This window comes from Mesocricetus auratus, unplaced genomic scaffold, assembly GCF_017639785.1.
Source record: "Mesocricetus auratus isolate SY011 unplaced genomic scaffold, BCM_Maur_2.0 Super-Scaffold_100011, whole genome shotgun sequence".
NCBI lineage: Eukaryota > Metazoa > Chordata > Mammalia > Rodentia > Cricetidae > Mesocricetus > Mesocricetus auratus.
In genome coordinates this window covers 16,258,873-16,399,528 of record NW_024429195.1, presented here as the reverse complement: position 1 = coordinate 16,399,528, position 140,656 = coordinate 16,258,873, and the positions used below count along the sequence as shown (strand labels likewise).

Here is a 140,656-nt window from a genome sequence, read left to right as displayed (position 1 = left end):
AGACACACACACACACACACAGAGCGAGAGAGAGAGAGAGAGAGAGAGAGAGAGAGAGAGAGAGAGAGAGAGAGAGAGAGAGAGAGAGAGAGAGAGAGAACCATTCTCTTATGGGAAAATAGGTCACTGTTCATAGACTGCTTCATCAAAGTACCATTTACAATCATGTGGAAACAGTCACACACATTGTGTCTTATTTTTATTATTTGAATAAACATTAAAATTGTGGAAACAGAGTACACTGAATTGAGAAAATGATCAAAATCCTTGAAACCGTTTCAAAGCAATTTTACTCTCTCCCTTCTAAATTCAATTCTATTAAGCTATGTAAGTGAATATAAAAAATAAAAACAGATACAATAAAATGAATGAATTACCAAGTCTTATGTATCATACTTTGTACTTTCTTGCTGGCTGGTTCCATATAAGAGACAATTTCTTCCCTCCTTGATGGGAACACTTTAAGCTATATTGCTAAAAGAACACATACTGTTTGGTAATCTTCAAGCTGCTTGAGTCTTTTATAGCTAAATATCTTTTCTCCAAAAAAGCAGATAAGGTAAGCTGATTGAAGCCATAAGCACATCAGAAATTGGCCTAATTCCATCATTAGAGATCACACCTCAACTTAAAACATTCTACAAATATTGACAGAAGCATCTTTGAAGTTTTAAAGATATTAATAGGATAAGAGATACTACATAATTTCAAACAGTGAAAGATGTTAGAATCCATCAGCATTCAAAAAACTACCTATGAAACATGCAATTCCTATGTCCTTGGACTCATGCTTAGAAAATACAAACTTTAATATTTAATTAAAACAACTGAGATTCAGAGTCAATAAAAATGTTAAATATTTGATGATTTTAATTTACTGATATAGATATTAAAATTTCAGATGTGATTTTCAGATGCTGATAAGAGATACACTGATATGTCGGTGAAGTAATATATCCTTAGTAGTTCTTTCATTGTTATGTCCATTACCAGAATAATAGTTAGTAGTAGGTGTTGAAACCTCAGTATCATGCTGACCCTGCCCCCCACCCCCGTACCACCCACAATAGTGACCTGGCCACAACATCGCTATGTCACTCTTTATGGGGCTGCGTAAGGACTCAGTAAGCATGTGCAAGCTTGCCGTTTTAAGCAAGTACCTCCTCACTTCTCCCTCTCCCTCTCTCTGTCTCTCTGTCTCTCTGTCTCTTCTCTCTCTCCTCCTGGTTACCCAACACCCAACCCCACCCCCCTTTACCCCCCTCTACCAATAAACTCTATGTAGGTTTGTTGACTTGTGGTTTGTGTTTTTAGTCGCTGCAACAAAAGAACAACAGTAGGTTCTCCGCTAGGCCTTATCTAGCCACCAATTCTTTTTTTTTTTTTTTTTTTTTGGTTTTTACGAGACAGGTTTTCTCTGTATTGTTTTCGAGGCTGTCAGTCCAGCCCGGCCTTGAACTCACAGCGATCCTCCTGCCTCTGCCTCCCGAGTGCTGGTATTAAAGGCATGCGCCACCACCACCCGGCTAGCCATCAATTCTTTTTTTTTTTTTAACCATGCTATCTTTTTATTTAAATTGGAAACAATCTGATTTTACATATCAAACCCAGTTCCCTCTCCCTTCCATCCTCCCATACCCCTCATCAACCCCCCATCTCATCCTCCTTCTGCTCCTCAGGAAGGGTGAGAACTTCCAGGGGGAGATCATCAAAGTCTGTTACATCATTTGTGGCAGGGCCTAGGCCCTCTCCTATGTATCTAGGCTGAGAGAGTATCAATTCTTAAACTGATTAATTTTGCCAAGTACAGGTCCATCTCATGAAGCTGGCCTTAATTTAGATACAATCAGAAAGTGGTTGTTTTTTCCTATAACATTTGTATCACCCTAGCCCAGTGGACATATCTTGTCAGGCCAGTTGTTACTGTAGCTCACAGAGTTGCCATCTATATAAGACTAATAATTTTCAAAAAATCCAATAATAGCTTAAAGTTTCTTCACAAGGTCTGTTCTTTCAAAAGCCTGTAGATAAAAAATGGCTTTTTAAGAAGTATGAACCTGGCCGGGTGGTGGTGGTGCACGCCTTTAATCCCAGCACTCGGGAGGCAGAGGAGGCAGATCTCTGTGAGTTCAAGGCCAGGCTGGACCCAACAGCCTCCAAAACAATACAGAGAAACTCTGTCTCGTAAAACCAAAAAAAAAAAAAATATGAACCTGAAGCAATTCCACAAACGTCATGGTCACAACTTACGTTATCAAAAATTCCTACATTTGTTAATATGTTTTATAAATATATAGCATGTGTATAATATGACTAACACTGAATTGAAAATAGAGAAATCAAGGCAAATGCCCTACTGCCAATGTCCTATGGTATGTTGTTCATATACTTGGTACCATGAGTTGAGACTTGAAATGTAAACTAATGATCTTATTTGCTTATGCTTATATAACAACCAAGAACAGTACATTTTAGTATCTGAGAAATTAATAAGCACTTTCCGTAGTGACCACTCATGTTAATGGATGTAAACATGGTACTTAATCAAAGTTGGTCATTGACTGGAGACATTTCTTCCTGGTTAGCTTTATGGTTATCATGAGGTACTCCCTAACAACATCATATAAGCAGAAAGAATTGAAGAATAAGACATAGAACTTATTTTCTTAGCTCCAAAAAACTTTTTGATAAAAATCTAATTTTGGTCTTGTAAAGTGGAGAATATTCAATGAGCTTACACCCATCCCAAAGGTAGTACTGTAAGAATTATCCATAACTTTCAAACACACTGGACTTCCTTTTAACCATTTACATGGTTATATCACAGTGTTGGTTCATGCATTTTAAACTGATATTTTGCATTAAAATAACATTGTCAAAGCCAGAAATGATTGGAACATATAGCCTTTCTAAACAACACCCTCATTTCAATGGCCTTTGTGTTCAAATCTAGTCATTATTTACTTAATAATCATTGGCAATCCCTTTAATTGTTAAATTCTACCATTGGGAGTTCATATATTTTTCTTCTATACAAACTTAAATGGGTATATAATGTAATTGCAAAAATATTACTCAGGGTCTGTTGTTATGTTCTATTGCATGAATACCAAAAACCAAGAGACAGATATGGAGGTTAATGCTGAAGACCAGAGAAGTAAAGCAGCCAAGCCACCAGAGAGATCTGAAATTTATCAAGGCTGGGGGGAGGAAAGCTGTGTTCAACATGGCTGTAGATTAATTGCCTAAAACTTAATGCCAGATCTGAGATTATGCTACTGTATTTTATATCTTTTGTAGTGCAGGGATTAAAGGTAGCACTGGGAGGCTTTGAACTCACAGAGATCAATCTGCCTTTTTCTCCTGAGTCCTGTGATAAAAGTTGTCTGCCACCACTTCCAGCCAGCTTCTATGACTGTGTATAAATTTGCATTCTAATTTTCGGTGACTTTGTTAAGACCATAAACAATATATCATCAGAATCTTCAAATATAGTTTACTCTTCTATCTGTTTGGTTTTTTAAGTTTTGATACCCTGAGCAAGTTGCTTTATTTACTCAAGTTCAATTATGTACATGTTGTTTCTCAACCTAAGCACTATTGACATATGAGATATGTATTTGTTTATTTCCAGGGATTGGCATGCACATTACAGAATCTTCCTTGGCATCAATGGTGATGACAATGAAAGTCACTAATTCAGAATTCAGACAGGAAATAAAAATTATACAATAGAGGTAAGGGCATTAGTTGTAAGGATTAGGTCACTCTCAAGGGTAGGAGTACCTTAGCTTGTGGACCTTCACAGAAGCAAAACTCGTATTTATAAGTGAGCAATTGAGAGAGAGAGATCATTGTGGAGGTAAAGACTCCAAAGCAGTTTTAGATAGACTTTATACATATTCAGTAGTCCCTAAAACAGATGGCTTTATTTGGAGTGCTACTTTCCTGTTTGGGGAGTTGACAGGACTGATTGGATTCACACTATAATAATGAGACAAAAGAAATTCTTTATTCTGCACTAGTAAGGTTCTATCTAGATTACAGTTGTATGTTTCTTTAGTTACTTGGAACATCATGATTCCACTCAAGAATAGAGATTCAACTCAGATCTGATTTTTCTGAAAAGTAATAAATTTCAATACTTGATTTGACAAAATGCTGATGATAAGGAAGAGACATAAGTCTATGACCTTCAAGCTAGCTAATACATGATTAGGAAACACAAGCATGGTCTCTACTCTGAACAGATACTCCCTCACACGCAATTTGAGATATTATGGAGTCCCTAACTTTCCCATGATTTTATGTATATTTGAGCTGTGTAGTTGTTCCTCTCGCTCTTTTACCTCTTCCACATTAGAGGAATTTCCCTAAACAGCCATCAGAGAAGCGTTTCAATATAGATCCACCAAGAGAATCTTGAAAAAGCCCAACACAGTCACACAATCTCCATAAACATGACATTAAGAAATGAATGTATGCGGCACACTGCTCTGTAGTGATTAGTTACTCAGGATTAATGAGTTATTACATTATTCTGTCTAGATACCTTCCTCTCTGAACAAATAGAAAGGGTCATGCTTGCTGTCCAGGGTTACTCTTTATCATAGTCTGCATTTTAATTTGTTGATATTCTTACTTTAATTGCTTAACACTGACCTATGCTTGATATTTCCCATCTTAAGTCAGCTCATCTTCTCCCCCACCATCAATGTGCTTTGCAAAGATATTTTATATGCATATTCCAAAAGAATCAATCAGTATACCCAGGGATCCTCCACATATTCATGTGTCATTGATTTGTTTCTTAGCTCTGAGACATACAAGAACTTGGAAATCTCATTGGATGGACTCTGAATTCTTAAGCATGTCTCTAACAATAACTTTCTAAAATTGCATGGTGGTGTGTTGGTTTTAACGAGAATAGCCCCATAGGCTCATATATTTGAATGTTTTTGGAAGGATTAGTAGGAATGCCCTTCTTGCAGATGGTGTATATCTTAGAAGTGGGCTGTATTGTTTCAAAAGCCAATGCCAGGCCCATGCAGCCTCTCTCTTTGGTGACAATTTACAGATCAGATATGATCTCTCAGCTACTGTTTTAGTGTCATATGTACCTACTGCCTACTGCCATGTCCCCTGAAAAAAAACTCCAAAGATCATAAACAAATCCTCTAAAACTGTATGTAAAACCTTAATCAAATGCTTCCTTTTATAAGTTGTCTTGGTCATCGTGTCTTTTCACAGCATTAGAACAGTAGATAAGGTAGTGGCTATTGAGGTGGTGAAAAAGGAATCATTCTTTTCTCTTCCCTTCAATCCCCATTTGGCAAACTTCTAAATCAAATCATTTGTCTCTACTAATTTCTGTGTGTAATGACTTTTGGAACATGGAAAGTGATAAGTCAGTTTGTGGATATAAATCTTACCCTGAAATATTAAAGAAGGTTACTGGCAAGCCCTAAGGTTGGATCAATGTTAGGGGCATGAAGGAAGAAAAATGTAGTTAAATTGTTAGCAGATAATTTCCAAAACTGAGCATTAATAGCAAGATAATACAGATAATAATTTATTCCATGAAGAATAAGAATTTGGAATATCTGAATTTGTCCTGACAAGGAAAAATAAGGGCACTTCTGGGTCATATGGGAAGGAATGTTTATTTTGAGTGAACTGTTCCTAAGAACAACAGCAAATCTGTACTGGATTTATTTTACCATTGCTTATTGTCAATATTTTCTCTCACAAATTTCATAGCTTTAAACATCATAGTTATAAAAACCTTAATCTCTGATAGCACTAGTTATTCCTGTTTCCCCTTAAAATATCTCATAGTCAATTTAAAAATAACTGGAAATCAATATAAAACTGATTTTGTTAAGGCCATTATTGCATAATATTTATAAATTAATAAAAACAGCATTGTATGACATTTAATTTTATTCTTCTGTAAGTGATATATGCTTCCATGTATTTAGGTTATTTTCTTCCTTCAATGAAAAGTAATAGGATTGAAACAGAATTCTCTCAAATAATAGCAAATTCCTTTAAATAGTAGGTCATATCCCCAGGTGCTACACTGATCTTTTATGAGAAGACAAATTTAGTTTTATCTCCTGGGGATATTATTGAGGTTTACATACTATCTCTTTCCAATTAATAAACAAACAGGTTTTTAAAATGAATTTATAATCTGTCCTGGTCTGAGAGACAAGCATTATGCCACCATTACTTCAATAAATCACATCTCTGACAAAGATGCCACCCACCAATTCCAATAATATCACAGTTCAGTGGTGAGCATATACCTCTGTCATCATAAAAATAACTTTAATACAATTTCAGAAAAGTACTTGTTACTTCCTGATGACCTTCATGATAGAAAAGAAACAAACATGAAATAAACCACTCAGACAAAAAGGAAGTTAAAAGGAGAGGTTCTGTAATTTCTGTCTGCACACAAGTAGTGCTAGAACAGAGACAGAAAGCATGCAGAACTCATTGGAAAAATAGGGCGTATTTTACTAGCAAATACGCAGATCATTGGAAGTATATTGCATTGCAACTTCCTGCAGAATGTAATTCTTACCTCTGAAGGAAAGAGGATTCTCATACTTTAAACCAGTAGAGTCCTCAACAGAAGATGTCAGAAGTCATAGTGCCAGCACAACTAAGTAACATTGTGAGTGCTATCTTGAAGGAAACATCATAAAGAATTGTAAAGGAAGCATGGAAGGCTGGACACCAAGGGGTTTTCATAATGAGAAAGAAGTAGTTGTATAGCTTGGATACAATTCATGTGTCAAACAACCAGAAACAAAAAGGGGAAGATGTTGCCCCTTGATGCCTCCTACTGGTTTCAATTAAGTGGACAGAAAAAAACATTCTGTTTAATCTAATAAAAATCTATGAGAGCATCCAAATGAGCCAGCAAAGTATAAGAACATAGAATAGAATATATTTTCAAAGTAAAATGAAGGCTTAGTAAAAAGTCTTAATTTGAAATGACAGCATAAATAAATCATGAAATGCAAATTAACAGGGAATAATTTAAAGTGAATATAATTCATAGCTGAGCCTTTTAAAATTTTTGATAAGATTAACTATTGTGGAACACTAGAAAACAATCATGATAGAACAAAAATTAATTATGTAAGAATTGACTAGAGGGTTGTTATGCTTAATAGTTAATCTGACTAAACTCAGAATCACCATGGAAACTTACCCTCTTATGTGTGCACCTTGAGGTCATTACTCCCCAAAGGTTTAACAACGGCCATAAAACCTCTCTAATGTGGGCAGCACCATTACATAGGCTAGTTCTCAAAATAAATAAAAAAGCAGAGAACAAAGAGATCCTGCATTTGTGTCTGTGTTTCCTAGCCTTAGAATCAGTGTGACCTGTTGTCTCATGAACTTTTCTCCAAGTTGCCACATAATGATAAACCTTTCAAATGAAATTGTGAGTCAAAATGAATGCTTACTTCATTGAGTTGCACTTGAGGTGTATTCATATATGGAAATGAACTGGTGCTAAGGATTTGGGGCTACTGCTGTGACAAACCTGACCAGATGACTTAAGCTTTCGTCTAGTTTTGGACAGGAAATTGTAAGAGGAATTTGATGTAAAGCTCTAATTGTAGAGAGGAGCACATATTCTATCAGGAACTAAGTCAGAAAACAATTGTTCTATATTCTAGAAAAAAATCTGGCCATAATCTGCCATTGTCCTGAAAGCTTTAAAAAAGTGGAATAACTTTTCTGATGTAGGAACTGTAAAGCTGATGACAACCAGACTAGGTATTGGTCTTTTACCCATTACTGTGCAGAAGAATAAATCTGTGATAAGATCTGAAACAGGTGCTTTTTGACATACAATGGACCTTCAGATAAAATTGAAGCTGATAACAAAGGGGGTGCAGCAGGATGAAAAATGAAAATCTGTAATTCTTACAGAGTTTGCACCATTAAATGACAACAAAACCAAACCAAAAAATATGTTCTTAACTCAGAAATCAAGAAAGATATCTTGATAGCAATATACCATCTGTAGAAGGCTCCAGTACATGAATGTTCAAATGGCTTTGAAAAGACATAGTTGGAAATGAAAGTCTACCAAGGGGATGCCTGATTATGAATAAAGGCTTAGGGAATCGTTTTCCCAGGGTCAGCTTCCGAGCTTCACTAGGATCCTTACAACTGTGGTACAAGGAACAAAAGATATTTCTTGACAATGAGAAATGTCTGCTCCTGGCAGCACCAATTACGTCTGAGAGGAAGATGGGCATCGAAGAAACTTGTTATGGAGTTTGCTTTCAACATGGCAAGATTAGCCATTTGGGCAAGAAACTGCTCTTGCCTGTATTGCTTGACTGTTGTATAATCTGGACATGCAGGACCCACAGAAAAGTAACTGCTGAACTCAGTCTTACAGGGTTCCTGCTTCTTGGAAGAGTCTACCAGACTTTCTGCAGGACACAGAAAAATGACTGACAGACTGCCAATGCAGATGGACAGTTTAAAATTTCCTGCTTTGCTGAGAAGTGTTCCAGACACATTGTGGCCTATGGGCTGAAGATGGATGCCCCAATGTTACAGAGGAACTTCGGGTGACTGTCCAGGCAGTAAGATATCTCTGTCAATCCTAGTGTTTATATATTATCCTTCTGTGGTCTTTGATAGAGTTGAAGGCAGATAGTTATAGTTTTCCTTTGTTATGATAAAAGATAAGCTACATATAGAACTTTGGACTCACAAGGATGGGATGGATGATATTTTCTTTAAATCTTGCTAAAATATTGTAACTATGTTCTTACTTGATAACTGTTCTGTTATATACAATTTGACTATGTTAAAGTTAAGACCTTTCTTTTTGTTTAGACAGAAAAGAGGAGATGTTGGGGAAGTCTTATGTCAATAAAGCACTGCCTGGCCTATAGGGAATCTAGATAGGAGGGACTAGGAGTCCAGGAGAACTCTGGGAAGGAGAAACACAAGGGATTCAAGATGTAACCGCCATGGGGTAGGAAGCCCGGAACCATTCTCCGGTAAGAGAAATACTTAGATAAACAATTATGGGGTAATTACTTAAGTCAGAGGTAGTCAGTAAGACACAAGCAAGGCCAACAGCTTCATAATTAAAAAAAACAAAAAACAAACAAAAAAAGATTTACCTCTGTTGTCAGTTTATTATTTTCAAGTAATGGTAGGTAGAAAAGACTAATTTTAAGCAATTATTTCCTTAGAAACATCCCCTGGGAAATTTTCTCAAAAGGATCTTTCACTCCACATAAAATGTAATCTTTGTAAAATGTAGTGTAAATCATGAAGTTGTGGTAATGGAGGACCCCAAATCAGAACTGAAAAGACTTTAAACCATTTTGGATGATATTAAGAGTCAATTTCATGTTCTTGCCCAAAGACTAAATTAGCCTACTTAATTCTCATTTGTTGCATATCCAGTCTCTCTTGTTACAGTTACTGCATAATTAATACTGGAAAGTATCTAATGAGGCTTTGCTGTAAGGGATCCTTAAGCATTCTCCCAGTCAAATTACTCTAAGATACTCAGTTTTGTGCATTATAAAGTGCTCCATTTCTTTGAGCCTTCATGGAAAATGAAGAAAAGCACAGACAACATTACCAGTTAAGTGAGGTAAAAACAAAACAGGAGACAAGGGACACTAGCTTTCCTGAAGCAGATGCTAGTCAGCTTGCTTCTCTGTATAACTGTCCAGGAAGGAGCACACAGGTTTGTATAAAGAATTAAAGGTGATGGACTTATTTACTTACTTTAACAGCAAAACTTGGATGAATGTATGGGTTTACTTTGCTCAAAAAATGATATGTTTTCCATCACTGTTTTCTGTAACTCATTCTATTAAATTTAGATTTTTACTGGTACCAAGAGAATGATCAAAAGAATAAACAATGTATTAAAATTAAAATCAGAACATCCACAAGCCAGGAGGAACAGAGGAATGTAAGAAAATTGAAAGGTTAGTTATAACTCTCAGCAGTCACTCCTTATGTCAGTTAGAAAATAGGAATGATATGGCTCACATGAACCAATTTTAATTTCTCCCTGAAGTAGTTATACAATTCAGATTTTCCTTGAAGTTCAGCTTTTATAGGATTAGATCATGAAAACATGCCGATACATTCTAAGCTACAAAAAACTTGAAATAATTGAAACCTGGTATGTGATGTAGCATGTTGTTAGATTCCTTACCTATCCTTCTGTAAAGTCAGCACAAAGGAGGCAGAAGCAGGATGATCAGAAGTCCAAGGACGTCCAATGCTACAAGGAGACAGAAGAAATCCCAGGATATGTATTGTCTTTTCTTAAGAATCTCAAAGCACATTGTTTGAATCACAGGCAGAAATTACCCAATACTCATTAGGTTATGTGATGTTTTCTTCAAGAAGACATGAGCTAGGGAGAAAATTCACAGGGAAGACATGAAGATTAGCTAGTGTCATAGTTATTATAGAATTTAAGATTTTTTCATAAAAACATCACATACTAAGTGATAATATCATATTGTGCAGTAATAATTTTTTCTTAAATGCTTCAAAATAAGAAACTGCCAAGATTCTTGAATTATTGGAAGATATAACAGAATAAAGAGAACTTTCTTATTGAATCCAATTCTTTGAAAACCTTAATATTTGAGCTGAAACAGTAAGATCTAAAATTCTAAATTCACCATAAAATTTAAATTATGTAAGATTCAATTCTATTTTATGGTATCAATTACAAACTCTTGGGTAAAAGAGTAGAAAATTAAATTTATTTTTCATTTTATATTTTCATTCTCAACTATTTGTTCTTTTTTATAGTAGTTTTTCTTCTTATATAGACAGGCATATATTGAGAAAAAGATTTTTTTTGGTAAAGAATGAGGACTGAACTTATGTCTTGATGAAACTCAAATATTCAGAATTCAGTAAAGGATTTTTCTGGCTTGATACATATGAGAAATTTCAAAGCAGTATTACCACTGCATGTTATTACTATGGAGTAACATTGTGGAACAATGTTTTCTTATGTTTCCTTTTTGTTTGTTTGCATTTTTCTCTTTCAGTAATGAGTCTTACTGTGTATAGGGAATTGGCTCAATACTCATGGTGTTCACGAAACAGCTTCCCTACTGTTAGTCCCTACCCCACAACTCCCTCAATGATACTCTTTCACTTTCCTGTCAGCTGTCTGGGTCTCTGCTCCCAAATAACATGACACACTATATTAACTATGAAGCTGTTGGCCATTTGCTATGGTTTCTTCTTGGCTAGCTCTGACATAATTATTTACCCATAATTATTAATATATATTTTTATAAGGTCTTATCTTACCAAGGACACAGCCTCATGCGTACTTTCTTCCCAGGATCACATGGCGATCCTCTACCCTTGTCTACATTTCCCAGAATCCTCCTTGACTCCTAGTCCCACCTATCTTGCATCCTCATTGACCAACATTGTTTTATTTATCAACCAGTAGGACAACATATACACAGAAGGACTTCCTCAATCAAATCTGTGTTATTTCAATTAATATATTGTCTGCATGCATCCCTTTATTGTAAATTTCATTGTTTATTTTTTCTTTATAGCATACTATAATGTATACATAACATGATTTTATTTTCTGTCCATCAGTTGAAAGATGTATGTCATTTTCATTTCCTAGATACTGTGAATAGAGCACCAGTGAATAGCACTCAAAAAGGATTCTGTGGAGTAGAATGTAAGGACTTTAGACACATGCAAAGAAACACTAAAAGAGAATAGCACAGTATAAATTATGTAATTGTGGAAGTGCATAGTCCTGTGGTAATATACATAGAGCCTTCCAGCACTGTTAGTAAGGGAATATGAGATGCATTACTCTAGAAGAATGTCTACATAACACACCTCCTCCAAAGGCTCAAGAATCATTGTTTAAGACATAGGAGGAAGGGTATGCATGCAAATTTCTTTTGGACAAAGCCTGTAATTGCATATACAAACTCACAGTGGCTGTAACAGCAAGCACTAGACCTGTGTAAGCTCAAGCAAGACCAAATCTTGTCATGGAGATATAACATAGGTATGAAGTCCATCTGTAGCTAAAGAGTTATTGATAACAGATTATTTCTGGGGAAGAGAGCCAGTTTTGTACAGGATTGTCATCACTGGTAGGTTATCCACCTTCCCTTGGAAAGCTACACATCTAAGAATATATGGGCATCATGAATCATAAAATAAAAAAAATGTGAAGAATTCAAATTGTGTGAGTTGGCAATCATGTGATCTAGGGGACTTAGGGGACACATGTATGTGATACATTGTATAGCATTCAAAGAGCTAACAAAGTATCTAAAAAGTCATAGACTGCCTTGCCTTCATAGGACAGTGCTTTGTAAATATCTTTCTTTCACTTATTCTCTGTCTCTGTCTCTGTCTCTATCTCTGTCTGTCTCTCTCCTAATTTCCCTCTCTTAATCCTACTCTTTCTCTCTTTCATCAATATCTGGCCATATTTTATTATTTTATTGGGAATACTTAAAACACTAAAAGTCTCAATTCTTAATGTTTATCAAAATTTTTGCTTTATGTTAAATATTAAATGCAAAGGAAAGCACAGATATGTATAATAATAGCTAGGTAATAATCATTATGCAGTTGAAAAAACAGGAGCTTTAATTTTGTAGGAGAAATTGTCTTAATTCGTCACCCAAGTCTTCAAAAAACTCAGTTTCCTGGGAATCTACTGTGCCACACTTTGCTTTTCAAACAAGTCATCTCTTCTGATTCCTCAATTTGTCTCTTAATTTGTGACACATCCAGCTTACTACACAACTGGTGACCATATAAATTGAATCTTTTTCTACAAGCGTCACAGCATGCTTTTCTCAATTTCTCTCCACTGGTACCTAGTACCCTAGTCCCTCAACATTGCTGCTGTCAATATCTCCTGCAGCTGTGCTTCATGGTTTCATATCCCCTACTCTCTGTGAGTGTCTGCATTGTGCAATATGGTAGGAAGTTTCTTCCTTTTGTTCGATATTTGATGATTACTTCTGAAACTCAGCAGGTTTCAGAAGTAATCTGAATTTATTAAGTAAGTTATTCCTAATGAAAATGAGAAATTGCATGGCATGCTTGTAGTCATGGTAATTAAATTAAGTAGCATTTATGTATATACAAAATTGTTCGGGATATTTTCTTGGTATAATACCAGACAATAAACCATGTCTCCTCCTCCTCCTCCTCCTCCTCCTCCTCCTCCTCCACCTCCTTCTCTTCCTTATTCTTCTTATCCTTTTTCCAGGAATGAATTGAATTATATGAAGCAGTTAAAACAAAATATTTCTCTGATAAAAATGATCTCCATTTTATTCATGCAAGGAAATTATGACTCTATCCATAATCTTATGATAAAAGTATTTGAGTCACATGATCTGAACATGCTTGAGTATTTATTGGTTCCCTCAATATGCACACCTTCAATGACACAGATTAGCACAATTGTGTAATACTTATTATCTGTTGGACAGAATATGTTGTTTGACAACATCAATATAATAGTAAGTATATTACCCTTGTTAAATATTGGTATTTTGACCATTGTGGACTTCTGCCTAAGTACATTTCTTAATGATCTTAAAAATGAATATACAAGTTTCTATTCTTTTGTCTATTTGTAAATAGTAATTGCTTATATGTTACTGACTTATTGTTACATTAAAACTTGGAATGGTGACTTTAGGAAAGAAAGTAGACAAAAATGAGAGAAGTAAAATATTGCATTTGCCTTGCAGTAACTTTTGTGTTAAGATTTCTGGAAGAGGTGAACTGGCAAATGAAAACACCTGATGATATGCATTTATGAGCAAGATTTGGAAGGAATTTTATTGATAAAATATTACGCGGCCACTAAGGAATAAATCAGGGCTGTTATAGAGTTCAGTCAAAGAAATCAAGAAGAGAAATGGGAACTCAGCTAAGTAACCTACCTGCTATATGTGAGTAAAGACCTGCAGCCATAACCTCGAACAGCACTCTAAATATTTGTTGTACACAAAGATAAGGGTAGTCTTTACCTAACATCAATGAAACCTCTACTGTAACAGAAACAGATCATGACAGAAAACCACAACCTGTCAGAATGTGAGCTGCCAAGCTTACTCTCAGCAAAAAAGTGTTTAAGAGCCGAAGGATAAGGGAGATTTCTGTGGGATTGTGTCTTGTAGGAATTTTACAAAAGCTACACCCATAAAGTCTCCTTAACATTACTTCCTAAATGCCTGGGATGAAGCCTAGTTTGATAATGGTGTATGATTTTAATGATGTGTTCTTGGATTCGATTTGCTAGTATTTTGTTAAATATTTTTTGCATCAATGTTCATGAAGGATATTGGTCTGCACTTCTCTTTCTTAATTTTGTCTTTGTGTGGAATGGACCTCCTGCTTCTATTGTGTGGAACAATTTAGGATCACAGGAATTAGCTCTTTTTTATATCTTTTTATTTTTAAATTTAAATTCGAAACAAGGATGCTTCACATGTCAATCCTAGTTCCCTCTCCTTTTCCTCCCTTTCTCTCATGCCCTCCCACCAATCACCTCATTTCCCCCTCCCAACAATTCCCCCCATTTCCCCTACTTCAACCTCCACTCCTTTCCCCAGGGAGGGTGAGGCCCTCGATGGGGGGTATCCATAGTCTGTCATTTCATCCAGAGCAGGACCTAGACCCTCCCCCAAGAGTCCAGGGTGAGAGAGCATCTCTCATTGTGGGATGGGCACCCAAAGTCCATATGTATTCCAGGGATAAATACTGATCTACTACCCAAGGCATCATAGATTGCCTAGGCCTCGTCACTGACACCCACATTCAGGGGGTCTGGATCAGTCCCATCAGTCTGTGGTTGAAGAGCTCCCCCTTGTTCAGGTCAGCTGTTTCTGTGGGTTAAACAAGCCCATTCTTGACCACTATGTTTATCAGTCCTCCCTCTTGTCACTGGGTATCTTGATTTCAACTTAGTGTTTAGCTGTGGGTGTCTGCCTATGCTTCCATCAGTCATTGCTTGAAGATTCTGTTTTCCAGACTCTCTGGCAGTGGGACTGTAGGCTGGCACTCCCCTGATCCATTTCTAAAATCCATATATGAGTGAGTACATACAATGTTTCTCTTTTTGTAGCAAATTTGTAGACCAACAGAATCGAATTGAACACCCTGATATTAAACCATACATGTATAAACATCTGATCTTTGACGAAGAAGCTAAAAATATACAATGGAAAAAAGAAAATATTTTCAACAAATGTTGTTGGCATACCTGGATGCTTGCATGTAGAAGAATGTAGACGGATCCATGTCTATCGCCATGTACAAAACTTAAGTAAACAATGGATCAAAGACCTCAGCATAAATCCAGCCACACTGAAACTCTTAGAAGAGAAAGTGGGAGGAATTCTCGAACAAATTGGTACAGGAGAACACTTCCTTAACACCAGTACAACAGACACTAAGATTGACAATTAACAAATGGGGCCTCCTGAAACTGTGAAGCTTTTGTAAGGCAAAGGACACAGTCAACAAGACAAAAAGGAAGCCCACAGAATGGGAAAAGATATTCACAAACCCCACATCTGACAGAGGTCTGATTCCCCAAATTTATGAAGATCTCAAGAAACAAATCTCTCAAACACCAAAGGATCCACTTCAAAAGTGGGATACAGAACTAAATAAAGAATTCTTAATAGAGGAACCTAAAATGACTGAGATACACTTGAGAAAGTGTTCAATATCCTTAGTCATCAGGGAAATGAAAATCAAAACAAACAACTCTGAGATACCATCTGACTCCTATCAGAAAGGCTAAAATCAAAAACACCAATGACAATTTATGCTGGAGAGGATGTGGACATAGGGGACCATTCTTCTATTGCTTTTGGGAGTGCCAACTCATACAGCCACTTTGGAAATCAGTATGGAGCTGCCTAAGAAAATGGGAATCAGTCTACCACAAGATTCAGAATTCCACTCTTAGGCATATACCTAAAAGATGTACTTTCATAAAACATATACATATGTTCCACTATGTTCATAGAAGCATTAATTTTAATAGCCAGAACCTGGAAAGAACCTAGATGACCCTTGACTGAAGAGTGGATAGAGAAAATGTGGTATATTTGCACAGTGGAGTACTACTCAGCAGAAAAAAAACAATGGAATCTTGAAATTTGCTGGAAAATGGATGGAAATAGAAGAAACTATCCTGAGTGAGGTAATCCAGTAACAATAAGACACACATGGTATGTCCTCACTTATATGTGGATTTTAAGCATGAAACAGGTAGGGCTAGCCTACAATCCCACAACCAGAGAGTCTGGAAAACAAGATGATCCTAAGCGAGACATACATGGTACTCCAGAGAAAGGGAACAGGACAGAATCTTCTGAGGGGATTGGGAGCATGGGGGGATGGGAGAGGAAGCTGGAAGAAATAGTAGGAGTGAAGAGGTGCGGAGGGGAGGACATGGGGGAGCAGGAATAGAGGAGAGTGGGATGAGTGATACCATAATAGAAGAAGCCATTATAGGTTTGAAGAGAGATCTGGCACTAGTGATATATCCAGAAACCTACAAGGATGACACCAACTCACAATCTTACCAACAGTGGAGAGGCTACCGTAAATGCCCTTCCCCGATATTGTAATTGACAACTTCCTAATATCCCATCCAGTGGCTGAAGGAAGCAGAGGCAGACATCTTCAGCTAAACACTGAGTTGAACTCAAGATATCCAGTGACAAGAGGGAGGACTGATAAGCATACGGGTCAAGAATAGGCTTGTTTAACCCACAGAAACAACTGACCTGAACAAGGGGGAGCTCTTGAACCCCAGACTGGGAATCCAGCATGGTACTAATCCAGACCCCCTGAATGTGGATGTCACTGAGTAGATCTTGGCATTCTTTGGGGCCTTGGGCAATAGATCAGCATTTATCTCTGGCATCCAGATGAACTTTAGGAGCCCATTCCACATGGAGGAATATTATCTCAACCTGGACACATTGGGGAGGGTCTAGGCCCTTCCAGGGATGATATGACAGATTTTGGATACCCCCTCCCTGAATGGCCTTAACCTCCTTGGAGAGTGGAGGGGGGATTGGTTGGGGTTTGTGGGAGTTTTTAAAGGGGATGGGGGAAGAGGGTAGAGAGAGGTAGCTGGGATTGACATATGAAGCAAGCTTGTTTCTAATATAAATTAAAAATTACTTCCTAAAAATGAGCAGAGTATGGATTATCACATTAGACACACCAAAGGAACAGGAAAAGGTCCATGAGGCCTTACCCATATGCAAAGAACCATAGGCAATTAAGGAATGCTGAGAGCAGGGGAAATAGTCTTCTACAAAGAGCACAACAATTGGTTACCCAATACCAAATGTCCAGCCCTTAAAACATACATACATGTAACAATGTGCCAAAGGATCTGGTTGTATTTAAGAATATATACGTACATGCATGAATGCTATGCCAAGTAGTGAAAAAAGACTCCATGAATTTGAAAGAAAGCCAGGAGTTACATGTTAGTGGTTAGAGGGAGAAACAGGAATGGAGAAATGATGCAATTATATTAAAACCTCAAAAATAATAATAAATGCTTAAAAATAAAACAAAGGTACATAAAATACAATAATGAAATAAAGGAGATCACTCAGCTGAGACACCAGGACAGTGTACACATCAACTACTGTATTCTAGTAACTAGAGTACTGCAGTACCAGGGATAATGATAGTAAAATGGCAATGAGACTGGTTTGAAAAAAACACCCAAATATTTACAATCAGTTGTAAAAGATAAAAATCAGAATCAGATCTGGCTACTTTGTCACAAATTATTGGGGAAATGTTTTAGAGGCTTAGATAAGGAATAGTTATCTAAATAAGTCAATTTGAGTGTGAGAGGCTATTCCAGGGAGAAGTGTAGGAAAAATCAAACCCAATATTTCCATCTGAAAAAGAGGCACATTATGAACTACAAAGTGACTGTCTTTTAAAAATATTTTGTGGTGGCAATGATATTTAGAGAATAAGCTAAATGATTGTGTGTGTGTGTGTGTGTGTGTGTGTGTGTGTACATATACAAAACTACAGATGAGAGTTATGATCCCAGGGTGTTCCTCTGGGTTTGATGTGTATCAGCAGCAGTTCATGCCAGATAGACACTTCTCAACATCTTGTCCAGTCAGAAAAACAGTAATAGAACAAGAAGAGTTTGGGTCCAAGGACACTGATACAGATATTGTAGCAATATTTGAACACCTCAGAGAATGATGATTAGTAATGTTAGAAAATGCTTCCTATTTCAGCTGAGAAAAGGGAAAGAGAAAAATAAAATAGAGTATGTGTTCCCAAAGAAAACTGATATAATTCAGTGAGGGGAAAAAAGGGAAGAAAATGTAAAAGAGTTGTAAAACATCCTTGCATCCATATTAAACTATAAATAAGTGATAAAGAAATGAAACAATTCACAAAACAGAAGGCTTTAGCTGTTAAGTCTGGCTGTAAAATTAAAAATTACCAGAAAGATAATTAACAAGAAAGAAGTGTGAAAAGGAATGAAAATGAACATGAATGGAATAGTATAGTTTAAAAAAAGAAAGCAGAATAATCAGGTCAAATTCAAAGTAAGGGGCAAAACAAAATGCCTGGAGGAATAAGGAAGAACAAATGCCCAAGAAAACTCAAGTTCCACAAGCCAAGGGAAGAGAATGTGGAATGATGGGAAACAATAGTCCAAATCCTCAGTGGACAGAAAAAACATTTATGATCTCAACGTTACGAATGAACCGAAATAAACTAGCTTTTCCCATATTACATTTAAATTTTGAGTAAGGATAACACATTAATAGGTCTTTCTATATGTACTTTCAACAGAACATTCACCATTTACAAAAAACGGGCACACAAAACCCAACCAAAGGAATGTTGGAAAATATACTAGTAGGAAAATTATCTGGTGGATTAATAAGTAACATACAACCCCACAATTTAATAACTTAGTCAGGTAGCAATCACTTTTACAAATGAAAATATGCTGTATGTTTGTGAGAAACTTAAAATAATAAATTAAAAACTGAATAAATGGGCATTTTGAACTTGTGATCATGAAATGAAACATTAAACTCGGGCAAAAAAGACAAAAATACACAAAATTAAAACTCTGAATACAAACAGGAAAATAGAGCAGGACTTATTTGTTTAATCATTCAGTTTACTGAGGTTGCTTAGAGGAATGTGTGTGAAGGTTTACTTACAGAAACATGGGCAACATAAAGGCAATTGCATCTCTACAAAGCCAGACTCATTAGTGTGACAATTCCCAAAATCTGTATCTGTAATTGCCTGTGCAACTCTTAGTCATCTCCATCCAAATGTGTCCCCCCTCCAGTTACAGCAGGTGTATCCTGGGTGAGGGGCTTCCTGTGTCTGGTACATTTTATGAACCTCTAGAGGCTTATGAGCCTCCATTCTTTCTTTCTCCAGAAAGTAACATTTCAACTAGGAAAAAAACTGATACAAAACACTGAGAAAAATTTGTATTTCTTCATGCCCATATAATCATGCAAGTGATGGCAGACATAGGTTTCAGTACACAAATATAATTTCCTCAGATTAACTGGTTTTTCCATTGCATAACACCTCAAGGTCTTGGATAGTGCTATCCATTCCCCTCCCTCCTCCAGTTATTTTTACTTATTAAATACTGTTATTTTATGCCTTAAATTTAATCTACTTGTATTGAGTCATGTTTTCCAGGATATTTGTACCTTTATACTTGCATATCACCTTTTTAGTTCATAGGACATTAATGTAGACCTCAAGCACAATCCTTACTCTCCCACATTAGGGAAAAGGTGTTTTATTTACAACATATGGTTCTTTGTCTCATTTATGCTTGTATATGAATGAGAGGGATAGACAAAAAGGGAGGTATGTGCCTATTTATGAATGCAACAGCAGTATTTAATTGCTTTAATGAAATATTTCCATTTAAATTACCAGTCTCTGGGGTAGGAGTGTGGGTCAGCAGCAAAGCACGTGCTTAGCATGAGTGAATTGCCCCTGGGTCATTTAGTATGGAGATCATGAGCTGTATTAACTTTGAATTCTATTCATTACTCTGGCAGGCTCTGCTACCCTGGCCCACTGCACTAACTCTTAAGGAATTTTGGTGGAACTAGAAGTTAAGCTGTGATTGGTGAAAATTCTTTTATTGCATTTGGACATCACAACCATGCTACTCCATTCCAATGACTTTGCCATTGGTACAGTGAGTTCACCAGGTTACAGTAACAGTAACAACAACAATAAACAATAAAAATAATGAGGAAATGACAGCAGTGTTTGCAGCACCAGTGGTGGTACGAAGGTAACCGAAAGGTTTCAAAGAGCACTCTGGGACATCTGTGTCAGGAAACAGAGAACGTAACAGACCACAGCAGAGCCTGTGTGGTCCAGTTACTGCAGGAGTTCTAGGGAGCTAGGGCCTGATGACCTAGGGTAGGTTCTGCTGTGCAAGGCACAATAGCAGCACCACCAACGCTGTAATGTGCAAGCTTTTTGATATCCAAGGCCTGGGAGCTGTAACTCTAGACACACAAACAGCAGAGAACCAGTTCTGAGACCTGCTCATCATTTCCATCTGGGTCAAACAAAAGGAACCCACACAGAAAAATGGGAGTACAGGGACAATAAGTACAAGCTCACTTCCAATGTTACCCCCTTAGATGAGGTTTAGATCAGATTAATATTGGTACAATGGGCTAACCTTGTTAGAATATAATAATTAATGATACCACTACTACTACTACTACTACTACTACTACTACTACTAATAATAATAATAATAATAATAATAGCAGTAAAATAAAGAGGGGATTACAGGGATACTTCCAGCCCCAGTATTAATGAGATGGTGATTGGTTTCTGTTAGAAGCTTGTGGTACCTCATTTTTTTCCTTTATTCAGTCTGTCTGCATTCCCACTTCTACAGCTGAGCTTAATACATACAATCATTCCAAGCTTCCTATGGAACTCTAAGATGATAGCCTTCAACTTGCTAGAATCCACTCTTTCCTTACTTATCTCAAGGCAAAATCCAAAATCCAATGATGATGAACATAAATACAAGTAATAGGTGATGGGTAAAAGGTAAAGAAGGATGAAAAGATGTAATATCAATATTCTTCTAGCATGCAAATCATATAGCATATCTGCTGTTGGTTAATCCTTCTGTAGGCTGTGAATATGTGTTGCTCTCATTCATTACTAAAGAAGCTGGTTTGGACTGTAGCCATGCAGAATAAAGCCGGGCAGAAAGGGTAGAAACAGGGGGAGACGCCAGCCAGCCACTGGAGGAACAAGATGTACTAGAGCACAAGGAAAGCCATGAGAAACATGGCAATACATAGATTAATAGAAACTGGTTAGTTTAAATGTAAGAGCAGTTAGTAATAAGCCTGATATAATGGGTCAAACATTTATATTTAATAAAATCCTCTGTGTGGTAACTTGGGAAGCAGCTGCCAGAAATCTTAAAACAGGTGGGTGGGAGACAGTGATACCTCCATTTGCACATTTCTAAAACTTAAAGCAACTTAACATGATTCTTTTACTATGATTTGTTTTGAATTTTATTGGTAGGTGACAACACAGACTTCAAGGCCATATATTTTCAAAGCTCATGTGAAGAAAAATAATTTGCAGGTTAGGTGTAGCCTTCCATGGGAAATAGCTCGTTGCTACAGCTTACTCTTGCGTCTTTGATCACGAATCTTCCCTGTGGGTCAATAAAACAATATATATATATATATATATATATGTATATATGTATATATATATTCAGGAAAACATATCAAAAGAAACATACATTGGTACACACTTTATCATATATATTTTTCTCACATTATACTTCAAACTTCCCCTTGAAGAAGGCTTGGGCAACCTATGGGGCCCTGAGCAGTGGATCAGTGGCTATCCCTGGAATACAAACAGTCATCGTGTGCCCATATCAAAAAGAGGGATGCTCTCTCAGCCTGGACTCTTAGGGGAGTGCCTGGACCCTACTCTGAAAGAAATGACAGACTCTAGATATCCCCTATGTGGAAGGAATTGGCAATAGGGTGGGAGGCTGGGGGGGATGGGGGAGCAGGAGGAGGGGAGGGAGATGGAACTGGGATTGACATGTAAAACAAGCTATTTAAAATTAAAGTAAAAAAATTTTTAAAACTTCCCCATTTTCTAAATTATTTTATTATGTATATACAGCACTGCTTGTTTATATCATTGCTATTCTAAACTAATCATGTTACAACACAGATGCAGAGTTTTATGTTTTATATTATTGAACTTTGCATATGTATTTGCTGTGTTTAAATGCTCACATATATTCAGGTACATGTGTGCATGCGTGCACATGCTACTTGGTGCTACTGTTCAGGGACCATGTAACATGGCTATATTAACAAACTGTCCTCTGTCCTTGGCCTACAACTTGCCAAACAGGTATTACTGCTGGCTAGTGAGTGCCAAGGAGACTCCTGTGGTTATTTGTATATACCTATATGGTTGTTCTTTATAAACAAATGATTGTTTGTGCACTATTTTGATTCTTTGTCATTGCAGTCTTTTCAGCCTAGACAGTTAATATTGTAGCTTTCACAAGTGCTATCTTTCATTTTGTTTATCAGGAATTTGAATTTGGAAAGATAATGACAAAATATTACCTGGCAGACATTCATTTGCCAGTTATCCTCCTGTTGTTGCTTAGTTTGAGTTATACACAGTGCTTCCTGTTCTACTTATCCAAAAGCACAAGAAGATCTTATAGTACATGAAAACTACAGTGGGCAGTACTGAATTTTATATATTATTCTTCCTTTAAAGGGTATTGTTTATATAAGTCAAAGGGATAGTCATGTAGATTAGTTGGTAGGGTGTTTGACGAGCATGAGAAAACTCTGGGTTAAGTCCTCAGTATCACATAAGGCAGGAATGGGTGGAGACTTGTAATCCCACCACATGGGTGCTAAGGAGAAGAGGACATGAAGTTCAAGGTTCATTAACAGCTACAAAGCAACTTTGAGGTAAACCCTGGCTATATGAGATCATCTCTTGAAACATCTTAATTTGGGGGCAATGAGACAGTTCAGTTAGTTAAGGCACCTGTTGCTAAGCCTGAACACCCAAGTTAAATCCCTGGAGTCCACTAAATGGTAAGAACTGACCCTTTTAATTGTTCTCTTTTCCCCACAAGCCCATCACGGGATGCATGTGCCTACACATATGTACAAACAAAAAACTAAAATGAAATGTTAAAAAGTAACAATATCAATTTAAATGATTCACAAACGAAGGTGACATGTGTATTTATATACTAGTTAGATTTCAGAATTACATCAGTGGAAACAATCCAAGTGATACACAGAAACCAAAGCAGGTCACTGAATGCCTCATTTCAGTGTCCAGCAGCATAATCCATATCTAGATTTAATAGTATCCTATGGACACCATTATTTACAAATAGAAAAATAGCCACTTGCCCAACCATAAAATACTTATACATAATAGATGAGTACAGTAAAAGAATGATGAGGAAGAAATAATTTGTCTTCATTTAATTATTAAAGATATGCATTTGAACAATCTGTGTTCTGTGAGATTTACTTTCCTATTTGCAAAACGGGGGCTGAAGGCAATAACAGTTCCTTGGGGTTGCTGCAGCTATCACAGAAGTCAGTCATCAGAAAGTTATCTTTATTTGCTTCAAACTGTTAGCTAATTTAATTAGCACTAGAGAGGTCATATTCTAATGTGCTTCACATCCACATTCGTTTGCATCCCCACTTAGATGTAGGAGAGAGAAGTCATTCACTAATCATAAGGTTATTATACAATCTTGTTTATGATGAAAAGAGACAAACGTTAATCAGTCAATTAAAAAATGTCAGAAATTGAGAAGTGCAACACATTTCTGCTGATCCAAAGATGCGTAAAATTAAGGGAATGCAGGGTTAGATACATGACCAGAAATAATAATGATAATTAAATTCATTGTTCTCTTTTGGCCATGTATGTATGGACTGAAAATGTATTTATTAGATTTCATTTATACTTATTAAAATAGAATCAAAGTGGAATATAAAATCATGTGTATTTTATGATATGAATCTGAAACTCACCTCTCCGTGCTCATAGCTGCTAGTGATGTTTGGCACCTATGTGCTGAGTATGGATCACCGGTTGCTGACTTTCTACATTATACCTTGAGCATCCCCAGCTCCTGCCTAGACATTTTGCTTCCTTCTATTTATGAGGTGATTGGTCCCAGTGTCTTCCTTCTGATGCCATCCTATTCTGCCTCACCAGGAGCATAACTAATTGAGTTAAGTCACCGTGAGAGAATTCTCCAAAATCGGATGCTTAAACGAATCTTTCCTGATGCCCCTGCCATCCTGTTTAAACTTATTTTCACTGCGTAATCTGGAGAGCCTCATATATCAGTGTCACCTCCCTCGTTACCTCAAACAGTTGGCATAGTGAATGTCATAAAGCAGACGTGAACCATTTCCATCTATAGCATCATAAAACTATGTTAAAGATTAAAATCAGTGAAAAGGGGAATGAAGTTTTCAGAGTAAAAAGAGGCCCATATCTCATCCATCACATAACAGAAAGAAGAAAAAATAGGGTATGGTTCAAAGTGATCCCCACCAAACCACACACACCTGTCGTCCAAGCCAGCCCTAGCCCCAGAAGCTTCCAAATCACTATGACCCAGCTGGGTATGCCTGCTGAGTAAGGAGCACGTAGATTCTCTCTTTGATCCACTCTCGGCTGTACGGCTTGTAAGTCTGGGTATCTTCTCGGAACACGAGGCAGCTGAGGTCCACCAGACGGTCGATAAACTCAAACAACTGACTGATGCCGTACGTGATGGATTGGCTGAAGGGGTTCATTCGCTTCAGGTGTTCTTCAAACATCTTACAGATGCCTTCCATGCATTCATTCACAGATTCGTATTCGGCATATGTCCGGCCTTCAGGCCTCTGAGTAGGCTGCACCAGCAGCTTGATGGGAGTCATCTCAAGCCACTGTAGTGAGGCCTGCACCGTGTGACCACGAACTCATCAGCAACGCCCCTAACAGTCAGTCTCGTGAGAGCTGCTGCAACAGCTCTGCGCATGTCCTGCATCCCTTCACGCAGGCGGTGGCAGCATCGGAAGGGTAAGGCTTTCAATGCATCTCATTGTAAGTGGTTCCATGTACTCAAATGTGACTGTTTAGTCCAACTATGTGCTTGGCGTTCTTGAGAGACATCTCTTTAAGGAAAGATATTGGTTCAATGTACATGTTTTTATTTAAATAACCTTTGACAAATCCATTTGAGGAGGAAGTCATTTAAAGACATATATGCAAAGTGAAAGTAGAGAAGCAAAGTCCATATTTACATCCTTTCTTTTCCACCTATTTTAGCAACAACAAGAGCTTATTCAACTTTGTTTGAAGTCCTCATTAACTTCATTTAATTGTTAATATTGTTTCATAAATATTTGCATACTATTCTTTCTTAAGGCTGTATGCCCTATTTCAAAGTATGTGTTAATGCGCTATTCTCCTGTGCAAAGAATGTGAGGTTGTCTTTAATACAGGGTAATTCACAAATTTCACTCTTTTACTTTTTCTAAGAGATTTAATAAGAAGAATAAATTAGAAAACTCTCCAGTGATAACAAAAGAAAGCTATTTTTATGCTCTGTAGATTGCAAGAACATTACATATTGTTAAACTGTACCATAAAAGGAGGCAGTATCTGCTAGCTACATCTATTGAAGGAATGTTTTAATTTACAATAAAATACGGAACTGGGGCAAATAAGATTCTATCAATTAACATCACCTTAAAACCACTTTATAAAGAGAATGCCATCATTTCAAACACATGTTTTCTAAAATTGGCTGAGATGAATGCACGAGCACCATCAATGGGCCCCGCAATAAAGAGAAGCAGATCCTATTAGTGACAAATCATAGCAAGGGAGGGGGACAAAGAGATATTGATGTTTCATGCAGCGCTTTCACTTTTATAAGGCAAAATTATATAAATGGGTTTTCAATATGTGTTAAGTTAAACAAAAGTATATATGGAGATGGTTAAATTACTCTTGTTGTGAGAGGATCTAAAAGGAATTAGGCACTTGAGGGAGAGGACATCACAGTTTATTCTGAGCTCCAGTGACTGAGTTGATTGGACTTACTCACTGACTCAGACCTGCTCAAGTTTTCCATTCTCCTTTCTATACTATGAGTTCTAGAATCATCTACATCCCATAATTCAGGTGTGGCCCAAGTTGTAGGATTTCCAGCAGCACAACCTGGATGTTCTGAATGAGGTTAACTTAGTTGTTGACAGCTGCTACCTTGGTCACCTCTGTATTTCTTTTTACCCGGGTTCCTTAAAGAAGTAAGAACAGTGATAAGCAAGTGGGCTGCAAATAAAATACACCCATGGAGGAAGTGACCCAGTGAAAACAAAGAGAAAACTAAAACATGGATGCACAGAGTGTATCATAATGAGTGTAAAAGAGAAAGCTGCCACATTCACAGGCCCACTTCCCTCGAATATGTTTTGCAGGTCATTTTTGATGTTAATGTGTCCCTTCAACATTGCCCGGAGTATATGAGCATGGCCTGAGAACACAGGGTGCTGGTGGCTATGATTGTGGCAACGATGGAGGTGAGATCTGCATTGAAGGCCACTGCTTAGAGCCCTGAACTTTTCTTTGTTACACAAGATGAAGATTTAACAAAAAATACTACTAAGATATTCAACATAGTTTTATGAAAATGTTTTCATAAGAGCTTACAGTCTACTCAGCTGCTTTGTTTTCCTGTCAGGTAATTTTTTTTTGATAACTCCTTATTTTCAAAATCCTAAGCATGTCCCAGTGTCTCCCTCTTCCGACTGCTGCAGTTACCATGTCTGCCTCTGCTGTCATGCTCACTGCACTAAACCCCTGACACTGTAAGCAAGCTCCAGTTAAATGTTTTCCTTTGTATGAGTTGCTGGGTCATCTGTCTCTTCATAGCAATACAAAACTAAGTAAGACATCTTATGTTTTTCTGGCTTACAAGCACAGTCCATAAAACAGTGAATTCAAAGCAGGGAGAAACTGAAATGACTAAAGAAAGAGAGAACAATGTGTGCCTACACACAGTTCTTTTCCATATTTATACAGTCCAGGATCCCACACAATAAATGGTGCCCCTACAGTGGATGTTTCTTCCTATCTCAATTGAAATAATCAATATTGTCCCCCAATGTCTTGTTCAGAGGGCCAACTCCTGGGTGATTCTAGACTCTGTCACATTAACAGTTAAAACCAATCACATCTGTCACACACTTCTTTTTTAAGATTTATTTATTTAGTATATATGTAGTGATTTATCTGCATACATGCCTGTATGCCTAAAGAAGGCATCAGATCTCATTACAGATGGTTGTGAGCCAACATGTAGTTGCTGGGAATTGAACTCAGGACCTCTAGAAGAACAGACAGTGCTCTTAAACTCTGAGCCATCACATTTCTATCATGATATAATTTTCAACACATACCCAAAGTGAGGAAGTCAATTTACCCTAACCCGAAATCTCTAAAACTATAACCAAATAATATTTTAATCTGTAAGTATCTTGAATATTTTGTTACATGAACAGGAAGCAGACTAGCACAGGGCTTCAAGCTCACCTACTTTCTGGCTTGTTGTTCTTCTGGATAATCTTTATTTTTCCCATGGAGTCTAGCCATGTTTTCACCCCTAAAATGGAATAGGTAAAAGTGGAAGTATAGATCATCAAAGCGTGTAGTTGGAAAGGTGAAATAGTGAATCTGTTTTCAAACAGCAGCCATGGTGTAACATAGAGCAGAATAAAACACAGTGAACTTTAAAATGTGTGAGCATTGGAACTTTAAACATTCATCCCTTAAGACAATTGAACTTATTAGAATATGCTAAACTGAGATAACTTTTCTATCTTACTTGTCTTTAGTGTTTCTGTGTTTCTAAACTTGATTTAAAATACATTACACTGCAAACTGTTAACTTAAGAAACCTTGAAATTGCTGCATCTCACTGATTCCATCCTTCCCAACATGTTTACTAGTAATGTCTTTTTCCAAATGACCATCTGACATACCCTCGATGTATCACAGCATACATTAATCACTTCTATATTTGATTATCTAAAGGACCAAGATTCAGGAGCTCCAAAATTTATACACACAGAAGTTATTTTATGAATTTGAAAAATAAACACTTCAAAAAATGATATTTTTAGATGATAATATATATTGTATCTTTGCATTGTGAAAATACACTAAATTGGTGTTGGAAGGTATAAGCATTTACAAATCTTGGTGTCAGTTGGCTATAGCAAAAGTTGTGGAGTCAAACCAAAACTACCTGGATGTATATGAATTGTTAATATTCTTTTTAGTATGCTGAGGGAAAAATTTTAAATAAAATTTAATACTAAACATTGTGAGTGTAGTATAATTGTCCTTTTAAAATATCTAAAATAATGGCTTTATTAATATCTAAAGAGTATTTGTCTATCTCCAATGAAAATTTGTGTTTAGACAGAAAAAATCTGTTTTAGGCACTGAAAGATCCAATATGAAGTTAATCTAAGTGCATTATCAAAGGTGTGAAGATGAGTGTTCTTGTCTTTGTCTTGATGTTGTTTTCCTTGTTGCCTATACACAAGAAGGCACAGAAATGAATCATTAAAATATTTAAATTTAATTTTAATTTTAAACCTCAGTATTTTGTTACTTTGCAAATTAATCTTACAGAGATTATTTTGCCAAACTCAAAATCTACTTTTAGGTATATGATATTTTTCTTAGTTAAAACAAGTATAACATAGTCACCCCTCTCCTCTTTTAAACATCACCCATATTTCCAGCACTTTTTTTCAAATTCATGGCCTCTTTAATATTTCCACATAAACGTTATCTCTTTCTCATTCTCTCTGTTTAAGAATATGAATAGAAACAAAAATATAGCTTACTGGGTCTGTTTAATGTTGCTTGTATGCTTTTTGGGATGACCGATTGGGATAAATTAACTATTAAAGGTGCTCGTATATGCAGAAGACTAATTGTCCATCTCTGAGAACTATATTTGCTCTTCATCTATAAGTGTAGCATCCCTGTTGTATCTAGAAACAGAGTCTTGCAAAAGTTTTTTTTTGTCTTCCATTTTATTGATTGATTGTGTGTATGTGTGTGTGTGTGTGTGTGTGTGTGTGTCTGTATGCAAGAGACACAGAGAGCGGTACATGTGTGCGTTGACATACCTATGGAAATCATAGGCTAGCTTAAATACATTGGTTCTCTAACACATTTCTTCCAGGAATTCAAATCAGTTCATTAGGCCTGTTGACAATGTCTTTACCCTTGGAGCTATCCCATTGACCAAGAATTCTACCTATAACTATTTGACTATATATTACTGACTGAAAATTTAATAACTGAATATATGTCCTTCAAGTTATATGGAAAATAATCTTTGGTATAGGGTTTAAATTATTTACTGGTAGTAATCTACACAGCCATTGGCATTTACCAGCATATTTAAAATATTCAATGATACGAAAAAAATTTCAAGGAAGATACTTATGTGATTTGCATAAATGCATACATATTCATAAAGTTCAAGAAGTAATACAAGAAACATATCAGTGCAAACTATGTGTTATTGAGATTGTTTTGCATTCTCACACTATATAACACTATTCTCAGTAAATTTCTATAGCCCTGGAAAATCAGCTTACCTTTCAAGGATGCTGATTTTATCAAATTTAACTAACTTCTTATCAATTTATATCCTCTTAACTGTGATCAGAACTCATGTTAATGATGCCTGGACCATAAGCCTGTGGGCTCCTTAGGAGAGACAATGAATAGCAACTAGAGATTAAAGAACAAGAACCATGTATTTATGGTGACTGGAGTAGTAATCATTACTGTTATAGTCCCTGTGCAGAAGCCGATGAAAATATGTACCAAGATAGTAGATAATGTCAGAAAGAGACATATGAGGAAAGCAAAATCTGTCTGTGTTAAGCATTATAGACTCTCCTTCATTAGACCCTCTACTAAGGATCACAAATCCACCTCCATCAGACCATCCACTAAGTATCACAGACACTCCTCCATCAGATCTTCTACTAAGTATCACAGACACTCTTCCATCAGAACTTCCATAAATGTGTTCAGAGTTTGTGATAAACGATCATGACACGAATATTATCACATACTGCCATTTCATTTTATTTCATTTAATCTCTCTCTAAATAACAATGCCAAGAGATTAGAGAAAAAAGCTACCCAACAAGAGTTGGTGTGCTCTTAAGGAAAAAGTGGATACAGGTATAGGAAAGGCCCCGATCTTCATGCAGTAGAGAGTTCTTTTGTCACTTAGAAGATATTTTGTAGATGCTCATGAGATTTGTCTTCATACCTTGAAGGATTACAAAATAAACATGGGTATATAAACATGAACCATTCATTATGATTTGACCTTATGGGAGTTTACACCAGTGTTTCACAAACTATTAAATAAAAATACTGTTTTGGGGTATAGCCAGTTCATTGAGACCTGAGTTAGATCCCCTGATCCGATGTAGGAGAAAAGCCAGGTTTAAGGTACATGTATGTAATTCCAGTGCTAGGGAGCCAGAGATAGTTTAATCCCTGTTGTTCACTGTGTAGGAAATAAACACACTTAAGGAACTCCATGCCAATGAAAGACAAGGTCCTATCAACAAGATGAATGTCTCATGAAGAGAACAGCCAAGGTTGACCTCACATAAATGCATATTTATGGACATGAAGCTGCTTGCACACATGCATATATATTCATACATTCTTAAACACACATGCACTCTAATAAACATAAAACCTATATAAAAATGTGCCCTCATATCTGAAAAAGTAACTATACATTTAAATTGAGAGATGGTAAAATATGAAGGGGAATCAACTGGAATTTGAACCATAGAATTAATCACATTAAACATAAAAGTATGTGATTATATTTACATAATAAATGCTGCTAACATCTGCTTTTGAAGAAGGAAGGTAGAAAAACATCAAGGACCCACTCTATTACAAGTGCTGTACTTGGCTTGTTATTTGTTTGTGGTGTTTGATTGTTCATTGGCATAATTGAGAGATTATTTTATGTGTTGCAGAGATGAAAATATCTTACAACTAAAAGTTTGAGCTACATAAAATTTCTTTCTGTAAAATTTGCATGCACAGAATATTTTTAAGTAGGGCATGGTAAGATAACTCAGTGGTTAAGAGCACTGATTGTTCCCTCAGAGGACCCAGGTTCAATTCAGAGCACTCACAATCTGTAATTTCAGTTTCAAGGTATCTGACACTCTTCTTCTTTGCTTGTTTAGACTCCCCGTACATGGTACACAGTCATACACACAGGCAAAGTACCCACACACTTAAAAATAAAGATGAATACATTTCCAAATAAAACAAAAGTAGATAGCATATGATGATATATTTGATCTTGAGTTTATTAAAATTATCTTGTTAAAAAAATGAAGCTCAACACTTGTGGATACATAGAAATGTATACTTTGCATAAAATATTAAAGCTGGAAGTCCTCTCTCAAATGAATGTGACACATTGAGGCTTCATTTGTGCACTGGTGACAAGATAAACCACCAATATACAAATATATGCATGTATAAATATAGATAGCCTTTCCATTACTCTATATTATTTTAGCTAAAAATGACATATTAAGCATTTGAATTTGAATTTCACAGGTGAAGGTTCCAATCACCCATGCAGCTGTCAAATTGAGAGCAGCATATGAGAAGTGGGAGATATGTACAAGTGTCAAGAAAGGGAGCATCCTTTTAAGCACCAAGATTTCACTGACAGATGGCTTGATAGCTTACTTTTTTACATTCTATGAATTCTCATAGTCTCCATAGCAAATGTATTTTAATAATGCCTCACATGTCAAATTAATTTACTGAAGTAATCAGATGATGGAAAGTAGGTTTACCAAACATTAAATGAGGAATGGAAAAGTAGTCTTCATAATCATGGACATTTCTGTAAATATACATATGGAAAAATTACACATTGGAACAAGCCACAACATAGATAACAGAATATTTGGGCTGAAATTCAAAATTAAAAATATTTTTTTCCGTTAGTTTTTTTTTAAATTTTAAATAGCTTGTTTTACATGTCAATCCCAGTTCCCTCTCCCTCCCCTCCTCCCACACTCCCCTTCCACCCTCCCTCCCACCCTATTGCCACATACTTCCACATAGGGGATGTCTAGAGTCTATCATTTTACTCTTGGTAGGGTCAAGGCACTCCCCTAAGAGTCCAGGCTGAGAGAGCATCTCTCTTTGTGCTATAGGCACATGAAGACAGATTGTATACCAGGAATAGACACTGATCCACAGCTCAGAGCCCCATAGGTTGTCCAGGCCTTCTCACTGACACTCACATTTGGGGGGGTCCAGATATATGAGCTGACAAAGCCAGAAATGGGAGTTTTGAAAACTAAACAGTCTTTCAAATTTCCCATGTAGGAAAAATTAGAATAAATGATATAAACTCTCTCTTTTGCGGGAGGTAGAGTTAAATTTCTACTACCCTGCTCCCTCATAAGCTCCTAGTGATTTGCTTTCAAAAATCTCAAACATAGTGTAAGGAACAGGGAAAATCATCAATATATAAGAAAGAAAACCTAAAAACATGATGCTAGTTAAGTGGTATTATTATCCACACGGTTGAGGTATATGGCTGTCCTGTGGCCAGTGATAAGCTGAGGTTATGAGGGGACTTCACATTGTGACATACTTGCACCAAGCCCATTGCCTCTGTGAAAAGATGGGTTCAACTGCACACTCTCAACACTTTGTGAAAAAAAGATTCAGACATTATTCCTGATTCAAAAAAGATACGTTAGTTAGTTCAAGCAAATATAGTGAAGTGGCTTAGACCAAACATTGAAATGATTATAATATAGACAAACACATGCACACACACCTACATCATATATGTACATACATACATACATATAGCCAAGCCAAAACAAAGACCCTCTTGTGAAATCCAAATAATGTCTGACAGTATACTGTACCAACATTAATCTCTTACCTTTGAAAAATGTATGATGATTAAGATATTAAAATGAGGAAGACATTATGAGATAACTTTTAAGAGTATATTTGAAAAAAGTAGATTTATAATTATACCCCAATAAAATTAGCTGAAAAAGAAAAACTGAGACCTCTGAATATTTTGTTTCATGAGTAACCATATTGTCTTGTTTGTTTTTGTATATGTAAATCTGTCTTCAAGTATTTATATATATTTATATGCATATGGACACACTTTTGGGTGCAGGTACATGTACACCAATGCATGTAAAAGCTAGTAGCTTAATGACTCTTTGTTCGTTAGCATTTTCCACCTTATTTAGAGAACCTGCATCTCCATAATTTTGCAGATTTAGCCAGTTGTAGTTAGATTTAGCCTGTTTACTCTAGGAATCCCCTGTTCTCCTTACTAGGCACTGGGATTGTAGACAAGCTATTCCCCTACCTGGCGTTTGGGTAGATGCTGCAGATTGAGCATCCTTTCCTGTTGCTTCCTGCCAAGTGCTTTATATGCTGAGGCATCACCACACATGACGTTTTAATTAAAACACTAATAACATGAACTGTCTGAGATGCTTAATACTGTTAATTAACTTGTTTTATCATGGGTTTGCTACATATTTAGTGAAATATTATATTAACCACAGATGTTTCTATGAGAAAGTGGTTTGTTGTGTTTGATACCTATATTGGTAGACTGTCCCTCCTAGTACGGATAATATTTATCCAGACACTCAAAGGCCTTAAAATGAACAGACTCATCCTCCCCAACTAAGCAACACTGTCAGTGCTCTAGAAGCTCTGGTTTGCTCCTTCCCTTCATACTTTCTATAGATCTTGGAGCCTTCAGGTGTCTTATTGGTGTGAATAAATCCTTTACACAAACCACTTAAATCACACATATCTTCTTAGCAGTTCCACTGAGAATCTTAATGTGGAGTTTAAATATGGCTCTCATGTGGTAAATCTCTCTATTGAGAATTAGCAAAATAAACCAACTGTGAGTATTATTTAGGAAATTTTAGGTACTTTAATATGGGATTTTTAAATAAAATCCACCATTTGTATTAGTGGTAGAGTTATTTAGTTTACAGTGTTATTATTATTATGAAAATTACATAAAATCATTTAGGGGTAAAGTATAATGTCAAAATCACTTTGGAAAATTAATTATACTGGTGAAAATACAAATGGTTTTAAATTTAATAAAGACAGTTTTTGTAGTAATAGTTCCACATTTTCTCTCTAATTACTTCTCCAAGATATTAAACTAGCATAATGAAAGCAAACCACAGCTAGTTAGCACAGCTTCGGATCTGCAATATAAATCCAAAGCCAAAGGCCATTATATACATTTAGCTTCCCAAAATAATAAGTTATTGGTGCCCATTGTAGGTGTAGATATATTACTGTATGAAATGAAAAGGTTTCATATTTGTAACTTTAGTTTCATTTGAGGTTTCTATTTTAAGGTACTATAAGCAGAATTTACTTTAACTGTTAATGAAGATTATCTGTAGAATTAAAATTCATTTGAACAAGACAAGGTTAGGGACTAAAGAGAATGTTTAATATAATTACTTGAGATTGAAAATAGGGTAAATTTAAAAGAGTTCAAATGGAGCCTGTTAATGTTTGTTGACAAAAGCTCCCTTGGTAGAAAAAATATTAGTTTTCTATACCCTCAGCAATTAGCTAAACTGGTAACAAAAATCCACTATCATTGTTATTTTAATTTGTTTTTTAAACTAATTCCTTGCAAAGCTAGTAGGGTCCTCATTGACTTAAAACTAATGATTGCCCTATTTCAAACTCCAGAGTGTTAGTATATCAGCTGTGACACTAGGTTTTGCTACTATTAATCTCATTCATTTTGCAATCATTTTATCAACAAAGCAAATGTGCCCAACACTTTGCATATATATATGTATGTATGTATGTATGTATGTATGTATGTATATATAGCCAAGACAGTGTTTCTCTATTTAGCTTTGGAGCATATCCTGGCACTTGATCTGCAGGCCATACTGGACTCAAACTCACAGAGATCTACCTGCATGTGTCTTACAATGCTGGGATTAAAGACTTGCAGCACCATAGCCAGACTCTGTTTTATATTGTTGCATCAATAGAATTCAAAGTATATTTTGATATTTATCATACAAATAAGAAAATTATAAATATAACTCAGTCTCACTGTGCAATTTCTTCTAATTTGGTCCACTGAATTCTCTTTCAGTGCTCTCTGTCTGACATAGACCTGTCATTTTGTAAGAATGTTACCCTTTTGTGATGCGTTTGTTACAGATTATAGATATATAAGTAGATAGTTCAACGATGGATGATAAATATAAGAGATAGATGATGCATAGATAATAAATGGATACATAGATGATAGAGCAATTCATGATAAGTTACAGATAAGTATGTACTTAGATTATTAACAAATTACACCTTTTTCTGTATTGAAGAATTGTTAGTAATTGACCCACATACACAAGGAGATGGAAATGTTTCCGCTTGTGAAGTCTGGGCTGTGAAAAATGACTTTCTTCCAAGGACTACAATATGGAATCATTGTCTGTGTTGACCTGAAGTTATTATTAACAATGATAAATTATGATGGTAATATGTGTTCTCACTATGAGTTGACAAGGATGACATTTTGTCTCTGAAATCTTCCTCCGAGAGGCTACAACCTTAATAAAAAGAAAAGCATTAGAAGAATGTAAATGAAAAGATATTCTAGAAAATATCACAGCATTCTTTCTTCAAATATTGAAGGTCATAAATATCAAGAAAACTATGAGACTATTTTTAGAAATAAAAATCTAATGACACTGACAGCCATCTGTGATGTATGTGAAACACGACTGTGTAAGAGAATAGATTAATAACAATAATTTCTTAATATCATTTGCTAATAAGCACAAGCATATCATACTAATATAAGAAGTTTTTAAGAGGAAACAGTGCAAGACTTCATAATAATTACCTTTATTTTTTGATTTTATGTAAAGCAAAGTTATCCTAGTTTATTTTTTCAAAAAATTTAAATTTTTTTCTGTTATAGTATAATATATGCCCCCCTCTCACTCCTCCCTCCAAACTTTTCTATATTCTTTCAAATTCATCCTCCCTTTTCACATTAATTGTAATTGCTTGCATACATGTATGTGCACATATATTCCCAAATATAAATTCCTCAGTATGCATAAAGTTAATTGTATATATTTTTTCAGAGCTGACCATCTGCTACTGAACATCCAGTTCATATGCTCTACCTTAAGACGGCAACTGCTCCTCCCATATTTTTCTAAATTTCTTAGAGTCTTCGTATAGGGTTGAGTTCCCATGGATTTTCCTCGTCTCCTCTGGCATGTCCGTTGCTCTCACCTGATCTCAAAACTCTGACAACTTTTCATCCTCCTATTTCACAATGTTCCCAGAGCCTTGGAAGCAGAACTGTTTTGTAGATGTTTCCACTGAGACTGAACTCTATAACTGCATTTTGACTGATTGTGCTTTTCTCTACCACATTCATGAGGCAATGCGGTGGGTTTATGAAATTTCAAACTCCATTTCTAATGACATACATCTTTTTACAAATACACACTTTCCAATCTTTCCCAAACAGTTCCACACAGATTGGGGACCAGTAATTCAAATATAGGACCCTATGGGATGTGTTAGCCTATAAAAAACACAGAGGCATTAACAATGTCCTGCTTATTTTTAAAACTAAAGGTGTTATAGATCATCAAATAGAAAAGGAAGTATACCACCACATAGAAAAGATATTAAATACAACCTTTAGTAAAGATGGGACTAATCAATGGGTGTGAACTTACTGGTATTGGAGAGAATATCTTTAACAAAGGGATGACTAGCCTGTAGAGAGAGCCAATGATATCACACTGAAATGAGAGGAAAGACAGTGATGGGGTAATGACACTCAGATAGTATAAGTTATCCCTAAAGTGCATGAAAGGAACTTTCCTTATATACCTAAAAATGACTTTTCACTTCTTTTCCTGTCTCCACTTCCAGAGAACTAACATTACTGCTATATCCCAGTACTCCTGGGCTTCCTACATGCTAGGCAATCACTCTACCTAAGGAGAAAACTACATCACCAAATCCTTTTACCATTGGGTCACAAACAATAGCATAAGGGATACATGGGTAAATATGTCCTTGTATATGCATTTTAGGAATTAAGATGTAATGAAGTAATCACTACAGTCCTCCTCTAAAATAGGAACAGATTAGCAGAGGGATATCAAGGCTTGTTTTATTGTTACTTCTGTTCTTCTTTCTTTGTGTATGGGCTTTTGAAGTTAGCATCAAGTAGACAAACGCATTGCTAAGGAGCATTACAACATCAGAGGGTGATGTAAGAATGAAGATTTTTATAAACACTCTCAAGAGAACAAGACAAGTCAACCAGGACACAACCCAGTGTATCTGGAAAAGGCAATTTAAATTGAGGAATTGCCTACATCACATTGGCCTGTGGCCACTCTGTGTGAGATTGTCATGATGGATGAGCCTTGTCAGAGTGCCCTACCCACTGTGGATAGTGACATCTCCATGCAGGTTGTCATGACCTGTACAGTAGACCTAGCTGAGCATGAACCAGTCAGTAGGTGCGGTAGAAATTAATGTTCCCCCATGGATTATGCTTGAGTTTCTGCCCAATTCCCCTCAGTAATGGGTAATGACCTTGAAATTCAAGACAAATAAACTCTTTCCACAAGTTTCTTTGTCTTATACTGTTTATTATGGCACAGAAAACAAACTAGAACAGTTATTTCTCATATTGGTATGAAATATAAATATATAACATTATATAAATATATAAGATATATAGCTTGCATATTAGCTTATAATCTTTCTATGTTACATTTTATATATACATATATATATATAACAAAATTAAAGTATACATCTTCTAATACATATTATATACATACATACAAACATACATACATACATACATATATACAACATAGGAAGAGGGATTTACTTTGGCTTAAATTCTGAGGTATAATCCATAATGGCATTGAAACATAATGCAGGGAAACCCCAGTGTTAGGATTTTGAGGTAGCTAATCAAATGGCATCTACAGTGAAGTAGCAGAGTAGGATGAATGCCAGTGCTCATCTCCCTTTATCTTTTCTATAGAGTTCAAAATCTGAAGCCAAAATAAAATGCAACCCAGAGTGAGTAGTTCTCCCCATCTCAATATAATCAAACAATCTCCTGTAAGTGTCCAGAAGAGAAATTCCCAGATGAGCCACGATCTAACTAAATTGAAAATTCAGATTATCAATCATACCTACCAAGGATTTAGTTACACACAGTCATTAATACTCTGCAAATATTAAGTGGAAGATTCCATAATTGAAATATTCATACATGTTATCTCTCATTCTTGTAAAAGACTGAGAGTAGTCAATATCAACTTACTTTGTTACCTGGGACAGGAGTCATCCCTTTGTTAGACATACACTATATGTTAAATAATTATTAGCTACTTGGTTACCAGCTCAGTTTTCATGATCATGATCATGACCATGTTCCTATCATGTTAAAAATCCAATCTAGACCAGGATTGGATAAAAAGTTACAAATTTTATATCAAGGTAAATAAAGTAAACCCAATTTACTTACACAGACAGTGACTTACTTCAAGGGACCAGAGAGAGACAATATTTATAGCAAAAAATGATAGTGAACACCTAAGACACAGTGGAGCTTTCTCAGTGGAAAGGGAGTTGAGTACTATGTATGCAAGCAAACATATCTGGTGTTCAAGTGTGTAAAGCTTACTTTTGATTTATTTTAAGAATTGCAGTGGATGTTTACATTCAGATGATAACGCAAAAGGGGAAATGATTGCTTTAAGGTATACTGAGAATACAAAATTGCTGGTCAAATAAATGACAAAATAGAAAAAAAACTGAAGGATGGTTTTAGCATGACAGGATATCTGTCACCTACATTAGTTATAATGATTATATAAGTGAGGTATATTGATACTGTATACATTCAGCATGTCTGCAACTATAAATGTGTAAGTATTCACAAAGGAAAAAATTTAAACTTATAAATTTAAACTTAAAAAATTTATATATACCTAGAAATATAACTCTAGAAAATATGTGGGCTATAAAGACGCATGCTAAAACTAAGTACATAAACATCAAAATTAATAGAGTGACTATAATCCTTACAGAATGAAACTGGTTTTCAAAATGACATTTAAGTAAAGAAAAATTGAAATAATCACTGATTGGGGTAGTGGAAATATCTTTAAGGAGCATATTTCTAACAGTAATCACTCAGAAGAAAGAAATAACTGTGCTAATAGTGTCATAAGTGTATAGACATACAAATTTACAAGGCTAAAATATTTGTGATTAATCGTGTTAGTTCATTCATAATATCTGTAAAAATCATCGGACAGAGAGACAAAAATGATGCACTGAAATGTGAGTTTGACACAAGGACATAAGTGGTGTAAGAGTACTCTTTTCCCACTCTTCAGGAGTATGGTAATGAGAGAACAGACTGGGACCAGGTCAAGTTTAAGTCAAATCATTTCCCACTTTTATAAATGTTGTTTAGTTATTATTCTTTTCTTGATTATGGTAGAATATTCCTGGAAATTTTCTTATAATATGCAGGTAAATCTATAGATTAGGAAATAGGGCTGAGAAGTTGGGTGACTCTCAAGTGATGAGTGCAGAAGCATAAAGATCTGAGTTTTCATCACCAGTACTCAAAAAAAAATTCTATTTGTTTTGTAGTTAGTTCACCTATAACCCCAGTGTCTGAGAAACAGGGACATGTGGCTCCATGGAGCTCAATACCCTGCAAGTCTTGCCAATCAGTAAGCTCCATCAAAAGACATTGTCTCAAAATATATGGTAGAAAAATGAATGAGGAATACATCCAGTGTTCACACTGGATGGGCCTTTATACACACACAGAGATATGCATGCATGTCCTTGTGCACATGCGCATACACAAGCATGCACAGGCCCATGCACAAGTGCACAAAAACACATACTCACACACACAGACACACAGACACACACACAACACCCACACATACAAAATAAAGGTAAACAATCACATTCACAGGTAATAAAAGACCTTATATTGTTATTTTTAGAAGCAGAGAAAGAAGATAAACTCCAAGATAACAAAGTGTAAAGTAATGAGATCTATAATTAAGCAGCTTCTCATATTGGGGAGAGAAAGCTGATTAGTTTCTAGAATATAGAACCTGCTCAGTAACTTTAGAAGTCAGAAAAGAAAAGGAGCCATTGCAAAGGCAACTGACTGCTTTCTTCTGTACCAGTGTGCCTGTTAGTGCCTGTTATTTTTGTATGCCCTTTGTTTGTTTTTCATTTTGTATACTGGTTTTAGTAATGCTACACTTACCATTTGGTAAATATCCATCACAGCATGTGTATTTACATAGTGTGGAGATAAGTAGAGAATTCCCATTACATCCTGCAAGGCAAAATGAAAGGTCACGTACATGAGTAAAGAACTATACGCACACTGAGGTGTCTGAACATGACTGAAGGTTAGTCCGAGGCAATGCTGAAGGTTCTACAATCAATACAAAGTAGTGAACTATTTTATTAGTTTCTATACCTGTCAAGCGGTCAAGCAATGGATAAGCAGCAGCCTTTTGAAGAGACAATCCTATAGTTGATTGTCGTATATAAAGCAGTAAATCCAGTATGGAGAGAGTGAGCCCAGATGGAATTAGATTTACACAGACTAAAAAGGAATGATTGGTAGAATCAGTTCTTCACAACCCTAGGGATAAAACCCAGGAATAAGATTCCTGAATATTCCGTATTTTGGGAATTGAGTGTAAACTGAAGTCAAGCAGGTTTGTCAACTGTAGTTGTATAAGAGTGAGCAAGATGGAAAGTTCTAGACCAAGTGAGAGTGAAGATACACTCAGGAAATGGCCTATCAGAAGCTTCCTGAAGTATGCCACTTACAGAAAAATAATTTTATGACAGTTGTCTTGACTATGTAATCTGTTTCAATTCAGAGCATAGTGTTGGTCATTCCATAAGAACTGTGTGGTTCTTCCTTACATGGCCAACTTGGTGGAGAGCATGGTGGCCAGGGTTCAGTAGTCTATTCATTTATCCTTAAATCAAACATATATATTTGAGAATTCTTATTACATGACTATCTGCAAAGACCCGTGATTTTACATAGATAAGAATATGTGGTATTTTTGTACATATTAAGCAAGATACTGACATGCTTTCATTTCTTTCAGGCATAATTACCTACTAAATTGCCTATGGTATGACAATTTTTTATTAAAAGAATGAGTGTACTGCGTCCTTTGTCAATGTAGAGTGATCAAATCTTGGCATTAATGACTCACATCAATGCATTAAATCACCTCTTCAGGGCTTTAGTAAAATGAATGGCTGAAAATGAGAACAAAAAGATATGTGTGCAGAAAGAACTACTAATCAAAATTATTCAGAATTCATTTAAGATAGAAGTGCAGAATAGCTTAAAATGAATGCACAGCTCAATGCACAGGTAAATGAGAATGAAGAGAGAGGCACATTCTATACAAAATATATAAAATAAAGCATATATGCACTTTATATACATTTTGTTAATTTCTTTTGAAAAAATTCTATACTTTATTTTTACTATTTTAAAATTAAAATTCTTAAGTTATTATTAAACTCTTAATTGCCTTTATATCCTTCCCATTACTAAATGAAAATAAAATACAGAATCTTTTGATTTCATCTATTTTCTATACTAAAAGAAATAAAGAAAATTTGGGCACCTGTTTCTATACACACAATACACCTAAATATATTCTGTATATAACCTAATTTAACTAGCAGATTATAAGTTTTCCATGTAGAGATTAACAGCTGCTATTTGTAACATGAGAGTTACTTCCACCCTTGTGAAGGTTAGTCTTGTCAACCAGAGAGGATTTGGAAGCAGTCCCCTAGGAGACACACCTCTGTTCTGTAAGATTATTTACAAATGCATTTACCTGAGGTGGGTAAGCTTACTTTGAATGTAAGCTGCATCAAACAGTGTGCTTCAGCCTCACCATTCATCTCTACTTCCTGATTGTGGACACAGTGTGACCCACTGCCTCATGCTCACCACAGCAATACTTTCCTGCTACGAAGGTCAGTACCCCTAAATTACAAGCCAAAAATAAACCTTTCCTACCACAAGTTGTTTTTGTTACAGCAAAGAGAGAATAACAATTAATGTAATCGCAACCATTGTAGCAGTTCTGAAGCAGACCTGTGAAGAACATACAGAATCAGAGTCCCGATTCAACATCAGAACCAGCTACCTGCAAATGTCTTCTCATAAATATTTGTGAACTCATTACACATAAGCTCATCCAAGGACATATTTCTTTGCACTTTGTAGCATGTGACTGAATGAGAATCACTCTAGAATCTGAGTTTGAATTTAATTAAAAAACTCAAGGCTTCAAGCACTCTTTTTTATTTTTTCTTTCTGGACCTGAGGACCAAACCCAGAGCCTTGTGCTTGCTAGGCAAATGCTCTACCAATAAGATAAATTCCCAATCCCAGTGAGTGAAACTTGGTTTTTGTTGTTGTAACTTTGTTGTTTGTTTGTTTTTTTTCATTTGTTTTGTTTATTTGAGACAGGATTGCTCTGAATTTTTTGGAGCCTGTCCTGGAACTCACTGTGTAGACCAGGCTGAACTCGAGTGCTTCTGAGTGCTGAGATTAAAGGCATGTACCATCAACACCCTGCTAGACAGAGAGAGGGAGAAGAAGAGGGTAGAGGAGGATATGAAGAAGTAGGAAAGTTGATTTGGGGGAAGAATAGAGAGCAAGATGAGAGATACCATAATAGAGGGAATCATTATAGATTTGAGGAGAGGTCTTGCATGAGTGAGATTTCCAGAGATCTACAAGGATGACACCAACTGGCAATCTAAGCAATACCCTCCCCCAATAATGAGATTGATGACTACCTTCTATGCCATCCTAAAGCCTTCATCCAGTGGTTGAAGGAAACAGAGATAGATACTCACAGCTAAATACTGAAAAGAACTCCTGGAACCCAGTAGCAGAAAGGGAGGAAAGATGAGCAAAGACATTAGGGCCTGGTTGGTAAGACTTACAGAAACATCTGACCTCTGAACAAGGGGGAGCACATGGACCCCAAACTGATGGCTGAGAGGTCAGCATGGGACTGATCCAGACCCCCTACATTTTGGTGTAATTGAGGAGGCCTCGGCAATCTATGGGACCTCGGGTAGTAGATCAGTATTTATCCTTGGCATTCTACATGGAGGAATGATCTCTCAGCCTGGACATTAGGGGGAGAGGGAGCTAGATGATATGACATACTTTGTATATACCACATGGAGAGCATCCCCCTCCCTGGGAAGTCAAGTGGGGATTGGGTAGGGAGATTGGGTGGTGGGAGGGGACCAGAGAAAGAGGGGGAGGGAGAGGGAGCTGGAATTGACACATGAAGCAAGCTTGTTTCTAATTTAAATAAAAATAGAGACAGGAAAACCAAAACATAACAAAACCTCAACTTAAATATGTCTTTATATTTTCTACAAACTTCAAGGTTTTCTAGCATGAGCCTCTATTCTAACAGGTATAAGTAAGTTAATTTTTCACTCCCTAAGATCTCCCTGAGTCTCATAGAAATAATGTTTCCTTAGTGGGATGTCTGTATCTTACTCATGAACCTGGGTTTCTAGGGGAGATGTTTTGGGTTCTAGTTTCATTCTCATATAGTTAAGGTAGGGCATTATAACACCAGTTTTGCCTAAGTGTGAAGGATGAATGAATTTGACTCCATGCATAACAATGTTCTTTTTTATTCACATGAAAGCCATTTATTTCTCCTTTCAGTTAATTGTCATCTGCCATCTCTGAAGATTGACAATTTTCAGTCTGTTTCAGGGGTATCAGAAATATTCTATGCCCTTGGGCCCCTAAAGCTCCAAATCTTCATGATAGGTAAATCTTATAATAATTTTCCTCTGAAGTGTGGAAGTTAGTTCATGGTATATCAAGTTTAGTGACCAAATATGTCTCTGAATTCATATTTTACAAAATCTGTTTGGATTTCCACAAGCTTCTCTCTTTTCAACTCTGCATAGCTGCTCCTCCAAAAATAAAGCTGCTAATTGTAGGAGAAACCCCTAAGACTCATGAAGCTGAGTTTTATAATAGGAATGTACAAAACTCAAGATTCCCCCAAACACAGAGGTCTCATGAGGCTTCTCCATAAGTTCACAAAATCTGGAAACTATCTATGGGACAGGGACTTAAGATTTGCTGGACTTCTATAGTTTTCAGGGATGTCCAGGGACAGGGTGTGGCTGCCATGATTCCTCACTAATGCAGGTATGAGCTTCTCAGTAATTTTCAGAGATAGGCAGGTGTGTGTGTGTGTGTGTGTGTGTGTGTGTGCACGTGCGCACGTGTGCACGCGCACATCTGCTTGAGTATATGTGCACCAAATGTGTGTAGGTACCTACAGGAACCAGAGGAACTCCAGTTATGTTGTGATGCTAGGGACTGAAGCTGGGTATACTCCAAGTCCTGTATGTTCTAATAAACAATTTCTCTAGTCACTTTTCTGTAATTTTAATGTTAAAGGTTTATTTATTAGTTGAAGAGTGAGGATTCAATGCGCATCAATATCCAAATAAAATCTAATACTGTAAATAAAGTGAATCATGTGATTAATATAAGTCACATACACATAAAGCTCTCCTAAACTGTCCAACTATGTAGGACATTAAATTTTATATAAATAAACATAAGTGGATATTTGACAAACTTGTGTCTGTAGTTCATCTTTAACATTGTGTTCAACTTGGGTACAGTTTACCCAAAGGGTTACTGAAAGAATCAAATAAACAAGCAAAGAAAATCATGAAAACTTCCCCCAGTTGGGTATCTTTCCAAATGTGGAAAGGGGCATTCACGAGATTTCACATATTTTCTCTGAGTTTTAACAGCCACAAAGATCCAAAATTAGTTCCAGTATTTTCTATTGTTACTTATTAATTTAAGAAGAATAAACCAAGGAGCATAAAGGATATTTTACATACTTAATAATCTTATTATATATAACTTAAATAAGTAGGCATTTCTGTGAATACTCTATCATTGCTGTTGTTAATTATAAAGAGCTAGAATTGCTATTGGCTAAGTTAAAAGAACAAATGCAGCATTCACCTGCAGCTGTGCTGGGGGGAATGGCAGTTCAGGAATGCCCACACAGAGCATTCACAACTCTTTTCTCTCATGAGAATTCTATCTCTGGTTTACATTCTCTCATCACTTACATAATGGGTATAAATAGCTTGTGTATTGAAGAACTTTGGAGTTGAATGATCTTTTTGAAGTTTTTGTTGCATGTCTTTTTCTGCTTTTTAATGAGCTGTTTTAATCTCCTTTCTTTATAAAGAAAAGCATAGGACTTTGGGTTTCTAAACACAAAGGAACCATGTTAGGCCATTCCTCATGAAGGTGGTGCTGTTTGGTGCATTTAGATTTGGTTTCCCAAATTCAAAGAATGTTTTTTATATTCTTAACAGAAACCTAAAGTCACACAATTTATCATTCTGCTTTGCCTACTTAGCAGTTCTCTGCTTCTCCTGTTCTTTCAGGGCTTATCAATGTTTCAGAGACATGTGCTAATATATCCTTACTTTTTCTGCTCCCCTTAGTTTAATGCTAGTTGTTTCCAAAATCATGTCCTCAGTAGAGGACATAGTCCCCTTTGCAGATGTGTGTGGTGATTCCCAGAGATTCAAGACTCACACTGCACACCAGCCTTCCATTCCCACTCTTCATAGGCAGAGCCTGTGGCCTACGATGGTATATGTATTGGATAGCAAGCCACTTTCACCAGCAGTGCTCTTGGCCACAGAGCCAGCTCACATCTCTGTTGTCAGTATCACATTCATACCATCTGGAGGAAAGAAATTAGCTCTGTTTGACCACAATGTCTAAACTCACTTGTAAGAATGCAGGAGGCCAATTGCCACATCACAATGGTTCATTGTCAGTACTTTCTCTTCTATTGTACACGCAATTCCTTTAAAATGAAATCTGGCAAAAGCTAAACATCATTTAAATAAGTTAAGTATTTAAGAGTAATTCAGGAGATCAGGAAAAATACATGAAAATTAACATTAAATTTCACCATTTCAAGAGTCTCTGAATCCTATTTAGCGGCTATTCATTTTAAAGTGTCAGAAACTGTGAAACCATCAAGGAAGTCTTCATTTTTTCTCTTCTGGCCTACAAAAAGCAAGGAGACTGAAAGAACACAGATAAGAACAGAAGAAAACAATCTAGTTATAGCCACAGAACAATGACAAATTCCTTCCAAATCACAAGAGACAAGAACATTTAAAAGATTGATAACTCTCAATGTAATATAAATCATATTTCCTATCTATCAACCTGGACCTATCTATATTGTTCCTGGAGGAAGTATCCATTTTTGATTTTTGACAAGCTGTTGCTCATAGCAACAAGTCATTGATATATTTTCTTTGATTATAACTAAAGAGTAATATCCATTCTTTTTACATGGGTGTAAAGCATAATTTGAAGCTCATTAAAAGTGTAGCAGGTGTTCACATATAAAGTGCAAAAAATTCTCTATAACTGAGCTGTCAGGGCTCTAAAAGCCTAATTTATTTTGCATAACCTTTTTGCTAATAGACATGATTATAATAGAGAGAAGAGGAATGAAAACAACGTATGGAAGGAATTAAAAGGACTTAGACTTTTGATTTGACCTTGATTCCCACCCTTGATAACATTACAATCTCACTGTAATTACAGTTTTGACATACCACAAAATATTTGGTACCAGGAGATAGTAGTTCTAAAGATATTTTACTTTGGATATATCTCTTCAAAGTAGAAAATTAGTAGGTGCATTAGCTGGGACAGACTCAGTTTAAATTCCTGACAAAGTGGGAGAAGGGGTGAATGTTCAATCAGACCTCCCTTTCCCTATCCTTTCTTCATATGCAGGCCTATGATTCTGTAGAGAGGAAATTCTTCACACACACTCAAAAGTGACTAAATGTCTCACTTTCTATGTGGACTCAAATTTGCTAAATGGTGAGAAAGAGATCAAAACACATAAGATGTAGAGTCAGGACTGAAAGCCGAAGTTGCATTGTCAAGACAATCAAACTTTATGAACAGCACACAGACTCCCTTCACCTACAAATTCTCCTAGAAGCTGCCATACTTCAATTTCTTTCTAGAGAAATAATAATATTATGTACTGAAAAATCTCAAACTACAAAATCTACTCTCTGGAGTAGATATATATTGCTCTGCATTTATCAGAGACTGAGAGCATGAATATATCTTCACTTTTGAAAACTTGATGTCTAGCATGTTGAGTAAGAAATTGTATTAAACCATTCATTTCTTTTACTTTTTGTCACTTTCAGTGATAAGATCAATGCATCACTTCCCATTGGTCCTTCAGTGGTTTTATCTGTGAGTCCATGGCAATGCTGCTGATAAGATTCCATGGAAATAAAATGTGTCTTGTACAAATAATATACATAATGGCAGTATGGCTTGGGAGATTGAAGTATAGAAGACACAGCAATCTCACAAAGGTATGTTGACTTTAATAGCTCTAGAATTACATTGAGAAATGGGCTATCAAATATGTCAAGTTTAAGGCTGGAGAAATAGCTTAGTCCATAAAATATTTTCTGTATTGATATGAAGATTTAAGTTTAGAATCCATATAAAAGACTGCCTAATGGTTATTCATCCCATCCTTGGAGAATCAAATGGCGGAGGGTTCCTGGGACTTGCTGACCAGTGAATAACTATCTTAAAAATTAAGATGGGGAGAAATAGATGAAGATATAGAGTGTCACCTTCTGTTGGCCACAGACCCACACAGCTATGCACATGAGCCTGCACTTTAATGTGAACAACACAAACATGTACACAACCTACACATATGTCAAGTTGATGGAAAATACCAACGTATAACAATAAAGATATTTATAGTTCAATAGGGCACATTTTGTTCCTTGAGAATTGTGGATCACTTTTCAGAAAGGCCATCACATTTATTCATCTGAAGAATGAGTAAAAAGATCTTTACTTACAGAGTTATTTTTTAAAATCAGAAAACATATAAAATATAAATTGTGTCACTCATACTAACATTAGAAGAAATACATTTCCACATATTTATGGAATAGGCATGTTTAATTATTTATCAGTAATGATTTTCTCGGATATTCTCTGCTTTGCTATAAAATTTCAAAAACTACTTCTCTCCCCTAGCCAATAAGTCAACATGATGTTTGAATACACTGTAATATTCAGGGTGATAATATTTGTTTCTCTGAGATATTATTTTGGTGGGAACATAATAATAACACAGTAATGCATAAGTTCAATATTTTGTAGGAGGCAAACTTGCCTGAGAACATAAAATTTCAAAGAATCTTTATTGACTGCAGCATTTACATATTTTTTTGCTGAGAAACAAAATAAATAAATAAATAAATAAAGAGAATCCCCGACAGGGCCCCAAACTTAAATGAAACGAGGAAAATACTACACTTCTTATTCTGTGTTGTTTTGTTATAGCAGAATATCATACAATGGGAAAATTGTAAAAACAACAAACAAGAACTGTTACAGTGCTACTGCATGGGGAGTCACTGAGCTACCATCTGGGAATGACCTTTGTGCAACATCATTCATGGCAAACAGTAGTTCACGGCAGTGCCAGAGAGCGTGTGAACCATGAGACAAATGGTGGCCTCATTGTATGCATGAGTACACTGCCAGTATACTGATCTGTTCCTATGATAATGGTATTAAACCCTGTTATTGCTTATTTGGTCCCACTTCCTCATTGCATTTTGTGTCAAGTTTTCAAAATTGGAAATTTGAAGAAAATATTCAAGCTATAGTATTGCTACAAGACACAATTAAGAAAGAGAAGTATAGACCAATTTCTCTCATTAATGTTGGTGCAATAAAATTCTAGCAAATAGAATCCAAGAAAAATCATTCACCATGATGAAGTTGGCTTCATCACAGGCATGAAAGGATGGTTCAACATACAAAAATATATCTGTGTAATTCACAATATAAACAAATGCAAAGGAAAACCACATGATCATCTCAATGCTGAAAAAGCCTTTGAGAAAATCCAACACCCCTTCATGATAAAAGTCCTGGAGTGGTCAGGGATGACAAAAACATACATGAACATAATAAAAGCATTATACAGTAAATCAATAGCTAGCATCAAACTAAATGGAGAGAAACTCAAAGCAATTTCTCTAAAATCAGGAAGAAGACAAGGCTGTCCACTCTTTCCATATCTCCTCAACATTGTACTTTTACTTAGAGCAATAAGACAACAAAAGGAGATCAAGGGAATACAAATTGGATAGGAGGAAGTAAAACGTTCACTATTTGCAGATGATATAATTACAGTTTACATATGAGACACGAAGAACTCTACACGGGAACTCCTACAACTGATAAACACCTTCAGCATAGTGGCAGGATACAAGATTAACTCAAAAAAGTCTGTAGCCCTATTATATACAGATGATAAATGGGCTGAGAAAGAAATCAGAGAAACATCACCCTTTACAATAGCCCCAAATAGCATTAAATATCTGGGGATAGCGCTAAGCACGCAAGTGAAAGTCCAGTATAGCAAGAACTTTGAGTCCTTAAAGGAAGAAATTAAAGAAGATACCAGAATATGGAAAGATCCCCCATGTTCTTGGATAGGTAGCATCAATATGGTAAAAAAGGTAATCTTGCCAAAAGCAATCTACAAATTCAATGCATTTCCCATCAAAATACTAGCACAATACTTCACAGACCTTGAAAGAACAATAATCAACTTTTTATGGAAAAACAGAACACCCAGAATAGCCAACATAACCCTGTACAATAAAGGAACTTCTAGAGGCATCAACATCCCTGACTTCAAGCTCTATTATAGAGACACAGTCCTGAAAACAGCTTGGTATTGTCTCAGAAACAGACAGTTAGACCAAAGGAATTGAATTGAAAACCCTGATATTATCCCACACGCCTTTGAACACTTGATTTTTAACAAAGAAGCTAAAATTATACAATGGAAAAAAGAAAGTATCTTCACCAAATGGTGCTGGCATAATTTGATATTGGCATGTAGAAGATTGCAGATTTATCTATGTCTATCACTGTGCAAAAAACTTAAGTCCAAAGATCTCAACATAAATCCAGCCACACTGAATCTCTTAGAACAGAAAGTAGTGGCTAATCTAGAATGAATTGGTACACAAGATCATTTCCTGAACGTTAACACCAGTAGCACAGACACTGAGATTGACAATTAACAAATGGGACCTCTTGATATTAAGAAGCTTCTGTAAGGCAAAGGACTCAGTCAACAAGACATAAAGGCAGCCCACAGAATGAGAGAAGTTATTCACAAACCCCATATCTGACAGAGGGCTGATCTCCAAAATTTACAAAGAACTCAAGAAGCAAGTCTCCAAAACACCAAAGGATCCAAATAAAATGTTGGGCCTTTGAGAATGGCTGGAAAATTAGTGCCCCATGCTCATGAAAGTGACTGATAGTCTAATAAAACAACACTGACTTGATTCATTTTCCATGTGAGGACAAAATCAGGCATGTGATTGGTTCACAGACTCTATTAATCGTTATGAAATTCTGAGCCTTGATCTTAGATTTCTCCGTGCTGAGAAGTAAGATACATAAGTTTTTGTTTCTCATAGTAGTTAGCACTTACAAGAAAAGATAAAAAAATTATAAAAAATTTGACTACAAGTATCTTTATGATGAGCTTTGATAATAAGTTCGATGGACATTGTGAAAAACTCTAGTTGTGCATACTACAGTAAAACAAAATATCGGAAAAAGGCAATTAATAGAATAAATAGGAATAGTGAAGAAGAGGATGATTGGTGAAAACACCTCGAGAAAAGTATGACTACCTGTGACCCAACGGTCAATAATGAAGTAAATGTATGGGGAGGTAGATAGAAATATGTGTAACAAAATCAAGGAGTTAGCTTAAGTTTCTGAATACCTAATGGAAAAAAATACATGAAAAACACAACTCACAGAGTGTATGTACAGAAAAACTGAAGGACATTCATTATTGAGGAGGCTGTGCACAATTCAAGAATCCAAAGAAGAACAAGGGGAGAGCTGGGAATTGCTGAAGTGTGCTTATAGTAAGAGCCTTAGAGATTCACAATTATCTAGAGGTCACAGAGGTGGATTAGAACCTTCCTTTCTTCCAGTTTAATGCAAATTTCATGCTTGTTTGAATAACTTATTTGTGGAAAGTTTGCATAGTTTTTTCAGATAAGCCATTCACAATGGTTTTAGATAATGTTTATCGACTTGTCTTATTTATTTAACAATAAATATGGAGTCATGGAAAGCAGAAACCTTTTCCAGTGAGATCTTTTATTTGTTCAAGGAAAAGTAGAAAGCAATTTGTTTCTTTTTCCACTTCTAGTTCAGAATCCCTTTCAAATAAAAATATTTTCACCAAACTGCTTTCAGGACTGTTTGATGTAATTTAGATCAGTTGTTCAGTAGCACTTCCATTCTAAAGAGAGAATCTTTACTCCTCTGTTTTCATTGTATTTCCCCCATTAATTCTGTAAGCCTCCTAGAAATTTCCTAATTATGATTCGTCTTCCTTTATCCATACCTCCCTGATAGTTGCCAATAAATGTTCATTCATCACTCTAACCTGGTTTGTCTGAATAACTGTCTTTCAAAAGAAACAAAATGAACGGCCTCTTACTATATCAAAATCTTTCTTCCTCTGCAGAATGTGCAGAATGTGTGTGAGAATATTGTTGACCTCCCTTCTATTATCACATGGGAGTTGGGTATAATGTTACCACTAACAGTGGATATCATAGTAATATACCACACAAAGAAAACTGCAGAGAATTGTAGTTGTATCCTTGCAACAGCCACCCCAGCCACCTCTATGATTAGCACAATTTTCTAGATGAGAAAATAAGACTTTAGTGTAGTTGAGTAAACTGCTCAAAGTCTACCTAATACATAGCATAATCAAGATTTGATATCATCAACCCAAATTGAATTCACCAAGAATAGAATTTCTCTTTTCCTATCTGATTCTTCATACAGACAACATGGACAAATTATTTGCTTGATGCTATGGAAATACTGTTACATGCTCTGAAAGCTATGTATCCTGAAAACACCATATAAGGTAAGCTTGCCTAGTTATGTGACTTCCCCCACAAAAGAGAAAACTGAATATTGCAGGATATGCATATCCCCCAACACTTTACACAGATTGGCATGTTTTTCCATGAAAGACATCAAATCACATTCAAAGCAAGTAGATATGAGAGCATGGTGTGTGCATGAATGGCTTAGCATCCATAGGAGCTTGCCCTTTCCCACAACCAAATATGAAGTGAGCATTAGACCTGATGTTGTAGCTCAGTATCCTAAACTCCCTGTGTTCAGGTAACTTCTCTGACATAGAGAATACTGATTTTTTCCAACAATTCCCTATACCTACTTTTACTAAATGAATAGATTCATGAGTTAACATTTCTGGAAATTAAGAAACACCAAAGTTCCAAATATCATGATACACATTGCCCCCAAAAATGAACAAAAAAAACAAAACAATAAACAAATAAAAATAAACATTGCCACCGGAAAGAGGTGGCACACGCCTTTAACCCCAGCACTCGGGAGGCAGAGGCAGGTGGATTTCTGTGAGTTTGAGGCCAGGCTGGACCAACAGCCTCCAAAACAACACAGAGAAACCCTGTCTTGAAAAACCAAAAATAAAAAATAAAAAATAAAAAAGTAAACATTGCCAGGTCTATCAGAGCAACATCCTATTCTGATACCAATTTATATTCTGATTTGTTTCTACTGCTGTGATAAACAACATGACCAAAAGCAACTTTGGAAGACTGAGTTTATTTCATGTAATCATTGTAGTCCATCTTTGAGAGAAGCCAAAGCAAGAACTTGATACAGAAACCATAGAGGAACACCATTTTCTCACTTGCTTTCTATGGCTAGCTCAGCTTCTTTTTTTGTACCCTCTGATATTGAATATTAATGAAAATGTTACCCCACAGACATCCTACCAGGCCATTCTGATGGAAGCCTTTCTGCAACTGAGTTTCTTTGGTGGCTTTATCTAATTATCAAACCCTAAACAGCAGAAGTACCTAGAAAAGTATAATGACAAAAGAATTATTGGAGAAATGAGTAAGTTTGACTGTTATAAGCAAACTAACATGAATTTGACTTTTATAAACAAACAAAATAAAAACAAACAGTTGTGGAATGGAGAGATGACTCAGTGATTAAGAACACTTGATGTTCTTTCAGAGGATTCCCTTGGATCATTGAACCTACACCAATTGGCTTCCTCTATAGATCTTGTGTTTCCATCCTCTTTGTTCTCTACTGACACCACCATATGCGTTCAAAGAAAGGCAAAAACATATCCTTACATATGAATTAAAACAATTTTTTAAAAAATAAAAAAGATCTATACTGAGGAAAGAATATATGTTATGTAAAATTCTTTAAGTAGAAATTAAATAAGTAAATGCAATGAAAGAAAGGAAAATCAAATGGGACAATTCAGAGTTTGAGAATGGAATTTTCATTTTCTGCTTTAAAATATTTAATATTTGAAGAATGGTTTTTCATTCAGAATGTTTGATTTTGTATTTCAAGTCAGTATACAAAGAATTTCACAGTATACACATTACTTTCATATCGATTATCTCATTTGATCCTCTTCACAACCTAAGATAAGTCCATTTACAATCTTGAGATAAACACCAAGGTTAATGATTTAGCCTCCATTTTCATAAGCAAATTACAAAGTTTCTAGCTATCGGAGATCACACATTCTATAATTATTGACTAACTAAGCATTGTTATTAAGACCATATTATCATATCCAATTTACAAATGGAGCATGACATTAAGTATAATTCAGAGTGATTAGGAAACATAAAGTTACCTAGCATTTAATACCAGCCCAAAAATGCCGTAATATTTCAAATATTTAAGAGAAAAGACAGTTATCAGGGGAAATATGTACATGAGTTATTACTGCTAATGAGTTAATGAAATAATAATGATCATTTTACATTGGAAAATTATAACAAAATAAATTCACTTTGATGATATTGAAAGTGAAAAGAGTGGGCTGACATGTTTGAACATCTATGGAAAAGAACAATCAGAAATATTCTAAAAAATTAAACTGACTTGAACTTGATAGGGGGCAAGAAAGAATGTAATATGAACTGTGAAATGCTAGTTACTGGAAATTTCCCTTTACAACAATGGTAGAACTCCTCTCAGTTAATCACTTGAAACAACTCCACAGAGTTGCCATGAGGTGTGTCTTCTAGAGTCTTAACAATCCCATTGGGTTAACAGTTCTCAACCTTGCCAAGGATGTAAAGACATCAGCAGGGCATATCTTCCCTAGGATTCACCCCATAACCACAGTAAATACCCATCATTCCTACACCTTGAGGAAGCTTACATACCTACACTGTGAGAAATATAGAAACATATTTCCATGTTATTTTTTTCCTGTCAGGTCACCAAAACAACCAAATTTTGATAAGTTAATTAAGATAATCCTCTTAGTTTTTATGTAGAGGGACAATTCAGAGGAGTAGTGAAAAATTCTGACTCTCAGATAACAAACCAGCAGAGACAGCAGAGACAGCTGATCTGAACAGGGGAGAGCGCTTGGACCCCAAACCGACAGTGGGGAGGCCAGCATAGGACTGATCCGGATCCCCTGAATGGAATGTGAGTGTCAGTGAGGAGGCCTGAGCAACCTATGGGGCCTTGAGCAGTGGATCAGTGTTTATCCCTGGAATACAAACAGACATCGTGTGTCCATAGCACAAAGAGTGATGCTCTCTCAGCCTGGATTCTTAGGGGAGTGCCTGGACCCTACCCCGAGTGAAATGACAGACTCTAGATATCCCCTATGTGGAAGGAATTGGCAATAGGGTGGGAGGCTGGGGAGGAATGGGGAATGGGGGGTGCAGGAGGAGGGGAGGGAGAGGGAACTGGGATTGACATGTAAAGCAAGCTATTTAAAATTAAAATAAAAAAGTAAAAAAAAAGAAAACAAACAATGAATTATCCAAATATTGCAGGTGTTGTTCTGAGGAAATTTTATCTATAAGAAGAATAATGAAGAAAATTGTTGTGTAATTTTTCCCTTGGTATATGAACAAAGATTATCTTTGAACTGGAGTCAGAAAATCAGAAGTCATTGTGAGAGAGTAGAAATAATGTACTACATACCTGTCTGGAGAAAATGGGTACAATATGTAACTCTAGAACTAATCACAAATATATTTATGTTAAGTCCCTTCATAATTGGATCTAATTACAATACAGAGAGACAAAAAAAGGCTACTGAATCCCAGGCTGACCCTAATGAAACAACAAAAATACCCTGGGACAGTTGCCAATGTCTTTCATTACCAGAAAGCAAATAATTGAAATGTTACTGTATAAGAGGTTGCAATTCATAACCTTTCCTTTCCCCATGTATCCTTTCCAGGAAATTGAAGGATGCCTATGACTTAATGAGAGATAAAGGGAATGTGTTCTTTAGGCTTGAACATTTCTAAGAAATCTAGATTTGCTCAAGGGTAATGAAGATTAAAGGTACAAACAGTCTACAGTGACCACATGGAAAACAAATCCCCACATCCTTCTTGTGACAATATTTAATATAGAATGTTTTAATACTAGTTTGATTATGTCTAGTATGTCTGGAAATGATCTCATCACTTGGAAAGTCATCTTTGCTTGCACTGTCACTTGAAATCAATTTTATAATTGGAAAATCAATATGGTTTTTCCAATTACTTTTCTATTTTATGTAGTATCCCGATGAATGACTTCAGGAAGTATAGCTTTTTTCCCCTTTGTTTCAATTACTAGCATGTGCCTCTGAAAACAGCTCACATAGCAGTTGTTTTAGTTTCTCAAACCGACATTTCTGTCTGTGGATATTGGTATTACATTTTTGAGCAGTAGTCTGAAATTAATAATAATAATCACAAACTGTGCTCTTAAAGGACAGAAAAATAAGCATGTCATGGAAATAAAGGCCTCTGATATTATAAAAACCTAATAAGAGATGTGCTTAGATTTATCATCTTGTTGAGGAATTTAATAGTCTATCGTCTTGAAAATTACAAAGAAAGAAAAATTTTCAATTCCATTTCCTTCTATCATTGTTCTCTTCTATCATTGTATTGAGGTCTTTGATCTGTTTGTAGTTGAATGATGAGCTTGGTTCTATTGGATTCTTTTACATGCAACTATGCAGTATGACCAGAACCACCTGTTGAAGACACTCTTTTTCCCAGTATTTTTGGGCTTCTTTATTAAAAATAAGTTTTCATTTAGTGTGTGGATTATGACTTGTCCTTCTGTTTAATTATACTGATAGATGTGTTTGTTTTGTGCTAATATAAATCTGTTTTTATAACAGCTTAGTACAACTAGATATTGACGATAGTGAGCACTTCAGCAGTTCTACAATTGTTCAGGCTGATTTTAACTATTCTGGCATTTTATTTTGTGTGTGTGTGTGTGTGTGTGTGTGTGTGTGTGTGCGCAACTGTGTGTGTGTGTGTTTCCATATGAAGTTGAAGGTGTTGGTGTCTGTTGATGAACTGTGAAGAATTATGCTGGAATTTTCATGTGGATTGCATTGAATCACTAGCTTGCTTTTGGTAGAAGGACCATCTAACTACATTTATCTTACTGAGCTATGAGAAAGGAAGATCTTTACATCCTCTGATATCTTCTTCAATCTATTTTTTCAATGTGCAAAAGTTTAAAATCATACAAGTCTATCACTTAATGGTTACAGTTGTCTATGGGTAGTTTATATTATTTGGGGCTGTTGTGAAAGATATTGTTTCCCTGATATAGTTCTTTGTCCATTTGTCCCATGCGTATAAGAAGGGTACTGATTTTTTTTTAATCCAGATAGTTGGCTAAACGTGTTTATCAGCTTTAAAAGTTTCCTAGTAGAACTTTTTGGATCATTATATACACTATCATTCCATCTACAAATAAAGATATATTTACTTTTTCCTATCCAGTTTGCATTCTCTTGATCTACTTCTGTTGTCTTATTGTTTAGACCTCAAGAAATATACCGAATTGATATGCAGATGTTGGAAATCTTTCATTGTTTCTCATATTAGTAGGAATGCCTTGTGATTCTCTCCATTTGAGATTGTATTGGTAATGGACTTGCTATACAGTGCTTTTATTAAGCTAAGGTATGTTCCTTGCATCACTAATCACTCTAGGACATTTATCATGGTGTTGAACATTGGCTAAGGCCTCTGTACATTAAATAAGATGATTAAATATTTTGTTCTTACTATTTGTTTATATGATAGGAATTCAAAATATTCTTAAGGGTATGTTGCATGCCCAAAAGTAGATAGCCAACAAAAAATGGACTCCATGACATCTTTGGAAGATCCTTGTCTCATAATGCCGTGTCAGGACATGTAGGGGTGAGCCCACAAGGGTAAGTGAGGATACAAGGGAAACGGAAAGCAAATACCCTCTCTCTCTTGGAATCCGGCCATGCTTCTCAACTTCCCAGCTTGTGTGTAAGTGCTTTCTCCTGTTAATAGAAATACTTGTTTCCCCATTGCATTGATTCCTTGTCAGTCTTCCCTTTTAAATGTTTTTTTTTTATTTCTTTTTTTTTTATTTTATTTTCCAGTTTAAATTTAGATAAGAATCAAGGTTGCTTCACAAGTCAGTTCCAGGTCCCTCTCCCATTCCCTCCCTTCCTCCCGTGCCCTCCCCTCCCCCCCCCCCCCGTTATCCTCTCATTTCTCCAGGGAGGGTGAGGCCCTCCATGGGGGTGTCCATAGTGTGTCATTTCATATAGGGCAGGGCCTAGACCCTTTCCCAAGAGTTCTGGGTGAGAGTGCACCTCACATTGTTCTATTGGAGTCCAAAGTCCGTGTGTATACTTGGGATGGGTACTGATCTGCTGCCCAAGGCTCAATAGATTCCCTAGGCCTCTTCACTGACACCCAGATTCAGGGGGTCTTGATCAGTTTTTTTATTTCTATTTTATCTTATGTGTATGTTTTTTCTATTTACCCTGTAGGTCCTTTGCATAGATATTATGTCTTCCAGTTTAATATTTACATAGAATTCTGTAGAGTGTGACTGTGTGAATCTGTTTCTTTTGCCTCTTCTTGATTCTCTTTTCTTATGATTGCTTTGTCCAATCTGATATGTTAATTTTTGTTTAGTTTGTTATATATTGCATTTTGTTTCATTATTATTCCACCATTGCCTGTTTTATATCTCAGAGTACCATAGTAATTGAAAGATTAAGTGCATGACGCAGCTTCCATGAAGCTGAAGCTGCCATAAATGATGGGATATGACTTTTCATTAATGTAGCTGCATTGGGGTCACTCAAAATTTTTCTAAATAGCTCCTCAGCCATGCTTATAAGGAAAAATATGGACTTCCTGATCCAATAACAGGACATATTAAATACGTATTTTTTGTCTATCATCAGGAGCTATCATGGTTTTAGAGTTGTTTTTTCACACCTCCCAAGGAAAAGTTAACATGAAAGGTATCATGTCTGTAACTGTAATACTTCAGCAAATAAATATTTTGAGTCATCTGGAAAGTGTATATAGATGTTTCTTTAGTGGAAAGTTGTATTTATGTTCACTACTAGACTTTCTGGGCATCTCTATAAAATGTGTCATAAAATAGACTCAAGATTATTACTCATTTATGTCAAATATCTGTGATTCTTCATAAAACACAAACAGTAGAAGAAAATGAAGGATGGAAGTAGGAGACATACTCTTTATAGCATGATCTTATTCTATATCCTGGTAAAACCTCTCCTAATAGAAGAACATCTTTTATAATTTTTATATGACAGTAAACGTTCAGTTCAGATACAACTGTCTTCAGCACTATATCTTTTTAATATTTTATTTCTATTTTCCTGCCAGATATTAGATAACCAAATAGACTGTGGCAATAGTGCCAATGTTTTGGTTTGCTCCATTGGGAGTTAGTAAGGTAGGAGTATTACAACTGTTCTTGCTTCACATTTGTTTGGTTCACAATTGGAAAAGAAAATATTTGCATTTTATTGTCTTAAGCACCAGGGATGTTACAAAATGTCTAACTTTTTCATAAGTTTAAGCCTTATCACTCTTTTATAATAAACACAAAATATGTACAAATATAAATCCTAGCTCATTATATGAAGCAATATTAAAGTGGAATTATATTTCACTAGTCTTTTCACAATCAGAAAACACATATAAGAGAGAGCTTTGGTATTGCCACATATTTTAGAATCATTTCTATATGTTGTACAGTATATAGAGAAACACATTCAGGGAATCATTCAAATTTACAGCAAAGAATAATATGCCAATGTGGTAAATAAGGGCATATAGATGAATTTATGGTTTACATCAAAGTTTTCCTTTGAAGATGAGTGACAATACCACTTTAATGAATATAGTCATTTCTCCTTTATGTTTAAAGAGGCATTTCATTTATTTTGAGACAGCTATAATCCCCAAAGAAGTAAACCACTTATTAGAGACAAAATTATTAGTATTTTAATTATTCATAAATACATTCAATAAAATAAATACTATCAAATATTTTTAAGTTTCAGAAGTAGAAATTCTATAATAATAAATAATAATAACTCCACATATATTTTCCTGTATTTCAATCCTTTGTTCTCAACATAAAGTGACTTCTTTTCCTTTGTGAGATTTGTATGTCAACTACAGCCTGCTCTGTGAAGCAAATACACTTAGTCACTTGAGAGACTTTGATACATCTTTGCTATTCCCTATGTGCTGTCATGTGTCTACTTGCAACATGGAAAATAAGCTTCAAAAATAGGCTTCACTCATCACAGTATTTAGTATTTCAGCCTTTTATTCAGTTAAATTATTGCTAATGTGATGGGCAGCTAACATTAGTGTCAAATTAACAGAAACTCTAAGAAGGGCTACATGCTGGAATTTACATAATTTTCATCAGAATTTAAAGGCTTTTCCAAAACTGATGATCAAGAAACAATGCAGACATGCTAGTATACTTACTATATTATTTTAGAGATGTTATTTTAAATGTAAGGTTCTAATATTTTAAGCCAATGATCTGCAAATCAGGATAATGGACAGCATTTTAATTTTGAACACAAATAATTTATATGAAAAATATGGTGCCTCATAATTATTAATTAACATGTATATGGACAAAGAGAACTTTTTAATATTTAAAGAAAAGTAAGAAAATGTGTTGCCCATCACCACATCCCTTGATCTTCCTGGGCCTGCCCCCAGCATCCAGTTGACATACACAGCCAGAAAAGACCTGAATCCTGACATAACCCACTCTGGACTCTTCTCCCCAGACCTGCTTGCCCCTCCTAAGGTGAGCTTGGGTCCTCCTAGGGACCCAAACCTGTCCAGCACTGCCTCCCTCAATCTGCCAGGGTCTGCCCCTGGCCTCCAGTGGATTCACTCAGCCAGGAAAGACCCATGAACCAACCCTCAGCTCTCCCCAGACCCTACACCCATGTACCAGGCATCAGGTGAGCTTAGGTCCTTCTGAGTACTCAAACATGCCCATTGCCCACTCTCTTGATCTCCTTGGGACTGCCCCTGGTATGGAGTGAACCCACCTAGTCAGAAAAGATTAGAGTCCTGTTGGAACCCAGGCTTTCCCTAGACCCAGAAGCCAGACCTCAGCTTCAGGGAGACCAGTGGAAACAAAGAGATCCCACCTGTACCCACTCAAAGAAGGGAAGGGAACTGCCCCTGGTATGGAGGGAACCCACCTAGTCAGAAAGGATTAGAGTCCTGTTGGAACCCAGGCTTTCCCTAGACCCAGAAGCCAGACCTCAGCTTCAGGGAGACCAGTGGAAACAAAGAGATCCCACCTGTACCCACTCAAAGAAGGGAAGGGAAGAAAACAATATAAGAACACACTTGACAACAGAAAGACCAATATGACTCCAACAGAATCTAGAGACTCCACACCAGCAACACCTGAAAAGAACAACACAGATGAAGCAGAAGAGACAGACCTTAGAAATTACCTTAAAACCTGATAGAGATCCTCAAAGAAGAAATGAGAAAATCACTTAAAAATTGAAGAAAAAACAAACCAAAAAATCAAGAAATAAACAAATCTCTTAAAGAATCTAAGAAGGCCAAGAAAAAACAAACAAGTGAAGGAAACAACTCAAACAATCCAAGTCTTGAAAATTGAAATAGAAACAATAAAGAAAACACAGAATCAAGGGATACTGGAAATAGAAAAGCTGGGTAAATGATCAGGAACTACAGATATAAGTATAACCAATACACTACAATAGATGGAAGAGAGAATCTCAGGTGTTGAAGACTCACTAGAGGATATACAGTTATAGACCAAAGAAAATCTCAAGTCCAACAAATCCCTAACACAAAATATCTAGGAAATACAGGACACTATGAAGAGGCCAAACCCGAGAATAACAGTTATAGAAGAAGGTGAAGAAATACTGCTCAAAGGTACAGAAAATATATTCAACAAAATAATAGAGGAAATTTTCCCTAGCCTTAAGAAATTTACAGAACAGAATAGACTGGAACAGAAAAAGAAGTCCCTTGCCACATAGTAATCAAAACATCAAACATACAGAATAAAGAGAAAATATTGATAGCAGCTAAGGAAAAAGGCCAAGTAAAATAAAAAGGTAGACCTACCCAAATTATACCCAACTTTGCAATGGTAGCTATGAAAGCAAGAAGGTCCTGGATAAATGTTCTAAAAAATGCTAGGGGAACAAGGCTACCTGCACAGACTACTCTACCCAGCCAAGCTTTCAATTAGCATAAGTGGAGAAAACAAGATATTCCATTACAAAACCAGATTTAAACAATACATATCCACAAATACAGCCTTATAGAAAGTATTGGAAGGAAAACTTCAAACCGGCAAAGATAACTACACTCATAAAAACATAGGCAATAGATAAACCCACTTTACCAAACACCAAAAGAAAAGAGGGAGGAATCCACACACAATGACACTACCACCAATAAATCCAAAGGAAACAAGAATCAACAATCAATGGTCATTAATATCCCTCAATGTTAATGGGCTTAACTTGTCTATAAAAAGACACAGGCTTAACAGAGTGGATACAGGACAGAAACCATCCTTCTTCTGAATAAAAGAAACACATCCCAATGTTGAAGACAGATGTTACCTCAGAGTAAAGGATTGGGAAAAGATTTTACAATCAAATGGATCTAAAAAGCAACCTGGTGTAGCAATCCTACTAGTTAAAAAATTAGACTTCAAACTAAAATCAATCAAAAGAGATGAAGAAGGATATTTCATATTCATCACAGGAAAAGTCCACCAAGATGAAGTCTCAATTCCAAATATTTATGTCCCAAATACAAAGGCACCCACATTCATAAAAGAAATACTACTAAAGCTCAAATCACACATAAAATTTCACACAGTAGTAGGAGGAGACTTCAACACAGGACCTCCAGACAGAAACTTAACAAAGAAACAAAGAACTAACAAGTTATGACCCAATTGGGATTAACAGACATCTATAGAACATTCCATCCAAACACAAAAGAATATATCTTCTAGTCAGTGCCACATGGAACCTTCTCTAAAATCGACCACATAAATGGAAACAAAGCAAACATCCACATTGGAATAATCCCAACTATTTTATTGGAACACAATCCTTTAAAATTAAAATTCAACAAGAACACAAATTGTGGGAACCCTACAAAATAATGGAAGTTGTGTAATACACAATTACACCACAACTGGGTCAAGGAAGAAATAAAAAAAAAGAAATGTAAGACTTCCTGGAATTCAATGAGAATTAACACACAACATACCCAAATCTATGGTACACTTTGAAATCAGTGCTATGAGGGAAGTTCATAGCACTAAGTGCCCACATGAAGAAACTGGAGAATAGTCACACTAGAGAACTTACAGCACAACTGAAAGCTCTAGAACAAAAAGAATCAAACTCCCCCAGGAGGAGTAGATGCCAGGAAGTAGTCAAATTGAGGGCTGAAATCAACAAGGTAGAAACGAGGAAAACAATACAAAGAATCAATAAAGCAAAGCATTGGTTCATTAAGAAAATCAACAAGGTAGGAAAAATTTTATTCAAAATAACCAAAAGGCAGAAAGAGAGCATGGTAATTAACAAAATCAGAAATGAAGAGGGGGACATAACAAGAATCACTGAGGTAATCCAGAGAATCATCAGGCCATACTTTGAAAATTATGCTCCATAAAATTTGAAAATTTAAAGGAGATGGACATTTTTCGGGAGAGATAGCACTTGCCAAATTAAATCAAGAACAGATAATCAAGTTAAACAGACCAATAACACCTAATGAAATAGAAGCAGTCATCAAAAGTCTTCCAAGAGCAGTTCCAGAGGGCCCAAGAACCAGAGGAGTCAGGGAGACCAGGGGAGCACCTGTTCTGGTAGCTGGATCAGGTACAACAGGCTCTGCTTCTGGCCAACTGTTCCAGTGCCTGGGGATTGCCTGGGAACTGCACAGAGCTTCCAATCCCGGTGGGAGCCAAACACTCTAGACTCCAGGAATTCTCTCCCACCAACAAGACCAGGAAACCAGAGGAGCCAGGGAGACCAGGGGAGCAGCTGTTCTGGCCTCGTGATCAGGTACAACAGGATCCAGCAAAGGGTGAAGGGGACCAGGTGGGAGGCTAAGCACCCCAGATTCCTGTTCTTCTTCTCCAACCACGGGACCAGAACGAGGACAAGGAATACAAGAACTACCAGATTATTGGACTTGCTAGCACTCAACAAAAGGGAACTCTGGTCCCCTAACCACCAGACCAGTAAGGGACTCTTTCTGCACCCACTAAAAGAAGAGATGGGAAAGAGACAATACAAAAACACACTCAGCAACAGAAAAACAAATATGACACCACTAGATTCTAGAGACTCCAAAATTCCAATGCAAACGAGGCAGAAGAGAATGACTTTAAAACTACTTTCATGAAAAAGATAGAGGCCCTAAAAGAGGATATAGGAAAATCCCTCAAAGAAATGGAAGAAAAAAAAACCAAAAAATGCAAGAAATGGAAGAAAAAGCAAATCAAAAAAAGGCAGGAAATGGAAGAAAAAACAAACCAAAAAAATGCAAGAAATGGAAGAAAAAACAAAGCAAAAAAAAAAGAGAAGTGGAAGAAAAAGCAAACCAAAAAAAGGCAGGAAATGGAAGAAAAAACAAACCAAAAAATGCAAGAAATGGAAGAAAAAACAAAGCAAAAAAATGAAAGAAATGGAAGAAGAAACATAAAAAAGGCAAGAAATGGAAGAAAAAATAAAGCAAAAACTGCAAGAAATGGAAGAAAGAACAATCCTAAAAATTCATAAAAGGCAACAAATGGACGAAAAGATAAACTGAAAATTGCAAGAAACAATGCAAACACTGCTAGAGCTGAAAACTGAAATAGAGACAATTAAAAAACACAACTGAAGAAAGACAGGAAATAGAAAAGCTGGGCAAACAGTCAGGAACTACCGATACAAGCATTATCAACAGAATAGAAGAGATGGGAGAGAGAATCTCAAGTGTTGAAGATACACTAGGAGAAATAGATTCATCAACCAAAGAAAACCTAAAGTCCAAGAAATCCTTAACACAAAACATCCAGGAAATATGGGACACCATGAAAACACCAAAACTAAGAATAATAGGTATAGAAGAAGGAGAAGAAAACCACCTCAAAGGGGCAGAAAACATATTCAACAAAATCATAGAAGAAAACTTACCCAACCTTAAGAAAGACATGCCAATGAAGGTACAATAAGCTTACAGAACACCAAATAGAGTGGACCACAAAAAAGTCCCCTAGCCACATAATAACCAAGACCCCAAATATACAGAATAAAGAAAGAATATTAAGAGCAGCTAAGGAAAAAGGCCAAGTAACGTATAAAGGCAAATCTATCAGAATTACACCTGAATTCTCCATGGAAACTCTGACAGCCAGAAGGTCCTGGATAGATATTCTACCAACACTAAGAGACCATGGATGCCAGCCCAGACTACTATACCCGGCAAAGTTGTCAATCACTATAGATGGAGAAAACAAGATATTCTATGACCAAACTAGATTCAGTACGTATTCACTAACCCAGCCCTACAGAAAGATTTTGAAGGAAAACTCCAACCCCAGGAAGTTAGCTTCAACCAGAAAAACATAGGCATGAGAGAATCCCTCTCTACCAACAGCCAAAAGAACAAAGGGGTGAAATTCCACACATAATTCCACCAACAACAACCATTGCAAATCGAAGAAGAATGAGCAATCAATAGTCATTAATATCCCTCAACATTAATGGCCTTAATTCTCCTATAAAAAGACACAGGCTAGCAGAATGGATTCGAAGACAGAACCCTTCCTTCTGCTGCATACAAGAAACACACCTCACCCTCAAAGACAGACATTACCTATGAGTTAAATTTTGGGAAACATTTTCCAATCAAATGGACCCAAGAAACAAGCAGGGGTAGCAATCCTAATATCAAACTAGACTTTAAAATAAAATCAATCAAAAGAGATGAAGGAGGTCATTACATGCTCATCACAGGTGAAATCCGCCAAGATGAAGTGTCTATCCTGAACATCTAAGCCCCAAATACAAAGGCATCCACATTCAAAACAGAAACATTACTAAAACTTAAATCACATATAAAGCCCCACACAGTTATAGTGGGAGATTTCAACACACCACTCTCACCACTAGACAGGAATACTAGACAGAAACTCAACAAAGAAGCAAAGGATCTAATAGAAGTATTGGCGCAACTGGGATTAACAAACATCTATAGAACATTTCATCCACATAAAAAAGAATATACCTTCTTCTCACCACCACATGGAACCTTCTCAAAAAATCGACCACATACTTGGCAACATATCAAACCACAGCAGCTACAAAAAAATTGGAATAACTCCATGCATCTTATCAGACCACCATGCTTTAAAATTAGAATTCAACAACAACACAAATTGCAGAAAACCTACAAACTCATGGAAATTGAATAATGCACAACTGCAACATTCCTGGGTCAAAGAAGAAATAAAAAAGAAATTAAAGACTTCCTAGAATTCAATGAGAGTGAAGACACAACATACCCAAACCTATGGGACACTTTGAAAGCAGTGCTACGGGGGAAGTTCAAAGCACTAAGTGCCCACATGAAGAAACTGGAGAATAGTTATACTAGAGAATTAACAGCACATCTGAAAGCTCTAGAACACAAAGAAGCAAACTCCCCCAGGAGGAGTAGATGCCAGGAAATATCAAATTGAGGGCTGAAATCAATAAAGTAGAAACTAGGAAAACAATACAAAGAATCAATGCAACGAAGAGTTGGTTCTTTGAGAAAATCAACAAGATAGACAAACCTTTGTCCAAATTAACCAAACAGCAGAGAGTGAACATGCAAATTAACAAAATCAGAAATGAAAAGGGGGACATAACAATGGACTCTGAGGAAATCCAGAGAATCATCAGGTCATACTTTGAAACCTTTACTCCACACAATTCGAAAATTTAAAGGAAATGGATGATAGCTATTTAAATAGACCTATAGCCCTTATGGAAATAGAAGCTGTCATCAAATGTCCTCCAACCAAAAAAAGTCAAGGTCCAGATGGCCTCAGTGCAGAATTCTAACAGAAATTCAAAGAACAGCTTATACGAATTCTTCTCAAAGTATTCCACACAATAGAAGCAAAAGTGTCTATGCCAAACTCTTTTTATGAGGCTTCAATAACCTTGATCCCCAAGCTACACAAAGACACTACTAAGAAAGAGAACTTCAAACCAATATCCCTCATGAACATTGATGCAAAAATACTCAATAAAATACTGGCAAATAGCATCCAAGAACACATCAAAACAATCATTCATCAAGATCAAGTAGGTTTCATCCCAGTGATGCAGGGATGTTTCAACATACAAAAATCTATTAATGTAATCCACCATATAAACAAGCTGAAAAACAAAAATCACATGATCATCTCACTAGATGCTGAAAAAGCCTTTGACAAAATCAAACACCCTGTCATAATGAAGGTCTTGGAGAGATCTGGGATAACAGGGACATACTTAATCATAATAAAATCTATATAGAGTAAACCAACAGCCAACATCAAAGTAAATGGACAGAAACAACGCAATTCCTCTAAAATCAGGAATAAAACAAGGCTGTCCATTCTCTCCATACCTTTTCCACATGGTACTTGAAGTTCTAGCCATTGCCATATGAAAACAAAAGGGGATCAAGGGAATAAAAATTGGGAAGGAAGAGGTCAAACTTTCACTGTTTGCAGATGATATGATAGTTTACATCAATGATGCAAAGAACTCTACCAGGGAACTCTTACAGCTGATTAACACCTTCAGCAAAGTGGCAGTCCACAAGAGCAACTCAAGAAAATCAGTAGCCCTACTATATACAGATGAGAAAGAAATCAGAGAAACATCACCCTTTACAATTGCCACAAACAGCATAAAATACCTTGGGGTAATGCTACCCAAACAATTGAAAGATATGTATCGCAAGAACTTTCAATCTTTAAAGAAAGAAATTAAAGAAGCCCTCAGAAAATGAAAAGATCTCCCATGCTCTTGGATATGTAGGATCAATGTAGTAAAAATGGCAATCTTGGCAAAAGCAATATACAGATTCAATGCAATCCCCATTAAAATCCCAGCACAATTCTTCACAGACCTTGAAAGAACAGTAATCAATTTTGTATGGAAAAACAAAAGACCCAGGAAAGCCAAAACAACCCTGTTCAACAAGGCAACGTCCGGAGGCATCACCATCCCTGACCTCAAGCCCTATTATAGAGCTATCGTCCTGAAAACAGCTTGGTATTGGCACAAAAACAGAGAGGTAGACCAATGGAATAGAATTGATAGCCCGAATATTAACCCACACACGTATGAACATCTGATCTTTGACAAAGAAGCTAAAAATATACAATGGAATAAAGAAAGCATTTTCAACAAATGGTGCTGGCATAACTGGAGGCTGGCATGTAAAAGAATGCAGATCGATCCATGTTTATCGCCATGCACAAAACTTAAGTCCAAATGGATCAAAGACCTCAACATAAATCCAGCCACACTGAACCTCTTAGAAGAGAAAGTGGGTGGTACCCTTGAATGAATTGGTACAGGAGACAGCTTCCTGAACATAACACCAGTAGCACAGACAGTGAGATCAACAATTAATAAATGGGACCTCCTGAAACTGAGAAGCTTCTGTAAGGTAAAGGATACAGTCAGCAAGACAAAAGGCAGCCCACAAAATGGGAAAAATTATTCACTAATCCCACATCTGACAGAGGGTTGATCTCCAAAACTCAAAGAACTCAAGAAACAAGTTTCCAAAACACCAAAGGATCCAATTAAAAAGTGCGCTGCAGAACTAAATAGAGAATTTTCAATAGAGGAGTCTTAAATGGCTGAGAGGGACTTGAGAAAGTGCTCAACATCCTTAGCCATCCGGGAAATGAAAATGAAAACAACTCTGAGATACCATCTCACTCCTGTCAGAATGTCTAAAATGAAAAACACCAAAGATGATTTATGCTGGAGAGGATGTGTTGAAAGGGGTACACTCTTCCATTGCTGGTGGGAGTGCCAACTTGTTCAGCCACCTTGGAAATCAGTATGAAGATTCCTCAGAAAAATGGGAATAATCCTACAATAAACCTACCACAAGACTCAGCAACTCCACTCTTAGGTATATATCCAAAAGATGCCCATTCATACAACAAGGATGTCTGTTCCACTATGTTCATAGCAGCATTATTTGTAATAGCCAGAACTTGGAAGCAACCTACATGCCCCTCAACTGAAGAGTGGATAGAGAAAATATGGTACATTTACACAATGGAGTACTATTCAGCAGAAAAAAAAACAATGGAATCCTGAGATTTGCAGACAAATGGATGACACTAGAAGAAACCATCCTGAGTGAGGTAGCACAGTCACAAAAAGAGAAACATGGCATGTACTCTCTCATGTATGGATTTTAGACATAGATCTGGGGGGTGCCAGCCTACAATCCCATAGCCAGAGAGTCTGAGAAAGAGAAACTTCATTTAGTGGCTGATGGAAGAAGAGGCAGACTCTCACGGCTAAGCACTGAGCTGAACTCAAGAAAGCCAGTAACAGAGAGGGAGGACTGATTACCAAAGGGATTAAGACTGGGCTGGTTTAACCCCCAGAAACAGCTGACCTGACAAAGGTTAACTCTTGAATCCCAGGCATCAGCCTGGGAATCAAGCATGGGACTCATCAAGACCCCCTGAATGTGGGTGTCAGTGAGGAGGCCTAGGTAATCTATTGAGCCTTGGGCAGTAGATCAGTACTCATCCTGAGTATACACACGGACTTTGGACTCCCACCTAACAATGTGAGATGCACTCTCACCCTGAACTCTTGGGGAGGGTCTAGGCCCTGCCCTGGATGAAATGACAGACTATGGGCACCCCCATGGAGGGCCTCACCATCCCTTGGGAAATGAGGAGATAATGGGGGGGCCAGGGGGAGTGCATGGGAGTAGCGTAGGGAAAGGGAGAGGGACCTGTAACTGACCTGTGACGCAACCTTGTTTCTAATCTAAATTTAAACTTAAAAATAAATAATAATAAAAATAAAATAAAATAATAAAAAATGTTAATAAAAAAGTAAAAGATGTCCTTCATTCTTAAAAAAAAGTCTTTCAACATAAAATAATTTATCAGTTCCCTTGTGATAACCTTGATCTCCCTGGCTCTTATACTCCCTCCTCTCTCTTTTCAACAGAATCCCCAGTGCTCTGCCCAATGTTTGACTATGAATCTCTGCATCTGTTTCCATCAGTCCCTGGATGAAGGATCTCTGATGAAATTGAGATAGTTATCAAACTGCCAAATTAATCTATTCTGAGATTCAATTTTGTACCAATCAGAATAGAAAAATAATCATGACAGTTTATGCTGGAAAGGATGTGGATCAAGGGGAACACTCCATCACTGTTGGTTGGAATACAAACTTTTACAGTCACTTTGGATATCAATATGGCTGTTGCTCAGAAAATTAGGAATCAATGTTCCTCAAAACGCAGCTATATCACTCTTAGGCATATACCCAAAAGATGCTCAAACTTTCTACTATGATGCCCACTAAACTACATTCATAGCACTGTTATTTGTAATATCCAGGATCGGGAAACAATCTAGATTCCCCTCAACCATGAATGTATAAAGAAAATGTGGTACATTTACACAATGGAGCATTACTCAGATGTTAATAATGACACCAGGAAATTTGAAGGAAAATGGATGAAACCAGAAAAAAGTCATCCTGAGACAATCCAGAACCAAAAAGTCTATCATGATATATACTCACTCATAAGTAAAGATTAGATGCAAGTGAAGGTTAACCATGCTACATTCCATGTCCCCAAAGAGACTCAGTAACAAGAAGGACACAAAGGGGGACAGGGATGCATGGTTTTCTCTGGGAAGGTGAAATAGAAGAGATCTCCTGGGTAGACTGTGGGTCTGCATGGATGGGAATATAAGGGATTGTTTTGTGGGGATATATGTAGGTGGAAAATGAAAGAGATGTTCAGACAGGGGAATTTGGGAGTCATATAGAGAACAGGTGCAAGGGAAACTTCCAAGAACCACCAAAGATGACCCCTAACAATAGTGGAGAGGTAGAAAATAATAGAAATAACCAGATGTGCAACTCTCTGCGGTTTCACTGCATCTGCAACAGCCATGTAAGGGCAGCCACATGTCAGTCTCATAGTCTACAACTCATTCTCCCTGAACCAACTAACCTATCAGTCTTATCCTCATGAGGTCTGGTTGGTAGTTCTTTCTAACCCTGGAGGCTTAGCAGAACAACCTTGTAGGAACAAGTTGGCAAGAATGTCTACATGGTATCTCATATATTCCACCACGTAAATACCAGCTTTTCAAAAGTTCTTGGTAGAAACACCTACACCACCAGTTTTTTTTCCTGTGCAGGTATTGAAAGTGGGTTTCACTAATGATCATCCATTGCTACAATTTACAGAGGGCATGCTTGTTACTTCTGACGGACAAGTGTTAGACAATAGGTTTTATATCACCACTAAATTGTATCTGTGAATCTGAAAATCCTGTACCAAAAAAAAGAGCCTCTCCAAGTATGAACATCAACCATTTCCTGAGAAGAATATGGCATTGCTTTGAAGATGTTTGAAAGATCACAATGGTACAAGACAGAAATTTAGAGCTGAAATGTAGAGCTCCTTTGAAACAGTAGCTCTGTAGTGGGTGTGTCAGGACTCAACAGGACACCAAATGTGTGACAGACAACATAGCAGGACATGCCGTTTAGTGTAAAAGAGTAGACAGCTTTCCTCATGCTCTCAAGAGATCCTAATCCAAGTTCACACTCAGTTGGCTGTCATATCGACTGACTTGGTTGTGTTCCATTTTCCCAGTAAGGAAACCTTGCAATCATCAATGCTATTGGCCAGATCTACATCTATAAGAAGACAGAAGAGAGTGTATGTACAATCAGAGAAAGCAAGGTGCACCTGGAAGCCATGGCATGTTGGCACCTATATGTGTTATGCTTACAGAGACAGAGCTTCTGTATTTGTGATGTCACTGTGAACTCTTTTCACCTACTTGCTTCCCTTAAGTTCTAACATTCTGGACCAGCAAGTTTGCTGGTCAAGACAGAAGAACTACTTACTGAGTACCTATATATCAGACTTATAAAATACCTGGACAAGAGTACCAAAATCCTACTAGGAATATTAAGAGTTGTACTAAATTGATGCAGTATCTGAAGATTCCTGAAGACAAATCTCTTATTTGTACTCAGGAACCATGAGTAATACCTTAATTCCTAGGATTCAGCCGAAGACAAATGTGACATTACTAGGAAATTCACATGAATCAAGTGTCCAAAGTGAACATGGACTAGCCTGAGAACATCTCTTAGCTAACTGCAGCATGGAACATAATGTGTCAAGATATCATGCAAGTGAGTACTCATTGTATATCACTGTGTATATCTAAAATATTCTAGTTACGGACTAGAGTGTTTCATCATCAGATACAATGTCAAAGTTGTATTTAGCGTACCTAGTATTGACATGGAGGTTGGAGAACATGGAGATTATAACATCTGCATGTACAACACTCTGAGTCTCATACTAAAGGATGAGGACAAACTCTAAAAAACTCATCTCAACAGCTGAGAACTCTTCCTAAAATGAAAGATTCTTCAGCATGTTTGACATTATTAAAGTTGCCATGCATTCAGCATTTCCCAGAACTTCTTGGAATTTAGTGTTCTTATGGAATCCATATAAATATTGTAGCTATTACATCAACAACAAATAGAAGCCGATTTTTGGAGGCATAGCTATAATAGAGTACATCTTTGATCCAGGAACCAGAGTAGAGACAGATTATGCTCCCAATCTGGGAAGGATGAGAACACACTGAACACAATCACTCATGAGGTTTTTACTGAATTGACAATTACACCCTGAAAAGAACTTCCTCAAATCAGGGCTACAGTTTAACCTAAGGATATCATAGTTCCATGTTCCTACAATAATCATACTGTTCTGCCATAAAAGATGTATGAAGAAGCAATCATGATAATTTTCATTTGTATATTTCTGCACATCTGTTCATTTTCTTCACAAACTCTATACAATAACAGTTTCCACATGATTTGTACAAGGAGGTTGTCATGGAAAACCCACCAAACCTTGAAAATGTAAAACATGAGAAGTACCCGTCTCAAAAAAAATATAATGTCTATGATTTCCATATCACAGATGGATGATGAAGTTTTAATTTAGAAAGAAACCACAGGAGTTATGGGATGAGGCCTTTATACAGTTTATCTTCATCCTTTATTGTGGTACCTAGAATAGGGTTCATGCACATATTGTCATGTGCCTCTTCCTCCTGACTATCATCACCAATTCTGGATGCAAACACCATTTTTAAACACAAGCAACTTGGTAAAGCACATAGAAAAATTAGTAAACAAACTGAAGTGGAAAAGAATAGTGAAGAAACACAAAGGTAAGACATATATCCTGGCATGAACTAAAGCAGTGATATCCATATCAAAATAATACATTCTAAGGATGCACAGAAAGACAAATAAAAAAACCCTGTGAGCATCTGGTTGATCAAAACTCTTGGTTATTATGGAGCTATTTCCAATCCTGCAAAAGGAAAACAGTATTCCAAAATATTACTTCTTCCTCTTGGCTGGGGTTTGATAACCCTGGAAGAATCCTGCATGGAATAACTTTTTTCACTGTAAGTTGACAAGGTCATTCTAACAGTAATTTCCTTGATTGAAAAATGCATATCTTGTTCAGAGTGTTTTATGCTCCTCTATGTTCCATTTTTATTTATTTAAATTAGAAACCAGCTTGCTTCACATGTCAATCCCAGCTACCTACCCACTTCCAGCACCCTCAACAACCCAAGAACCCCCTCCCAATGCTCACTCCATTCTTCAAGGAATATGAGGCCCTCCATGGGACTATGCAAAGTTTGTCATATCATTCAGAGCAGGGCCAAGGTCCTCCCCCAAGTGTCAATGCTGAGAGAGCATCCCTCTGTGTGAAATGGGCTCCCAAAGTCCATTACTATGCAAGGGATAAGTACTGATTTACTACCCTAGGCCAGATAGATTGCCAAGGCTTTCTCATCTTCACCAAAATTTAGAGTGTCTGGATCAGTCCCTTGTTGGCGTCACAGCCATTAGTCAGGGTCCAAGAGCTCCCCTTTGCTCAGGTCACATTTTTCTGGGGGTTTCACCAGCCTGGTCGAGACCCCTTTGCTCATCACTTCTCCTTCTCTGCAACTGGGTTCCAGGAGTTCAGTACAATGGTTAGCTGTGGGTGTCTATTTCTGCTTCCATCAGCCACCAGATGAAGGCTCTAGCATGGCATATAAGATAGTCATCAATCTCATTATCAGGGGAGGACATTTAAGGTAGCCTCTCCACTATTGCTTATGTTGCCAGTTGGTGTCATCCTTGTAGATATTTGGAAATTTCACTAGTGCCAGATTGCTTCTCAAACATAAATGACTCCTTCTATTATGGTATCTCTCATCCTGCTCTCCTCTATTCTTCCCCATCTCAGCCTTCCTGCTCCCCCATGACCTTTTCTAACGTCACCTTCTCCCCTTGTCTTTCTCCAATCTCCCTATCCCCTCCTCCCATGCTCCCAATCTGATAAGGAAATCCTATCGAATTCCCATTCTCCATGGTAGCATGCATATATCTCTTGGGTCCTTCCTGTTCCCCAGACTCTCTGGCTGTGGGACTGTAGACTGCCACTGTCCTGATCCATGTCTAAAATCCATATAAGAATGAGTACATAACATGTTTACCTTTTCGTGACTGGATTACCTCACTCAGGATGGTTTCTTCTAGTGCCATCCATTTGCCTGAAATTTCAAGATTCCCTTGTTTTTTCCACTGAGTAGTACTCCATTGTGTAAGTATACCACATTTTCTCTATGCACTCTTCAGTTGACGGGCATCTAGGTTGCTTCCAGGTTCTGGATATTACAAATAATGCTTCTATGTACATAGTAGATCAGACATCATTGTTGCATTTGGGTATACGCCAAAGGTGGAATTGCTGGATCTTGTGGTAGACTGATTCCTATTTTCCTAAGGAATCTCCATACTGATTTCCAAAGTAGCTGTCATATTAGTACAGGGCTAGACCTTAACAAAGAAAGGTTCTGTGCAGTTTTGAGGGGTTAATGCTAAAACTCACAACATGTCAAACCTCAGAAAAGTGTTAGTGGAGTGCTCAGGCAAAAATGTTATGCCACCTCTACCTCCAAAGCTCACTCAGGGACTGTTTTAGAATAGGAAACAAAAAGATGATAAAATGCCAAAGTCACAAAAAACCAAAGAAAAAATAATGTCTTCTGGACCACTGTACTCAGGACGTCACAGCTGCTTCATAAGAACATGCCAGGCAACATTCTGGCATGGACAGACAGAGTGGCTCATGAGACTGTAACCCTGACTGTAGAAATACTGACAGTCACTTCTCTCTCTCTCTCTCTCTCTCTCTCTCTCTCTCTCTCTCTCTCTCTCTCTCTCTCTCTCTCTGTCTGTCTCTCTCTCTCTCTTTATTTTCATCTTTCATTTATTGCTTTTTAAATTTTTTTATATTTAAATTAGAAACAAGCTTGTTTCACATGTTAGTCCCAGCTCTCCCTCCTTCCCCTACTCGCCTGTCCCCCCACCAGGCCCCCTCACTCTCCCCCAGTCAATACCCACTTCTTTCTCCAGGGAGGGTAAGGCCCTCCATTGGGCATCTCCAGAGTCTGTTATTTCCTTCAGGGCACGCCCTAGGCCCTCTCCCAAGAGTTCAGGCTGAGAGAGCATCCCTCATTGTGGGATGGGCACTCAAAGTCCAAAGTCCATTTGTATGCCAGCGATAAATTCTACCCAAGGTCCCATAGATTGTTGAGGTATACTCACTGACTCACACATTCAGAGGGTCTGGGTCAGTTCCATGCTGGTCTCTCAGCCATTAGTCTGGGGTCCAAGATCTCCCCTTTGTTCAGCTCAGCTGTTTCTCTGGTTTCACCAGCCCAGTCTTGACCCCTTTGCTCATCACTCTTCCTTCTCTGTCACTGGGTTCCAGGAGTTCAATTCAGTGTTTAGCTGTGGGGGTGTGCCTCTGCTTCCATCAGCCACTGGATGGAGGTTCTAGGATGGCATATAAGATAGTTCTAGGATGGCATATAAGATAGTAGTCAGACTCATTATTATGGAGGGACATTTAAGGTATTCTCTTCACTATTGCTTAGCTTGCCAGCTAGTGTCATCCTTGTAGATCTCTGGAAATCTCACTAGTGGCAGGTTTCCCCTCGATGATTCCGTTTATTATGGTATCTCTCATCCTGCTTTCCTCTATTCTTCTCTGATTGAACCTTTCTGCTCCTCCATGTCCTCCTCTCCCATCTTCTTCTCACCTTCTCTTTTTCCTGGTTCTGTCTCCTCTCACCCATGCTTCCAATCTTCTCAGGAGATCTTGGTTCATTCCACCTTCTCTAGGGTAGTATGCACATCTCTCTTAGGGTCCTTCCTGTTTCCCAGAGTCTCTGGCAATGGTATTATATGCTGGCACTCCTCTGATCCATGACTGAAATTCATATATGTGTACATACCATGTTTGTCTTTTTGTGACTGGCTTACCTTACTCAGGATGATTTCTTCTAGTACCATCCATTTGTCTGCAAATTTCAAGAATCCATTGGTTTTTCCCACTGAGTAGTACTCCACAGGGATATGGTTCCTTGTAAGCTGACCATACTTTAAAGAATGTATCCTATACTGAGTATTATATTAGCACAACATATTGTGAGTGACAAAAAGAACAAGGGAAGTGGGAGGTGTGGGTGGTGAATGGGGTCCACTTTATTCATGCTTGGAGTTATCAAATAATTAATAAAATGCTTTATTTTATCTAAGTCATTGAAATTTTAGGACATACTTTCATGAAACTCCAAACTTTTAAATTAAATGTCCTTTTCTTTTATTTTTCTCACTCTAAAATTCTGACTGTGACAGTGAAATACTTCATTTCCCCATCATTATTGAATCTAATGATTATATTTGGAAGAATTCTTTTTCAAAATATTCTCATTTTAAAACGTGTACTACATGAACTCATTGTGTGCATATGTGTGTGTTGGGAGAAGTATTCATGTGAAAATGCAAAAATAATTTTGGAGATTCAGTTCCCCCAACCATGTAGATCCTCTGGATCAAATTCAGGTCACCTGCATTGAATTAAGTCCCTTTGCTCACTGAAATGTGTTACCAGGCATGTTTTGACTTCAAATCATGCTTTTGTTACCTCTTTCTCCCTCCTTAACTGAGCCACTGTGTCTGTGCAAGACAGAAAAGGAGAGATGGAGAGATACCCACTTGACCATTATTGACATCTTAACTATCTACTGATTTCATGTTGCCAGAAGAGAATGAGCTTCCACTTAAGCCACTGTGGTAGGTTGAATAATGGCTCCCCAGAGATGTGCACATCGGAATCCTCAGAAACTGTGATTATGACATCTTAGATAGTAAAGCTGTATTTTCAGATATGACCTAATTAAATATTTAGAAATGGAAGCTGATTTTGTTTGTGTTAAATGTAGCCACAGATAAAAGAAAACATCATAGAGTGCTGTCACATTGTAAGAGAGATGTAAAGATAACACACAATGTGCTTTAACAATGGAGCAGTGGTCCTAAGTAAGTTACATCTGGAAGAAAAAAGATTTTATTGCTCAACAGTCTGGAACTGAAAATGAAGAAAGTTATGTTATCTTTTGCTAGTCTCTAACTACAATAAGCAACAGAGTTCATTTTAATTATTTATGTCATTTGAAATGTACCTAGTCTTAATAGGATGTGGCAGAGAGCTCATGTACCCAAGATACTGGACATGCCTGTTTGGGACATGGACAGAGACATATACAGGCAAGTGATATAAAGGAAAGAGAAAGTAAGATGTTCTCTCTTGGATCCTGGCTGTGGTTCTGAGAACATAGAGCACTTCCCAGATTCCACTGTAAGTGACTTCTCTCATCAATAAAATATCCTAGACCCTTCTTTTCCCATTGCATTATTTCCTTATCAATAGGACAATAACATAAGCAATCTTACAACTCAAATAAGCATTCCCGAACAGACACCAAGGCAACTTTGAATGGAACCTGAGGTGGCTTCTTTTCTTTACAGCCAAAGATTCTTTTAATAACGAAATAAACTTAAAACATGGTACTTATCTCAAGGTATGTTACTTATATTAGTTAATATGTTTCTTGTTTTTCCCACCTTTCATATTAAACTTAACATAAATACTCCTATAACAATATTAAGAATTAGGTCATGGGGGAACAGGAAGGTTGAAGTGGGGGGTAGAATAAGGTGACGAGGGAATCATAGGTTAGAAGACAGATCTGGCACCAGTGAGACCTCCAGTGATCTAAAGGGATGGCACCAACTGGCAAGCTAAGCAATAGTGGAGAGACCACCTTGAATGTTCATTCCTGATAATGAACTTGATGTCTATAACCATCCTGGAGCCTTCATCCAGTGACTGTTGGAAGCAGAGGCAAACAACCACAGTTAAACACTGAACTGAACCCATGGAACCCAGTGACAGAGAGAGGAGCGATGAACAAATTGGCAAAGAACAGGCTGGAAAAACCAGAAGACACAGCTGATCTGAACAAGGGGGAGCTCTTGGAACCCAGACCGACAGCTGAGAGGCCAGCATGGGACTGATCCAGACCCCCTGAATGTGAGAGTCTGTGAGGAGGCCTGGGCAACCTATGGGGCCCTGGGCAGTGGATCAATGTTTATCCCTGGCATACAAATGGACTTCGTGTGTCTGTAACACGAAGAGGGATGCTCTCTCAGCCTGGACTCTTAGGGGAGTGCCTGGACCCTGCCCTGAGTGAAATGACAGACTCTAGATATCCTCTAAGTGGAAGGAAGTGGAGATAGGGTGGGAGGCTGCAGGGGTTGGGGGATGCAGGAGGAGGGGAGGGAGAGGGAACTGGGATTGACATGTGAAACAAGCTATTTAAAATTAAAATAATAAAATTAAAAAACAATTTTAAGAATTAGCTTTTACTTAAGATATATGCATGATAGCAAACGCACATTGCTGTTACACACAATGAATCCATCCACATGTTTTACAGGAACATTTATGTAAGGACATGTTTATGCAGATTAATAGTGATTAGCTAGTATTTATAATGGACAGCCTTCCACAGTCTCACTTCCTGTTACAAAAACCATTACATAATTTCTCCTCTCCACTTGGCATCATCTGCTACTTATATCTCCATGTAATACACAACAATGGTAATATGACACATATAATCATATCATGGAAGTTTGACACTCTTGTTGTGCTGGAGTCTATCCTTCATCTGTTTTAAAATGTGCATGTATTCATCTGACTAGCAGCTGATGTTGAATCTAGGAACCAAGGATGATCTTCAGGTTACAGCCATCCACAAACCAGGGAATAAAATTTAAGAATCACTGTAGTGAGGTCCACCATATTATGAGTTTTGTTTGTTTGTATATTCATTTAATTATCTAGTAACCAGTATTTTTATTTCAAAGACACTGACCATGCAATTAAAACAGAAAATCTTGGCCAATTATATTATTCGGGCACAAATCCAACCTAAATCCACCCACGAAGATTTAGATTAGTGTATTCTTTTGCCATCCATTTAAACATATGTAAAGGAATTAAAATAGACTTTATTAGATTGCAGGTTCCAATGTAGGCATTTCTGGTAGCACAAAATACACAGTAGAGCAAGTCTCACCGAATTTTTCTAACTGCCTTCTTCTGATTATTAAGGCACAGAACAGCTGTGGTTAAGTGGTACATATATCAACCCCGATTTTTCTGATCAGCCCATAACTCTAAATTGACCTCTTATGAATTTGATTCATTGAGAAAATACTTTCCAATGCATAAAGTTAATAGTGAAAAATATAAACAGAAGCCGGCAGTGGTGGCACATGTCTTTAATACCAGCACTCAGGAGGCAGAGGCAGGCAGATCTCTGTGAGTTCAACACCAGCATCATCTAAAAGAGGTAGTTCCAGGACAGTGTCCAAAGCCACAGACAAACCCTGTGTCAAAAAACTAAAAATATATAACATAGAATATTAAGCTTTGCAGCTTCTAAGGCTGTTTGTAGATTAGCTACCTGCATTCAGACTTCACTTACAAAAGTTTATCTGTGCAGATCAGCTGTCTCTGGTTTTGCCAGCCCATTCTTTGCCAATTTGTTCATCCCTCCTCTCTCTCTGTCACTGGGTTCCTTGGGTTCAGTTCAGTGTTTAACTGTGGGTGTTTGCCTTTGCTTCCATCAGTCACTGGATGAAGGCTCCAGGATGGTTATAGACATCAATTTTATTATCAGGAATGGGCATTCGAGGTGGTCTCTCCACTATTGATTAGCTTGCCAATTGGTCTGAACAGGGGAGAGCTCTTGGACCCCAGACCGACAGCTGGGAGGCCAGCATGGGACTGATCTAGACCCCAGAAATGTGAGAGTCAGTGAGGAGGCCTGGGCAACCTATGGGGCCCTGAGCAGTGGATCAGTGTTTATCCCTGGAATACAAACAGACATCGTGTGTCCATAACACAAAGAGGGATGCTCTCTTAGACTGCACTCTTAGGGGAGTGCCTGGACCCTATCCTGAGTGAAATGACAGACTCTAGATATCCCCTATGTGGAAGGAATTGGCAGTAGGGTGGGGGGCTGGGGGAGGATGACGGAGGGGTCAGGAGGAGGGGAGGGAACTGGGATTGACATGTAAAACAAGCTATTTAAAATTAAAATAATAAAAAATCTAAATAAAATAAAATCTGAATATAATAAAAAAAATTATCTGTGTTTTCCTAGGCACACAATCCATTTGCCTTTGTTTTGTTTTCACTTTGATTCCCTGATTATTATGGTCAAATTAGCAGGAGATTTAAATGAAGTAATAGATGTGGTGAAATTTTGTTTGTGATCTAACAAATAAAGCTTTCCCTAAGATCAGAGTGCAAGCTAGCCACACTAGTTAGTCATAGAAGCAGCATGATGGTGGTGCATCCCTTTAATCCCAACAGCTGCATTAGTTGATACAGAATCTGGGTAGTTGTAGTGCATACCTTTTCTTTTGGCAGTAAGGCAGGTAGAGACAGGAGTGCAGTCTGAGGGGTTTGGTGGAGAGCATTGCAGTCTGCAGTCGCACTGAGGACAGGATCGCCGCTCTTTGCTCTTGGTCTTGGTAAAAGTAAGGACTCTCTAGTGGCTTAGTTGCTTTGCTTTTCTGATATTCAGCTTGAACCCCCATGTCTGTCTCAGGGCATTTATTATTCGTGTTACAAATACATACCAGTCATTTGGAATTACCTCAGTAAATAGTTTAGTGGCTATCAGGCATTCTCCAGAAAACTGGCATTATTTCTATTGTCAACAAAAGGAGGGATTGTTTTTTTGGCCATTTCTAGCTTTTTTTTTCTCTGCTTTTTCCTTCGTATGGATTTAGCAATTGTTGTCAGCTTTTTTTTTCATTTTTCATTTTAATTTTAAATAGCTTATTTTACATGTCAATCCCAGTTCCCTCTCCCTTCCCTCCTCCTGCACTTCCCCCCCCACCCTCCCACCCTATTGCCAAATCCTTCCACATAGGGGATATCTAGAGTCTGTCACTTCACTCTGGGTAGGGTCCAGGCACTCCCCCTAGGAGTCCAGGCTGAGAAAGCATCCCTCTTTGTGTGTTGTCAGCTTTTTAAATGTTGTGTCCCTTTAATAGAAATCCTCAAGTTGTGATTAACCCCCTACCATAAATTTATTTCATTGCTTCTTTATAATGTATTTTGTAACTGTTATGATTTGTAATGTAAATATCTTATATCAGACTTTATGGCATGTGATCTCTTCAGATGATGGCCTACAGGTTAAAAGCCACTAGTACAAAACGCCTGGTTGACATTGTTAGTCAGGTTTCTCTAAGGAAACAGATCGGTGAATCTATATCACAAAAGGAATTAATTAGATTGCATTACATGGTATGAGTTATACTACTCTGGAGAAGCCAAGAAGCCAGGAGCTGCTTTGTCAGAGAAGTTGGAGGCCTCCTGGAAAACTGCTTACCTCCAGTCCACAATGGCAGCTTGAAGAAACAGGGTGTTGGTATCAGTAAAATAGTGGAGAAACAGTAATAGCAGCAACAGTAATAGCAACAACAGGGAAATGAACTCACCAACAGGAGAGAAGATAGCAGCAGGAAAAAGCAAAGTTTCTTTTATAAAACTCATTTTGTCTGAATGTGCCACTCATTGTCACAGTAAGAATCCCTGTTTAAGTAACCTGATGGAGCCCTTGGAGAAGGGCATAGATCTTAACAGTACATGCTGCCCCTTCTCCTTCTCCCCTCCTCTTTCTCCTAACTTCCTCCCCTACTCCCATGCTCCCAATTTACTCAGATGATCTTGTCCCTTTCCCCTTCTCAGGAGGCCTATATATGTCTCTGTTATGGTACTCCTTGTTTCCTAGTTTCTGTAGGGTTTTGGACTATAGGCTTCTTATCCTTTGCTCTTTGTCTAGTGTCTACTTATGAATGATTACATACCATGTTTGTCTTTCAGTGTCTGGGTTGCCTCACTCAGGATGGTTTCTTCTAGTTCCATCCATTTGCCTGAGAAATTTCAAGATGCAATTTTTTTCTGCTGAGTAGTTCTACATTATGTATATGCACCACATTTTCTTTATCCATTCCTCAGTTGAGGGGCATCTAGGTTCTGGCTATGCTATTACAAATAATGCTGCTATGAACATAGTTGAACAGGTGTCCTTGTGGTATGAGTGTGCATCCTTTGGATATATACCTAAGAGTGGAACTGCTTGAGGCATACTGATTCCCATTTTCCTGAGGAAACCACCATACTTATTTCCATAAGTGCTGTACAAGTTTTTATTCCCACTAGCTATGGAAAAGTGTTCTCCTTGCTCCACATCCTTTCCAGTATAAGCTGTCATTGGTGTTTTTGATTTTAGCCATTCTAACAGATGTAAGGTGGTATCTCAGAGTTGTTTTGATTTGCATTTCTCTAATAGCTAAGGATGTTGAGAAATTCCTCAAGTGCTTTCTGCCATTTAAGGTTCCTGTGCTCAGAATTCTCTATTTAAATCTGTACACCATTTTATAATTGGATTACTTGATGTTTTGGTGACTAGCTTCTTCACACGCAAAGGGGTCAAGATCATGTTGGGGAAAGCCTCAGAAACAGAAACAGCTGACATTAGTAAGTGGGAGCTCGGGGAACCCAGACTGACAGCTGGGGAACCTGCATAAGGCTGAACTAGGCCACTTGAATGTGGTTGTCAATTGGGGGGCTTTGGGCAGTCTATGGGGCTACTGGTACTGGAACCATTATTTTTCCCTAGAGTATGAACTGATATTTTGGGGCCCATTCCCTGTGGAGGAATGCTGTCTCAGACTAAATACAAGGGAGAGGGCCTTGGTCCTGCCCCAAATGATGTGACTGACTTTTATGATCCCCCATGGGAGGCCTCACTTTCCCTGAGGAGTGGATGGGAGGTGGAATGGGGACTTGGTGGAGGACATGGGAGGATTGGTATTGTTATATAAAATAGTATTATTTTTAATTTAAATGAAATATAATAAAAAACACGAAATCAAAAATAAAATAAAACAAAAAAAAAGAATACTTGGTGCACTTGTAGAGAATCTGAGTTTGGGTGAGTCATGTGATACATGATGTCTTGTCATTTGAGCTTGAAGATACCTGACACCTGCTTTTGGACCTACTGGGTAGCTGCACTCACATATGTGCATGCTATCATAAACATACATATAAACAGACATAATTTAAAAACAAATACAACACATCTTCATACAATCTTTTAAAGAAAATCCCTCATATCCTATCCTATCCAGTGGCTTGCCTTTTAACTATCACAGTCAAATGTAAACCAGGATTTTTCTAGATTTGTGTGTTCTTGGCCCAGGATCCTTCTTTCCTTTCCCCTGGAGCAATGGCTTTCTGCAGAGAGAACCCTTCTGCTACCCCACTCAGTGACAATTTCAAGAATATAGGACATCTTTTCTCTGTGTGTGTTCTCAGAAATCTCTGACTAATATCTCTGAGTTTCAGTTTTAAAAATGTTATTCACATGACTGACTTTAATCTATATACTATATGATATTAATGCATGAATTAACTAATTTATACTCTATTTAAATGAGAATAATGCCACTTAGGATATATAGGATGAAATTCATATTTCCCATTTTTATCTGTAAAATTTAGATGACTTTAATGTCAAAAATATTTTATAAATATTAGTTCATTATTAGTTCATAATAATTAGTTCATAGTCATTAGTCTAACAATTCACAGGTAAGAAAATCTTGGGAAAAATTAAACAAATAGTCTAAAGAATGAGTACATATCATGTTTGCGTTTTATTTGGGATGTTTTTTTTTCTAGTTCCATCCATTTGCTTGCAAATTTCAAGGTGTCATTTGGTTTTATTGCTGACTAGTGCTCCATTGTGTAAATGTTGCATTCCCTATGGAGGGATATCTTGCTCAGCGAAGATGCAGGGTGATGGACCTTGATCCTGCCTCAACATAATGTAGCATACTTTGTTGACATCCCATGGGGGGCCTCACCCTCTGAGGAGTAGATGGGGGATGGGGCTGGGGGAAGGTAGGAGGAGGGAAGAGAAGGTAAACTGGGATTGGTATGTAAAAGAAAACAAAGATTGTTTAAAAAATATAGTTGAAAGAACCAGTAAGATAAATTTGTAATTTATAATGAATATAATCCATACTTAATTAAGAACTTTTCAGTAAAGCAGATACTGATTTTGCACATTGAAATAATAGTCATATTTATTAAATTCAATTGGTTTAATTATTGAATTATATAAAATATTCAGACATTAAAATATTTAGGTATATGTGCACATCATGCTTAACTCTGTATTTTGTAAGACATTTAAACAATTGATCAAGTGTTCCAAAATACTTATATATTTATCCAAATATATTCATAATTGTTCTACAAATATAAATAATCAATATAAATGTAATATACTGATGCATGATCTCTATTAAAGTTTCATTTGGTATGATGAAAATTAAACAGTAAACAATGATGGATAGAGTACCAACAGGTTTTGCTTCAATGCCAGTTTCTAATAGCTCATGTGTTAGAGAAGTGGTTATATATTTCAAGTCATAGTATAGGTTCATATACATGTAATATTCCATATAACCTCATTAAGCTTTATTTCAAAAAACTCTCAAATAATACATTCACTGGTCAAATATCTGATTTTTTAGTTGGAACACAGGCATCAACAGTTTGTATAATAAATGTTTTGTATCACAGCTTGTAGTAGATTGAAATTTTCTACAAGACATGTATAACACTTCATGAAATACAATTGTGATTCAGTTATAAACACGCAATAGAAGCTAGTGAATTCATTATTAAAGGCAAAGCCTGAAAAGGAAGGAATTCAATACAGTGCAGTGCAATGGTCTGTGTTTTCAAGAAGACAAAGTTAAATGTTTACTTCTAGATATTTGTGTGTTCTAAGAAGGAAAATATGTATCTCTTGTAAATGTGAAAGAGCTGCAACTTCTGAGCCTTTAAATACCTATGATGGGGACTGTTGAAACAACAACATCAACAACAACAAAAATATTTATATGATGTTGGAAAAGGCGCATCTTCCTACATTCATTAGCAAAATCATTTGGCAACTTTCTGTTAGTGAGTCAACATGAACAACTAATAATAAAGCAGTCAAGTGTGTGGATGGGGCATGAACAAAGGGGAGTCTGAGGAAGACTCTTTTAAAGAAATGTGGATGGTAACCCAGGATGCCTCATATCCCTCAGCATAGGAGATCATGTTTCACACAATGGGAAAACATGTATAGCCAACAGCAAATCACTGTTCTCTAAGCCTTCAGCATCTTGATAAACAAGACTGAAAGGGCAGAGTGTGGCATCAGGGGATATTCTCTGACTCACAGTGTGATAAAAATCTGTAGGGATTCTGGAGGGGAAAGAGAAGACAAAGAGGGGGGAGGGTCAGGAAGGAGGAAAAAGAGAGAGGAGAGGACAGAGATTCCTCATAGCAAGATAATGCCATATGCATGTCCCTAATAAGAATTTCAAGCATGTAGCAAAATGTGCATTCATTGATGTGACTTAATTGTGCCCTTTAAGTCTGGAAACATCCAAGTCACACTATTTATTTCTCTTCATAGATATAAGAACTATAAGAGAGGACAAATTTAATCTATGCAGTGGTTTCACAATATTAAGATTAAGTTATCGTAAACATATTGTAACTTTTAAACGTTAAAACAATCTATTCACTTTGCTGATGGGACCTAACTCAAAATACTTAAAAATTATACTTCCAGTTTGAATTAGTATTGTCTGGAAAATTTTTTTTACAATTAGGCAATGCTCTTCAATGTAACAGTTAATTGATCTTTTCCCCTCAAAAACCAAGGAATTTAAAGATTCATGTAAATTATAATAGGCCAGAGCTTGAAGACACATTAGAGATAAATACAACTTTGAACTTTTATGCAGTGTGTGTATGTGTGCTGTGTATGTGACATATATTTCCAATAAGAATAATCAAGAATTCAAGACTCCAAACCTATTTTAGCTTATGCTTTCTGCACAATCCAGTAAATTCTTTACTCATAATGTACTAGGCTACAGAGTAAAGTAGGGAAATGGAAATAGATGATCCTTTAATGAGTGGAAAGAAGGAAAAGATACACTGCTCACATGATCTGAACAAGAGCTGTAGACAAAGCTGTGAGTGAGAGAGTTAGTTTCTCAAAGGAAAGACACGGTGATTGGTTGTACAATTCCAAAGAGTCAGCCCTGAAAATATATATACTTAACATATGGATTTAATAGATTATAATTGGGAATATACATATATCTATATGTATATATATGTCATAAAATTGATCATAAGTGATGTCATGAATGTGTAGGAGATACTGCTGTGTATAGGAGTGCTGATATACAGGCAGGAATGTTTGATCATGTCTTTCAATAGTAGACACTGAGAACATGACTTCTTAGACTCTTATTTAAGCATGCAGAAGCAGGGATGTAATTTTATTGGTATCTTTATCTCTCAGCAGCACTGTATAAGGTTTGCTTTTAATCTTCAATGATATCCTAGCTTCTCAATAAATACATGACATGTATTTTTAATCTACTGGATTTATTAATAAGCACTCTTTACAATGACATTGAAATTCCAAAAATTCTCTTTAATTTCAAATTACTTGAATTTCCTGTCATATTAACCAATGGTGTTTTGTCAACACTAATTTAGGTACATCATTCAATGTGTTTTGTTATTTTTGTTATGCCTGCCTTTGTGCAAGTGAATTTTACCTTTCAGCAATGTTGCCATCTTCAAATAATTAAATTTTATTTGTAGAAAACTTACTAAAGTAAGGTCGTAATAACCTTACAAAAACAAGTGTGCTGTTGGTTGCAACAATTATTGGGTAAGATTCACTTGTTAGAGGTATATATGATCTCCTGGGGGCTAACTACTTTTGATGGTTCAGTGGGTTATGGGTATATGTAACTGATCCAAATAAACATAACCTAAAACTAGTGAGAAACTCTATGAGGGTGACATACCATACATTGCCTCATTCTAAGTCCTTAGGCATATTTAAACTTTGGCCTTCCCCCCTCACTGTGTGAGAAACTGAAGCTAAGAGGCAAACAAGAAATCCTGTGAACTCTGTATTTCCTTTAAATTATGCTTGAAACGTAAACAATTACATTTCCATCTTTTTCCATTTACCATCAGCGTGCTGCTATGAAATACCCATGGACATGTTTAGCAGGCAGTTGAAACTATTCATATTCTCATTCACACATATTTTGGGAACATTGTCTACATCCTTTCACACTGCAAGATACATTTTTAGAATTTTCAGAAACGGAGCTCCCTCCCATTTCCTCAGCCTCCGACAGCTCCTCACCACTTCTCTAGTTTTTCCAAAATATTCCGAATCAAATATAAAGCTACAAGCTTTACTTCAGAGCTCTGACTGGTACCACTTAACTGTTTTTTTTCTTATGTCACATGCATTATATGAATAAATTGACAGATTCAATCAGCTTAAAACATGATATTTCAGTGCATTTTTATCATTCTATTTGTATATTGCTAGCTTATTATGTGACTATTATCTTGGGTGACCCTTACAGCTGAAATCAGGTGGTGTTTAGCAGGAGGGTGACTTTGTTATATTAATCTGGAACCCTCAGGATGCACAGACCCCCCTCTCTGTGTGCTCTGCCATAATTTATAATCTGTAGATTTCTATTGCAAGGAGATAAACATCAATGTATGAGTCTATTAACTTAAATTAAGTACAATGATATTTAACTCTAAAAAGTTAAAGTCCCATCAGTTTATGGGACTTTAAAATATTATTTGATCTTATAGCCTCCTTTAATGGAGACTAGGAAACACAATTTCCTTTTTACAATGAAGGAAGTATTTATTTTTCTTTCTTTGGGAAAGGAGAGCAAGAGACATGTCCAATACATCTAAAAGCACACTAGGAAGAACTACATGGTCACAAAGATAAATAGATAAAATTTGAAAAACAAAAGTGCAAAGCTATTTCGTGAGGTGAAGCAAGCAGGAATGTGAATTGGGAAAGGTAACAAAACCTTGAATGATTTTCTATTAGATAGACTCCCTTCTTCCATTTTCTCTGTAGGCCACTTTGATAGTAGAGAAATAATCTTTCCAATCACTCTCCATTACCATCACAATCATAAGCAGAGGATGTTTTATGCTTCTGCTTTTTTGTGACTCTCCATTTTTCCCATCTTCTCTTTTCCTGATTCCAGCAGGTCCAACTCCATGGTCTACTCTTTGTCTATACTCACCAGAGGGAAGATACTAGGCTGCTTAAGCCACCCTTATTAAATAACTGTATCTTATGCTAGAGAGAGTGTGGCTTGAAAAAGGACTTTGAATTGCTAGAAGCCCCTTTGTGTGGCTCAGGAGAAAGTCTGAATCAGCTAAAATTATACAACTTGATCTTTGATGGTGAAGATACTGTCAGATTGCTATAGTAGTTGCTGTCATTGCTTCCTCCCAGGTATTGGCAAGCTTCTGTAAGCTCTATATACTTGCAAGGGCAGTGTACCTCTTGAGACTACTGTCAGGCCTGGTTCTACAACTCAAGATTCTATCATGAAAGCTAAGGGAAAAGAAATGATAACTGTTATTCTTCTTTCTAAAGGACTTCACAAGAGACTTGGTAGTACTCCCTTAATATGAGTACTGCATGCAACTGGGAAATATATTAAAAAATAAAGTGGCCATAAAAGAACTGAAAAGGAAAATATCCTTGCCCTTGCAATATTTAGTGTTCTATTGAACACATTAAAGAGACAGAATTGTTTGGGACCATTGTAGAATCAATTATCTTTTTTTCTAAAAATGGATTACTGGGGGACTTATGAAGTGTTAAAGCAGACAATAACAAGAATAGCAATTATTTATTGAATATCTATAAACTAACATGGTCTATGATGAGTTATCTCCATGGATTAGCCTACTAAATCCCTTGAAATCCATTGTTTGTGTAACATTAGCATCTTACCTAGCAACAATTAACACAGATAGCAGGTGGTACAGAAAAGAAAGAACCTGGGCAACTTGATTTCAAGGTCCAACTCTTAAGAGGTGTTTCCTATTGCCTTCAAAATATCGTAGAAAGTACTGAATTGCATGGCCTTAGAATTAATTTGTTTTAAGTGAGGAAGACCAAATACACATCATCCAGTAGACGACATAGTGTTCATTGCCTTGCAAACAAATCTCAGTAGAATGTTTTATGCATATCAACAAAAATATACTTTTAAATTCCTCTGCAATATGTACAGAAAATTCTAGAAATGTACTTTGGTATTTAAGAAATAGCTAAAATATATTCCAGTAGTTATTCATATAAGTTTGAATACTACCAATAATATCCACATATTAACCTTTGTGAAATTAAAAGGACTACATGAAATCACACTCTTTATAATCTTCATTGAATGTTGTACCGTGTATTCTTTCATGCCAGCTTCCTGGTTCCTGACACTTTCTCATGGCCCAAATAACACACGAGACACTTTATTAATTATGAAGCTTTTGTCCATTTGCTATGATTGCTTAATGGAAAGGTCTGACTTAATTACTAACCCATAATTACTAATATATCTTTTTATAAGGTCTTATCTTACTGGGGATGCAGACTCACGTGTCCTCTCTTCCAGGGATCACATGGCGACTCTCTACTCTTGACTACATTTCCCACAATCCTCCTCAACTCCTACTCCTATGTATCTTGCTTCCCTCTTGGCCAACAGGGCGTTTTTTATCAACCAATAGGACAACATATACACAGAAGGACTTCCCCCATCAGAATATATGTTTTTTTATTTCACTCCTTTTCATATATTGTCCCAGTTAAGAAACAATCATTAATAAATTATATTATAAGAGTGTTTGCTTAATTTCTCCATCAATAAAATAAAATATTTTCTTATCAATATAATATTAAAGAACCTAATAATTTATTTGCATCATATTTCCATAGCCCTGGTTACAAACTAAGCTCAATGTGTAAAAGCTCTTGCTGTATGAGAATGAGAAGCCATGTTTTTTTTTTTTGGGTTTTTACGAGACAGGGTTTCTCTGTATTGTTTTGGAGACTATCGGTCCAGCCCAGCCTCGAACTCACAGAGATCTGCCTGCCTCTGCCTCCCGAGTGCTAGGATTAAAGGCGTGCGCCACCACCACCTGGCCGAGGAGCCATGTTTTAATTCCCAAGATCCACAGAAAATATTTGGTTATTGATAGTCCTGACTGTAACCCCAGAATGCAGAAAACGAGATAGACAGATCATAGCAACTTTCTGCCCAACCTAGGCAAAGCACTGCACTTCCTGTTCAGTGAAGGGCCTCATCTTAAGGCAGCAAGGCTGAGAGCTATAAAGGCAGATATCTTATATATTTGGTTCTGTCAATGTGTTCACATGGAAATGCATATACATGCATTCATATGTATATGTCACATACAACAATCAGGCACACACACAAGAAATACAATTTTATTATTAGCTTAAATGGGTATTGCAGATATTTGAAGGCAAGGGTGTAATGATATCACTAGACCCAAGATTAATGATAAATGGGTGTTTATTGGGGAACAATAGCACAGAAAAATACAAAGAACCATGGGAGCATTTCTATATCTTTCCTACCGAATCAGTTGACCCACCAGAAAGGTCCCACAAATAAATGCCATGCCTCAAGCTTTATTCTTTCTGCTTCTGTCTGCCTGAGGCCAGGCCCTAAAGATATTAGATATATTTTAAAAACTAAATTATGACTTAATACTTTAAAATGAGGGGAACATCTAGAAAGACTTGGAGAAAGGGAAAGAATATGATAAAATATAATAAATTTATTTTACATCTAAATAAATCCCACTACATATTACTTCAAATACAAACCTTTGAATCATTTCCACACTCATTCCATTCACATAATGTAAGATATTACAGGGAAATGTAACTATGGTGTAACAATATTTTAATTTAACACCAGATAGAAAAAATATATCAGTTACACAATTAACATGTAATTGCATGCATAGTTACAAAGATATCTTTAAAATAATGAAACACCTGAACAATAAAGTGTCTTTTTGCAAATAGGAAATTCATTTTTTTTCTTGCTGGCAGTAGTTCGGATTGCATAAGTTAGTGTTTCCTGCTGGGTGAAACATTAATTCAGAAAGGAAGACTGACAGCCACTTAGGAATTTCAAGGCCAAATTGCATAGATCAGACCAGACTGACTTGCTCACATTCCAATATTCAAATAAGATATTTTCCTGATACCCTCCAGAGGTTTCTAAAACCTAAAGAACATTGGTGAAACTGTTAATTTCTCATAATGTTTCTCAAGTAGTTCAGAAAATATTGTTTTTATTTCCAGTATATGATTTTTCTACTGCAAAACTAACAGTATAGCATTGAAATTGTGAATGTACCCAGAATGCATTTTCAGATGGTCCTTTATAAACTTATTTTAAGACCTCACTGGGCAGGAGCACACTCGTGAGTTTGGGTTTATTTATTTTATAAACAAATTCTTAATTAGTGTCCCTGGATATTATCCATTTAAGTTACTATCAGTTAGTGAAAAGTTAACCTTGTATTACCACACTGTATACAACATCTACTTGCAAAGAATGTTTTAGTCTTTATCAGCTTTTGGACTTAATATATAGGTTCTGACAGTATTATGTAAATAGCAAACATTTGTTTGTCCAGTGCCTTCTTCTACATCAGAGAGCTTATGCTAAGAGTACAATTTGTTGTGGACACCTTGACTTAGGTGTGTCAGTTTGACCTCTGAGGAGGCTGAAGATTGAGTAGGAAGAGCAGCCTTATATTGATGAATGAACTCAGGACAGTTCCCAACAATGTCCCTTGCCTGTGAATCAATTTTGTCATAATCTTGCACCATAAGGAGTAAGATTCGACAGGGACTACATAATTAGATCATAGTGTTTACATGCATTTGGTATCTGTGTTTTAAATTTGTTTCCTTTTATTGCAAAAAACATCCTTGCGAGAGCAGCTTTTCTGAGTTCTGAGTCACCGGAAAATCGTGGATCCTGGGGTTGAACCAACTGACCTGTGCAGGCAGGTGCTTGCATCTAACAGCACTTCAGATCTTTGTGCATTCATTTGCAGGATCACCAGATCATTGAGTTGTGTGAAATCAAGACACATTTTGTCCAGCTCACCTTCGTGGAGAACCAAATGTCATACTGTGAATATGTTTTCTTTGCACACTTTGAGTTGGTAATACACAAGCCTCTCCAGATAGGAATGAAGTATAAGCTACCTTTTGTGTTTGCAAACAAACAAACAAATGAACATTTAACTGCATAAAGAAATAGCAAAGAAAGGCACAGGTTCACTCCCCCAAGTTGTCATTAGTTGCTTGGGTAATGCTTTTCCTTTGGACAAAGATATTTGGAGAAAAGCACCTAGTTTATACAGACATGAATACTACTGGTTTTTCGGGTGACTATTGTCAATGAGATGTATCTGATACCAGGAAACCTTTTCGGTACAGTTTTCCCCTCTAACTTCCCCAAACATCTTCTCTTAAATCCTCAAATCTGTGTTTTCAACATTTTCTAAAATGTGCTTTACATTCCCAATTTCTTTACATTGCCAATTTGTTGGGGTTTTTTTGTTTGTTTGTTGTTGCATTTCATGCTCTGTCTGTCATGCTTACATAAGTGAATAAGATATAGGGGTTTTCTTAGTAATCCATCTATCATGCTTATTTCATGGAATAAAATTATCAGTATTTCATGCCTGCTAAATCTTATCAAATAACTCTAATATACTATTGTTGATGTATATTTTGCCTTGCTGTTATTTTCTTGAGCATGGATCTTCTTTAGCTTAGGCTGCTCTGAATCTCTTCTGTAGTTAATGATGATGCTTTCAAACTTTTGATTCCCCTGCTTCCACTCCAAAGTGCTGTAATTTCAGTTATGATTTCAGCCATGATTTCAGTACCATAGCACTCAGTCTGTGAAGTTCTAGCGTTGGAACCAAGTGCTGTGTGCATGTTAGGAAGACCTTTGACAAACTGACTTACAATCACAGCATTTTTAATCATATGTTGAGATTGCAAATATCCAACATGGATAACACCTAAGTTAGACAAATGATTCTTACCCAGAGTTGTAATTTAAATATGTGTTAGATACATTGTTGGATTTTACTAATAATGGTTACAACAAGGAGATTCAGTATATTGCTTGCTTTTCTAAAAGCGTTTTCTTCTATTCTTTCTTCATGATAATTTTCAATGTTCTAAACTTTAATAATGTTTTCATTATTTTATCTGACAATTTGAATATAATACAAATCACATTGTGTTACAATTATTTTTATTTTATTCCATATTCAGGTGGGATTCTATTGAATCACAAAGCCTGGAATTCAATCTGTTTGAAGGGCATGAGCTGGGAATAAGAAATGAAATTGATTTGGCCCAATACTTGCTACATTTCAAATGCTGTCCATCAAACTTTCCTGAGAAGTGCTATAAGGTAGGAGCCTTCATTATTTTCTTTTTCCAAGATTCAGAAGAATGCAGCTATGAGACATCCAGTGGCTTTCCTAACTAAAGTAAGAGTGGAAGAAATGACTAAGCCCATACTTGAGTCACCAGGTTTGGATAACCTTGTTCTGAGCCAGCCCCACTCTGTCTTGTGGAGGGTCGACATCTCTTGAACGTCCTGGTTGCTATTTTCAGTTCAGTTTTATAAGTTAGAAGTAGTTGCTTTATACAATGATCCACATAGAGAAATTTTTTAAACTCACGTAACTTTAGAATTTCGTCCTGTTCATGTTCTCAATCTTCCTTGCAAGACAGAAGGCCATTCAAAGTTAAGTCCTAGGTCTTGTTTCCTTTCAAAATCCTTTCTTAGGTTCAGAATTGGGTTTTATTTGAAATCGGTACTTTATAAAGAATTTGCTAGAAAAGAAGCTAGTGAATCCATAAGGAGAACATTAAATGAATTGCCTGACAGCAGAACACTTACACACATGATATGCCTTCTAAAATGAAATATGTTTCAACAGTAGATGAAAATTCTTAAAAAATCACTTGCCAAAGTCTTTGACAAAATATCTTCAATGTGTTAGGGATGTAGTTTTTGGTAAATCAAATCCTGGCATGTACAGGGCCCTGACTCTTGTGAAGTACATTAACATGAATAAAATATTAAATAAAGCACATTAAAATGAGAGGGTCAATATAGTATCAGTAGGTTCTGCTTTCATTTGTGCTAAGGATGTATGTTTGCATTTCTTAAAACACGAAGCTTATTGGTCTTCTATGTCGTTGCAGTTCTTTAAAGAATATCATATTAGGAAAACAGACAAGTTTTCCACCTGAATTTAAATGTGGATATCTCCTTTAGGTATTATAAGTGAGGTTAATGAAACGTTAACTTCCAATCCTATTTGGGACTATTTGTATGTTAATTATTAAGCAAAGACCATCTATAAAACAAATGTACATCTACACTCAAGTAATTTCTAGAATATATTTTCCTGTGTTCACTACTATTAGTGGACAATCCTTGAATGATTTTGTTTATCTAGTAATGTCCTCATATAGGAAACACCAAACAGAAAGTATTTTGTCTAAACTCAGCCCCTAGTTTCACACTATTTATTTTGGAGTACCATACATTTTTTTTTCAAATTGTAAACAACTTTATTCTATGATAGTCAGACAGGTTGAAAGGTGCTATTTACATTTTTTTTATCATTTTTTATTTTAATTTTAAATAGCTTGTTTTACATGTCAATCCCAGTTCCCTCTCCCTCCCCTCTTCCCGCACTCCCCTTCCCCCCCTCCCTCCCACCCTATTGCCAAATCCTTCCACATAGGGGATATCTAGAGTAGGTCATTTTACTCTTGGTAGGGTCAAGGCACTCCCCTAAGAGTCCAGGCTGAGAGAGCATCTCTCTTTGTGCTATAGGCACATGAAGACAGTTTGTATACCAGGGATAGACACTGATCCACAGCTCAGGGCCCCATAGGTTGCCCAGGCCTTCTCACTGACACTCACATTTGGGGGGTCCAGATCAGTCCCATGCTGGCCTCCCCACTGTCGGTCTGGGGTCCAAGAGCACTCCCCTGTTCAGATCAGCTGTCTCTGCTGGTTTTGCCAGCCCATTCTTTGCCAATTTGCTCATCACTCCTCTCTCTCTGTCACTGGGTTCCTTGGGTTCAGTTCAGTGATTAGTTGTGTGTTTGCCTCTGCTTCCATCAGTCACAGGATGAAGGCTCCCGTATGGTTATAGACATCAAGTTCATTATCAGGAATGGGCATTCGAGGTGGTCCCTCCACTATTGCTTAGCTTGCCAATTGATGTTATACCTTTAGATCACTCGAGGTCACTCTGGTGCCTGATCTGTCTTCGATCCTATGATTCCCTCCCCCCTATTCTACCCCCACCCCCTCAACTTCCTGTTCCCCCATGACCAACTCCCTTCCTCTTTACCCCCTATATTCTTCCCAGGTCCCACTCCCCCCCACCCCTCGCCGTGTTCCCCATCCATTCAGAGGATCTTGTCTCCATCCTCTTCTCTTGGGTACTATGCATACATGCATATCTTTTAGGTTGTTTCCTGTTTCCCAGACTCTCTATCTGTGGAAGTGCAGACTGGCACTATCCTGATCCATATCTAAAATCCATATATGAGTGAGTACATACCATGTTTGTCTTTTTGCGACTGGGTTACCTCGCTCAGGATGGTTTCTTCCAGTGCTATCCATTTCCCCGTGAATTTCAAGATTCCATTGTTTTTTTCTGCTGAGTAATACTCCATTGTGTAAATGTACCACATTTTCTCTATCCACTCTTCAGTTGAGGGGCATCTAGGTTGCTTCCAGGTTCTGGCTATTACAAACAATGCTGCTATGAACATAGTGGAGCAGATGCCCTTGCTGTATGAACCTGCCTCATTTGGATAAATGCCTAAGAGTGGAATTGCTGTGTCTAGTGGTAGATTAATTCCAATTTTCCTGAGGAATCTCCATACTGATTTCCAAAGAGGCTGTATGAGTCGGCATTCCCACCAGCAGTGGAGGAGTGTTCCTCTCTCTCCACATCCTCTCCAGCATAAATTGTCTTCTGTGTTTTTGATTCTAGCCATTCTGACAGGAGTAAGATGGTATCTCAGAGTTGTTTTGATTTGCATTTCCCTGATGGCTAAGGATGTTGAGCACTATCTTAAGTGTCTCTTGGCCATTTTAGCCTCCTCTACTGAGAATTCTCTATTTAGCTCTGTACCCCACCTTTCAAGTGGATCCTTTGGTGTTTTGGAGACTTGTTTCTTGAGTTCTTTGTAAATTTTGGAGATTAGCCCTCTGTCAGATATAGGGTTAGTGAATATCTTTTCCCATTCTGTGGCCTGCCTTTTTGTCTTTTTGACTGTGTCCTTTGCCTTACAGAAGCTTTTTAGTTTCAGAAGGTCCCATTTGTTAATTGTCGATCTCAGTGCCTGTGCCACTGGTGTTATGTTTGGGAAGTGGTCTCCTGTACCAACTCGTTGAAGCATATCTCCCACTTTCTCTTCTAAAAGTTTCAGTGTGGCTGGATTTATGTTGAGATCTTTGATCCATTTGGACTTAAGTTTTGTACAAGGCGATAAACATGGATCTATCTGCAGTCTTCTGCATACTAGTACCCAGTTATGCCAGCACCATTTGTTGAAGATGCTTTCTTTTTTCCACTGTACAGTTTTAGCTTCTTTGTCAAAAATCAGGTGTTCATAGGTGTGTGGGTTAAAATTAGGGCTTTCGATTCGGTTCCATTGGTCTACCTGCCTATTTTTGTGCCAATACCAAGCTGTTTTCAGGACTATAGCTCTATAATAGAGCTTGAAGTCAGGTATGGTGATGCCTCCTGAAGTTCCTTTATTGTATAGGGATGTTTTGGCTATCCTGGGCCTTTTGTTTTTCCATATAAAGTTGATTAATGTTCTTTCCAGGTCCTTGAAGAATTGTGATGGAATTTTGATAGGGATTGCATTGAATCTATAGACTGCTTTTGGCAAGATTGCCATTTTTATTATGTTGATCCTACCAATCCAAGAGAATGGGAGATCTTTCCATTTTCTGGTATCTTCTTTGATTTCTTTCTTCAAAGACACAAAGTTCTTGATATACAGGTCTTTCACTTTTTGGTTAACATTATCCCCAGATATTTGATGCTGTTTTTGGCTATTGTAAAAGGTGATGTTTCTCTGATTTCTTTCTCAGTCACTTCATCATCTGTATATAATTCGGCCACTGATTTTTTTGAGTTTACCTTGTATCCTGCCACATTGCTGAAGGTGTTTATCAGCTCTAGGAGTAACCTTGCGGAGTTTTTTGGGTCACTTATGTAAACTATCATATCATCTGCAAATAGTGAAAGTTTGACTTCTTCTTTTCCTATTTGTATCCCCTTTATCTCCTTTTGTTGTCTTATTGCTGTAGCTAGAACTTCAAGTACAATATTGAAGAGATATGGAGAGAGTGGACAGCCTTGTCTTGCTCCTGATTTTAGAGGAATTGCTTTGAGTTTCTCTCCATTTAGTTTGATGTTAGCTGTTGGTTTACTGTATATTGCTTTTATTATATTCAGATACGTTCCTGTTATCCCTGATCTCTCTAGGACCTTTATCATGAAGGGGTGCTGGATTTTGTCAAAGGCTTTTTCAGCATCTAGTGAACTGATCATGTGGTTTTTCTTACATTTTTTATGATGGGGTACGATAGAAACAACTGCTACTTTATTTGTGCAGGGTCATAACCATCTATAATATAAATGATACTGAATAACCAAACAATTTGATTTGGTCCAATATTGTTCATAATTATAATTATTTTGGTTTATGAAAAAAAGAACTTGATTTTATATAGGAGTTTTATATTTCCTTAATAACAAGGATGAAGCAATATTTCTTGAAAAAGATATGAAATTGAGCTTTATGTGATGGCATATTCCCATATATTCAGCACTAAGCTGAGGCAGGCAGATCCTGAGTTCAAGGTAAATCTGGACTTCAGGGTCAGTACTAGGTCTTCAACAAGTAAGCAAACAAATGATATGCTTTCGAATTATTGTTATTGGGTGTTTTTTTTTTCTCAACAAAATGACTTCCCACGTTAAGGAGTATCTAACTTTACAGTATTTGTACTTCAAAGGAAAAAAGTGACTTTTACCCTGCTATAGAGAAGGAAAATGTTACTGTAAATAAGAAGGAATCCTTGCCCTTAAATGTCAACTGAAAAAATTCAGTGTGAAAGAAATCATTGATTGCAAGACCAAGAACCACCGTTTCCTGGGTTTTCGCATCTTTGCTTAGACACAAAAACAACAAGGCTTCTGGGCTCTTGTTCTTTGTCAAAGAACTAAAAGACAAGGAGAAAGTTCAGGGAAATGGAAAAGGAACGCTTATCTGAAGGATATGCATCCTCCTCCAACATAGGAGGGATGGCACATGAGGCATGGGTGTGTGGTCTTAGCTTGGGTTTTTAATTTCTGAAGGGCTTCCTTCCCACGATTCCCCTCACTTTTCTTATGGGGCAGTAAGTACATTTGATCATTTTATTAGACCCCTGTGCTTCTGTCTATGAGGATAGAAATTGGTTTCTATTGCATCCCCCTCCTATATTTGTAAACAAAAAAATTAGGTGGAGTCTGTCTTTTTTCTACAAATCCTTTTGTAATGGAGTCTCCCTCATGATGACATGTTTTGAAGAAAGAAACTTAATTTGTCAGGAAATAGAAACTAGTAATGCAGTTGTCACTTTAGGTCTTGGATACCAGTAAGATAGCATTCCATAGAGAAGCATTGTCATTTCTTGCCTATAGCACTTAGAATTGATTAATTAATTAATATTAAAATACTGAAGTCCTTCATAGCTTGATGATACACAGTTCTACTTATATGTCCCCTCATTCAGCCATATTTTTTCAAGCCCAGACAAGGGGGCTTCTTCTATAGCAGAGCCTTTACTTCCTTAAATACAGTAGTCCAGCCATACAAAAGAAAGAATTCCTTATGGAAGTAGTCACATTAACAGAGTTTTCCTAACAAAGTGAATTTATTTTTTCACTTGTTCATTAGATAATTTGTAATATTACAAAATCTTCAATGTATAGAAAAATTCTCATTTGTGAATTTGTGTATATGTAGTATAGTGATACATGCAGCATCTTAGAGCGTTTGATACTCTTATAAAAATTGGTGGTATATTCACTTATTAGAAAATATTTATATGCTTGTAAGAGAATGCTAGTTCCTAATCAGAATAATCGACTGTGCTATGACTGCTTTTTGTATTATAAATTAGGTCACTATTTAAAGTTTTTTAATTTGCTTTTGAGAACTATTATTACAAAATATAATTAAGTGTGAATTACCTAATTACTTTATTTTTGTATGTTTGATTTGACTTATATCTTAGTATGCACTACTAGTTTTTATTTTCCAAAGGAATTTTACTTGTTTAGCTTGAATCCCCAAACTTCACTTATAACTGGGGAATGATCGTTCATTCTTCTAAGGTGAGAGAGAGGCTGATAATATCACAAAATACTTGCCGGCATTGTAGCCAGAGGTTTCAATATAGGGATTGTTGGCTGAAAAATTACCATTCTCTAATATTTCATTTTGTCTCCCAGAACTTGTTAATTTCCTCTTTCATATAAAGACAGACACCATAGCTGATTCCATTGAAATGGTAAAGATATACTCCAGCTTTCAAATATTTAGTAATCCGTGTCAAATAATGATTTAACATAACAATTTATACATCAGAATATAAACATCAGTGTTAAAAACATTACACTATATTGTAGGAAATATTAGTGAAAATGGATGGACAAATTGTGTTACATATTGCCTACAGTCATAAAAAATTGAAACTTGATACATTTTCTTAGTTTTACTTATTATTTGACTTTTGATTTAGGATGTGCTAGGTTGTCCGTTTTACTGTGCTGGGAAATTAACCTTTGCATTTAACCTTTGCTTTTCCCCTTGTGAAGTTCTTTGCACTTGTTAAAACCACTATGCATTTATTTAGAGAGAACAGCAATAGGGTTGGAGTGTTTTGGCTATTTCATTTAACATTAGTCATCTTACACTAACTGGAAGAAAATATTTAAAAGAATTAAAAAGGGATTTAAAATATTGGATTGATTTTTGCTAATTTCTCATCATACAGACAAATGAGCATAATGACACAATAAGTTGATTGCTAATAAAATCATTTAATATTCTAAACTTCTGCATATTTATCAGCTCTAAGTGCAGCCTAGCAATCAGCTATCCCCATGATGACTCTCCTGCGGTGCTTGGCAAGGTAGCAGAGGCCTGATGAGCAGGATGGTACTCCAGAACAAGAGGCAGATAGCTTGCAATTCACTAAAAAGGAGATGAACTCATTCTGCTGCCCCCGGCAATAGAGTCAGCAAAGATCCAGGATATCCATTTAGTAGGGCAAACCTAAGAAGTCTGCAAACCTATCCCTATACAAAAAAGAAAGAAATTAATGAGCCATTAATAATTGTACTTAGCATTAAAAATCCTTTCTCAGTGAAATAGGCTTGAATTTTAAAAGTAGAAGACTTAGTATGTATTTCATGCACAATAAAGTGGTGTAATGAATAGATAGCCCCAAACAAATGTGACTCACATTGCCTTCTGGATGTATGCTGATGCCCAAAGAGGTTATATGCTGTTTGCTGCCATAGACAAAAATAGAGTCATACTTGCGTATATATTTTACTTTTGATAATGCACAGTTCTTTACAAAGACTGTGCTATCGTTGATTTTTCATTACTCAGCAAAGAACTTAAAAGCAAAGTGAGCATTTTGGATATTGTTGAAAGGACAATATGATAGTGTCACAGCCCTAGCTTTACATTGTCATAGTTATCTAAGTAATCACTGTGCCTGAGGAGGTAGAACAGGCTCTCACCACCTACCCTGCGCCTGCATATAAACACATATAGGAACTCACATAAATAGAGGTACATTCTACATCGTTCTTTTAGAACTACAGGTAATTAATCGTCCATTTACCATATAGATTATATCAAGAAATAAACACTAGCGTAAACAAACAGAAGTTAAAACAAAATAACATCTATCTTGGATATTTTGCATTTATTTACTCTATTTGTAGGAGAAAATGGTGACTGTTTTCTGGTACATGACCTATTTCGGTAGCAAAAATCCAACAAACATCTTCATCTCAATAATCTTATATTGTAATTATGAAGGATAGACAGTATATAATTGACAGTATATACTCCCCAGGGAGGGTGAGGCTTTCCATGAGGGACCATAAAAGTCTGTCAAGTCATTTGGGGCAGGGCTTAAGAAATTCATTCCTCCCACCCTGTATCGAGGCTAAGAGAGGATTCCTCCATGGGGAATGGGCTCCCAAAGCACATTCATGCTAAGAGATAAATACTGGTTTCATTGCCAGAGGCCATACAGATTTCCCAGGTCTCCTAGCTGACGCCCACATACAGGAGGCCTGGTTGGTTCTATGCTGTTTTCCCAGCTGTCACACTGGGGTCCTGTCTGCTGAACTCCCAGTTGCTCAGGTCAGCTGTTTCTGTGGGTTTCCCCAGCATGGTCTTGATCCATTTGCTCATCATTCCTCCCTCTCTGCAACTGGATTCCAGGAGTTTGGCTCAGTGCTTAGCTGTGGATCTCTGCTTCTGCTTCCATCAGCTCTAAGATGGCATTTAAGGTAGTTATAATTCTCATTATTGGTGAGGGGCATTTTAGATATCCTCTTCACTATTGCTTAGATTCTTAATTGTGGTCATCCTTGTTGATCTCTGGAAATTTCCCTAGTGCCAGAATTATCTTTAAACCTGTAATAGCACCCTCTTAAGGTATCTTTTCTTGCTCTCCTCTATTCATCCCCAGACACAATCTTCCTGATCCCTCATGTTCTCCTCTCTCTTCATATTCTCCCCTCCTCTTTCTCCTACCCCCCACCCTCCTCTTCTCATACTCACAATTTGTTCAGGAGCTCTTTTCACTTCACCCAACTCCCGGGACCATATATGTCTCTCTTAGGGTCATCCTTTTTTCCTAGGTTCTCTGGATATGTGGATTGTAGGCTAGTAAGCTGGTAATGCTTTGCTCTATGTCTAATATCCATATATGAGTGAGTACATACCATGTTTGTCTTTTTTTGACTCAGGATGGTTTCTACTAGTTCCATCACATTGCCTGTGAATTTCAAGATTCCATTGCTTTTTTTCCTGCTGAGTAGTACTCTATTTTGTAAATGTACCATATTTTCTGTATCAATCTTTGGTTGGGGGTCATCTAGGTTGCTTCCAGGTTCTGGCTATTACAAATAATGATGCTATGAACATAGTTGAGCAGATGTCCTTGTATGAATGTGCGTTCTTTGGGTATATGCCTAAGAGTGGAATTGCTGGATCTTGAGGAAGACTGGTTCCCATTTTCCAAAGAAACTGCTATACTGTTTTCCAAAGTGACTGTAGAATTTTGTACTCCTACTAGCAGTGGAAGAGTGTCCTGCTTTCTCCACATCCTTTCCAACATAAATTGTCATTGGTGCTTTAAATTTTAACCCTTCTGACAGGAGTAAGATGGTATCAAAGAAGTGTTTTGATTTGCATTTCCCTGATGGCTAAGGATGTTGAGCAATTTCTTCTTAAGTTTATTTCAGTCTTTTTAGATTACTCTATTTAGAATTCTCTGTTTATTTCTTTATCCCAATTTTTAGCTGAATTATTTGGTGTTTTGGTGACTAGCTTCTTGAGTTCTTTGTATGTTTCGGGAATCAGCCCTCTGTAAGATATAGGATTGATGAAGATCTATTCCCTTTGTGTCAGTTGCCATTTAGTTTTGTTGCCTGTGTCTTTTGCCTTACAGAAGCTTTTCAGTTTCAGGAGGTCCCATTTATTTATTGTCAATCTCAGTGTCTATGCTACTGGAATTATGTTCAGGAAGTGGTCTCCTGTGCCAATTTGTTCAAGGGTACCCACTTTCTTTTCTAAGAAGTTCAGTGTGGCTTGATTTATATTAAGGTCTTTGATCAATTTGGACTTAAGTATTGTTCATGGCAATAGTATCTGCAGTCTTCTACATAGTGCAGAGTCTACCTTAAATACCCTTCCCCTACAATGAACATGATGACTGCCTTAAATATCAACCTAGAGCCTTCATCCAATAGCTGATGCAAGCAGAAGCAGAGACCTAGTCAAGCACTGAGCCAAACTCCTGGAACCCAGTTTCAGGGTAGGAGGAGTGATAAACAAAGGGATCAAGACCAGGCTGGGAAAACCCACAGAAACAGCTGTGTTGAGCATGTGTGAACTCATGGACTCCAGTCTGACAGTTGGGGAACCAACATAGGACCAAAGAAGGCCCTGTGAAAATGGGTGTCAGCTAGGATCACTGGGCAGTCTATGGGGCCTCTAACAGTGCAAACAGGATGTATCCCTAGTGCACAAACAGACTTTGCGAGCCCATTCCACATGGAGGGATACTCTTTTAGCCTAGATACACAGGGGAGGGCCTAGGTCCTGTCACAAATAACTTAACAGATTTTGATGATCCCTCATGGAACGCTTCAGCCTTTCTGGGTGGATGGGAGATATGATGGGGGAGGGTTGGTGGGAGCTAAGGAAGGATGGGAAGGAGAGCTAACTGGGATTAATATGTAAAATAAGATTGTTTCAAATTTAAACAAAAACTATAAAAAATCCTTCTAACTCACAACATGAGTATTTTAATGCCATATAATGAAACTTAAGTAAACAAGGGTCTCAGGCTCTTTCCTATATATGAACTGTAGCCTTGAACATCCAATTTTAGCAATGTGTACTCATTTAAGTGTAAATGTTGAGAAACTATAATTCTTTAAAGTCCAAAGTAAAGACATGGAGAATTTTAAAACTGTTTAAAAAAAGAATACAAGGGAAGATCACTCAAAAAGAGAAATAAAAGCAGCATGTAAAGTCTTTCTCCTCTGACCTTCGGCATAACTTGAACATGCCTTTCAAGAAGAGAAGACTCCTGCAGCTACTGTGATCAATCTACAACGATCCTCTCTAGTTGACACAGATTGATCAACACAGCAGAAAACTGTGAGGTGGAGACCAGCAATGTCAATCCATTCTGAATTTAGTCTTTAGAACCTCTATAATGATCCCAACTATAGACAGGTAAGTGGGATTCAATAGACTGACAGATATGGCTATAAAAATACTGATGTTGTAGATTGTGTTGAATTTACATATGGAGTGGATATATCTATGTGACATTTGACTCTGTACCAAAATTAGGGAAGTTCAGGTTATGTGAATAAAATCTTGATTATCCCTCAAAACATTCACACACACAATCATGCACATATACACATACACATACACAAATTCACAGGAACACATACACAAATACATACATATATACACATTCACACACAGATACACACACACTGCACACACTTTTTGCTCCTATATTCACTGAGGTTTTAAGATGCTCTTAAATGTCTTGGTAAAGTGCACTTCATTTTGTGAATATGGGAATCTGTAATAGCTCCCCACATAAAGATCCACACACACTGATTATTATTCAAAAATTAGGGGTCCTTGTATGTATCATTTGAGTTCAGGGCAAAGTATGTGCATCTAAGAGGCTGTCATGGAGACATCTGGGGAAGCTTGTGCTATGAAATGCCCATTGGACATAGTGTTCTCTTTCCACCTTGGAACATACGCTTGACTGCTAAATAAATGTCATATATTGGGAACAAACTTAGAAATTTGTTGAATAATTCTTTAAATATACCAAAATTGGGAAAACAATACAGGTAATTGTGTAAGAAGAGATATTACATATGAGATTTGCAATGTTTAGTCCTTCATAGATGCAGAGTATCATGCTCAAAATGCATTCAGTTTTTTCCTGGGAAAGAAAGAAACATCATTGACTTCAAAAGTCTCCAGTACTGATATTATCATAACACATTGAACATGTCAATTTTCAATTAACAGGAATTATCTTTGAGTATTGAAATTTATCAGAAAATGAATAATTAGCTATGAGTTTAATTGCTGGTCAAACAATTATTTTAGGATTTTCATAAAGTGTCTGCCTTAGTCACTGACTGTCCTGTTGCTGTGAAGAGGCACCATCACTTGCTTTTAGTTTCAGAGTCTTAGTCTATTATCATGGAAGAGATCATTGGGGCAGGTAGGCATAGTGCCAGGGAAGAAGCTAAGAGATCTACATCCTGATTCAGCAGCAGAAAGAGAGATCCTTGGCTTCACATGGGCTTTGGAAACCTCAAAGCCTACCCCCAGTAACACCAAACTACAGTAAGGTAGGTTGTCTAATCCTCATAATCCTTCCAAATAGTTCCACTGCCTAGTGACTAAGTACTCAAATGTATGATGGTAACCATTCTCATTCAAACAACCACAGTATCCTTTCATTAAGAATATTAAAAGGAATTTTTAGCTTAGTTTTTTATTTGAGAATTCCATAAATGACTCCTGCATTTACATCATGTCCTTATTGTTCTCTCCCTCTCCAATTCCTCCTATGCACAGCCCCCCAAGTTCATGATTTTTCTTTAATTATTGCCACATACACAGATCACATACACACACACACACACACACACACACACACACACACACATACACACACAGTATCTGAGTGTATCTGAGCCCTTTTAATGTTGCTTCTGTGACTATCTGTTTAGAGTTGACTGCTTGGGGTCAAATAACCCATCAGGGAGTTTAATCTCTGGAGAAAACTGATTCTCTTATCTCTCTTAGCCATCATTGCATATCATGCAAGGGCAATGACGATAGTCTCCATTATATTAGAATTCTCTTTGAACACACCCACCAACAATTCAAAAAGAGGTTTCTCATACCTGTAATGGACATTATGTTAGATAGTATTGGGAACTCGACAGAGAGTACCAACCCTGATGACTTAATTTTATTTAAAAAATATATTAACTTTATATATTATATAATTTTATAGATTCTTTGAAAAATTTGTTCATTATGTTTTGATCATATTAACTCCCCCCACAAAATTGCTCCCAGATCCACAGTCTTCCCTTCCCATCAAGGAAAATTTACTTAAATATTCTAGGATATCAGGTCTTCAACTGGACTATGGGTCACTTATCAGGAGCAACTTTTTTTAGAAAAACTGACCCTGGTACCAAAACTTTCCTAGTACCAATAATTGCTAGCTGGAAGCTGCAGATCTCTGAAAATAGAATTGTCTCTGATAAAAATTGTCAGAACCTCTCTATATGTGGAATGGATTCCCAAAGGCTAGTTGTATGCCAGGGATAAATACTGATCTACTACCCAAGTAATCCCCCATGAAGGGCCTCACTCTCCCTGGGGAGTGAAGTAGGGACTGGGTGGGGACTTGGGAGAGAAGGGAAGGAAGAGGTATCTGGGATTGACATGTGAAACAAGCTTGTTTCTAATTTAAATAAGTAAGAAATAAAAAATTTGCCAAAGCCTTATTATAAGAGTATAAGAGTACAATTCTATGTCCATTTAGCAGAATAATAATAGTAGGTTCTTTCTAGGGTTATGATACACTTTAGCCATAGGTTCTTTGTTCCAATAATAGGAGTTAAATATAATAAGAAAGTGGTTGGTTATTAAGCTGAAAATTTATGTCACTATTACACAAATGTGTGTGTGTGAGGGTGTGTGTGTGTGTGTGTGTCTAATTCAAGCTAGTCAGTTGTTATTGTAGCTCAACAGCTTCACACTTGGTAAAGTTTGGCAATTATTTTCTCCTCCTATAGCATACATAGAACTTTTCAGTACTATGAAAACTAGCCAGAAGTGACAAAGCTTTCAGGATCTGCCACTTTGATTTTGCCATAGTCTATGACTCAATTATTTGATATTTTCAGCAAAAAGGTCTTATTTTGAAGTTCTCAGGGTGGCTAAGAACATTGTCAATAGCCAGTTATGTTTATGGTTCTAAAGGACCTCACTGACCAACAATTCCAAAGCACAGGTCTAGCTCTGAACTTTTTTTTTTGTTAGCTTCTGGAGTCTAGTATGCACACTGAAGTCTTGTTACCAGATAGTTCTATTTTGACTCTTCTTATGTATGTGAATAGATAGATATATTTTAGGATGGTACTACAGTAATAACTTTACATGTGACTTATTTAAAAAGTCTTTAGTGCTGTATATCCCTTCCAGGTTTCATCTTATAATCTGTTTTCCCCATCCCACTCCAATTTATTGCATCCTCTTTCATAATTCTCTTTAACTCTGTATACCTAGATGACTATATCCCCTGTTTTGAAAGGCACTCCCCGTGGTCTCTTAGTAAGTTTCTCAATATTTTCTCTTAAATTTTTGGAATTTTATTTGTGCTTTTTGATAATAAGATTCATAAAATTAATTATGAAATTTTAATTAGTTTTTATTGATAAATTAATCATAAGTAAAAGAAAAGCTTATCAAGTTAACCTAGAAGATACCTGAAATCAACAGCAAAACTAACAAGCCTTTTTAATCAGTCTGGAATTATGACACCTAATGCTGTGCTGACATCTCATTCACCATACATTTTGCAGCTTGTACAATGGGTTAGTCGTCTGTCTTATTGATATGAGAAAATACTAGATAAGATAGTCTTTAAAGAAGAAAAGTTTATTTTTGCTTACAGGTAAGGAGGTATTTCAGACCATCATGATGGAGAATGCATGGTGGCAATAGGAGGTGGTACCTGATCATTGTGTCTACAGTCAGGAAGCAGAGAGTGGATTGTATGTGAGGTCAGGATATAAAAACTCAAAGCCCGCTCACAGTGGTCCTGTTCCTCCATGAGTCTCTCCCTTCTAAAGGTCCCAAACAGTACCATACCTTGTGTATGAGAGACTTTAAAGGGAGGAATGAGAAGGTGAAATTATATAAATATATTATAATCTCAAAAAATAAAATAATTTTTTAAAAGAAAAAAAGAGTGCTGCATGCTGAGGACCAAGTCTTCAAACACATCAGCCCATATTGTATATTCCACATTGAAACCACAATGAATCCAGAATTTGTTCTATAGGCATTGTCTATGACCGCCTATGTTAATTTGAAATGATTGAAAAATTTTCCTGTGAATTCCAATATAACTTTCATACTTATTGCTTTTCTGTTATGTAGTATACATTCACCTTCTTTTAGGGAAACACACACACACACACACACACACACACACACCCTAAACAATTTCTTTCTTTCCCCTTATATTGCATAAGACCTTAGAGAGCTATGAAGAAGCGTGCTTTGGTTATTCTTAGTTACTAAGATACTTAAAGTTCTGCTTCTTGTCCTTTTTGGTGCTGGTTATTAAAATTTCTACTTAATTTTTTAGTTCCCCTGAGAACCTCGAATTAAACCCAAGTTTACTCAAAATAGCCAGGATCCCTTTTGTTTACAGTCAACCATGTTTGAGAACAAAGTTGCTATGTAAGATACACTATGAGTTATAGTTGGCTTTTCAGCTTTAAAAAGATAATAACAGAACTCATAGCTAATGTGTGAGGGAGCAGTTTGAGGTTTAAAGGGCTCACGTTGTTCCTGAGAATGTCTATGGCTTATGTCATGTATCACAACATGTTTCAAATAAGGTGAGAGTGATTGAGAACAGAAACTTCTTCCCTTGGGCCTATTTATAGTGACTGCAATTCTAGCACTTTCTTCATGTTGTATTTGACCTCAAAGAGTCAAACACAACATTAACCATTATGGCCTGGACTTGCCCCAGTATAAAATGCTAATTAAAGGAGAAAGCTGCAAGCATCCTTTTCTAAATAAAATTAAATCACCAGAGTTGCTTATATTCTTGATACTTTAGGATTTCACACAAGTTGCACTGGTATCTTGAACTGAACTTAACTAATTGCTTTTGCTGACAGGCAGTTGAGATTCTTTTTCCTATTACTTAGGTTCTCTTGTTACTTATGATACTGAAGTCAAGAACATGAAAATGAATTTTAATCATTCCCCAGTCAGTTTATGTGGTTTTCTTTTTCTTTTAGAAATGAAATAGATTTCTGTTTATGTCCTTATAACTTATTGGTGTTAAAAGTTGTATTTATAAATCAATAGTTCTCAAATAATTCGAACTGTATTTTCAAAGTATATCTTCAAAGTGTATTTTCTAAGCATTCAAATTTCTATGAAACAAAACAAAAAATGTTTTCTAATACCTAGAGAACAAGAATTTTGGTTTTGAAACTGACTTCTTTTTTGAGATGTGAATCCAAAGCCAACTTATTTTCATAAGACATTATAAACAGTTTTAGCCACAGAGTGACTACATGTATTTTCATATATTTTTTAAAAAATCAGTGTCATCTCAGACTAAGATGATTAATATTGTAACAAAATGCAAAATTAAATGTATGCTTATCTCCATCATTGTAAACACTGACTTTTTATGGTCTTGCTGTATGAGTAGTATCTCTGCTTTCCTCCTCAGACTCAAGGGAACTAAAAATATCATCTAGAGCCTAATACACACGAGGTCATAGTTAAAACATTCAACTAAATGGTTATGAAATGCCCTATCACTTAATTCTAACTCAATTGATTTAACAGAATCAATATAAAGCAACCAATTTACTCTTAGCATGTTATTTGATAAAAATTGAAAAGAATCTTGGGCTGGTAAAATTTAAAAAATTATAAAAGTAGTGTGCATTCACAGAATCCATATAGCAAGGAAAATTATAACAAGTGACTCCATAAGGGCAGAAAAGTACAATTGCAAAAGTCTCATTAGATAGTATCACGTTTGAGAAACACTCAGTAGCATGGGTAAAATTAGACCGAAAGCATTAGAAAGAGTCAAGAAGAGAAGGAAGAGAATATTAACAATATGTAGACCAGAACTTTGAGCTAAGATCCCTGGACACTTAACTATAAACTCTGACAAATATGAAAGGCACTGCTTCTTAGTTCTCTACCTATTCATAACTGCTAGTTCTTAAACAGTCAAACTGTCTTAAAAATAATTATGGATGTTTTCTCTCTTTTCTGGCACCATACCTGGCTTTTTTATTGGATGATAGATCAAGAGAAAGAAATTTATCTTCCTTTCATGCTCAGTGGCTTCTCCAGCAATGAAGTGCACACTAACCAGTTAAAGATGTTGTTGTGGGAGCCGGGTGTGGGTGGTTCAAGCCTTTAATCCCAGCACTCGGGAGGCAGAGGCAGAGGCAGGCAGATCTATGTGAATTTGAGACCAGCCTGGTCTGCAAGATCTAGTTCCAGGACAGCCTCCAAAACAATACAGAGAAACCCTGTCTCAAAAAACCAAAAAAAGGAAAAAAAAAGATGTTGCTGAGGGGAAGTCAGGAGGACAAGTCCTGTGGTGTTTACTAAAAGGGTGGTTGGCTGCCAAGATCAAACCTGATAAGGTCACTGCATGAACCGCTGTGTTCACTAGGTAATGCATAGGGCGCCTAGGTGCATGATAGGCTGACTTTTAAAACCATTGACTGGCTGTTTTCCTGCTCTGTGTTTTTTTTTATTTAGAAGATGTTTGCTGTGGGACAATAAATGAGTTCCTGCTTGACTAGATTCCCTGCTGCATCTGATTATCTCCTGTAACCCTTTCCAGTATCCCTGGAGACTGGGGAACAGGCAACCAGAGCATTTACCCTTCATTGAACCCTGCTCAGCCTTCCATGGTTGGGCTAAGACCCAGAATCTGTTACTCTCAACATGGGACCTGAAAGGCCTACATCTCAGCCAAGGCTAAGCAGTCTCTCAGGGTAAGTCAGATCCTTAGCATGGGTAACTCTATTTTCAGTAAGAAGGAAGAATGGGGGGCTAGACAAATTCGCCAAAGATGAGGCAGAGGAGGAATGGACCAAACCATCTGCCTCAGATAAGTCCAGACCCCCACCTTATGCTCCTGGGAATGAGGGGTTTATGTTCTTCTATACCACCCTTAGGGAAAATCCACAGGACCTGGACTCCTATGATATACCAGACAACAGTAAGTCAAGACTTGGGGGCTCCATTTATGTGGAGGCCTGAACAATCAAGAAGGGATGGGAGGATGCAACTAGTGTCCCCCAAGCCTACCCAGTAATTTTGGATCCTGAGCCCTGCAGGCCTCTAGACTGGTATCCTTGGGATGTCAAGGAGTTTGAAGAGTTCTGCAAGGCTGTGGTGGAAGATATCCCTATTTCTCCTTGGGCACAAACCCTGTTGCAGGATATCACCTAGCATCTATGCATCTCAAGGGCTGTCTGGTTCTCAGTTTATCAAATACTGTGCCTTTTATAAAGAGGAATGTAGGGTACGAGCTGAGGCAAATAGGCAAACCAACCCTGGTATCGCTATTACCTACGCTATGCTGTCAGTAACGACAGATGGTTACTCAACTGGGGTCCAGCAAGTAGGGGTCTCTGGGACATATCAGGATCAGGTAAGTCAGGTTGGGTTGAATTCCTGGGCTAAACTGGATAATGGGACTCCTGACATCCCCATGCCTGGGGTAAGGCAGAAGTGTAGAGAGCCCTTGCCAGAGTTTATAGACCAGGTCTGCACAAGATGCTACACAGTGACCTCAGAGAACAATTTATCGAACAGCTGGTATGGGAAGGGATGAATATGGACCATATAATGGGCTGCATGGGATTAAAGGACATTTCTGTGATCAGAGGGGTGGTAGCCTCCTAAGATGTAAGTATCCAGAAACATCAATACCAGTCTCTGGTCCTGGCCTTACAGGTACAGATGACTGTCATGACACATACCATCACTCATGTCCTGGCAACCCAGGATCAAGGGTCCTTGAGGCCGCTGGGAAAAGGGGCATGACTTAGATGTGGGCAGGAGGGACATTTTAAAAGAGACGTTCTCAACAGAAACCCTGCTAATAAGCCAGGAGGGGCTAAGCACCCCTCTACCCCATGACCTTGATGCAGGTAGGGATACCATTGGAAGAAGGACTGTAGATCAAAAATTGACCTGGAGGGGAAGCCTGTAAATGAGAGGAGGGCTCTTCCAGCCTAGTTAAAAAGGGAGGAAGTACCTCTAAAGGTAGGATTGGAAGGTCTCATACCCAGATAACACAAGACCACTGGACTTTCCATTTGATTGAAAGACATTGCCCCAAAATGACCAGTTCTATACGCAGTAAGAAGTTTCACTGCTTGACAGACACAGAGCAGACAGGACAGTGTTCTGGGAGGAGGAAGTGCCTTCCACCTGGGAGCTTGCTCCTCGGTCCCCAGTTTTGGCTGAAGGTAACTCCTAATCAAGAGAAACAGTGACCTTAATGTTCTGGACCAGCCTAGATGGGGATGAAGGAAAAGTGCGTCCCTTAGTGATCAAAGGCCTTACTGCCAATTTGCTGGGATAGGACATGGTAGTTCAAATGGACACTGATGTAATCACAGATCATAGGGCTTTTTATGAGGATATCTTTGAAGAGGATGAGGCACAAAGGGTGGGTAAGGATCTAAAGGGGGTCACAGAGAAGGATTTTTTCAACCTCCACCACTACAGGGGGGAGCCTGAGAGACTTATTCAGGTATACCCACAATCATAAGGGCTACTCTCCCCCAAGAGCCATCTATCAGATGGGCACTAGCAAAACCTGTATGGATGGAGCAGTGGCCAATGACTAAACCTAAGTTGCTAGCAGATGAACAATTAAGGCTCTCATGTATCTTCCCTTCTATGAACCCATGGAACACCCTGGTGTTTGTAATTCAAAAGGTGTCCAGGGCTTGGTACATGCTCCAAGATTTGTACAAGATAAATGAGAGGAGGTAACTAATGGGTACGCCTTAAGGGGCATGCCCTGGACACCTACTATTTGTGGTACTTGATATTAAGGATTGCTTATTTTCTATACCACTACATCCAGAGGACTGTGATAAATTTGCCTTCTCTGTTCCTTCATTTTGAACATGTGTTTTGAATGGGTAGTGCTACCACAAGGAATGTGTAATAGCCCAGCTTTCCTTAAACAGTATCTTGCTACTTTCTTAAGGTCTATGGTAAAGTCAAAGGATTCAGTAATATATGCTTATATATATTATTTAATTTTGGGACATCGGGATCAGCATATCTGGAGGGCTTTGTGGCCCAGATTCTCCGATTGCTTAAAAAGGGGGCTTTACTGTGGCCCCAGAAAAGGTTCAAAAGGTGTCCCCCTTCAAAGTACTTAGGTCTTCCCACATGCTGATATAGGCTAGGCTGCTTAAGCCTGTTCTGGAGGTGCCTGAATCTATGACTCTATCCCAGCTCCAGCACTTACTGGGGGAGACTAATTGGCCAAGATCCTAGGTCTCAATCCCTGGTAAAGGAAAGACACATCATGATAAAATTATGACAAAGGAATACTTCGAGATATTCTTTGTCTTTCAGAAGGACGTGGACAAATGCTCTCTAAGGAGGTATTCAGTGATGAGGCCCTTGTCCCTCTGGTTGTTTGCTGGAGTCTCCCTGATTATAGCAGTTCTAACCCAGGAGGGGAAACATTTGGAATAGATCTATTTGTCTTTGGGAGGAACTCCCCAGGTGTATTCTCAGGCAGATCAGCTCACTGATGCCATCATAAAGGGCAGGACCCAGGTCCAGCAACACTATGGGCTAGACCCCCATACCATTGTCTGACCCTTCCGGGTGGCAGATGTTGAATGGCTTGATCAGGCTAACACTTGCCTTGCTCTCACCTTAGAATGCTTTATGGAAAGTATTGGTTGCCACTATAGCCCATCAAAATTTTCTCCTGTTTTACAAAGTTTCCCCCTCAACATGCCCTCCTTGGTTCCATCTGAGCCCATCCCAGAAGCCATTTGCATCTTCACTGATGGGGACCAAGCAGGCTCTGCCTACGTTGCCTTTGGAGGATACGAAGAAACATCTAGTCACCAAAGATTTCAACCCTGCCACTGTTGTGCTCAATATATGGAAATGCTGGCAGTGATGCTGGTATTACAGGACATCTTCAAGCCCTGCAATCTTTCTTCAGACTGTCTTTATGTGGTTAACTTACATACCCATTTCCCACAATCATACATCTGGTTAGATAATAACCCCATATTCCCCCTCATGGTGGCTCTTAAGGCTCTTTTAGAGTGAAAATAGGCACCAATTTACCTTCAACCCCTTTGAGGACTCTCCAGTCTCCCAGGGTTCCTGATGAAGATCACTTCATGGGCAGATAGACTGGTGACAGCCCAAGAGGCACTAACCCAACAGGAAGCCACCCAATTGCATGATATGACCCATGCCAATTGCAGGGAACTACATAATAGATTCTCAAAGTTTCCTATAAAAGAACTAAAACAGATAGTTCACACAGGAAAATCATGTCAACCATATCTAAGAGTTTTCCTTCTACAGATGCCAGGAGTTAACCCTAGAGGCCTACCACCCAATATCCTCTGGCAAACCAATGTTATTCATTTTCCATCTTTTGGCAAACAGAAGTATGTTTTTGTCTCCATAGACATTTATTCAGGGGCCTGTTTGGCCACTGAATATATGGGGAAAAGTCCACTTCCTCTAGTGTTTCACAACCCTAGGATCACGCACACAGGTTAAGACTGATAATGGCCGTTGCATTGCCAATAATTCCATTGCAGAATGTTTCAATACATGGCACATCAAACATACTACAGGGAGCCCTTACAACCCTCAGGGACAAGCAATTGTAGAAAGAAACCACTAATGTCTTGAAGAACAACTTTTTTTTTACATTCTGTGGTAGATCTATTTAAAGTTCTATAAACATGCAAATCTATTTCTTAGTTTCAGTGGGACTTATCATTTGCCATAAATCTGGAGGACTCTTCCACATCTGGGATTAAAAAATGAACAGAAAGAAAGAGATCTGGATCATACTTAAATTAATCAGTATTAATAGTTCATCCAGATTCATTTAAGCTTGTCTGAGAGTTCAGTATAGTTGGCTATTATTATTAAAAAACTTGGAAGGTACATCTATTGAACTTACCATATGTTTCTTTATTACTTTCCCCTACTTACAATTCATTCAGTAAAGCAACCAGTACTATAAAGTGAGGTCTTGTTACTGTGATCTCATGAGCAGTCTTAGTAGTATCAATGACAATTTACAAATAAGAACATCCTTTTTATAACCTTATTCAAAAATGAATTTCTTCATTCTTTGACAGCGTAAATATTGGAAAATATTGTTAAGTTTTTCATTGTTAATAACCAATTCTATCAAATTCCAAACCTGAAGCAACAGAAGAGCTTTGAATTATCTGCTGAATCCTCTTGCTTTTCTCTGTCCTCAATCACAATCCCAGTACAACATAGGGTCCTTCAAAATAAAGATAGCATATTATTTTCTTCTCTTGTTACCAATAAAATACTCAGATCAAAGCAAAGTTAATAAATGAAGCGTTTATTTCAGCTTACACTATGTTGATGATTAACCCGCTCTAATATATTCTATCATCCTACCTAGTATATGTTCCTGATCATAGTATTGTGGTTGTCTCCAAGAAAATACCCCTCAACATACCCAAATGCCTGACTCCAAGGTGAATTTATCTTCTGTCAAGTTGACAATAAATAATGATGATTACAGACAGATAAATTTTTTTTTTGGTTTTTGCTGGTAGCCCATTCATTTTAAATGTCCAAAATCATTAGCCTTATTGTAGTTTATACATACTTTTAATTATATAGCTAACGCAACAATGCCTAATCATTATCCCAAAGTTGTGGTTCTCCCTTCAGAACTTTTCCTACATTATTCCTTTAGATGTCTCATTATAAGTAACTACTTGAGTTGGACTATAGTTCAATGGTGCATGTTCCCCATCTGAAAGGCTCTGGATTCAATCATCAATAAAAGCAAGCTATTATATGACATTGTTATAAATCATTTTAATCTGATGTTGGTAAAATAGTACTTTTGCTACCAAAAATCTGCTGACTGAGAAATCATGATCTTAGAGTTTCATTACATGGGTTTATTTCTGCACCATTTCAAATTAAATTAAACACTAAAAGTTTTAAAGTATGTTTAACTGTATTTTTATACCAGCTTAATTTCTAAAATTGCTTGTTAATTTTCTATGGTTTTGTAGTATTTTAAAACCATTTACTTATTGTATAATTGAACTTTTCTTCATTTTCAGTCTCATCTGACCTTTCTATTTACATTTTTCAATATGTTGTTCATCAGAAACTACATAAATAAAATTATTTTCTCATAGGTAGGGATTATTAGGGAAGATGTGGATGACTGTATGTGAGTATTTTGTCCCAGGAATCATTTTGTTTGGGTTATTATGATGATAGAATATAACTTGCTTTTTGCCATTCACTATTTTAATTAAAAAATTATACATAATATACATTCTCACTAGGGGTTACATGTAAAAAATATCAGTGTGTGAATATTTTTACATTGAGATAATGTCTAAAGTTTCTTTAAATTTTAAATGAATAAATTCATTGGCACTTTTTAAAATCCTAACTTTCATACATTTGAAAAATCAAGTTTTATGAATCTTATTAACACAAATATCAACCAGTGAGTTTTACCATGTGTTTAATGATGTGGGACATTCAATTTTCACATGTAACTATTTCAGAAGAATAATGAAATATTATTTCATGATTTTGAAACTATTTTTGAAAGACTGGATAGTTTGCACACTAATTAAAACGGTAACCTCAATCAAATTAGTATAGTTAGACATACTATCTTGATATAATGTTTGTATCCACAAAAAAATATATATGGTGTACTCCTAATCCCTAGTGACAGGTAGAGCCTGTGAGAGAACATGTAGATTAGATCACTGGGAGCTGAAATTCCATGAAGGGATTACCACTGGGATCAGGACTACTTTTTCTCCAGGCCAAAGAAACAGAAGGCAGACCTTGAATTTCCTGGATTCTAGACATGGAGCATTAAATATCTACAGCAAGCCACAATCTGTGGGAGTTTTGTCTGAGCTAACTTTGAGTTAAGACATTTTCCATTTGAAGGCATTATCACTTTTAGGTATGGTTTCCTCCTGCTTAGCTTTTACAATTAACAATTTTTTTTCAGCAGCTGGAGGAGGGCTTTGTGATTTAAATTAAAGGAGTTATTTTGGGACTCTGATTCTCTTCCTAATACATATTATAATGAGTGTAATTCAACAATAATACCTACTGAATCCCCAAACCTGAGGATCTATTTATCTAAAAATTCCTACATTCAGAAAGCAGCAGGCCACCCATGCATGTCAACAAAGCATGACACATCAAGTTGAGGCAAGACCAAGCTCCTCCCCTGCATCAAGCCTGGGCAAGGCAACCAACACTGGAGGATAGGTTCCCAAAAGCAGCTCAAGCACCAGGGACAGTTCTTGTTCATACTGCTAAGTTATACAACTGTCACACACATGCAGAGGACTTAGGTAGCTCCCATGCAGGCTCCCTAGCTGTTGATCCAAAATTCTTGAGCACCCACAAGCTAGGATCAGCTATCTCTCTAATCTCTCTGTCCATTTCCCTGTCAAGAAAATTGACACCTCTGGCTCATTTAGTCCCACTGAGCTATGCTCAGTTCTTGACTGTGGATCTCTGCATCTGCTTTCATCAGTTACTGCATGGGAGCTCTCTGATTATAATTAGGGTATTCATTATTTGATTACAGGAGATGGGAAATTCAGGCACCATCTCTACTATTGCTACGAGTCTTAGTTGGGTTCATTCTTCTAGATTTCTGGGAGTTTCTCTGGCATCAGTTTTAGGAGGGAGGGAAAACTGCAAACAGGACTAGTGGTGGTTGTGCATATGTTTAATCCCAGCACTTGGGAGGTAGAGGCCATGTGAATCTCAGTGAGTTTGAGGACAGCCTGGTTAACAATGTGAGTTTCCAGGATAACCAGGACTACTACACAGAGAAAACCTATCTGAAAAAACAGTAATAAAAAATAAATGAGTAAATAGATAAAATTAATTAAAAATTGCTACAAAACACTGTATTTCTCTGAATTCCAATATATTCATATGTATATATATATACATGTATTCATAGGAACTAGAGAATACAGCATTATGTAGTTGAATAGATTTATATTTATCTTTGAATATTAAAGCTAATGAAAGTAAAGAGTCTTTCCCTTCTTCAAGAAGCTTTGTACTATGGCAGAAGATTTGATACTAATTATGCTTAATGAGTTCATTGGCAAATGTGGACTTTACATTTCACTCGCAACTGCAAAATGGTTTTTCATTCTAAGTCAAAAAATTATGAGAAATGGAAAATATTTCCCCTCTTTACTCATGACACATAATGATATTCCTTTATGTATAACTAGGAAGAACAGACTTAAAAATATGATATTTTATTTGAAATTTTCTTCTGGTGATACAATCTTAATTGTAACTATAAATCCAAATATATGCCAAATGGCTACATCATCCATGTATCTTAATATCATTTGTATAGTTACATGGCATTTCTGAAATGTCCAGGTATTAGCTATTTTATATTGTGTCCATTAATGATATTAGTTATTTAAAATAAAATATTAATGATCAATGAGAGGCAGACATAAAGCTGTACACATCATAGCTGAGTGATAATTATAATGCACTATTCTAATGTGGGTATGTGGAATTTAATGCCATGAATTAATTTTGACAATTCTTCAAGGAGCACAAAACTGTAGTAATGCATGCTCATTTCTGATCCTGCTTACCATTCTCCTTAAGTAATTAGTGCTATAGTAGAAAACTTTATAGAAAAGCCAAGAGATTCTTTGTGGATGGAGGGTTGCTAGTCTCAGAAAATATAAAGTGAAACTCAATTGCTTGTACTAACAAATTCTCTTAGAAATGATCGAGGGTAAGAGCAATAATCTCATAGCATGGTCTGAAGTCATGTTGGGAGGGTTAATTTCAACTTCCTGCTTATGTATAAGAAAATATTGTTTTTTAAATATACTTAGTCAAATATTGCAAGCATACTGCTTCATAGTGGGTTTTTTCTAAGAAATTTCCTGTGTGATTGCATTGTTAATGTTTTGAAATGGAGCTCTGCCTCATGAAGAAGATTGTAAATTAATGAACCTGATGCAAACAATTTAGTTCCAAAAGTTGATGCTTTAAATTATAGCCTCTGGGTAAAAGAAGTTAAATATTTTGGAATAGCAAACTTGACCCAAATGCAATCTTAACAATTTGTGAGAAAAGAAGCAATCTTGTCCCCACCACATTTCCTTCCACTATGACAGAATTGATTTGATAAAAAAAATCTAATTTTGCCCCAGATTTAAAGTTTCTAGGTCCCCAACGTGCTCCCCAAAACTCTGATGAAGTTACTTGTCTTTGTGCAGAGAACACAGAGGACAGCATTAAAGTTCCCCATAGAAGACATAAAACACTCAATGTCTGCAAATAGCTTGTGCTTTCCAACCGCTTTGTGCTATAGTGGTTTTCAAATGAACTCATCTCTGAGAAAATAATATTAATACATTTTTTGTTAATTTGTTATTTCAAAGAGTATAAAACTAAATTGTCTCATGGATGTCTCTTTAACCATCTTTATTCTTTTTTATTTTTCTGTTTTTTAAAACTTCATTTTCATTTACTGTCTTTGAATTCAAATTATAGTAATCAAGACCATAGAAAAATCACATTAAGCATCCCACAGTGATTTCAAGCACCATCTTCCATCCTTTCTCAGCAACTCTACACTACCCTTAATGTGCAACCCTTACTCTCCTGGGACTTCTCAATTGCTACTGCAGCTTCCTAACATGAAAGGCTATGTAGCTCCTTCACAAACATTGAATGAAAAAATAACTATAAATCACAGTTGAAGAATTAATGTCACTTCTTTCTGTCCCAGTGTCTCAAAAATGATTAAACAGTTTTCATCCCCTTTCTTGATATATCATTGATTATAGCAATTTACAGAATTTACATTGTGTTAGTTCTTGCCTGCACTTTCCACACTGTTTTATAATTTTTAGTCTGCTTGTTTCCCATTCACAGTGACATCTTCTGCATGTTGGAGCTGTGCCTAATTCATTTTTGCATTCATACTTCCTATAATATGAATATATTCAGTAGCCATTTAATTACAATTTAATACAAAAATTCCTGAATAAATGAATGACTCATTGTAGCTTCCATAAGCTCTGACAAAAATCACCATAAACAGTTTATTTGTTAATTGTATAAAGATGATATTTAAATGCTCGCACTATTGGATCTGAGAATTTCAACTCAAACTCTATCACACAATAACTTGTGGAGGTGTAGAAAGCTATGTCTATTCCTCCATGTCCGTATGACTAGTTTTGGAGTAGTCTCAAGTGATTATGCATTTTTTGTTATCTTTAATTTTTACTCATGATAACTCTGTAAAATTTGAGAAAAATACATATCAACAATAATACTATTAAATCCATAGTAAAATTTAATGTATCTGTAGAACTTGTAAAGAAAACTACAAATAAAAATATAGATATATGTGGCTAATTTTGTAATACCAATTTGACAACTGCCTTACTACATTGCATGACATTTTTTCTAAATTGTTTCCTGAAAATATAATCTCAGAGAGTATTTAGGGTATTTGCTAAGATTAAGGGCATTATCAGCTAAACACTCCAAATGTTTTGCATGTAATTTTATTTCAGTGTAATTACATTTAATAAACGTAGTCTTAAAAATATTTAGGACAATTGCCAAGAAAGGTGACATTATAAATTTACCCTCTGACCATGAGAAAGCTCCCAATGGACAAGATGACTAGAGTAGATGACAGGATTTCATTCTGTCTACAGCTACAATGAATTCTACATCAATGCCTGTGTTCGAGAACCTTCCCTGTGATTTAGTGAAGTTGTGATGTCTTCAGTTCACTTGAATAGAGAGTGTGGCTGTGATGTGATTAATAGTTTGACAGTTTGTGCTTTCACATTCCTAGAGGGACAGTAAAATATGATTTAGTTATAAAGATATGTACAGTATAGAATTTCATAAAGCCTTATCTCATAAAATGCCTGAATAACTTTCCAAGTGGTGAGAAAGTAAAAAAATAAATAAGAATTTATGACAAAAATAATAAAGGAGGTCCTGTTATTGAAGGCCTGCTTGCTGCTGGAACACAGAAACAGCCTCATGAAAGTAGAAGCAATCTTGATGAAGCTGCCCACAGGAAATCATAGTTACTGCTTCTACTTGATTTGTAGGACAGCCTCCAAATGAAGATGACATTCTGAACATCACAGAATCGTTGTCAGTGACGTTAAAGGCTTAGGTGTCTCATGCCAAGTCATTACACATATTTATAGGACAATTCTTTTGGACAGGGTTTTGGAGATATGAAATTGTCACTTATATTTCAGAACCACAGTGGTGTGATCAAAGGTAGAACATTTACATAACAGTCATTCTTCAATCATTTGTATAACTATTCTTGCATAATATCAATAGCACGATAATTATTATCAACCAGCATGCAATAGACGTTTCCAACCAACATTCCCACATTAACTGAAATGCTGTCATGGAAGGTAAGATCATAGCAGATTTCTTTAATACAGTAACTAACTTTCTTGCAAAGAAGTAAATAGTTTTCTGAAGTTTTCATATTTAAAGTAGTTCCCCATTTATTATATTCACACTTTACAATTTCTTGGATTTTAAAAAACACAAAGGAATGAGCATATAAATTTTAAAGATGAGATTAAAGAAAATGGAGGCTTTCAAGGCAGTGAACAATTCAGGTAAGGTTATACAATCACATTTTGACTTCTCTGTCACTTCACAAGGAGAGTGCAAAAAAAGTGCTCACAACAAGAGTTCTTAGGCAAGTGTCATATGCTGTTACTGGCCCTAAAGGAGGTTCCTGTTCTTTTACGTTTTTTTTTCTTTTTTTTTCAAATAAACTAAAAAACAAGGACTCCTGAAAATACACTTCATTATGAACTTTGACAGTTTGGCTTAAAGATGGTGAGTATTTTAAAGGGTTATGAGAATAGCAAAGAAAACCTAATGAAGTTTCAAAAACAAAACCTCACAAGGACTCAACATTAAAACTTATTGCCAAGTGAATAAAAAAGTAGTATGGGGGTAGGAGTCTAATGACACAATTATGCATAGTTATATTTACTAAATTTTGAGGCAGGTCATAGGAGGATAACTCATAAGGTTGCATACTTGTAGACTGTGACAATACATATTGTACAGCATAATAAATTGGATAAAATCTACTCTTGAATGATATGATAAAAATCATGCTAATTATATCTAAAGATGAAGAAAATTTTTACATAATATTTTGGAGAAACATAATTTCTTCTGCTGGGTTGAGATGACTTAAGATGTCCCCAAATCAAATGCCATACTGTGAGACCCATGTAAGACCTGTAACAGTGAGAAAATTCAAGACTTCTTTTTCTCTTGCCTTTCCTTTCTGGCTCTCCCCTAACTTTTCATTTGTTTGCTTGTTTCTTTTTCTCTTTATGTGTATTTCTGTTACTGTCAAGAATCTTCTGAAACAAAAACGGGCTAAAGATGGTTGAGGGTTTTGTTTCTCCCTCTTGTGTACCGATGATGCTGGACTGTGCTGATCACTCTGGTCTCAATGCCTCATTCGGATCTGTGAAAGTATTCTGTCAACATAACCACCACAACAATGCTACTCCACTTAGAGTTGTGTCCTAAAAATTTCCAAACTCGTAAAAACAACTGCTTTGAATGACGTTATAAAAATGTTTGCTTTGTTAGCCAAGGACTGGTTTACCTGGGAAGGCTTTGAAAACTGTGTGTACTTGGGGACCAATGACAGAAGTCAGGGCAATAGGGGTCAACAGATCTTTCGCACCACAAAGCGAAACAGCTTTCAAAAATGATACAACTAACTGAGATGAGACATTTTTGGATGAAGCAGGGCTTGTGAATTGGCCTTGTCATTGCAAGAATTTAACTGTCAATCAGACTTAACAGATCTGCACGAGACCCTATGGATAATATCAGGAAGTAGAATCATTTGGAAATCAGTTTCCACTGCTGCTTGACTAACCTGTGAAAGGCAATCTGCAAAGTGTCAGGCTTAGAAAAACTATAAATCTTATTTTGCCTTAACTGTACTATTTAGCATAACTTTATTGTATTTGCATAATGGTTTCTTAAAATTTAAAAAGGAGAACACTCTCAGGAACGCAGCTGAGCTTAATTACCATTTTTTCTTTATAAAGGTTATCTAAAATTCTGGCTCTTTATTCTAGTTTTAATAGAAAAAAAGCAGTCTAGCACAAACTGCATTGTGTACCATGTAGCATTTTAAAGTCTGATAGAAAGGAAACTCACCGAAAGACTTTTAAGTCAATTTAGCTAAGATAGAGGAAAAGGAAGAAAGGGAGCTCAGGTTTCCTTTCTTGCATTTGCTCATTTGTCCAGTGTGATGGTGTTAGTTACAATCTCACTGATTTGACAGTAACCACTAAAGGAGGGAAGGGTTTATTTTGGCTAGCACTTTCTGGGGAAACTATAGCAGGGAAGTTGTAGTAGCTGTTACAGGTCGCTAGTCTCATTGAACCCACAGTCAGGAAGCAAGCCGAGTGCAGAGAGTGCTAGGACTCAGTTCACTTTTTCTCACTTCTCCTTAGTACACAACACAGTTCTTGGTCACATTAGTGGTGCTTCTTCCCACTTCAACTAATAACTAGGTAGTCATTCACAGATGTGTCAAAGGCTAGCTAACCAGATATTGATTACACTTCACAGGCAACCAGAGGTTATTTATTCTGGATACTGTTGGGTTGACAATATTGACCATCACAGAAGCCAAATTTAGATTACTTTTCTACAGTTAACAGTGGATATAATACTCATAAACAGGGTTGTTTTCTAGTGTGTAGTTCTCTCTGTCAGAAATGAGCCCAGATGTCTTACTTGCTTTACTCAGAATATCTTTAAAAAATAAGCTGGTTGAAAGAGTTTGTTTATTTTTGTAGATTCTGAAAAGAACTGTTTTACGTCCTGGTGTACTAGTTTATTGTAGTATGGAAGTAATTCATGCTTCATTGGTAGCTGGTGTCCACGTGTCTTTCTTTACTTCTAAAGATTGCATACCCCTAAAGACCTCACATGTGTTCTTCTTCATGCTTAAAATAACCAAAAACATGTGGAATCTCTCTCATGCTTGAGTGTCCCAAGACCCTTTCTGATTCCATGAAATGGAACATTTTGTTTTAAGGTATTCAGTGGGCCAAATCCATTCTGATAATCACCATATTTTACAGTCACAAACTCACTTTTCATCAGCAAAATGTTTCTAAATTAGTATATCCAAGTACAGTGAAATGCCATATTTTGGTCCAACACACATTGCATTCAGGTTGATAGCTTCATAAATTAACTCCTGCCTCGTTGAGTAGTACCTGTTGTAATGTTGTGACATGTGTGATATTTATAGTGTTGTTACCACAAATAAAAGCCATATAAAAGTATAGCACTGTGAGACACAGAGCAGCAATTCTATAACACCGGCATTCATGAGGTTGAGATACAAGCATCATGATTTTAAGACCAGATTGAGTTACATAGAAAGATGTAACATGATAAATAAAAGAACCCAGAAACTTATATTTGGGTTTGAGCTTCAAGCTGAAGATCAGAAAAACAAAGCTGTCAGCCATTAAATCTTACCTCTGTCACAGAATGAAAGTTGATCCTCAAACTGCTCCTGACTTCACTGCTCCTCAGATTCACTCAGACTGCTATGCTCTATTCAACATGACTAGAGACTATGCCTTCCTATCCTCAATGTGGCTGTAAAATGAATGCCATCTCTGAGATCCTGTCTTAAATACCTCTCATGAGTCCTGGGATTAAAGGCATGTGATCCCAATTGCTGAGATCATCTTTGTGTGGGCTGTTTCTCTTTAGGACTGGATGAATTTCATGTATCTCAATATGGCCATGAATTAATGTATATCTGTCTACCTCTACCTCCCAATTGATGGATAAAGGTGTGTACTACCACTGCCTGATTTCTATGGCTTGTGGCTAAATTTTCTTTCTGAACTCTCAGGCAAGCTTTAGTAAATCATAAATAATATAGCACCACAATTTTACTTTTTTCTTATAGGAAAATAAGGCTACAACAATATAAGAAAAACAATACTTAGTGAATATAAGTATATACAATATATATAGGCAGCAAGTTCATCAACAGTGTGTAGGCCATTTGCATTTGACAAATTCAGAGAAAATATCTAGTCTACTTGCATTTTGACAAAGTCAGAGTAAAGATTTCATTATGTTTCCTATCTTAGTGAGTCCAAAGTCCTGTACCTAAGTAAGAAACAAGGATTGGGGCTTTAGTTACATTGGAGAGCTCTTGACCAGCATGTGCAAGTTACTAGGCTGGATTCTTTGAATTGGATTAAAGCACAACATATACAACTTTAATGAATAATGATATAAAGTCTTTTGTGGGTTACACATCGTAGTGATTTGCACATCTCCAATATCCCATCAGGTAGAAGACACATCCTTTATTCCTCAGAACTACTGAGAAATGGTTGGGTTTTCAGGAGGTGGGATCAGACTGGAAGTCTTCTTTCTCTTCATCTGAGTGTATGCCTTTGAAGGAAATACTGGGACTCCATTCCCTCATATATCTCTCTTTGTTTCTCAACCACTGTGAATTAAAATTTGTTCCACTACTTCTGTCCACCAACCTGTGCTGCCTAAATATAAATCAAGGAGGAATTATACAGTTTGACCTTTGCTTGATACTTGAAAAAGCAAGAGGCAAGGTAAACATCTCCTCTTATCAGTTGTATGCCTCATGTGTTATGACTCTGTAGATCAGGCTGGCCTTGAACTCACAGAGATCCACCTGCCTGAGCCTCCCAAGATATGCACCACCAACGTTTGGGGAGGTAATCAATTTGTAAGTTGAAAAATGATATATTTCATACAGTTTTAAATGTTCCAGCTATGATCAATTGTTTCTACTATATTGCAACACAGAAGTAAACCATTAAAGATCATCTAAGTACACCAAAACTCATAAATTCATGATCAGGAGTCCAAAGAAAGAATGAAAGGAGTTCACCTATGGTCATTTTTAACATGGGTTTAATGACCAAAGGATAGCTTCTTGGCTTCTCTTCTCATAATATCTCCCATCAATTTGCAATAGTGTGACCCTGCTGACAACCATGTGGACCTTCCTTACTCAAACATTTAGCATTCAAATCATAGCAAATCCCAATTCAATGTCTTGTGCTGAACAGTGAATAGAAGTTTGGGGACTTCAGTTATAAAAGCAAATCAGTCATATAAATGCTAGACAGTTTCAGTTTACCCTAGAGGAGGGAAACACACAGCAGAATCTCCATCCGATGATACGGATTCATGGACACGGTAGCTCCCACTATTGCATTTCTAGACTTAAAAATTGAAAATACACACTGTAAATTTTAACTGAAAAACACATCACTGTATTTTAACAAGTAGGTTTACAGCATGAGATAATTGGGAGGGGTTAAAAAGGAATTTCAGTTTCAGTTCTAGACAGAAATTTAATTACACTGAAGTAACTAACATTCTAACAACTGACAACAAACAATATTTTGTGTCTGGGTATAAGAAATTGAAATGAGGGGCCGGGCGATGGTGGCACCGGCCTTTAATCCCAGCACTCGGGAGCCAGAGGCAGGTGGATCTCTGTGAGTTCGAGGCCGGGCTGGACCGACAGCCTCCAAAACAATACAGAGAATCCCTGTCTCGTAAAACCAAAAAAAAAAAAAAAAAAGAAAAAAGAAATTGAAATTATATATACATATGTTAACTTTAAACATTTTCCGATGTTATAAAAAGTTTCAAATGTTCCAGATGTTTATCAATGCTTCAATATGATAATAAAAAAAGAAATAAGATAGATTCCAAGTAGTGATTTTTATGGTTTATATGTCTTCTCCACAGATTTTGGAAATGTGGTCTAGTTCCCAATAGCTGAGTTATTGAAAGAATCCATGTATTTCATAATTATTTTCCTAGAGTTTTCTGTCACTTGAACTCACTAACACTTCCCCAGAGATCTACACTAACTTGCAAATTTTTTTCATATTGTTACCATATCTTTGTATAGATCTATCTATGCTAACTGATGGAACAGTAGCTTCTGAAATATCCAATTATCCTATAAAAATTGAAGTTCATTTTAATGTCTCTTGAGACATGTAGTAGCTTGGCAGCTTGGCAATGCCCTACATATTGACAAATTCACTGAGGAGAGTTCTTCACTGTTTTTAACTACTTGGTTTTTGGCTAGTGTCTAAAACCTGTAAGTATTGTTTTCGATAGAGCTGCATAGCAAAATGCTACCTTTGACTCCACATTTTAAAGCTAAATTTTTTCAGAAAATTAACATCTATTAAACGGCATTTTTCTACTCTACATGAAAATTCTGCTTTTCATTGAAAGATGAATTTACAGAATTAAACAACTATTACATACATTGTATTGTACTTTATATTTAACTCAGTGGAAATTGACTTGAGATACCTTTAGTGAAAACAATAAAACCACAGCATGTTGAATAGTGAAGCTCAGACCATTACTATAGTTATTTTGTCATCTATCTCTCTGTATATCTATCATCTATCACTAATACATTTATCTATCATCTATCTACAGAGAGTAGAATTTTAAATAAGATAGATAAAAGCAACTTATATCATTAAATTGAGCACAAAATTTATCAGAAAACATCGATTTACTTGAGATTGAGTTAAAATCTGTATTACTTTCCTTTATATTTATCATATTATGAGTCCAATGGCATGGGGCTCCATACCCACAAAGCCTTGATAATGGAAATCAGAGAAATAACTTTAGTGTTCATTAAACTGACTCTAAATACACAGTTTTAAATAATAAATACTTTTCTAATGGAAGATGGCATGGTGCCTAAATTTGGAACAGAAAGTCTTTTCATAGGAGGCCTATATTGTTCACTAATTTATTATACTATGTAAGCAAAGATTATATTATCAGCGGTGTAAATAGATACACACTGCATGCTGGAAGAAGTTCTTAGGAAGTACTATAGTACTTCCTGTTGATTGAAGGGCTAGCAGAAGAACAAGGCAAAATGAAAGAAAACTTTCTGGAGATGTGCAGAGAGAAGATGGATAATCTGTTGTGCTTCAAGGGAAGTACACATCTATTCAAAAAGGTATTTTATACTTCCCTTGAAACAAGACAGATTATGCATCTTCTTTTCTCATGACTCCTGAAAGTTTTCTTTCTTTTTGAATAGATAACATGTACAGATTTGTACTCCCATTCAAAATGACACCTGATCAAAATCTAAGAGAAAATCACAATAATTATGAACATGATAAAAATGATCATGCTTCAGTAATCTATATAACATGAGACTAGAAACTATTCAATTTATAGCCACCCAATAGTTCAGAGTATGACTTCATGGGATATGCAACATCTCTTTTTTTAATAAATTTATTTTTTTTAATTTTATATCCTGGTCACAATTCCCCCTCCGTCCTCTCCTTACATTCCCTCCCCTCCAGTTCTTTGTGTGCCCACCCCCTATCCATTCCTCTATTTCTGTTTATGAAAGGGAAGATTTCCCATGAGTGTCAAAAATACATGGCATATAAAGTTGTATTAAGACTAAACATCTCTCCAAGTATTGAGGCTGGGAAAGGCAGCCCAGTATGAGGACTAAGGTCCCAAAAGTTTGTAGAAGAGTCAAAGGCAGCCTGTGTTCCCACTGTTACGAGTCCCACAAGATAACTAAGTCCCACAACTGTAACACATGTAGAGAGGGCCTGGATCAGTCCCATTCAGGCCCCCTGCTTGTTGATTCAGTCTCCATGAGTACCTGTGCATTCAGGTTCGCTGTTCTGTGATCTTAAGAAGCTATTCATTGATCTTTAGTCATGAAAAGTAAAAGAATAAGAACTGCAAAAATATTTGAGTATACAGTTTATATGTGCTACAAGCCTTTACACATAAGAAGGACAATTAGCTTTTAAGAAAATTAAAACAAAAAACTCAAAGTGAAAGGCTGGAGAAATGACTCAATGGGAAAGAAAATTTATTGCTCTTGCAGAGGACTTAGGTTCAGTTCCAAGCTCTAATAAGGGCCCTTACAACTATTTGTAATACACTGCAGGGAAATCCATCACTCTCTTTTGGTTCCCAGTGGGCAGTTCATATATATGCTGTAAATAAGTACATTATATACATGCTTTTCAAGAACTCATGAATAAAATTGAAGTCTTTGATTAAATTTAGTTTAAGATAGCATAGTAATTTGAATCACAGGTAGGAAAAAGAACAGACTTATTCTAACATGAAGATGTAAGGTAAGACATCCTCAATCCTACTTACTTTTGAGGACACTGTCTGTCAGAATGGATTACAGTGCTAAGATTAAACTCACATGATGGAGATATACTTTCTGCCAATTCATTCCCACAGATTCACCAAGAGGAGAACAGCACTGAGAAAAAAATTGAGTGCCATGAAATGTTTAATGTGTGTGCCATAGTAAATGATAGTTACATAGTAGGGAACCTCTTGTATTGACAGCTAATACCTGTGGTAAAAGGACATTAATGCTGTTGGTAGAAATATAAATTAGTGTGGCCAGTGTAGAAATCAATATAGAAGTTTCTCAAAAAATTAAAAAGAGAACTACTATGTAATCCAGTTATATAATGACAAAGGAATCAGTGTTAAGATATGAAAGAGACATTTGCACACCCATTTTTATTGCTGTGTTCTTCACAAGAGCTAAGATTGAGCTACCCAATATGCATTCCAACAGATGAATGGATATTTTATATGTGGAGTCCATACACAATGGACATTTGCTACACTCTACAGTAAAATATGGTTATGTGATATTGAGCTATATACATGCATCTGGAGACAAGTATATTACTCCAAATATCCAGTCTCAGAAAAGAAGTGGTTGTTTTCTATCATAAGTGAAATGTAAACTGTATTTCTAAATCTACAACTGTATTTAATCTATGTAGGAAACAGAAATCAGAATAGGTAGTATTGCTTGGGGAGATGAAGGAGGCAAGTGAAAGAAATAGTGATAATGAGGTGATGAATATGAGCAAGGGACTATGATGTACTGCAGAAAATGTCATTTGAAACCAATAATATATACTAACTAAATGATAAAAAGCATAAAACAAGAAAACGACCCAGGAGACGATATTGTGCTATTTGAAGTTAATTATGTCCTGAGGTTTTATGCTCTTTCAAGAGATTAATGAACAGATATACGAGATTCTAGTCTCACCATATGGGACCACAACAAGAAAGCATTATCTATTTGTCTTGGTAAAGCGTTCTCTACTATACACACACACACACACACACACACATATATATATCACAATATATACAATATATATAGCACATAAAATATATGTGTATACATAGCAATACATATGCATGTGTGTATGTGTATGTATAAAAGTGCATACACATACATACATATATGTATATGTATACATATATACGTATATATAAGTATATATATTTACATATACATAATGATCATGTACTTCCAGTTCCCAGAGTTGTGAGACTTAATGTGGGTTGTTCAACAGCCACACAGTGCATATGCCTAATTTCATATAAATAATACATATCATATTTCCTATATACAAGGAAAAGTATGAACCAAGGACAGTAAAAGAACAAACAGAACTCATGACCCATGGCATGCAGGCCCTTAAAGCAGTTTATAAGTACCATTTAGAAAGCAGTAGTCTCAAAGCAGCAAGACACACATCTTCCAAAATACACATGCATCTAAAGACTCAGGGTGGGAACAGAAATCCAAGGTAGTAGTTCTTTATGGTTTAAGGGGGAATTAAATACAAAAGGAGGAGGGAAGAGAGTAAAGTTAAATAGCAAGGAGCTAGTGATGTGATCTTGGAAATGAGGAAGGGGAGGCTGTTTGGGAAGTGGGATAGATGGAGATAAATTCTGAAGAAGTTATTAGGAAGGCAAAATAACAATAAACATCACCGTTAAGGTCATAATAAATCATAATATTTACCACCTAAATTTCCTATAATAAAAATAAATTGGCTTATAACTATACACATATAAATTTTAATGACATTTCACAATCAGGGTTGAAAATGATCCCTCCTACAGACAAAGAACATTTAACAAAAACTCCAGTACCAATCATGAAAAGTCTTATATTTTGTTGTTAGTCAGGGTGACAGTAAAGAATCACAAAATACCACAAAGACCATGAATTTGTATGAGTGCAAGGAGAGGTACGTCGGAGTGTTTGAAAGCAGGAAATGGAAAGGAGAAATACATAATTATATTAAAAACAACATGAAAAGAAAAAAATACCTATCATCTCTGAAGGTCACTGGCATGAAATGTGTCACTCCTGCTCTGTTTGATGTAGAAAGATATTTAGAATGGCCCCATGTTAGTTCTTTCCACTATTGTGATAAGATGTGAGAGATAACTTCTTCCACGCTTCAGAAGTCAATGCCCTTGTTGTTTGGGTTGGTTGCACTGACCTCAGGGTGCCAGGGACATGGAGCAGAGGCTACCAGTGTTACCCAGTATGCAAAGACAGTGACAAAGGAGTTCTGGTTTCTCTTCATTGATCCGCAACATGTGATTCAATTCCTCCCTCAAGATTCCATCTTTGATTCTCACAATCAAAGAAACACAAAGGCACCAGTGCATAGGCCTTCGGGAAACAAACTTTCCCATTACGATATCCAGCTGCAAGGAAAGTGCATGCCTGTAATGCTTACTACTCAGGAGGCAGCTGGAGGATCACTGTCATATGTATGTTCAGAAGACACTGGGCTGTTCATAGCAAGACTAAATATCAGCAAAGAAAGCATCAGTAAAATACAACACCTGTTCATAAAATTCTCATCCCTTTACCCAAACAATACATTCTAATATTCTCCTACAGTTGAATAAAGTGGTAATGAGGAAGTTACAACTCCCTTTAGCTATAGTTGAAACTTGCTCATGCATAATAAAGGGATTACCATTGTGGGTTTAAATAGTACACACTTTGGTTTCTGCTTCATGAATGTACAATGTTCAGGATAAATAAAATAAACAAGGCAAGCGAAGAGAGAGAGAAAACTGACAGAAACCTTGGATCAAAGCAATATGTGAATATCAACAAAAACAACAATACATGCTTTAGATTTGTGAGGTAGCAGAGAACTGTCCAACATCATGCATCAGACTATAATTTTTGAATACCTTAGTTAATCTATGCATTCATACAATGGGAAAAGAAATATGAACAGCATATGTAAAGCATGGGAAATTTTTAACTGAAAAATGGAATAGCTTTTTGTAAAACAATCAGACAAATGAAATGGAACCAAAGAGATATGTTACTGAAATTATATTTGATGTTACTGTATCACTGGGAGGAGCCACATCCTTCCAGAGTGTGGTGTCTGCTTTGCAAGGGTTCCTAAACAGTCAATTGTCTTTGGACACTGCTCAGCAGTTCTCTATATACATTTGTATAGATTAATCTACAACAGTTTTTCTATATTCAGAAAAAAATGCACAGTTGCAGAAGTCTTAGTGGAAAAATAAGTGAATTTAGTACTATTATCACAATACTTGAAGTTCATACCAACCCATTTTCCCTTATTAATCACACATCTCATACTTTCAATAAACCCACTTTAGAAAAATTTTTGACATCAACAACCTTCTACCTTAACCAATTTGTGTGATTATTACTCTGTTTAAAGTGCACTTTCTTAGCTTACCCTTCTGAGCTTATTTAATGGTAGCAATAACATGGCTAGAATTCATGATTCCTCTTTGCAGTTACAAAGCAATTTCACCTCGTTTTCTCACTTAAGCCTCATTACAACCATATGAGAAAGGAATTTCTAATCTCCATTTAATAGATATGAATATGGCCCTAAGTTACAGTTGACAAGATCGTACCGATACTAAATTGCTGAAGCTGATGTGAAACCTTGATCTTGTCCTTAGTGAAGCCTCTCCCTGTACATGGACTAACTATTTAAAGTACCTCGATGGCGTTAGATTTACTTGTGCATTTGAATCAAATTCATAATTTTGCCTTCTTAAGTGTTGAATTATAAAACTGGCTTCTGTTATCTGCACTACATATCTCACAGTGATATTACAGCATTTTTAAATATGCAGAGAAGTCATTGCAATGTGTCCTCTTCTGTTCTGATAAGGAATTTGGCCTTAGTCCAGGAGAAGATACAAAAAGCTGGGATCCAAAGGTAACCTACCACTGCTAATGCTGTTATTTCATGCATTTTAGTGAAAACTTTCAGACAATACAAACACTGTATCTATGCAGGACTTGCTACCTCCACAAGAACACCCTAAAATCAATTAAAATCAGTCTGATAGCATTTTCTATCTAGTTGTAAATGGGACAACTTCACATCAATTACCTCCCAAGAAAGACCTTTACATTGGTAATTTATTGAGATGGTTTAGATATCTGAAGCCTCACAATGCCCAATTACACCAACACAAAAACAAATACAAACAATATGCATTGAGTTAGGAGAGGGCCCTGGAGGTCAAGCTACACTGTAATCTATTAATGCACTGGTCTGTCTGTGCTTAAGTCATTCAAAGATGAAATCCTTATGGAATCTTGTTTGATTCCTCCCTCCCGCATCTGCAAAACCTTTCTTTTTCCCTCTCCCTTTATCTCCCTCCCTCCATTCCTCCCTCTCTCCCTCCCTCCTTTTCTTCCTTCCCTCCCTTTTTCACTCCCTTCTCTTCATCTCTTCCGCCCTCTCTCTAAGTGTGGTTGGCCTTGAACTTACTCTATAACCTAAGGCAAACTTGACTTTGAAGCTGGACTTGCAGGCCTAAGGGGTGGCTCTTTCGGATATTATCCACACTGTTACTTGGTTTACAATGCAGATACTACTGAAGGAATTTAAAGATTAGTAAATTAGGTGGCACCTCCCCCCACATAGTTCTTCTCTTTCTATCACTCCTTATATATGCTCCCTTAGCCAAATGGCTTCTTTGAGTGCTGGCCGAAAATCATAGCAAAAGATGAGGAAACAATATAACATTCATCCACCAGGGAAGGCTGTGAAGTCTCTGTGTCTAGTCACTACTATCATTCAATCATAGACTGAGTACAATCAGCTTCTTTCGTGAAATGGGTTTCCCTTCAAGCAACCCCTCCTTTCAGAAATACACACAGCTGGGATTCACAATTTCATTTTCTTCAGTTTTTGTCAGCTTTTCTAGATTTTTTAAAACAGCCTCAGCATCTACACCCAAGGTGGTCCCAAACACCTTCCTTGACTGGTGGTCAGTTTGTGAGTTGCTTCTTGTGGAAGGTTATGAGAGCAAATCTGAAATTTGACATTCCCTCCCTTCTTTTCCACCCTCTCTTCTCTTTCCTTCTCCTTTTCCTTTCCTCCTCACCTGTCCTTCCCTCTTTTTTCATTCTTTCCAAAGAATATAATATTCCCCCTGCTCCTTAGAACAAAAACACAAACAGAAAAGCCTGTGGAAATTACATAACTCTCTGTTCTTAATTGAAGTGGGCCAGAAATAATGGCAAGGGGACAAGGACCCTGGACATTAACACTGCAACTTTTCTCTTTGGTATTCAGCTACAAAGGAAATAATCAGAATATAACTCCTTGAAGTTGATATCAAACACCGTAAGCCCCTTGAGAAACAATATATTGCAGGCAAGCAGAGAGGTGAAGTGAAAGCTTAGGGGTCACTCAGGTACCCCTGCAAACATAAAGCACCCAGGCAATCAGCAGGAAAATGCTAACCTCTCCTTAAAGGAAATATTCACATTTGTTTTAGTCAGAAGATTTGCTTCAGTGTTCGCCACAGCTAGTAATTAGCTGAAGGAATAAGGAAAAAGTTTCCGAGTAGGGAGATGAAAGGGGCTTTGTAAGTGAGATGAGAGGGAAGTGTTCTCAGAGAAACATGGGAATAAACCAATATATTAAAACAGTTTTTTGGAGAGAATAATGTTTAAGCATTGCCTGTATACAAAATTCATAGCACATGAACAGAATGATGTGTGGGAAAAAATCAGGGAATGATGACTTTAAAGGAGGTACTAGAAGTTAAAACAAGTCCTACAGAAGGGTCTCTAGAATTTATGATATTCAGCTCCCAGCCTTTAAGTGAAGATGCATAGAGATTTAGGAGTTCAGTGAGTCCCCCAAGCTGGTATGATGGGATATAACAGTATGTTTACATTCACTACATCCACATATCTGTTTCAATGGAACAAAAACAAGCACATTTCTTCATTTTGTCAGAGGTTGTTGTGTTTTCATCACTGAACAAGAAATTAGAAGTAGGAAATGAAGAAGAAGGATTGGAAAAAAGTAGTGCTGGGTAAAGTCATGGAAATGTTAGAGACCATTTTGAATTAGAAGTGAACAAAATGAGCTTCCAATTTTTTCATGAGTTGTGTTTCTTTAATCACTTAGCTAAGATAATGCCAAGTAAGGAAAAACTGTTAGATGATGGGAGTGAAGGTTTTATTTGCTGTAAAGTAAGTGCACTCTTCAGACTGTTTTAGTGATCAGCAACTGTCAATATTTCAATTTCATAGTATTGGCTGGAATACTGTACTTCTCTCTCCACATACTAGTTGCGGCGAATACTGAAGCAAATGTTCTGGCTACAAAAAATTTGAATATTTACATTTCATCCACTTCCATAAATGACCTTTTTAAAGTGACAATTGCTTGTGGAATTTTCTTATGAATAAATGGCAACAAAGTAGCCTTCGGATTTCAGTAGAAGCAGGAAATAAAGGGGTAAGTAAAACTGAGCCCAGGAAAATGAAACCTGCTGCCATTCCCATGCATATTCTGGTCACAGGCCACTTCAAAATGGCACCAGAGTCTGACTAGTCCTGGTTGGAATGTCAAATTCAAAATTCATTTCTTTAAAAATCTATTTTAAAACATGAAATTTCAAAGGCCCAAATTGCTTAAACTGGAAGATAATTAATTGTTATGCCTAAAAATATACCTAGCAAGATAATTGAAAACTACTTTGTGAAGCAGGAGGAATGAGAAGAACTTGCTTAAGCAATCAAATACTAGGCCAAAAGTAATTAGAGCAATGTGTTAAACAGAATTCCAATCTTTCCCCATAGCAAGCATGCTTCCTTTGCGGCACATACCTGAAATGTGCATAGGATGTCTTAGTTCCCAGCAATGTGTTTATTAAATGGAACTGCTTCCATCAGATAGCCAGGCCTTCCTGGGGAATTCTGATCTGAGCTTTTAAGGGAGATTTTCTAAGGACAAGGAAGTCACAGAGTTGAGCCTTCATAGCTGGACAATGGACAAGGTCACGTGAGAAAGTATTAAGAGAAGAGCTATTAAAAATTTGTTTTATATACATAAAGGAACATTATTCAACCCTAAAGAAGTATGCAAAATCTCTGGGTCTGGTTGAGTTCATTGGGTGAGACTTTGAATTTGTAGTTCTTTTTAATAAAGTTTCAATTCAAAAAGAAGAATTGGTGGGGGAATAGAAGGAACTACTAATCATTGCCTTTAGGAAAAAAAATCAGACTCAGAAAGGCAAAAGTATTAATAGCAATTACTCTTCATTTGTGAAGTCTAAATGAGAGACAGAGAGACAGGGAAAGACAGAGACAGAGACAGAGGCAGAGACAAAGTATGATAGACAGATACACAAAGAGGTTGGGAGCAGAGGGGGTTCAAGAGAACCATAGAGAATTCTAAAACAGAACAGAGGCTAATGGAGGAGGGGATTTGAGACAGAGGTGAGGGCGATGAGCAGGAGATAAATGGATAGATGTAACCAAAGATGCCATATGCCTTTCACAATCAAACACTGTGATCAACATAAATTGCACCAAAGAAATAAGAAAATAAGAACAGGGCATGCAATATATCAGTGCTGGAGAGCTATCCTAACAGTGACAAGGCCTTTCCTTCAGGATAAGGAGAACGAGAAAGTAGAGGGGAGGGAGAAATGGAGGGAGAAGAGAAGGGGGAGGAGTGGAAGGAGGAAAAGAAGGGATGTGTTGACTCCTACAGTCATGCAAAACATGGTTTCTATGAACAGAAATATGATTTGTTAGAAGATTTTTAAATTGAAAACTCCAGAAGAAAGCACAGCCTGTCCCAATCCTTGACTTTCGTTTTGCTATCTGGAGAGGTAAGCTAGACTTCTGAGCTACAGAAGTGTGAGGTCACAAAGGGGTGTCATTTGAACTTGCTATATAGGTGGAGATAAAAATGGACAGAGTCAAAGTAGCAGTTTCTCTTCCCTAAGTGTTAATTCAGCCTTCTTCAGTGAATATTTTAAAATTTATGTGATAAACTTCCATTTCCCACCTCTTCTCAATCATTTCGGGAGCAAATATATTTTCTTTGGGAAACAGCCTTTTCTTTCCTTTTATAGACGTTTGAATTCACATGTGACTGGCCACACCTCAGCATCCTGGATGAAGGATCTGCAGTACTGACTTCCTCCTATGTGGTTATTTCAGTCCCTGCACATGTCTGAAGTGAATGTCATCATCACAGTCTTCAGGGGTTCTCCTGAATGTCCTTGGAAACAAAGGATTTCTTTCAGCTGTACCACGAGGAAAGGGAAGAAGGACATTGTCTTGAGGTGCTTTATGACTCTTTTTGATATAGGGGGAAAAAGATATGACACAGATGCAACAGCTCAGAGAAATAAACACCCACGAGGTGCAAGAAGGAGTGGAGAGCTCTTTGGTATTATACGAACAGTGATCAAGATTATTGATCACTCTAGGTAACCAGGTGAGCCCATGGCTCCGTTACTATTGAAATGCATTGACTTTCCTTTCTGCCCTTCACAAGATGTGTTTCTCCAACAACAGAATTCTTCACAAAAGTATATCTTAATTCCAAAGAGGCATCATTGTGAACTAGAGAACAGACTTCTATACATTTTTCTTGCAGTGACATTGATGGGTTATTCAGCCTTCCTTTTGCTTGTACCGTGTTCAGTTCCTGAATGTGTCTTTCATTCTCCATTACCTCATATGAAAGCTGCCACTCTCAGCTTCCTATCTAATAAGAACATTTTAAATTGACTGTTTCCTGATGACTCAATGACAGACATTCCATCATCCATGTACTTCCAAAGTGTGTCTTAGAATGAAAAATGCAAAGATCTCGACAAATGACTAATTTCTCATTTATTCACAACATTGTAATCCCAGACAGACAATATGTTATTGAAATGCAAACAACATTCAAAATCTCAGTTATTTTTGTGAACCCCTGCCCCTTCTGAAAGTAGTGTTTATGGGAAACGTACAGAGCAGCCAAAGTGCACTGTGAGAGCTGCTTGTGCTTATAATGTTATCCCTGGACTGTCCCATAGGTCTGAGAAAAATCTCCAAATAAACATTGTGTGCTCTGTTTTATTGCTTTATGGAGAAGTCTTCTTTTATTTAAAACTTATTTTTTTATTGTTTCCCTTTTATGTGGTTCAGATCATGTGACACAGAATATGAAGTTACTGTGCCTTCCTGCTACCTACTAATCCCAAGTCACACAAAGCAATAAACTTTAAACAAGTCAGCATATGCGTATTCAAGGACAGATACACAAGAGAGCCATAGGTTATCCAATTGGCTGATTTCACATCCATGAGTGTCAAACAGACTGGGATAAGCAGCCTATGGATTACTGGCTTATCTATTGGATTTGTAGCCAGATTAAACAGAAAGGATTTCCCTGTTTGCCAAGTAGTACTGAACTGTAAACTATAGGCAAATGACAACTTTCCCTAGGCATGCAAGATGACTCAATGAGTAAAAATCATTTGATGTGCAAGCCTGCTGACCTGAATTTGATCTCTACAACCAACAAGAACAGGGGGAAACAGACTCCCTAAAGCTGTTTTCTTATGTAGACTTGGCTAGCAGGAACTTGTTTTATATATCTAGCTATCTAGCTGGCATTAAACTCAAAGAGATCCACATTTCTCTGCCTCTTAGTGTTGATATTAAAGTGAGCACTATTGAACTCACCTCCAAACTTGTTTTCAGGATTTCACTTGTGCTCAGTGGCCTGCAAACTATTCTACTAACACAAGTACATCATGCACTTACACTAATAATTATACTAAATTAAAAAGAGAAAAATCTCACAGTGTCTGAATGTAAAAGATAAAAGTAACAGTGGCATGCTTCTTCTACTCTTCTATGTACTTTAAAAACAAGAAATAAAGCAAAACTTAACTCTATTAGAATGAAATACGATAAAGTCAGTACAAGACATGATTTTCATTTGCTTCTACAACTCTACTTTAGTATCCTATGTGACACTGAAAGGAGGGACATCTGGGGTTAAAGTGAGAATGTAAATGTCTGCCTATGTTAACTCCCAGCTCAGATCACCAATCACTGTGAACCTAGTTTTCTGGCAAGAGGTCTGAATAAAGCACTGCACAGTGAAACTCATTTTTCAAGTGTAAGAATATTGTGGCTTAGGAACTAGTTTTGAAAATGTAAATTATACTTGGATGCTGTTTCTTTCACAGCAATAATGCAGCCTTGTTTCAACAGTGATGGGTATCATATCA

At 36.8% G+C, this 140,656-nt stretch overlaps 1 protein-coding gene and 1 long non-coding RNA gene across 6 annotated transcripts; one reads left to right on the top strand and one right to left on the bottom strand.

Annotated features, from left to right (window-relative positions):
- Nucleotides 1-21,674: 21,674 nt before the first annotated feature.
- LOC101837139 (enhancer of rudimentary homolog) lies at nt 21,675-25,217 on the bottom strand. The gene is made up of 2 exons (XM_040754452.1): nt 24,786-25,217; nt 21,675-21,838 (listed from the first exon to the last, which is right to left on the bottom strand). The coding sequence occupies exon 1, from the start codon at nt 25,140-25,142 to the stop codon at nt 24,828-24,830; it is 315 nt and encodes a 104-aa protein (XP_040610386.1). The 5' UTR covers nt 25,143-25,217; the 3' UTR covers nt 21,675-21,838; nt 24,786-24,827.
- On the top strand, nt 25,154-139,490 carry LOC121143196. Of its 5 annotated transcripts, none has more exons than XR_005880360.1 (7): nt 25,154-25,284; nt 26,691-26,792; nt 47,809-47,982; nt 52,550-52,634; nt 94,328-94,469; nt 111,536-111,774; nt 138,494-139,490. It is a non-coding gene; the product is annotated as an uncharacterized LOC121143196 (long non-coding RNA). The 5 variants fall into 5 exon arrangements; XR_005880361.1 differs by lacking the exon at nt 138,494-139,490 and adding an exon at nt 114,766-116,634; XR_005880362.1 differs by lacking the exon at nt 52,550-52,634.
- Nucleotides 139,491-140,656: the final 1,166 nt, after the last annotated feature.

Bases quoted from the DNA above. Each gene is read 5' to 3' on its own strand.
- LOC101837139 (XM_040754452.1), bottom strand. From the start codon at position 25,142: ATGACTCCCATCAAGCTGCTGGTGCAGCCTACTCAGAGGCCTGAAGGC.